At 44.4% G+C, this 144,179-nt stretch overlaps 1 protein-coding gene and 1 long non-coding RNA gene across 3 annotated transcripts; both read right to left on the bottom strand.

Moving 5' to 3' along the window:
* Window positions 1–15,117: 15,117 nt before the first annotated feature.
* On the bottom strand, window positions 15,118–106,894 carry Mfhas1 (multifunctional ROCO family signaling regulator 1). 2 transcript variants are annotated; one of them, XM_085844020.1, is made up of 4 exons: window positions 103,327–106,894; window positions 29,819–29,945; window positions 22,824–22,933; window positions 15,118–17,651 (listed from the first exon to the last, which is right to left on the bottom strand). In XM_085844020.1, exons 1-3 carry the CDS (start codon window positions 106,310–106,312, stop codon window positions 22,906–22,908), a joined length of 3,141 nt encoding a protein of 1,046 aa, XP_085700146.1. In that variant the 5' UTR covers window positions 106,313–106,894; the 3' UTR covers window positions 15,118–17,651; window positions 22,824–22,905. The 2 variants fall into 2 exon arrangements, with proteins under 2 accessions (XP_085700146.1, XP_021025221.1); XM_021169562.3 differs by lacking the exon at window positions 22,824–22,933 and having other exon boundaries at window positions 103,327–106,893.
* Window positions 106,895–113,254: 6,360 nt separating this feature from the next.
* LOC115031732 (uncharacterized) lies at window positions 113,255–134,035 on the bottom strand. The gene is made up of 3 exons (XR_003837385.2): window positions 133,907–134,035; window positions 133,130–133,211; window positions 113,255–113,677 (listed from the first exon to the last, which is right to left on the bottom strand). It is a non-coding gene; the product is annotated as an uncharacterized LOC115031732 (long non-coding RNA).
* Window positions 134,036–144,179: the final 10,144 nt, after the last annotated feature.

The raw sequence follows: 144,179 nt of genomic DNA on the forward strand, positions 1-144,179 counted from the left end.
TCAGCTGAGGATCTCTCTTCCCAGACGATGCTGGCTTGTGTCAAACTGACAACTAATAAGCATAGAAGGGAAGGGTAGAAGCATCTCTAGGGATCCCTGCTTGCTACCATCCCAGTCACAGGGTGTGCAGGTCTGCTTTCTACGCTGCTGCTTTCTGTTTTTTCTAGCCTCTGCTCCATTGTAGTTTATCCAGGAAGTGGCCAGGGCAGCGACTCTGCCTCTTCTCTCTGTATTAAAGCAGTCCTTCTTCCGAGACTGTTAGTTTACTTTCCCATTCTGCTCCCTCATGCAAGATGTGCTTGCCTGGTCCATTTTTACCCACCAGGCTTATTCTAGCCAGCATTGCTGACAGCAGCTAGCAGGGGGGATATGAGTACAGGTGTCTTCCTCAGAAGCAGATATGGGGTGGTTGATTCATAGTCTCAACTGCACTTGTAAAGGAAACGAGGGTTGATTCGTGACAACCAACCAAGGACCCCACTCTATCCAATAGCAGCAGTGCTCTGGAAGCCTTTTATGAGAGTGTGATACTGGCTTCTTACTGGGTTACACCATTGACCAATGGGCTTATAATTGACTGTCCCAGATGTGAAAGATGCATCACTCCATTCTAATTTGGATCCACCACTTGTGTTCTTTGGTGGTTGCTCATGGAAATGGAGGCCTCACAGTTTCAACCTGTGGGGACGCAGAATGTATGACTTTGAGGACAGGATGACAAATTCCCCAGATGGCCTGCCTGGACTCAATTATCAGCTCTGCCACTTACAGTGTGACCCCCACACACATAAAGTAGCTACTTTCTTCACTCTAGTGACAAATCCTTTGACAGAAGCACCTTAAGGAAGAAAACCTCTCTAGGAGTTCAGTCCTTCACTAAGGGGCAGGAGATCATGGCCCGGGAGAGGCCTCGGACATCTTGTGAGACTAGGAAGCATAAAGTAAGATGAGAAGCAGCGTTGGAACATAACCCTTAAAGGTCTTCTCTCAAGTGAGCTACGTCTAGCAGTCAAGCGAGATGGGACTCATGTGCTCAAGACATGAGATGGCGTGAAATACAGCCATGTCACATCAACTCTGTGATTCAGCACTTCCTGTGATCAGTGAGGGGAATGCCTGTGCTACCCGTGCCCCCAACCCTACAAAACTTGCAGAGAGGTCTCCATTCCCAGTCCTCTGGAATGTGGCTTTATATGGAGACATGGTCTTTTAAGGGATAGTTACAGTTAAATACAGTCATTGAGGTGGTCCCTCTTCCAATCATCATAGAAGAAGAAGAAGAAGAAGAAGAAGAAGAAGAAGAAGAAGAAGAAGAAGAAGAAGAAGAAGAAGAAGAAGAAGAAATTTAGATACGCACATGTCCTGAGGGCTCATTACAGGAGAGTCCTAGAAGGTCATTCCCTCCCATCCTTAGAACAGACCTACCCCACCTACACTTTGAGGGCAGGTTCAGAGCCTCCACACTCAGAGGAAATGGATTTCTGTTGTTGAGGTCAAACAGATGGTGGGCCTTTGTTATGGTCACCTGAGCACAGTAATACACCATGTCTGTAGTTACTTGGGGGATGAAGCCAGTGAAGAGTCACAATGCACTCAGAACTGCACATGGGCATTAGCATGTAAGAGCCCCGGCACTCCGTCTTCAGCCAACTCTTCCTCTTTGTACTTCCACAGCTCATGCATCAGCACATGTGATAATCCATACCCGCAGAGTCCAAGCATTGGCACATGTAGTTACCCATAATCCCATAGACCAAGCATAGGTACACGTGGTTACCCATACACCCATAGCTCATGCATTGGCATTTGTGGTTACCCATACTCCTGAAGCTCATGCACCCACACGTGTGGTTATTTGCTCCAGCAGTTCCCTGGCACCACGCTGTGTTTCAACCTCCTCATCCTTCACAACAAGGAAATGAAGCGCTGTGTTTACCTACCTTCTTCCAGTAATGTACAACACCAAAAGCAACTTCAGAACTAAGTTCAAAGAGGTTGCCTGACAGAAGGTAAATGCATACTCTTTGAGTCAATTAATTATCCAAAGCAGAATTTACCATTTCTTCTCATGACCATGCAAAACAGGAACTCAAGACAGTGTTTATAACACAGTATTCTGCCACTAATGGATTAAAAGCTAAACACTGTGTGCAGTGTGCCTTTTTAGATGGTTATACAGTGATCTTCATACTCTCACACCGTTGTTAGAACATCTTTATGGCATTTGCCATATAATCAATCAGCTTAAAAGAGAATGGAGTCACCCAACCATTGCTACAACCTAAGGTTGGAACTCTGTTTTCTCTAATGGAATCCATGAGCAGCCACCTTCTAGCTCATTCTCCTTCATCCCCAGGCAACCAGTATTTAAATATCTCTAATTTACCTGTTCTGGGTATTTTTACATAAGCAGTCCTATAACACTGGCTCTTCAGTGATGGCTTTTTACCTGGCACAGTCTGGGTCATCCAGGTGACAGCATGCACCAATGCTTCATTTTCTTTAATGCCAAGTGATATCCAATTACTAAGACCTGTCACGTTTTATTTATCCATTAATCTGTGGGTCTATATTTAGCTTGCTTTGACTTTGAGCATGGTATGAATGACGCTGCTGTGAATGTTTGTGGACAAGTTTTTCAATGGACATATGTTTTCATTGGAGTGGAAAAACAGAATTGCATAGTTATGTAGTCATCTCATGATGAAAAATTTAAAGTTGCTACTCTTTCCCCAGTATTTGAGACACTGTATGGCACTAAGTATTACAATCTGTTGGTTCTGTTATCTTTTTTTATTCTGGTGACGCTTTCAGGATTACCTTGGGGGCTAGGTTGTATCTCAGTGTGGTTTTTGGTTTATATTACTCTGATGGGTAATTTTGATTATCTTCTCCTGTGATTGTTGGTCATTTATGTATCTTCTTGGATAAATGTCTATGCAAAGTCTTTGCTTATTTATTTTGTTATCTTTTTATCATCAAGTTATGAGTTGTTCGTGCCTTCTGGATATGACTCTCTTATCAGAAAGTGATTTGAAAACATCATCTCTGATTCTTGGAGCTGCTTTCCCGCTTCCTGACAGCATTGTTTATAGCACATGAGTTTTGATGCAGTCTCATCTATACATTGATTCTTCTCGTGCTTTTGCATCTTAAGCAGACACTCATTGGCTAACCACTGGGTAAGGGAAGATGACTACTGTACTTTCTGTAATATTGTGGTTTTCATGTAATCCTGTAAAGCAATTTGAGTTAAACTTTGTATGAGGTAGGCTTGTCTATGAAAGCGTGTTAGTTCGCTTTTCTCACTGTGACAAATTACTATAGAAAACAATTTAAAGGAGACTAGATTATGTTTTACCATTTCCGAGGTTTCTGCTCGTGGCTGAGTGGCTCCATTCACTTCTCATAGATTGTGCAGCTCTTTCTAGAAGACCACCATGTGGGGAGACCATTCTGCAGCTTGCAGAATGCATGCTTCATAGTTGTCTCACAGCCTTCTTACATAGGGTCCCACAATGCTAGACACACATGGTATGGGGAACTCCTTGATCTGCTAACAGTTTAACTGGTAGGTGCACCAATCTGGACCGTGGCCACGTTGGCCTCTGAGTGCCTGAACAGAGAACATGGTGAAGAAGTTTGGGGAAACCACTCCCTAGACAGTCTTGTACAAGCAGAGTGCCCCAGAAGGGCTCTCTGCCTGAGCAAAGCTCTCAGATTAGTTTACCCTTGCATGGCTTCAAGCCTGCAATCAGTGGGGTGGAGTCCAGCAAGTCCTTAGAGCAACTTTCCTATTGTCATGATGCAAGTCCTAGGCTTCCTGTTTGTTTGTTTGTTTGTTTGTTTGTTTGATTGATTGATTCATTGGTTTAGATGGGTTTTTACAGTGTGGGGGATAGGAGGGAGGTGGCCAGGGAATTTCACTTTTTTTTTTAGATAGATTTTTACTATGTAGTTCTAGATGACTTAGAAATTCTCTGGCTTCAAAATTTCTACAGTTCCTCTGCCTCTCCGCCTCTGTTCCTGCCCCTGCCTCTTGGGGTCAGGTATCATAGTCCATCTTGGCTTAATTTTAATTCTACTAATACCACCAGAAATCATGTCATTCTTAGCCCTGGTCAATAGAGGTTTTCTTCTTTGTAAGTTCTTTTTGTTTGTTTGTTTGTTTTTTAATTCCCCAAATTTATTCGCTTTACATCTCACTCAATGTCCCCCTCCAGGTCACTCCTCCCACAATTCTTTCCGCAATCCCTTCTTGCACTTCTCCTCTGAGCAGGTTCCTCCCCAACCCTCCCCCCCGCCCCGTACCCCTCACTCTGGCACTTCAAGTCTCTATGGGGATATGTGCATCCTTTCCCACTGAGGCCAGACAAGGCAGCCCAACTAGAAGAAAATATCCCAAATACAGGCAACAGCTTTTGAGATAGCTCCTGCTCCCGCTGTTTAGGACCCACACGAAGACCAAGCTGCACATCTGCTACATATGTGCAGGGAGGCCTAGGTTCAGCCTGTGTCTGTTCTTTGGTTTATAGTTCTGTCTATGAGAGCCCCAAGGGTCCAGGTTAGTTGATTCTATTGGTGTTCATGTGAAGTTCCTATTGGCTTCAGGGCCTACAATCCTTCTGCCTATTCTTCCATGAGAGTCCCCAAGCTCCATCCACTGCATCACTGTGAGTGTCTGCATCCATCTGAGTCAGCTGCTGGGTGGAGCCTCTCAGAGGACAGCCATGCTAGACTCCTGTCTGTTAGCATAACAGAACATCATTAATAGTATCAGGGATTGGTGCTTGCCCATAGGATGGGTCTCAAGTTGGGCCCAGTTATTGGTTGGACATAGTCTCTGCTCCATTCCCTGTTCCTAAATTTCTTGTAGACAGGATAAATTTGGGGTCTAAAGTTTTGTGGGTGGGTTGGTATCCTTATCACTCCACTTGGAATCCTTCCTGGCTACAGGAGGTGGCCTCTTCAGGTACCATATCCCCAATGCTATGAGTCACAGCTAAGGTCACCTACATTGATTCTTGGACACCTCCCTTATCCTAGGTCTCTATCACATCCTGGGGATGCCCACCCTTGAGTTGCAGATTTCCATTCATTCTCATGGCCATCTGGCCATCTCTCCTGTCCCTCCCCACACCTGATCCTGAATTCCTCCCCACTCCCCTCCCCATCCCCTCTCCAACCCAGTTTCCTCCCTCCAGCTCCTCTTATGACTATTTTATTCCCCAGTCTAAGTGAGATTCAAGCTTCCTCACTTGGGCCTTCCTTCTTGTTTGCTCAACTATGTTCATAGACAGTTTATTCGTAATAGCCAGAAACTGGAAACAACCTAGATGTCCCTCAACTGAAGAATGGAAAAAGAAATTGTGGTACATCTATACAATGGAATACTATTCAGCTATTAAAAACAAAGACATCATCAAGTTTGCAGGCAAATGGATGGAACTTGAGAATATCATCCTGGGTGAGGTCATCCAGACCCAAAAATGACATGAATGGTTCATACTCACTTATAAATAAATATTAGCCATAAAATACAGGATACCCATGCTACACACCAAAGACCAAAAAAGCCAAACTGTAAGTTTTAACACTCTTTCTCCTCTACCTTTTACCCCTAATTCTATCATAAACTCTACTAAATCCTGCCAGCCATACCCATGCCAAACCCCAAATGCTGGGTTCCCTTGAAATGACCACATGCAGGTTAATTAGTGGGCCACCTTTAAACCTTGCATCCCACAAAGCATTTGGGGCCTAAACAATGTGTTCTTTGCCATGGCATGACAAATGGAGTTTAGTCTAATTCTCGGTGGAACCCCTGTGCCCACACCCACCTGATAACCGCCCTCACATTCTTATTGTTATTCAGAGCTTCTAGACTCCCAGAGGAACGCTCATGAAGACCTTCTTAGGGCCTCTCCAGCCTGTATTTCTCCAGATGTCTTCAGGTCCACTCTACAAAGCGATTCCAGAGGCTTCCCAACTACACTATCAGTTATAGCTACATTGACTTCTTCTGCTGCTAGTTCTTCAGTGCTGTAACAAAATGACCCACACATGCAACTTGAGGAGAAGAAAGGATTATTTTGATTGGTGGTTTCAGATGTTTCAGTTTGGCCCCAGGCACTTGACCAAATCATCACAGGGGAGCGGTTTGTGATGGATTTGCTGTTTTACCTCATGATGGAAAGAGAACATAGTATGAGGGACCAGGGTTAAGTTTCCTTCAAAGTCACATCTGAAAGACCTGGTCCCTCCAGATAGCCCTCATCATCTGTTTCTATCATCTCCCAAAATATTGTTCTGGGCCTGTGAGGACATTCCCTACTTGATATGTAGCAGAAATGCCGTAGAAAAGGTAATTTTCATAATTTAAGTTTTGAAATATTCACTGCTAATTTTTACGTGATCTTTTCTGCTACGACTTTGCTGAAATCATTAAAATATTAGAATCTTTGTTATACAGTGGCAGTTCGTGAGAACAAATGCCCTTGTATTATGCCCAAACTTGGACGTTTTCAGTATTTTACCCTCAAAGATGACACCTGCTTTGGGCTTTCATAGATGCTTTTTAATCAAAAGTTATTCTTTCTAATCTCTTGCATTTGCTTGTCAATGTTCATTTGTATTTGTATCACAAATGGATATTAGCTGGTTTTGAAATTTACTAGGATTATGATGTTTTTGTTTTAGTCCATTGACACGGTATATCATATGCATTGGCTTTTAAAGTCTTCTGAGAGGCCACACTATTTCTGGAGTCTCGGGAGTATCAGGTGAAGGTGTGGAATGAGCTGAACAACATCACCCTCTGCTCACCAAATCCACTTAACATACTGTGTTCACATTGAGAATGCAAGGCTGAGATGTGATAGTTATGAATTTCAAATTTAAGCCACCTGTGCACTCTGTGCTAAACTTAGTTTAGTCAAATATAGACTTTTTTGTATGTTGTTGAGTTTGCTTTCTTGTTATATCCAAATTCTTTAGGAATTTTGCGTTGGAGAGTGTGAAAATGTGATGTTATAGTGTATGGCATGTGTTTGTGTGTGTGTGTGTGTGTGTGTGTGTGAGAGAGAGAGAGAGAGAGAGAGAGAGAGAGAGAGAGAGAGGGAGGGAGGGAGAGAGAGAGAGATCCCTAAAACAAACAATGGAAACTCTGAACTCCGTCTACCTGTCTTTCTTGGTGGTGGGTCTAAACAAATTCTATGAGCTACCCTTGTCTTTTAGAAGGTTGTAAAACTCTCCCCACCCCAACAGTGTTCTGTTAGGCAGCCTAGACAGTACAAGACTGAGGCAGGAGGACAATTTCCCTTCTACGGTTTAGTTATTTAAGAAAGGTCAAGAATGCTGAAGTTGACAAGATTCTCCAGGCTTCTTCACCCAAGCTATTGATACTGGATTTTACAGTGATTTTTTAAATTTTTTTATTTTTTTTTTTTTGGTTTTTTTGAGACAGGGTTTCTCTGTGTAGCCCTGGCTGTCCTGGAACTCACTCTGTAGACCAGGCTGGCCTCGAACTCAGAAATTCGCCTGCCTCTGCCTCCTGAGTGCTGGGATTAAAGGTGTGTGCCACCACGCCCGGCTTTACAGTGATTCTTATGCAATGAAGTCTTTACAGAATTCCAACAAGACAGAACAGAGCTCAATATGTTTCCAGAAAGTTCTAGAGAGCTAAGTCTCTCTTTACATAGAGGCTCAGTCAGTACTCATTCCTCTACGTGTTCCTCCTGTGTCCTTTGTAATATATATATACATATATATATATATTAAAAAAATCAAAATATTGGTGCTAGAGAGGTGGCTCAGCAGTTAAAAGCACATACTGCTCTAGCAGAGAACCTGAGTGTAGTTCCTGGCACCTGCATTGTTTAGCATTAAATTGCTTATAACTCCAGCTCCAGGGCTGAACTGGTTACTTCCAATGTCAACTTGACACAAGCTAGAGTCATCAGAGAGAAGAGAACCTCAACTGAGAAAATGCTTGTGTAAGACCCAGCTGTAAGGCATTTTCCTAATTAGTGATTGATGGGGCAGAGTCCAGCCCATTGTGGGTGGTGCCATACCGAGGTTGGTGGGCCTGGGTTCTATAAGAAAGCAGGCTGAGCAAGCCATGGGGAGCAAGCCAGTAAGCAGGATTCCATGGCCTCTGCATCAGCTCCTGCCTCCAGGTTCCTTCCTGGCCTGTTTGAGTTCCTGTCCTGGCTTCCTTTAGTGATGGATTATGATGTGGAAGCATCAGCTGAAAAACCTTTTCCTCCCCAAGTTGAGTTGGTCATGGTGTGCCTCACAGCAGCAGTAAATCCTAATTAAGACAAGGGAGACCCTACACCTCTAACCATGGGCGTTAACACATGTGCACATAAACACACACACACTAAAATAATGATAGTAAATAATAATATTTTAAAAAGGAAAACAGTCTGTGTGTGTTTTCCTAAACATGGGAGGCATCCATAAATTAATTGAACTGAGAGTTATAGTGAAAATAAATTCTCAGTAAGTGTAACACCAAAGCAAGTATGGCTAAGACGTAAGAGGCAGAGAACGCTCTGTTAGTTGCAGCAGTAAGGAGTCGGTGGAAGTCATTTCTAAAGCAATAGCCTTCCTTGAACTAAGGAAGCATGGAGGTATTACTCAGGTAGCCTAAACATATCCATGGAGAGGAGTATTTTATCAGTGGGTCTTCTTCTGAGCATGCTCAGTCTCAGGTCTAATTTAAGAAAGAAAGATAGACATATTTATGGAGGACACATTTACCTCAGTGTCATAGAATGCATGTTTCCATTACTATAGAAGCCTCCAAAGAACATATACATACATAAAAGAAATTTAAATAGAGGTATTCTATAATAGGAGAGACAAATGCCTAATTAGACATCATATGGTACCAAATAAAACCACCAGGACTAGACGCCGGTTATATCATGTTGAGATGTTGGGCCAAAGGGATCCCATGGAAACCCCCAAACCTCACAGGCCATTGCCAATGCTACTGGTTACCCTTTACAACCTGTTGGCAAGACCCCATTGCTGATGGCTTACATCACCATGAAGAAACTGAGCTGACGCTCAACCCAAAGCTTCAGCCCTCCTGCCTAGCATTCATAGTGCTTGAGAGTACTAGACAGGCTCCCCAAAGAGGAAGGTAATTATCAATTTTCCCCAGCTACATACCATTCAAACTACAGAAGTGACCAACTGTAATATATACCCACTGGTGAAATAGTGAGACAAGCATTATGGGAAGCCGACACTGTTAGTGAGGCCAAGGATCTGAGACTAGATAGGTCATGAGCACTAAGGGGAAACCCATTATTCTGCTAAGTGAACATAGCAATAAAATGCTTCCTAATGACATATTGGTATGCCCACAGATCAGTGAGCTGAACTCTCATCAGAGAAACTTCTTCTTGCACTAGATGATAATTAACACCAACAACCGGCAATGTGCAGGGAGTTAGAAACTTTGAAGCACTCAGCCCTAAATGAGATGTCTATCACAGCCCTCCTCTCAAAGCTCAGGGAATTATGCAGAAGGGGGAGGGGGAAAGATGGTAGGGACCAGAGGTGATAGAAGACTCCAAGGAAAACAGTATCTTCCAGATAAAACAGGACCGGTGCACAGGAACTCAGAGATGTTCTGATAGCATGCACAAAACCTATTGAAGTTCAAGTCAGACAAATATCCCAGCACAGAGAAGGGGAAGAAGGCACAGAGTCCCACCCCGAACCAAAAAGATATTGAAATGGCGGCTGCTGGGAGTGGGGCAATCAGTAATGAATGCAGCAATACTGGGTATATCAACCACACTCCAAGGAAGGCCCCATGCACAGGAGGAGTTAGCCAACACAAAGCAGACTCTCGTGTGTGTGTGTGTGTGTGTCTGTCTGTCTGTCTGTCTGTCTGTCTGTGTCTGTGTGTGTACATGTGTGCACACATGTATATGTGTGCATTTTTGTTTTTTATTTTTATTTTTGTTTTTTTAGGAAAGAGAAAGAACGTGGAGTGGAGTGAAGAATGGCGGAATGATCTGGGAGAATCTGGGAGAAAGGAAAGAATATGATTAAAATACATTGGGTAAAAAATAATTGAAAGGTTAAAATGGTGGACAGGAGCCACTGGGTAAACTTGGGTCATGTCATGAAATTCTAGCTCAAGATAAAGAATAGGACACTACATTGATATAGGAGTTTGCCCTTGAAGGCACTTGTCTTGCTTAGCTGCTAGCTCTGGGAACCCTGACTTATAGCTTGTGGCTAGAAGCATGGCGACCACACCCCCACCTCACTCCCTCCTCCCCCCCCCCCACCCGGAGGTGCCGCAGTCTTGGAAACCAAGTCAATCAGTGGGGTCTGATGCTGCCCTGGAAGAGAGTGGTGGAAGTGAGTTGAATGAGGTGACACCCAGTAGACTTGCTGCAAGAACAACTGCCTGTCTCTCCATGGGAAGAATGATTCCCGACACGCTGAGCTCATGGAAATCTGTGTAGATCTTCATGGAAGGAGAACAAAACAGAAATACGATCTGTTGTTGTTTGCTTGCTTGTTTGTTTTTCTGACACAGCTGTTTGAAAGAGAGTTTTTCTCACTTTGGGTTTCTATTGCTACAACAAAACACCACGACCAAAGCAATTTAGAGAGGAAAGGGTTTAGTGGGTTACACTTCACAGGATTGTTCATCATGGAAGGAAATCAGGGCAGAAACTCAAACAGGTAAGGAATCTGGAGTCAGGAGCTGATGCAGAGGCCGTGGAGGGTGCTGCTTACTAGCTTGTTCCCCAGGGCTTGCTCAGCCTGATTTCTTATAGAATCCAGGACTACCAGGTCAGGGATGGCACCACCCACAATAAGATCTAATGGAGGCATTTTCTGAAGTTGATTTTCCTCCCTTCCAGCTAATTCTATTTTGTGTCAAGTTGGCATAAACTAACCAGCATGTAGGTCTCTTAATATTTGGTAGATGCCATTAGTGAAGCCTCCTGTCCAGGTCTTTTCTTTGTCTTTATTTTGAAAAAATAAAAATCATTAAATGAATCTATATCTTACCAATTCTTATCCCCAAACTATTTTTCCCCTTTCCAGAGTGATGGCGTTAATAAAATCAGCACCAGTGGAACACTTTAGAAGACTTTTACTCTCATGAGTAAAATGAGAGACAAAGTCACAAGTCAGTTTCTCAACCTTTCAGACTCTAGTACAAATAGGGGTGGGGTGTGTGCTTAGGGAGCTTGAAGCTAAGGGACAAGGGAGGTGAAGGAGGTCACAGCGATCTCAATACTGGTCATTCTTACCAACATGTATTACAATAACCCTTCAGTATACTGGGGAAGAGTTCCAGGGTTCTCCTTGAATGTCAAACCCATAACTGCCTAAGTATGTTAACTTGTATAATCCTCATATAAAACAGCTTAATATTTGCTTATACCCTGCCTGCGTCCTCCCTTATGCTTAAAATCACCTCTAGATTACTCACACCTCATGCTATGCACCAGCTATGTAAACAGCTGTTACCCCGCATTGTTTAGAGGGGAATGATGAAAAGTGAGTCTATGCTCGTTCGCTCTACTCAATTTTCTTCGCTCAAGCTTCACTGTTGAATCCAAGGATGCAAGCCATGGGACTAGGGACGACCCTTACCTACATTTTCCTCAGCGACAGCTTCTCCATATTCCCTATGTCATTAAGAAGATTTCTGATGAATCTATTTCTGATGAATTTCTCTGAAAACAAGTCTTCCTTATCAGCCTTGTGTGGCGGTGAGAATTTCCTCTGCCATCCAGGAAGTCCAGGAAGGCTGTTGGAGAGAGAGGTACAAGCTAATGCATTTCAACTCCTAGGACATCATACAGTCCCAGGACATACAGAGGCACAGATGCCTGCATCCATGTATGCACACAGGCAGTATGCATGCAGTATGCACACAGGCAGTATGCATGCAGCTTGATTTCATCCTGTGATCCCTCAACCACTGAGCTTAAAATAAATCCAAGCCACTTGTCCTTTTGTGTGTGTGTGTGTGTGTGTACCACCAAATCAGTTCATAAGATTTTGTTTTCATTTCTTGTGAGTCTGTCTGTTGTGTGAGTTCGCTTTTTCAGTCTCGTGCAACCAGACGTTGTGAAATGGTAATACTTAGGACATCCTCCTTAAAATTGTTAGTTGCCACAAATCAAATGAACGCTTCCCGTGTTCAGAATTACATGAAGTATCTTCCCACTAAAACAGGACTAAAAATGCTTAGCACATCTTAAAATTTTAATCTAGGAGGTAATTTTACAATACGCTTCTAGAACATTCTTCTAATGAGTGTTTCTATTGGTAGAATTATTTCTTAAAGCTTTCAGAGTTCCTTAAATGTAAGAAGACACACTGCTTGGACTTTCTGTGAGCTGTGTTAACCCAGGACAAATTTCTTGGACCAGTGGCCCCCTACTGTGCTCTTGTGTTATCCACATGAGCTCATGGCAGTTTTGCAACTTTAGAAAAATGTTCCCATTTTCCCAGTACTCTGGTACTAACCTGTATTCCTTCAGCTCTATCAAGAGGGTCCAACAAAAAGGGGTGCCACTGATTGGCAAGCTTTTACTTCTTCCTGGTGCCTTTATCCTTCACGGACATCAGAATTCCCATTCTTCTGCCTTTTGATGGGAACTGGAGACCAGCAATTCTCCAGGAACCCCACAGGCTTTCTGCACCAGAGCTGGACTGTGAAAACATCTAACTTCATGGGCTAGCCAGCTACCAGGTTTTCAGGCTCTTCAAAGTGCAGACAGACATTTGGACTACCTAGCCCCTGTAGAATAAGTCAATCTAACAATCTCTTCCTAGCCCATATTCAATTCTAGTAGTTTCGTTCTAGATACCATTGAGGGATACAGGCCATGTCCGCACACTGTTGTAGAAGGCTTCTTTCCACACTGAAACACATGCTCATATCTGGTCTACAAAGACTGATACTTTATAACAGTGTCTAGAAGGTTCTCAGAGGCCTACAACAAAGACTGGTTTGCTTTATTTAATGCTTTATTTCTTAAAGTGTCTGAATCTTGGAGCCCATTGCAGGGTATGTGTTGGCATTGAGGAAGTCAGTCATTCTAAGGACCAGCTTGGGAAACACTCATCTAGGATCCGTGTTTAGAACAGTATTAATTTCACTAAAAACTATTGTTTGTATATGAAAATAAAAGATACTTCTTTCCTAAAGGGGGTTACGGATAATTAAATGGGGTTCCATTACCACATGCACTTTCTTATGTTGTCTAACCTAGCTAAGTTTATTTGCCTTCCAAACTACCCCTGTCACACACACACACACACACACACACACACACACACATACACACAGACCCCCTTCCTACAGAGAACAATAGCAGGTTCTCTCATTGCCTACCACCCTAGGTGACATCACTGGGGAAGTAACATAAGCCAAAGGTACCCTTGGTGCTGGGATTCAGCAGACATTGTCTCCTTGCATATGGTAGGTAGGATGGCTTCGAAGTTCTGTAAACTTGGTCCCTACTTCAGAAAGCACTCACTGAGGTGGTGGTGGGGGTTAAACAGCCCTGGGAGGGACCGGATTCTGTGAGAACTGACAGGCATCTAATTGTCACCACTGACACCTACTTTGTTGTGTGATCTGCTGAGCAAGTTTAAAGAACTCTGAAGTATCTTGCTACAACCCAGGTGCGAATTGTTGACATATGTTCAAAGTCTGTTCTCCCCGAGCAGAAGCAGGCAGCAGTAAGGATGGGTGTCAGAACTTGCCTGGGTTCTGCTGTGAGGGCGAGCCACCCCACCAGAAACATACCTCTTTTTTTCATGGCAGGTGGCTTCAGATATTTTACCATAGAGTTATATGGTAAATATACTATAGAGGTGCATTTGAACCAGGGTACCCAATACTAAAAGAAAAAGTTCCTTTTCAGAACTTTTTAAAGGAGAACATTCTGGTCTGAGCTGGTCCTGTCCCTCGGTCCCAGGTCCTCTGTGCAGGGCTTGGATTTGTCTGGTTTGCCTGCATTTTCCTTTCCATGTCTTTTGTTGTTGTTATTGTTTTGTTTTTAGAGACAGGGTTTCTCTGTGCAGCCCTGGCTGTCCTGGAACTCACTCTGTAGACCAGGCTGGCCTCGAACTCAGAAATCCACCTGCCTCTGCCTCCCAAGTGCTGGGATTAAAGGCATGTGCCACCACTGCTCGGCTCCTTTCCAAGTCTTATCTTCCTTTAAAACAAACAAGCAAGCAGACAGAGGAACGGAGCTTCTGAGAGGTCCCTCAGGGACCTGTAATTCCAGCCTTCTGGAGTGTTCCTAGACAGTATTTACAAGCTGCAGCAGGACTCCTGTGCTGAGCCTTAAAAAGGAAGCCCAGGGAGTGGGAAGTTCCAAAGCCATCACACATCAATAAGCTCCAATTTAGACAACACAATGGCTCATTGCAGAAGGAATCTGACTTAACAGACAGATGGTACTGGGCTCGGGCTGTGGTTGAGTAGTGGGGCACTTGCCTGGCATATGCAAGGCCCTGGGTTCAGCTCCCAGTCCCAAAAGACAGAGCCAATGCTTCTGAAACAGAGAAGAGAGTTTTGGGAGAGACGTGGGCCAGGGAGATGACTTAGTAGGTGAAGACACCTGGCAGGCGCCAAGCTTGCCCCCCTAAATCTCATCCCTAGGACCTAGATGGCAAATTGAGCAAACCGGCTTACCACAGTTGACCTTTGACTTCCACATGTGTATTTTGGCACCCCCCACCCCCCCACATTCACAAATAAAGTAAGTGGAGTGAAAAATAAAACAGTGGCTCTTACAGCTTTTTCCCCCTTTGGGGTCTCAAACAGATGAGAGCAGCAGACTCTTCTTCCCGGAGCTCAAATTTGAGCTAAGAACACAAAGTTGTCACTCCTTTTAACTGGTAAAACTGGACCAATAACCAAACCATCCCGGAAGTAATGAAATGCTGGAGCTACCACGGCTTAACCATTTCATTGTGTTTTTATTGTTTTTTTTGTTTTTTTTTTTGTTTTGTTTTTTTAATTTCTGCCCCGTTAGGACAATGAACTGGGAAACCACAATTACAATTCACAGACTGCAGCATGAAAAACACACACTCCACTGGAATCCCAACAAGCCCTTCCTCTTTATTCATTCAAAAGAGTCCAGTGCACACGTCAAACATGAGCACTGTCGGGTTTTTTGTCTTGTTTTGTTTTTCCTTAGAAGGGGGAAACATTTATTCTGGCAGCACTTGTACAATCCCAGGAAGTGGTTTTGATACCGTTAGTTGTAAGAATAGAAACCATAACAAACTCGGAGCGCATTTGAGAGGCACGGGGCTCCTCAGGTAGAACGAATTCCTCTTGTGCTTAGTGGATGGCCCCTCAGCTGCTGGCTGCTGAGTCTTCCCAGGTGTGAAATAAGGAAACAGAATTTCCCATACAGCCGCCGCTGAAATTCTTCTTGGGCAAGGTGGCTTCTGTATCTCAGCCCTCCCCCCCGACACTGAGGCAAGTTCTCACTCTTTGCTGGAGCTTTCTCGGACACGTGACCCTCTGACCGTGCCCACCCTAGCCACGACACATGACCGCCAAGGTTCCCTCGTCTACGATGCTTCTCTAGGGTTCAGATGACAACACACAACATCACTTGTCAGAAAGTAGCAGATATTCAGAACATGGGCATCTGTGTTTATGAAAAGAGCATCCATGGGCAGGGCATGCTCTCCCAAGGAGCCTTCTTTTGATTTGACATGGCCCTCTGGGAAGTAAACCCAAAATCATAGCGGACATTGAACTTTGCTGACTTGACAGTTTCAGAACTGTCTGGTGCCAATTAAAAAAAAAAAAACCAACAACAACAAAAAAACTATTGCCCAATAATTCAGTGGTCTATAAAGCAAGGGGAATGTTAACCCTCCGGTTTACACTTGCACACATACACATGAGACCTATGACAGAAGAGATCAACCAGATTCTCACGCATCCTGCAACTGTGTCCTATAAGGAAAGAGACATTTTAAACTGGACTTGTCATGTTCAAGTATTCAAAACATAGAGAGAGAGAGAGACAATCCCTACTAGATTCTGATTTCTGAGAAATTGCCTCCACATAACGGGCTCCAGGGGGCAGGGAAGTCAACTGAACAGATTCAACACGAATCTTATTTGTAACGCCTCAAGAAGTGCAGTCGCCTGCTTGTATTCCTCTTAAAGATTCGTGGCAACTGTCTGTGCTGTGACATTCTAGGAGTCAATATTTTAGAATACAGGTGACAGAGTAAGAACAGCTGACACACTTTTCTTGTGGGGAACAGTCAGTTTGACATGTTTCCTGTCAACACAGGGAGGAGGCGGATGTAAAGAGAGTCCTTTACATTCTTCAGAGAATGTGTCTCTACTGCAACACATGCTGTTTGGCCCTAACTAGGAGGACACTGGAGAGCAATTTGTAGAGTTTGTTTTTAAGTGTTTTACCTCCTAGAGATTTCAAAACAATGGTTCTACTAGGACCTTGGCAGCAGACTTCCTCCAAGTGGCTCTGCATGAATAAACAGCCAATGAGGGACGGAGCCCTGAAAGAGGATGCTCCTTCAGGAAGGCTACCAATCAGATGGAGAGGTTCACAGAGGGTTCTGCTAGATCATGCACACTGTTCCTGGTATCAGAGAGATGGGGAGGGGGGTGCATAGCAGGAGAACAGCTGCAAGATTTAGAACTGAACTCAGATTATCTCAAGTTATTCCAAGATTCGGATTTTCAGAGATTCTTCACCTCATCTGGCTTCTAGGAACACACCCCTCAGCCTCAGTGGTCAAGGGTGGAGACAGAACAGCCATCATTCTACCACCATGTCCAGTGACTAACAAGCAGGGAGGTGTGATGAAAAGGTGGGAGGGGACTCTGTCTCCATGGGCTGAACGCCACTGGTGAATATTAAGAGTTCTAGGAACCAACCTTGAACCTAGCTATGGACTACGAGGGAGAGGCTAGCTTTCCCTGTTCTTTGCAGTTGAGTGGGTGGGCAAAGGATTACGAGAAGAACCCAACGTCTGACGCTAAAAGACACCAGCCCCATCTTGGCACAACTCTCATGCAGAATATTGCACCCAGCGTTCACTCATGCTAGAAGCGTCCAACTGTATAAATTTAAATGTATTTTGCATATTATAAAAATAAAGATTAACATATACATATCTTACACTAGTTACGGAACGGCAATGAACGTCAGTTGATCCCTCCTTCACATTGAACAAGAACTGAAATCTGAGTGCCGCCTGGCCTGGAGCTATGGCTCGTGTGTACACAGAAAACACAATCCCTGAGAAGCCTGTTAACTTTTTTTTTTTCTTCTTTTCTTCAAGTAGCTTTCTCCTTGGAGGATCACAGTTCTGAGGTTCGGGTTGTGAAACATTCGCTCCATGTTTGCTTCCATCTTCCCAGCCCCCTCCAACCCCTCCAAGGGTCCTCTGCAAGCACCCCGGTGCGCGCACGTGCGCGGTTTCACTCTGGGCCCCCAAGGCGCTTGGGAGTACAGCAGGAGTCTCGCCAGGGGCGGGAGATGTCCCAGTCGGTCCCATGCCCTATATTAACTCCATGAAAATTCCACAGCCACGGATGTCACTGGTTTCTGTGCTTCTCACCAACGTTCTTCCTAGATGGGATGAGAAGACAAAATGACAACAGTCTCGGTTATAAGGAAAAAGAGCAGATATTAGAAACAAGTCGTCTGCACAGATTTCCATGCCTACTTCTAAAATTCTCTGTGAACGAGGATGTCAGGATCCTGATGACCCACCGAGTAAATAGTCTTCTTAGCAGTTAGATGAGTCAAATGTTTGTTTGTGATGCTAAGCGTAGGTCAGCCATAAGTGGGGACCAACACTAATTGCTATGACCACTTACCAGACGGGAACTTTACAAATGAACTAGCTTCATAATAAGCAAGCACAGCCTCTAAACACAGACTCGCTTCCTTAGGAAACACACACAGACGCGTGACTAACCATCCCCCACCCCAGGCTCAGAAATACACGCCTCAACCTGAGCTTATCTGCCTACTGCCACTAAACATGCTTTTATTTAGTGTTCCAAGCAAGGGTGTCAGTCCAAATCCAGGGTGTCTGAGCATGGCTTGAATATACTGTGGCATTCTCGGCCAATTAAATAATGGTATTTGCTTGAAACAAAACAGAGCGGAGAAGGTCAGATGTCTCTGGCTTTTATTTTAGCTTTCTACAGTGCTAGGCGGTGGAATTTTTCTAAGTGTTTTAATGACACTTAATGGCATATAAAAGCAAGGCAAGGAAAAGGACTATGGTTTGCCCCACTCCATCTCTCTCAATGCTTTTTTTATTGCAGAGGCGGGTGACTCACTATCCACCTAATATGCCTTTCAGCCCATTCACAAGCAGCTTAGTCAGTGCACTATCGGTATCACCCAAACCAGGAGCCTTCTGATTCCTGCATACATACCAGGAATGACACTTTTCCTTGTAGTACAGTATAGCTCCTATTTTCAATATTTTACCCATCCCATCAGGTCCTGGGGGGAAGATACCCAAGGGTTAAGGCATAGCTGGGTCTTATTATATAGGACATGCAAGACTCCAAAAGTATGTCTGATTGGTGGAATAGAGGTCAATTTTGGGGGGCTTTGAAGAATTTCATATTTCTTTGGCATTGAGCCATATGAAAATGTATGAAAACCTAGCAGTATAATAAACTGGTAACAAAGGTCTTGAAACCACCTCAAATTCTAGTAATAATACGATACGTCTAGCGGTAAGAGGATGGCCATATGAACACACACATCTCATTCAGGCAGTTAATGGCGCAGTGTGGCCGCCAGCTCTCGGTTCATGTGGCAGTAACTGCTTTTCCTCAGCGAATATAATGAACTTTCAGAAATGCAGACAGTTATTGTCTACTGTCTGTTCTCCTGAGCCACACATGGATCTGAGAAACACAAGATCGCCTAACCGAGGCTGCTAAGGGGGACATTCCCGTCACCACTTGCAGCATTGCTTACATTGTGATGGCTCTTGTTAACTGTCCACTCGGTGGATTCTAGAATCACCGGAGAGTAGGGCCTGGAGGAGATTATCTTGATTACGTTAATGGAGGGAGGAAGACCCGCTCATTGCGGGAGGGACCATTCTCTGGCTGAGATTCTGGCCAATGTCAGTAGAGAACTGAGCAACAGCCGGCACTGAAAGCTTGACTGTGATTGGCCAGCAGCTTTCAGATCTTATTGCGGTCAGACACTACCTCTCCATGATAACCTGTATCTTGAACCATGAGCCACAATAAACCCTTTCTCCCTAAAGCTGCTTTTGATCACGGAATTGTATCACAACAACAGGACACGCCGATCCCTCTCTTCACCCATCAAATCTCCAACCTTCTCTACCTTACTGCTTTTCCAACTCAGCGAGCCACCCCAGCCCTTCGAGGTTCACCCCAAATACCACGTCCTTAACCTTTACCTGGTATTTCCTACTACTGTTCTCAGTGCTATTCATAACGTGTCACCAAATTTCTATTTCAACCTGGCGTGCCTTTCTTGTCTGGCTACTTCTTTGGTTCTCACTCTGCGACTCTTGTGGGCAGGTTATGTCCGTATCCTCAGTACCTGCCACAATGCCCACCAGAGCACAAATACTCAACACAGCTACACAAATAAGCAGTAAGATGGGGGTCGGGGAGAGGAGGGGGAGGCCACAGATAGAAAGTGGCTCCGATACTGTGAGCTCTGTCCTATAATAGTATAGTATTAAACAGTATAAAAACATCGAGGAAGTGTTCAGGATAAAATAATTGATTAGAGTTAGCAATCTTGGCTTCCCTGAAAAGAAGGCATATACCCTTGGCTTCAGGGGCAATGGACTTTCATTGGTAAGGGAACCAGGGGTCAGTCAGCTGAGGACTGAGAGCTAGCCAGGGACCACTGTGCTCAACTGCCCCTCAGTTGAAGGGCTATCTCTTAGGTTAGCAGAGAAGGTGTCTATGAAGGGCCTTTTGAGTCACACCTAGGGTTTTGAACTTGAGCCTACAATCACCAGGAAGTTACTTAAGGCTTTTAAAAAGGGATCTACGTGACAGGCACTCACATCACAACATAAACATTGGAGAGGGGGCTAGAAAGAGATGCTTCAGTGGTTAAGAGCACTGGTGGCTTTTTCCAAAGACCCTGGTTTGTTTCCTATCACCTAAATGGGGCTCACAGCTGTCGGTACTTTCCGTTCTGGGGAATCCTATTCCCTCTTCTGGCCTCCAAGGGCACCAAGCACACACGGCACATAGACATACATGCAGGCAAAGCCCACATACACATAAAATAAATAAATAAATCTTACATTTTTTTTTGTATCAGTTTGAAAGGTAAGAAGACTAGATCGGTTATGGAGTTTCAATTACAGGAATCTGGCTGGATACAGAGTCAGAGGAAAGCAGAGAGCTAAAGACAAGGCTTATTTATGTCAAGGCACACTGATAAGATCGACAAATACTCTGGTGGCAGACTACACAGGTGGAAGCTATTAAATCTGACAGATTCCTAGCTCAGACAGACAGGCACAAAATTCGACCATCACCTCGGACAGAAATGGAGCAGTGAAGACTTCTGGGAGAAGAAGGGGTGAACACAGTTCTCCACCATGAAGCCCATAGGACATCCAAAGGGCCTGCAGATGGAGAACTGTTACATGAGGTAAGGAGTCCAGAAGGCTCTATATGAAGCCTAGAGTCTTCCCAGGTTAGAGCACCTGCCCCAACTATGGATGTGAAAACAAATGACGGCTCATAATATTTGGCTATCTGGGATGAAAGGAAAACCATAGCGTGCATTAATTGTTTTTCTTTTTTCTTTTTCATTTTCTGTACTTTGAGATGTGTGTAGAGGGTGACGATCCTGGAGGGACTGGTCCTCCTGGAGGAATCCATTTTTTAGAGAGCGTAACAGACTTGCCTGCCAGCGCTGTCTTCTACACCTAAACCAGCCAGTTCATGATGAAGGGGCCACCGGCTCCTTTATTGGTTTTCACACCCTGGTTCACTAGCCTGCTCTCATCCCTCCAGGACCCGGTAATAGAGAACTAGCCTCTGCATCCACACCAGCCAATCCTAAACTTGCATGCCTGCCTTGCCTTATAAACCACAAGCAAAGCTGTTGCCACAGCTCTTCCTGCCCAGTCCCAGGAGCAAGCCCATGCTTCCCCAGTGTAGCTTGTCCCTGCTCTCTGCAGGTGGTGTCAGCTGTCTAGTGACCTTTTAGCCTTATTCTCCTTTAAAGTGGGAACCTACTTTGTTATAAAGTAGACACAGGGATGAGAGCATCTGGCCCCGTGAGAACAGCACTGAAGCCTTGGGCTTTAAGGCAAAGGGCAGACCTGTGCATTAGTAGCTGGAGTGTGGGATGCTCTGTTCTCTGCTTTGTATGACTTACAGTATTATTACATGGACCATGTGTCAGGGGCCTTTACTCTGAGGGATGTTTGTCTCGATGTTATAGGTGTTAGTGACTACAACATGGAAAGATAGTACAATGTACCCCCATCTCCTTTTCATGCAAACAGGGGTAGGCATCAAGGATCACAATTTTTTATCTACTCTCCCTTGGAGATGGAGAAAGGGCAACCATGATTCTTATTTATCCAGCAGACACACTTGCCTTATATAGGCAGACCCCTTAATTAATAAGTGTCTAGATAAACACTTATCAGTTTATAAGTGTTTATAAACCAGTGGGCAGGTTGTTACCATAGTACGCACCTTGTAGAAATATTTTGTTTATAGTTTTTACTCTCTAGAACCTTCAGTGTACACTGCATATATTCCTAGTAGAAACAACAGTAGGTACATTTTATTGAACATTTATTTGCTCTATGCAATTATATTAAATGCTGTGTTTGAAATTACCTCTCCCCCTCCCTCTCCCTCATCCCCGCACCCCCGTGTGTGTGTGTGTGTGTGTGTGTGTGTGTTACTTTTAGATGGTTTTGCCTACCCCTGTTCTCATAAGAAGGAGATGATGGCACACTGTGCTCTTTCATGTAGTAGTCAGGAATACCTGTAACACCTAGACAAGAATCCCTCAGAGTAAAAGCCCCTGACACATTGGTCCAGGAGATGACCTCGTGAAATAAGCACCTCCACAAATCTACATTTTATCGATGTCTCACAACACAACGCGAACAGTGAAGGTTGCTCAGTAGCCAGGCAGGGTGGCCCATGCTGGTAATTCATGCACTCAGGAGACAGAGGCAGACAAATGGCAAAGTGTAGACTAGTCTTGACTACATAGCAAAACCATCTAAAAATAATGAAAGAAAGAGGGAGAGGGGGAGGGGGAGGGGGGATAGGAGAGGGAGAGGGAGAAAGATTGAAATATGCAGATTCTGACTAGTATAGTGGAACCCTAGAGCTCAAACAACCTCGAGAAAATAAACCTAAAACACTGTTTTCATGAAGTTACATGAGGTTAATCCTGGTGCTACAGTCTGTTCAATAATGTAAATTTGTTAAGTGGGTGTGTGCGTGTACACACACACACACTCACACACACTCACGTTTTCTCCAACGCAGATCTAAGATCACTTGACTCATCACACTACCCTAAGTAAAGTGAAGAATGGAACATTTTGCTGTTTTTCTCTACCCCAAGCATAAAGCATGAGTGACTCCAGACAAGCTGAAGAGAGAGCGCCTTGGGCTCTCTGTCCCCTGGACTCTCTTCATTCCCAATCCACCCCGTGTCATCCCCTCAGTTCTCCATGGTCTTAGCGCCACACCTATTCAAGAGACTCTCTGATTCCCAGAGACTTACCCTTAAAACTTGGTGCTCCTAAAGTCACAGAGTGGGAACAGTAAAAATGGTGGCAGAGGACAAGAAGCACTATCCTTTCCACTTAATTTTCCAAGAAAGTATGGAGATACCTGAGCAGAGAGGGGAGAAGTCCAGTATCAATGTAGCTGACGGGAGACTACAGGATTCAAGACACGCAATTCCTCCCAGCTGGAAAAGGCAGCCAAGCACTGGGAGAGTCCCTCCTTGCCAGGGACCAAAGAAATAAATCAAACACACGGGGGCTTCCAAACAGGATGCTCCACACTAAGATGGAAATGCCTGATACATCTCCCCCAATGCACACACTTCTGCTTTAAAATTCTGTAATCAATGAACATGGTCCACGGTGATAAAGCCAAATTCGGGCCATTTCATTTCTCCTTAAAATATGTTTTCAAACCCGTACTAGCTAATCTGGGGCTGAGGGGGGGGGCTTCGAAATTTTAGCCTAATTATTTGGTGAGCTACAGGCCACAACCTTCACCCTACTTATATATATATAAGGATATTTCAGTGGGTCATAAGTATCCTTATGTCATGACAATGTCACTGCAGACCTCATATGAAGCTATCACCATACTTTATAGAATATTTAAAATAGCAAGAAAGGTGGGTATCTAGTGGGGTTCTCACTTGAATGTGAACTCTGCCATGCACAGGCAATCATCAAGGCTTTTCAAATAAAAAAGTTTTGAATGCAAATCTCAGCTCTGCCCTCTATTGTTAACGTGAAAACGCTTAGCTCAATATTTCCGGGCCAGAAAAGACTGGCTTTTGTTTAGAATACTTTTGTTAATTCTCTTAGCACACCATCTGCCAAAATTAGAATTGACTTCTTTATTCTCTATGAACTCCCTCCCGTTCCTACAGGATGGAGCACACAGATGAGGGACCAACTAAGAGAAAGGTCAACTATTAGAAAATAAGAGTGGAGACATCTTTCTGCCCTGCATGTCTTGGGGTCAGCCCATAAAAACCATACAAATGAACATGGGTGGTGTGCCAGTGTGCAGAGAGGTAATGTGTTTTGTTTGTTTGTTTGTTTTGGGCTAGTCTGTTGAATCCTTTCTGGTTCTCACAGTAGCCAAGCTGGGGTTAGGTTGTAAGAGAATACCCACACTTTAGTTAGTGAAGGAGGGCACCAGTCAGAATTTCTTTGGAAAGAAAAAAAGAAACAGCTTTCAGGTACAGGTCACCTAAAAATGAAGTGCAGCTGACCATCTTGTCATGTGCCCAGAAGTTCACACACCCTGTGGACTAAAACACTAAGTGTCTCAATCTGAAGAGAAACTGCCCAGAGCCAGTGATTCACAAACAAACGTGCAAAAGACTCTATAATGTTGACTAGTTTCTAGATCATCACACCAGTTGTGAGTTTATGGAGTGGAGAGTACCCTCTCTCATCCAGAAGGGATTGTTTCGCTTTGGTTCTCTCCAGTCTCTGGCTTTTCAAATTCATTCTGACCCCTTTGTACAATGGCCCCTAAGCACTGTGGGTAGGAGTGTGATACAGAAGTCCTATTTGTAACAGGGCACTCAACAGGCATTTAACCTCTGCATTTTAAGCAGATGTGAGATCCTGCAGTGGCAGCCATCTTCTGCATTGAGATACTTCTCTGATGAAGTCTGAGAACTATAGCAATCTACAGGTATAGAAACACAAATTTAGAGTAGCTTACTCTGATGTCTACTTACAAAACCATAGTAGTAGGCTCACCCTTAGGGCCAATGAGCTCCCCAATCATGAGTTCTTAGCCAGTTTATATAGCACCAGGAATATGTTTCCTCCTGTGACGTGGGCCTTAAATCTAATTGGAAGGAGTTGGTTACACCCATAACAGTTGTACCACTATTGCTTCCATGAACCTGTTCTGCCATGCTGGTCATGAATTGCAGCACCCAGAGTTCATCAATGGGTGAGACTGTTGGTAACGTTCCTCCTCCAGAAGCCTCCATGGCACCATCTGGTACTACAGAAGGCTTTGAGCAGTAAGAAGCTTCCGGATAAGTACCAACATGATTTTTCTACATCCTATGATCAAGGTCCATGGTGGTTTCAGCAACGGGGTTATGACATCAGGTTCAGATAAATAACCATGGGCAAATGGCAATAGCCTGTATTGTTTTGGGGTATCATCAAGACACTGAAGTCCCCCAACAACCTAAGGGGAGATATCCTTCATCTGGTACTGGGCCTTTTCTTTGGCATTTTACGGCTTTTGAGAAGAACATCATCCCTCGTATAGGGAAACTTCCATTAAATTCACAGTCCCCTTCCCCTATCTGAGCTCCTGACAGTTGATAGCTTCTAGGGGAGAATCAGTTTTCCTTAAGGGGGTGGTCCTGACAGATGGTCGCCATACCTATGGGGCAACACAAAGTGGACTTAGTGAATTATTTAAAACAAACAAACAAACAAACAAACAAACAAAAGAGAGGGCCTGAAGTTGGGAGGGGTTGAGAGGATGGATCTGAAAAAGAAATAATTAGGGGGAGGACTGGGAGATGATCAAAATATGCCTATAAAATTATTAAATGATTCTAGACACTTCTTAAAGTTAAAAAAAAAAAGTTAAAAAAAAAGTACCCTTCTATTTTCTCTCTACTGTTCCCAGGGAGAGTCTAGTCAGCCTCCTCTTGCACCACCCTGAGATTCTGCATCCTCAGATTCTAACAACTGCACATTGGAAACACTGTTGCATGGAGTTAGTGTATCTGTACAGACATGTACTTTCTCCTGTCATTATTCTCCAAATGATACGATGTAGCAACTAGAGTACTTCTATTAAGTGTCAAAGTTATCTAGAGGTGATTTAAAGTATGTAGGATCCTATGTAGTCCTGTCATTTAGTTTAACTATCAAATTCTTTTGCCTCCCCCCCCCCCCCCCCCCCCGCACCAAGGCAGAGTCTTACTACGTAGCTCAGGCTGATTCAGAACTCAACATCCTCCTGAGAATCAGGATTACAGGCAAGTACCACAGGCCCATCTCATGCCGTTTTCTACAGTCACTTGAGTGTTTTCTGTTTCTGGTGTCTAAGACAGGGTGGGGCTGTGTTAGGATCCCCAAGTAGTTACCAATTCCTCACATCCAGGGATTAGCATGCTTGACTGCTGAGCTATCAAAAGGCTACAACTAGGAAGTTCTGAAGGAAGCTCCTTACCTCCCTCCGTGGTACCCTACTTCTCCTCCATCACCCAGGAAACAAGGGGCTATGAATGACACATGGTACCAAGTTACGTCATTCCCTTTGGACTGAACTGTGCCAGTAACAAAGGATTTATGAGAACTTATTTCAAACTCAAAAATCTGCTTAACATCAATACACCAGCCACCAAAACCATTCTGGAAGAAGACACTAAACGCACTGGCGACACAAACTAGGTGCAGAAATAACCCTCATTCGAAGAGATTATCAAAGTATACAAGGTGCCTCCAAGCATCTGCTTCTCCCCTGGTTTGAGAAGGGCAGGCAGAAGAACAGCTTTTCATCCACTCCTGAAACCTCTTCTCAATGGAAATTGGGGAGAGAGTTCTACCACCCAAAAGTCACAGCTATAAGTCACATACAGAAGGAGCCTTTATGGAAGACCTACTATGACCCTCAACTTGAAGACCTACTACTTACTCCTTACTTTGCACCTCTCTTCATAGGGAAGAAACATCTGAAAATTTTTGTACTTTAAATTTTACTTTTAATTGTGTGTGTGTGTGTGTGTGTGTGTGTAAGCAGGTGCAAAAGCCAGAGAAGTCTCTTAAGCTGGAGTTACAAACTGTTGTGAGCTGTCCCATATGGGTACAGGGGACCAAACTCAGATCCTTTCTCCAAGAGCAGTCGGCATTCTTAACTGTAGAGTCATCTCTACACACTCTCCTCCCACATACACACCTTTTTGTTGTTTTTAAAATTTTATACCTAGAATTTTTTTAAAATGAGAAATAGAAAAGTTTGGGATTCATAAGGAAATACCAAATAACAACCACTGATTCTTCTTTTGTTTATAAACTCTATAGCATCACTATTTCACATATGGCTATAGGCAGCCCATTAAATGTCAAGTCTCTAATACCCGAGGGGAGAGAAAACCTCTCGGAGAGACCCTGTTTTCCCCCAAAGCATTAAAAGATCGATGTCAATGACAAAGAATGGGGTGTTTATTCTGGTACCTGGAACTGTTGTGGTTAGCACCTGCTGTCCCAACATAATGATGAACAGGATTCCTGGGACTTCTCATACTTTCTTGATATGAATCGTGAACAGAATTAGCATCCCAGTCAAGTGTAGAAGAGACAGGAGCTCTGACCATGCTACTACTGCATGCGCCAGGTTCTGCTTTGTGGTTGGCTTTATACTGTTCCAACAGAGAAAGGGCAAGAGTCCTGTCTGAGAGGCCACCCTCCCTTAGAGAGGCAGGGGGCAGGGAGCTAAAGTCCAATGCATGTACTTTAGAACCAGCAGAGTGACGTCTGTGTCTCTTCAAAGATGCACACCTAGCTACTTTCTCTCCATATATTTTGATGCGTGTGCCCTGTGAGGAAAGGCTGGCCTTGCCCATCTGCCTACATTGTATGGGTTGCTATAGAAGTAGAGATCACTTCATAGAGAGCGACTTAAGTTAGGTGACTGGAGCTTAAAGGCAGTGTTTTGGTGTCTGGACACCAAGCCTAAGCCTTGGGCCAAAACCATATGACTCAATGGCTAACCCCTTAGACTGCTATCTGTGGTTTGGACATTCAGTGGGCCTGGCCTATCCTGCATGTTTGCTTTTGTTTAGTGCTCATGACTACAAGTTGTAGATGCTTCAGGACATGAGTTTCTAATTGGATTATAAACACTAGCTTTTATCCCGTGATCATGAGAGAAATCATTTCCTCTTGTCTCCATACTAAAAAAATTAGTCTTATCAAGGATACAGAACTTTCATATTTAGGGAGCAGTGCTTCATCTAGAGCTGAGAGTTATACAGCCAAGACACTATCATTGCTACAACAACAGGGGTTCAGTCATCAGTGTTGTCTCCCTTCCACAACTAGAGAGGTCTAAGCCAATTCTGATGACACCCAAATTCAAAGCTGGTTGTTCATTTAGATTCAATAAACTGTCAGGGAGAGGCTGATAACATGGCTTTTTTTTCCAGGCTGGTAAAAGGGGTCTTACTGTGGTAGAACAAGAAGCCACCCATGGGAATGACTGATAACTGGCTCTGTGCCACCAGGGCATCTGGCCCAAGCAGATATTTAACTCCTGTATCTATCTTGTCTATTAAACAGCATGGAACCATATGAAAACAATTGATTAGTGTCTCTAGGGGCTCAGGGACATTTACATCAATACAAAGTATGTACTGTGTCCTGTACCCTGCTTCTATAACACCTCTTGAGCCCTGCCCTGGTGTATCTGAAAGGCAAGAAGCAGTAGGCACAGACTCAAAGAAATTGTAAGGCAGGACAATGCCTGGGCCTTGACATGTTCAGGGCAGCAGAGATACAGGGTAGCAAGAGCTTATGTGATTCTATCATGAAACCTGAGAAGCATTTCATGGTCTCAATTTCTTAGGGTGGCCTCAGTGATGGATTATGCTGGGTGAATGCTAGATAAAAGAGTATCCGGAATTTAGTGTTAGAGGAGCATTTCTCTTAGGATGTTGGGGTAGCCTCCAGCACAGGTTTATTGAATAGCCTTTGCTTAATGCCCAGTTTGGAGGAAATAAGGGTTTTCCCTTCTACTGCTGACATGTTATACCATCACAGAGACCCAATGTACAGGAAGGGAGCAGCTCCTGTCTGGATGACACTCTTACCACAGAGCTCTGGCATGTGACCAGACAGCAAGTTCCTGGTGAAGAAAGTCCGGTTTGACCTTCCTACTTACATTGACTGGATGATGATAAAGAGGTCACAGTTCTCAAGCATAAACTATCTAAAGCCCTATACTAACTTGGTGTGTGTGTGTGCTTGAGTCTGTGTGTGTGCACATGCACATATGTATATCTGTGTTTCTCTCAGTGTGTATATATATGTCTTGTGTGTGTCTGTGTGTATATGACTGTGTCTGTCTGTCTGTCTCTCTCTCTCTTTCTGTGTGTGTGTGTGTATGAGAGAGAGAGAGAGAGAGAAGAGAAGGGGGGAGCAGGGGGAATGGACACAATATGATCAACAAACCAGGAAGAAAAACTAAAGCCTGTTGCATGACTATGGCCACCTGGCGGATATATGACTGGGGATATCCCCACGACAATGAGCTTCAAGCCTGAAAGGTCTGTGGCTGATGCTTTAGCAGCTTAGAGTCATTTCACCTCAGTTCAGAAGCAGCCCCTTGTCTTTCTAGAATGATGAAAGCATAACTAAATCCCTCAAGCCAACAGGCTGTGTCTTCTCTAGAATATGAAGCACACATCCTGTATGAATATTTATTTGCACTCTTGCATGCTCTGCCAGTCCATTTGGGGAGAAGGTTGTAGCCAGCTCACAGTCTTTGCTTTGATGAAAGAATCAGAGCCCCCTGAAAAATTGGATCATTATAGATTTTCTGCAGGCTTTTCTGATTTAACGGCCCCTTGCTATCCTTTGAAGGAAAGCCCACTTAATTCTACAATGGCAGTTAAGAACTCATTTGGGACAAGAGTTGGACCCTAATACCTTTTCAACAAAGCTCTGCATCAATGCTATTGGGAGAAGGGCACATATTTTTGGTTATATATACCTGAAAATAGACTAAAAACCGAGAATCTATATATTACATTTTTAAATGAGTAAACTGGTGTGGTTTATGAATTATACATCCAGAAAGCTTTAATTTCTCTTTATCAGCAAAGTTAAGTATCATGAGGAAAATACGTTTCTATTTTGCTGCTTGAGATAACTGGCTTCTAATGGTTTAGGCACACACTGTTGAACTTGGCTTTGGGTTATCACAACTACAGAGCCAGCATCTGCAGCAAGAAGCGAGGGCCAGCGGGACTTGGAAACTCACTTGGAACAAGGGCTGATCACAGTCGGTGTAGGTGGGTAAACCAAAGCCACATTCACTCGCTCGCTGCCATTCTTGGGGCAGATGATCTCTGCCACCCCTTCTGGCCTGGGCTGGCTCAGCAACTCCCCTGTAAAGAAGAGAGAGAAATTCATTAGGAAATAGGCCCCAAAGAGTGGGACTAATTTACACGAGAAATACAGTACTTTCAAAGGAGTAAGACATGTAGTGAGGAAGTCTTCAGATGAGATGGAGGACCAAAATGTAGCCAGCATGGCTGGACTATAGAGCTCTAGCTTCAGTTGCTGGGATGCTCAGTGCATCACCACAAAGAGGGTTCCTATGTGGTGATGGTGGTAGTGGAAAGGTGGACCCTCCAGACAAAGGAAGCACTTAGCACGATCCTGCTCACCTGTGCACCTTTCTTTTCAGACTGATTCCTGAGATCAGCCAGGCAGGGCTACCAACCAGGGGCTCTTAATGAAAATTTAGGCATATGGGGCATTTCCGCAGAGCTAGCAGGCTCAAAACAAAGCTCTGTGCAAACAATCCGGCCACGTGGCAGGCTCAAGGTGTTTACATGGTAAACAGCAGGACCACAGCCCAGCATCCTGGAGCAGGAGAATTTCCCAAGTGCTGATTCTAAAGCACACAGGATTATCTCATGACTTAAGTGGGCCTAGGAAATCAGACACTAGCCACACCTGCCCATCCTCTTTCTGCAGTAAGATCATTGACTCCTCAGGAGGAGCAGCGACTTCCAGTCCTTAGCTTCCTCCTCATACATAGGTCCCTCATCTGGGAACCTGTCCTTCTTCCTTCGGTCCTCAGGTCCAGCCACACAGGCTTAGCTACTTAGAGTACTCAGTTGACAGGATCTGGCTCTTGATCGTCCTTGTTTCTGTCTGGCAGCCCTGCTTAGACCTAGGAGTAAATAACTCCAACCAAGGATACAGAAAGCATGCCAAATCGGAGAAAGACCCTACTGAAATCCATCAGTTTGGGTAGTCATTTGAAGCTCTAGACACTCCAGAGTCTATGCTGGCATATAATGAGAGGAAGTCCTTTTGCTTAAAATCCTGCAGTTTGGACCAGCAAGGTGGCTCTTCTGTGTTTTACGTACTTTTAGCAAAAGCCTGATGACCTGAATTCAATCCCTGGAACCTCCTCCACAAGGGTGTCCTCTGTTTTCATATACCCACCATGGCATGTGCAACACACACACACACACATACATATATGCACACAAATGCACATAAACATACATGCACACATGCATACACACATGCACACACACACATTCATGCATATGCACACACATGCACACACACACACGCACACATACACACAAGCATGCACATACATATGCACGCACACACACACACACACACACACACACTTAAAATTCTGTATTTCTGAACACGTCTTCTTCAGCTGAGCTCACAATGATGGGGCATGTGCCAGCACTGAATCAGAATCCTGGAGTGTACCCCACCCACATCAGTGCTTACCATGCCCCACTGAGCAGGCAGCACATCCTCATTTTGCAAATGAAGAATCTGCTGTCTCACTTAGGGTTTCTATTGCTGTGACCATAAACAAGTCAGAGAGAAAAGGTTTTATTACACCTTACAACTCTCGGGTTACACACCATTGCTAAGGAACTTCAGGGCAGGAACTCAAACAGGGAAGGGACCTGGAAGAAGGAGATGACTCAGAGGCCATAGACGAATGTTGCTTACTGGCTTGCTCAGCCTAGTTTTTACAACCCTCAGGATCACCAGGCCAGAGGATCACCCACAGTGCTGGGTCCTACAGTGAGCTAGGCCCTTTACATCAATCACCAATCAATAAAATGTACCACAGGCTTGTCCAGTGACCAATCTGGTGGGGACATTTTTCCCCCCAGTTGAGGTTCTCTCTTCCAGAATGACTATGTCTTGGGTCAAACAGACATAAAACAAGCCAGCTCAGGGAAGTTATGAGATGTACCCAGCAACAAGGGTTAACTAGTGGAAGGCATGGGAGAACCCTTTGCTGCCAGACTTCAGCACCTCCCTAAGGCAGGGACTGCGTCTCTAACCAGGATGCATCTTTCCTGGAGGGGCTGCCTAACTTCACCATTTTAAAAGGAATTTAGGCCCTGACGTATTTATACTTTTAGAGGCACATTCATTCCCCGAGAAGAACATTTTTCTGCATCTTTGCATAATAAGAACTGAATCTAATTTTAGTCCGCTCACCAAGTTACTGCCAATATTAAGCTATTGCAGACGTTAATTTAGCACCATGATCTGGTCTTGTGGATACCTATGTGTCAGAACTGTGTGTCCTCCAATACCTGCTAGGACATGAGCAGCAACAGCAGAAAGAGGCCAGCTACAAATGGAAACATTAAATGGGGTCAAAGGAACATAATGGACCCAAGTAAGAGCAAGCTGGAGCTGGCTGACACCTGGAAGCCATCCAGCCTAGTGTCACTGGTTAAACCACATGTCTGTGTTTTAACAGAGTTGCGAGTCTGGGAAATCCAAGCAGCCTACAGTGACTCACAGTACTACCAGGGCCTTGAGGACAGAGTGCTTTCAGATGGGCCTGGCTCCTCTTTGGTATATTTTCTTTTCTTTTATAAAATTAAGTGATTTATTCACTTTACATTCCAATATTAGGCCGCCTTTCTTCCCAGTCCTCCCTCTCGCAGCTCCTCCTCCCGCTCCCTTCTCCCCTTCTCATCTGAGAAGGAGAGCCTCCACCTGGCCAGGTATAATCCCCTCAGTTGGGCACATCAGTCACTGCAGGACTAGCTGCATCCTCTCTCACTGAGGCCAAGGTGGCCCAGTTAGGGGGAACAGGATCTACGGGCAGGCAGCAAATAAAGGGACAGCCCCTGCTCCAGTTGTTGGAGGACCCGAATGAAGACTAAGTTGCACATCTGCTACATATGTGGGTGGGAGGTGTAATTTTTTTCATTTAAAACCCAAAGCCTGAGCACAAGCCGGGCATCCCTATTTTCCCACTGGAAATTCTCTCCTAGTTGATTGGCATGCCGTGCAGACCTCAGCTTCATCTGCTCCAGGCTGCCTGAGTACCCAGATAAGGACCGCAGGTGCTGAGCCCTACCCCATGCATGGGTCCCTGGCACCAACCACACAGAGCTGCTTGACTGTTGGCAACACTGTAGCCTTTGGTGACCACAAGGCACCGAACTGGAAATAATTCAAATACTTTTAAGCCTTGGTTACCAACTTCTATAAAAACAGCAGCTTTGATAGAGCCAGCTAGATGGTTTTCTTTAGAGCTGGGTGCCCCCTCAGAGGTCAGGAAACTGGGCAGGCAAGATGGCTCGGAGTGTAAAGATGCTTGCCAACCCTGGTGACCTGAGTTCAAACCCAGAGAGGAATGATGCCTGCATCTTCCTCTTACTTCTACACACACACACTCAGAGAGAGAGAGAGAGAGATACATACATACAGACACACACACAGACATAGAGATATGAACACATAAACATATGTACATACACATATGCGTACACATACACAGGCTACACATACATACATAACACACACATATATATGTGTATATATATATACATATATACATACATTCACATATAGACAGTGAGGTGGTACAGACAGACAGACACAAAATAAAAATATAACACAAAGGAAGACTTGCAGGATATATAAAGTTTACCAATGGTCACAAGAGGAAACAGTGGTATCAGAACTAAACCAAGAACCGCCCAATTCAATACTTAAACACCATATCAGAATGCCCTGTGACAGAGATACTGTGATAATTAAATTAGATAACACACAAAAAAATGCTAAACACTTTATCTGACATTTCATACGTTTGCAGCAATAAGATTCTATAGAAACTGGATTTTCCAAATATATAAAGAATTCATCCAAGCACAATGAAAGCATGCAATTCAGGTTAGACCATCAGTTATCACAGGCAAAACTCCGCCTCACCAGAAATATAAAAAAATTCAAGTAAAAAAGTTTGATTCTATTACACGACTGTCATCCATAGCAAAGTAAGCTAAAGTGATAATTCCCAGAGTGGGTGGGCACTATAAATAGTTATATTTACATAGGGCAGTATAGCAACAGATTATGGAAAGCAATTCCATGTAGCCTGGCATAGTTCTGCTTTCCAAAGCCTGCTTATGGGGATGGAGAGATAACTCCGATGTTTGTTTAGAGAGCTTCCTAATCTGCCAAAGGACCAGCGTCTGGCTCCCAGCACCCACCCACCTCAGGCAGCTCTATACACCTGTAACTCCAGCTCCAGGGCACTCGACATACCTCTTTTCATCTTTGTGTACACACACACACACACACACACACACACACACACACTACACGCAGCAGACAGACAAACCTGCCTAAAGGAAGTTGGTCTTTATTTCTGACAAAAATTATAACATTACTCTATTTACAATATGGAGACGGCTGGGAACATCCTCCAGTGTCTTGCTATGGGGCAATGCTGCTCTGGCCCACTACAATGAGAGATGCCTTGTAGAGCCAGAAGGTTACGAGATTGCCATTTCCATGTCTGTCTTGAAGCTTCATTCAATGTGGACTCGGAGTGAATGGGCCCTTAGGGACTGCATGGACTTAACATTTACTCATTTCACATTTGGCTTTAAAGGATGATCTCTCTTCTTCCTCTGAGAAAGTGTGCACAGGTGGTCATCAGGGAGGACACAGATGTCAGGGGCCTCCTGAATGAAGCGTGCTGTCTGCTGAGGCCACTATGCAGCCTCCCGTGGGCCTCAACCCTGTGAAGAATTGCTTCATTACTTGGGCTCAAAATTTGTGCCAGGAGAATGACAGGTGACTCCTAACAACTGTTTTTCCCTCAGTCGAAGAACAGAACACCAAGTCCCGCTAGGACATTTCAAAACATCAACAGCAGATCATTGAAATGAGCCTCTTTCCTCCCCCCTCTCTCATCAGATCTCTCCGCTATTGGGCATATTATGCAGAACACTAAACATTTCTCATAGCAACAACGTAAGCTATTGTGTTGAAAGTCAAAATATTTGTTCAGTACAAACAACTGGATCTAGATTGAAGATGCCAGTTATAAACACCATGCAAAACAACAAAGCTGTCTAGAACTTAAGTAAAATTTACACAGATACCTGGGGAGAAAACAACCGTGTAGACCATAAGGGAAAAGATTTAGTGAGTGAATGAAAGACTCAGTTAAGGTGTAGTCATAAGCGGGCTGAAGAGATGGCTCAGTGGTTAAGAGCACTCACTGCTCTCCAGAGGTCCTGAGTTCAATTCCCAGCAACCACATGGTGGCTCATAACCATCTGTAATGGGATCCGATGCCCTCTTCTGGTGTGTCTGAAGACAGCTACAATGTACTCACATACTAAAATAAATAAATCTTTTTTTTTTAAGTATAGTCATGAGATAGACTTACAGAGTCCTGATAAGTAGAGATAAATATTATCTACCTGCAGGACTTAATAGCTGAGGAGAACACAAGAGAACATTAAAGGCTGAAGAAATATTCGGGGGGAAGAAACATGGCACCGGGGGTGATGCTCCAAGAGGCTGGGGTTCTGGCCTCAAGAGACAGTGTGTGCTCTTGGACTTTGGCTGCTGCATTTAAGTGAATAGAATAGTACATGGTCAGCTAATCAACTAGCAGGCTGGAACTGTCCTCTGGTGCTCACCAAATCTCACATAAGCTGTGTTTGTGGTGTGGGAACAAGTTGAGAATTGTTACCCATTAAAGGCAAAAATACTCCTCACAGGCTCCTAGGTTTGAACATGTGGTCCCCAGCAGGTGGCACTATTTTGACAGGCTGTGGGATGTAGCCTATTTTTGAGAAGTAGGGCAGACTTGGGGCCATTAGGGGCCAGCCTCTGGGGGTTTCAGTCTAGCCCTTTTTGGAGCCAAGTTCCTCTCCCCCTCCCCCTCCCCCTCCCCTCCCCCTCCCCCTCCCCTCCCCCTCCCCCTCCCCCTCCCCTTTCCTCTCCCTCTCCACCTCTCTCCTTCCTGTCTGCTGCTGCAAAGTGACTTGCTGTATTATCCTCAGTCTGCATTGATCAGGAGGTGGTCTTGCCATCATGCCATCCCCACCTTGATGGGTATATCCTGTCTACACCGTAAGACCCGTGCTTGCTTCTGGCAAGTCTTATGTCACAATGACATAAAAGTAATCCATACAGAGAGTGAGCATCCTGTGGAACCATAGGGAATCTCAATGGGGTAGTAAACTTCCTTGGGAAGTTACTCCACACTCTAGAGAGCTGCCCTGGGCTCACTGGGAAACTGGCTAGGGCACATACTGAACCAACAGAGGTCTGCTGGCCCTTCGTTAAGTCATCTAAGCCACCCATTCTTCTAAGGAGTTCTGAGACTCAGAGCAGATCCTAAACCTGCAAGGGGTTATATCCTGGTCATAGGGCTTGGCTCAGGTGGCTGCTTTTGAAATTACTCAAGTAAGACACTTAATGGCGGGACACTTACTCAAGTAAGACAGGGCCACTTAATAGCTGGACACATTCCACAATGTGAATTTGAAAGGCAACTGTTACAGTATCAAAAATGGTTAGCTTCTAGCTAGCTGTGGGAGCACTTGAGTTTGAGGCCAGCCTGGTCTACACAGTGAGATGCTATCTCAAGATAAATAAATACAGGAAATAAAAGAAAACAAACAAAAACCAGCCAAGCAACAACAACAAAACAAAATCATTACCCTCTTCTAAACCAATGACTTTATTTCTTCATGGATCCTTGGACTCTAGTCAACATACAAGGGTGAAGAAATTGTTCACTTCTTTTTTTAGTTCACGTCTACTTTGACTCTGAATAGTTCTATCTCCAGTGAGTGTTTATGCTCTGGTCATCAGGCAGCATTGAACTAACTTTTCAACTGCTTCAGAGCATGTTCCAAAGTGCTGACAGGTGACAGCTGCAGGTAGAAGGAGAAAGCTCAGAACCATGGCCTCCTGGGTGAACCACAAAGCATCCCCACCTGTCCTGGATGGTTCTGTGTCAACGTGACACAGCTGGAGTTATCACAGAGAAAGGAGCTTCAGGTGAGGAAATGCCTCCATGAGATCCAACTGTGGGGCATTTTCTCAATAAGTGATCAAGGGGGAAAGGCCCCTTGTGGGTGGTGCCATCTCTGGGCTGGTAGTCTTGGTTCTATAAGAGAGCAGGCTGAGCAAGCCAGTAAAGAACATCCCTCCATGGCCTCTGCATCAGCTCCTGCTTCCTGACCTGCTTGAGTTCCAGTCCTGACTTTTTTTGGTGATGAACTGCAATGTGGAAGTGTAAGCTGAATAAACCCTTTCCTCCCCAACTTGCTTCTTGGTCATGATGTTTTGTGCATGAATAGAAACCCTGACTAAGACACCACCCTTTGGTCCCACTGAGCAATGCCTTGGGTACAAGTGGCTGCTACTGTTTGCTTGTCCTTCTGTGGCAGGTATCCCATCCGGGCAAATGAGGTCAGCTTGCTTGACGCTTGCTCACTTATTACACAAGGTTCTCTTCCTCCCTCAGAGACAAGAAGAAAGGGACACTAAATATCTCATGGACACTAATCAAAGAAGAGCTCCATTTGGTCGCTGGAGTTCCTGGAGGTAATTACCCATGGCTCTTCTAGATTAAAAGGAGTGTCTTCAGAAAGGCTCAAGCCAACTTTTATCTGTGGGTTAAGTGTGAATGAACCCTTAACAAATAGGAAAATGCCACTTGGAGATCACAGAGAAGAGCTGGTGGGAGGTAGGATGGGGATCTGTAGGCTGGGCTAGACTAGGCTAAAGGAATCCTTCATTTGTGTGTGAAAGAATGCATCTCCCCTCATGCACAGGACACATGTGCCCAACTCCATGTTTCTGAGTGAACGTGGAACAGTGGTGCTAATTTTGTGGTCATATGGGTTTGCCATTAACTGTGTCACGGTCTAGGTGACATATTCTGAGTCACTATCTGATGTCAGCACATCACAAACCAAGGCCCCTCCCTAGCTTTTGTGCTAGGTGTTCTCCAAATGATACCTGGAGTACAGAAATGATTCTACTAAAAAACAAACAAACAAGAAAAGAGGAAACTTTTCTCTCATAAATAAAACAGAGAACATTTTTTCTTTTTGAGATGGTCTTACTCTATCACCCAGGCTGAAAGGAAATCACTATGTAGCTTAGCCTGACTTAGGCTTACAATGGTCCTCCTGTCTCAGCCTTTTAAGTGCTAGTATTATAGTGTGAGCCATCGTACCTCCCTAAAAACCTGTTTTCTACTTTTAATGGTAACAAAAAATAGAAGATGAAGTTGAAAATATAAAATAAAGCCAGTCTGAATTCTGCCAGCATTAACTTAATAACCCTTTAGAGATTTACTTACAATAGTATACATGTAACTATGAGTATTTCATATGTAACATGTATTTATATATGCTCTATATAAATACTTTAATAGATAGATAGATAGATAGATAGATAGATGATGGATGATGGATAGATAATAGATGATAGATGATGAATAGATGATAGTTAGACAGATAGATAGATAGATAGATAGATAGATAGATAGATAGAGCATTGTACCCTTGGATCACAGAGTCATTCCTAAAACATGTGGCAAAAACTTCACCCAGGAGAACTAAGGGGGAAAGGTACTAACCGTTTCTTTCCAAACTGGACCTGGGGCTAGCCTCTCTCCTCACATCAAACTTACCACTTTCATAATGCCCCTTCCAAGCCTCAGTGTTTCCCTGTGCTTGGTGATATGAACTTCCCTTTCCCTCACACACAGCAAAGGTTCAAGTGTGAGCATCCCAGAATTCCTAGCAATGAGACCCAGGTGGAGACTTCAGGACGATTCCACTTTGAAGTGCAAGGCTCTAACACATACAAAATAATAGTGCTGGGGCCAGAATAAACATCTGGGGTCAGCAGATGGACAGGGTTCATCCTGAGCTTACGAATCAGTCAGAGAAAGAAGGGGCTCAAGGGAGGTTGTCGGAAGCAGAGTCACCCATGATGAAGGGCTCTGCTTTGGGTTCAAAAGTGGGAAACAGCAGGAAAGTGCCAACACTTTCAACTAGCTATCCCCAGCCTCTTCCCCTGTCCCAGACTAGTCCAGATATGATATGGCTTGGCAAGGAACAAAGGCTCTCTTTATATCCCACAAGAGAATCTAAATTCTGTAGAGTCCAAAAGTAAGTCATCTTATATCCTAGAGAAAGCAGAGCCAGGGGAAACAGGAAAAGAAATCTTTAAACAACCAATAGCAAATATAAGTGACAAATTCACTCTGTCCAAAGAAGAGGAAGGGCTGGTCTAATAGTAACAACAACAACAACAACACTCTCCACAAGTTCATGCAAATAAACCAACATGGCAACTGACATCTGAGGACTCCTAAGGCTTCTCCAACATTGCTCTCCCCTGTGTGCAGAGAGCTGCTCCTTCCTATAGGCAGCACACCATCCACAGCAGCAAGTGTACATACCCAGGGGCAATATCCCAGGACCAAGAGCTTTGCTCTTCCACGCCCCTATTGTGTCTTTCAAACATGCAGAGGGCATACTCTGTTCTCCTCTTTGGCCCTTGAAAGTCCCAGACGCCCTCAGACCCTCGTTCATCCATCTAGGGGGCAAAGGAGTAGAGGGCCCTTGCCTCTTCCCGCCATTCACACAGTCCCATGCACCTTCCCTCCGAGCGTGTGCCTGCCACTTGGCTCATTTTCAGGGCTAAGGGTTTATATAAATACAAATCCACCCAAGAAAGGAAAACTATTTCTCTTTTTCCTGCTCTGGCTAAAGTTCCAGCGCACTTGGCGGAGGATTAGACAGGCAGTGCAGATCAAAGTGTGCTGAGAGGCTGGGTAGGGGGAGGAAAGAGCAGAGCCTTCCACCCACCCCTCAGTCTTCCAGTCTCACACTCCAGCAAGATCATAAAAAAATGCCTGCTCTGCAGGGCCTGACATGCTTTCAAAGGTGACTCTTCATTTACATAGCCTGTCACCTACTTCTGGGAAAAGGATCCAGGCTCCAAGAGAGACTTTGATGCATGCAGCCTGCACAGAAGAGTTTGGGCTCAGAGATCCACTCTCCCGTGTTAGCTGTCAGTGGCAAGGAAGTTTTATGGCCTGCAATCTGAACAGCTGGCCTGTGGGTCTTATCAGCATCATTCTGGTTTTACAATAGGAAGAAGGGACTGAGACCTCTCAGGATGGTCAGAGACATGCATTCTCTTCTCGTCTCCTAACAAGGAATCAGAGGGACTTCTTAAACGTCACCCTCTCCTTCCCCAGAAGAGAGGAAGATGAAAATTGGAGCTGGGGTGGGGGACTCTTAAGGGTTTGGAAGACATAGAAAAACCACAGAGACACAGAGCTTCAAGGCCAAAAGGAACCTTCACCCAGATCCACTTCACCATTTTGCACAGGAATGCCACCCACATGTGTAAACAGGCCGAGAAGGGACATATCCCGACTCTCCTAAGACTCCTTAGCTTTGACAGCTGATGGCTGCAACTGTGAACAAGAGTGAGTTCTCTTTCTAGTTGGTTCTCTATGTAGCCAAGGCTGGCCCTGGAACTCGAGATCCTCCTCAGTATTGGGGTTGTAGGTGTGTATCACCATGCATGGGTCTTTATTTCTCGGGCATATATCAAGCAGCAAATGGGCTGTAGGCATCCACACTGAACCCCGAAGCCATACATATAAAGGTAAATGACAGTCATGAAAGCAGTATAGAGGCCACCAAAGGGGACTGACTTCATTAAAGATGAGAAGCAACCTGTTGGCTGGGATTCCAATCAGATCAGAACTCTCTGTTCTATGTCAATGTACCCTCCCCCGGCTGAAGAGGGGTGGGTAGCCTGCTCAAGCTTTTTAATGAGGGTACTCATTCCAACCACGAGGGCAGAACCATTTCTGAATAACTCTGCCTTTCAGCATCGCAGCAGGATGTCTTAGATCCAAACCTAGAGACTCGAGGGGACACCAACAGTCAGAGCATAGCAGGCACTGTGTTCAAGAGCATCAAATGCTTGACAGATTACAGAAGGAACACATGGTGTCTGCTCTTTCCCAGAAGTTCTACACTGTGGAACTGGGGCATCTCCTAGACCACATTTGCGGAAAGGCAGGAACGCCACACAAGTACATATCTTCCCCCTCCCCCCAAGATTCTTCTGCTAGCCTCTATTTATGGCTATTTCATTTAGGACTCACTGTGATGGTTATGAAAAAAACAATGCCCTGCTGAGCCAAACCCAAGTAGAGCTGTACAGTCGCATAAGTGGTTTAATAACAATATAGTATCTAATAATGGAGAGTTACCACCACTTATCAATGGCTATTAAATGCTGTAGGTCCAAAGAGCTAAGGATAATTGATGGTTGTAAGTTCTAGTGGGGGAGGGAAGCAGTGATATAGACTCGTATCTAATGACTAGCTAAGGGTAAATGTAGAAGCGGTACTATTTAAGGTAAACAGCTCACCTACCTTAAATCAACTCAGGGAAGCCTGACTTCTTCTTCCTCTGTTCTCTCTATGACACTTAGCCTTTCACAAGGTTAGAGGTACTGTAACTTAAACACGAACCATATTCTACCAACCTTCCAGGAGAGTGGGCAGGAAGGTGGTTTGAAGTGAGGACACTGTCTCCGTTCATATCAAAGCACACAAGGAGTTAGCGTTAGACTAACAAAATTAGTTCAAATGGGCACTATTTTCTCTCTCTGCCTGCTCAAAAAATTATACCATTTTTGAGAAATTGAACTGAAAAATGAATAACTACCATAATGATCTCTATTATCTACGGGGGAGAATCTTCCCCTGGCTTTTATGGAAGCAAGAATAATAATAAAATAAAAAGCACTTTGTCTCTTGAGCTGAGAAATTGTACCAAATTACACCTTAGCACTTTAAGGAGAGCCTGTCTGTCTTCGAGGTGGTCAATCTAATGAAGCTATCCAAAATGACAACATGCAGACCATCACCATCAGATGCTTGCTTTTTCAAACAGTGAGTGACTGTGTTCTCCTCAGCATGTCTGTCTCTGAGGCCTCTAACAATGTGACCTAAGTGGGGCATCTGTGACCTGCTATCATGGGTCGTAGCTCAACAAATCTTGGTGGCCTCAGTGCCCACAACCTCTGCTCCTGTGCACACATGGGAGAGTGTGCCTGTCCTGTTTCCCCTTGCTGAAGCTCTAGCCTGTCTTGTATTCTGCTAGGGACTGAGGTTTTGAAGGAATTATGACTATCAATGTCTTTCAGAGCACTGTGGGCTTTTTGGACCAGCCTGGAAGTTGAACCAGGGCCAAGTTTGTTTTAGGGCTGCATCTTCTGATTTAGAGTCAGTGGACCAAGAATGCGGCCCCTGTATGGTTAAAGGTATTCCATATGAACCTACATCAAGTCGTTTCTGAATACTGCATGAACCTATTAAAAGTGTAAGACACTACATCACAGAGTCACATGACAACTTTAGGTAAAACTTGATTTTTATACTACTTCATTGTTCAATGAATCCTCGGATATTTTCATAATAGCAACTTTGCAGAATTTTCTAATTGGGGTAAGGTATGTGTGTATGTGTATGTTGTGTCTATCTGTCCATCTGTCTGTCTGTCTGTTGAGAAGATGGCTTATATTCCTACCCGCTGTGGAACTCAGGAAAGTTACCCGGTCCTCTAGACCTTGGTTTTCCCAATTGCAAACTGTGAGCAGAAAGTGCCTAATATATATCTCATAGGAATGCTAAAGGAATTTAAACGATGAAGTTAGCACTGACCTAATCCTAGACCCAGCACAGAGCAGCAGTGTGATAAATCCTTCCTTAGATTTTAGTTCAACTAAAATGTAGAAAATCCAACTATTTGCAAAAGTAACTTCTGGAAAGATAGTAGTCCTTGTAAGTACGTCAATGTTCCTGCTTACTTCTCTAAAATCTATATTCCATTCTGCCTCCAAAGTAGCAAGTGTACTATGGAGGCTTCACTCTTCCATAGGTTTCCTATAGGCAGGACTTTGGCAATTCTATTTCAGGATATGTTGTGGGGGTATATCCACACAGTAAATCCAGAGGATTCACTGCAGGGCTGAGTTCTGAGCAAACAACCGGGAAGAGGTGGGTGACCAGATCCCATGCAGAACTCTAGTTAGATGAAACCACTTCTCACGGTGTGGTGACATCACACAGCCATCGAGGAAGGACTGCTGAGTTCTCTACCCAGCAAAGCAGTGAATAAAACAGTGTTTATAATATGCTACCATTTAATTCTCAATCTCTCTCTCTCTCTCTCTCTCTGTGTGTGTGTGTGTGAGAGAGAGAGAGAGAGACCACACACACATGCATGCATGCATGTATGCACAAACACATGTAAGAGCCCCTATGTACCTTGTAACCAGAGACAAGCTATCGTGACTGCTCCAGGACAGGGAATTCATGGAAAGGAGAAAAGATGGTGTTCATTTCCTCATCAGACCTTTTGTACCATTTACAGCCTGTACTACTAAAAGTAAAGCTCAAAATAACCGCACTGGGTGTGGCAGCACACGCCTTTGATACCAGCACTCAAGCCAGAGCCAGGCAGGCAGACTTCTGTGAGTTCAAGGCCACCCTGATCCTCAAATCGACCAACCACTGCATGAATTTAATTATTTAATTGTTTTCTGTGTCTTCCCTAGAACAGCTCTATGGTTGGAATTGATGGGTCGGTTCTCCCCCCCACCCCCAACACACACACACACAACCCACTGGCTCTCATTTTGAATGTTTGTTATCTAGCAAGTGGCTGACAGGGAGCTTAGGGAACCTGTAGGAAGTGAGCTTAGCCACAGAAGTAGGTCATCAAGGGTGAGCCTTTGAAACTTATCCCTCGCCCTGGTTCCTGCCTTGCTATTTGCTTCCTGGTCAACTGTGAGACACATAGCTTTCTCTCCTGTTCTACCATCATAAACTGCACTGTTCCACTATGGCCTCTCCAAAATAATAGGCTGAAATCCCCTAACCCCGGAGCTAACATACATCTTTCGCCCTTTAGCCTGTTTCTGTCGGGTATTATGGTCATGAACTTATGAAAGTAACTAATATAAACAACTTGACTTACATTTTATTTATTTTTATTTCATGTATATGGGTATCTGAGTACACGAATATCTGTGTACCCCGTTCCTGGTCATGGTCCACAGAGGCCAGAAGAGGGTACTAGATTCCCAGGAACTGGAGTTACAGAGAGTTATAAGCCACCATGTAGATGCTGGGAATTGAACTCAGTACCCCTGGAATAGCTGATAGTGCTCTTAACTGCTGAGCCTGCTCTCCAGCTCCATTGCTTAGCTTCTAAATACTTTATCATAAAGGTCTATTCGTGTGTGCAAGTTTTAATACATAAGTTAATATACGCACATTGTTTTTGAAGGATGTATTCAATTCTCCTTTTCTCCCTCTTTGTAAATCTGCCTGATGTGTGCCTTTCCTAACTTGTCTTCACTTTATCCACACAATGGTATATCATTAATTTTCTCTCTTCCTCATATACTCCTACTGTAAGCATAACTGCAATCTCTATTTCTTTATCTGATACACAGCTGTTAATGAACTGTACTCATTATTCAGGGCCTCTATCACCTAATCTCAGTGTATTCCTCCAGCCATTCACACAAACAATTGTACATACATGAGGTTGTACTGTCCCCCAAGCCTATGCCACCCCTACCCCAACTTCCTGAGCAACAGCCTCCCTCCCATCTTCATGGAGCCAAATCCTCACATTCTCAGGACGACCCCTATGGTTCTCTCCTGGCCCTCCTTCGTGGGTCCTGTGTACAGGCAGGTATGATGCTAAGGTCCTGCTCCCCAATTGGTTCTTGATCTGTCAGTAAAGAAAGCCATGGGCCCATTGTTGGGTAGAGGTACAGGTGGGATTTCTGGGTCCCTGGAGGAAAGAGGGAGATGCAAGGGAGGTGAAGAGAGTTTGCCCTGCTTTGGAGAGAGAAGAACTGATCAGCCATGTAAGATCTTGGGAGGAGCAGGAGGCCACACAGGCTGCTCCTACAGATGGGTGGTCAGGGAAGTTTAGCAGGAACTAGATTTAACTGAGTGATTAAAGTTAGGGCAGGTAGGAGGAGCAGAGCTAAGAAAATTGATAAGGGTACACTTTTCTAGGCAGGAGATCGTAGAACCCAGCAATTGTGCCAAGAAGGCAAGTTGAAAACCAACAACTGTGTGTGTCTTTTATCCATGGGTTCAAGGAAAGCTAGGTGGGGGCTGATAGCATAGCCCAATCCGGAAGCTTAGACAGAGTACAAAAGCTACATGCAACAGTCCTGCTCCTTCTCTTAGGACAGGACTGCATCAGTGGCTCCTGTGGTCAAGCTCTAAATGGTGGCTCTGGCCAAGATGATTCCAGGCAGAAACTACAGTACTGTTTGCATCATGGAATCAAACGACCCAAAATAAGACTCGGGAGGACTTTACCAACCCAAACCATGCATATGATTAAAACAAAGCAGCACCAGTAGTAGAGAAAAGCTTGCAAGCATGTGGATGCTTCTAGTTCCATTGTCCTTCCCTTCCCTCCTGCCTCTCAAAGCTGGCACACAGGACAGTCAGTGAGTCCGAACAGTGACAGTAGCTGACCACAGTGACAGGGACACACTCTCCACCTGCTGGGGTCTGCAGGCCCGGCAGCCACTCCCTGCCCATCCCTTGGGTGTGCAGGAGCAGATGCCAGATGGAGACAGAGTGACCGAAGGGTGGGGGTGGGGGGATTAGTGGCTTCTGCGGACGCTTACAGATGCCTCTGAGGCTGTCTGGCAGCAGATTCGAGCATCTTAATAAGGAGGGGCGGGGGAAATGGAAAGGCACTCACAGGAAACCTATTTCCACCCTGCATTTGTTGGTTCTTAAGATTTCAACAGGGCAGAACTGCAGAATGCAACCACTATCTAGACAAGAAGGCTGGCAGAGAAACGGTCGCCTCCCAGACAAGAAGGCTGGTGGAGAAACGGTCGCCTCCCAGACAGACTTGTGGTCTTCAGGGCAGTGTGAAGCCCCTCTGGATGCCTGAGGTTGGGAGAATACAGATCAGTCACCACTGATCAATTATGCTAGAGCCCCACATTTTTTTTAAAATAAAGGGTGTAGCTTTTTAAAATCTCATTAGACAGTAGCGATGGTTTAAAACTTCCTTAGGTGTGTCTCCAGGATCTTAAACTATAGTAGAGAAGCCCTCCTCTGCACCCAAACTGGAGAAACCCATTGGTGAGCAGGAGACAGGTCCCCAATCCAGACTCCTTAGAATCACCTAGGTGTCAAAGACAATCATTTCTCACAGCACTACCCCACTTGACTTCCCGCAGTTCCAGTTTCTCTCCCTTTTTTTTTTTTTTTTTTTTGCAATCCAAAAATGTCAAATGGGAAATTCTCCAAATAAGCAGTTGCTAAGTTTTATACCACATATTGAGTATCATGAGAAACCCTCTCACTATCTGTCCTTCCAGGGGCAGAAATTACCCCCTCATCAGGGCATCCCCATGGTATGTGTTACCTGACCGTTAGTAATGTTAGCATCGATCCCTGTCATCGTATTGACAGGTCATGGCGCTTGTGTTCAAGGAACCTGTGTTGACCCTAACAGGGGCCCCAAGGCACAAGAATGTTGATGCCAAGCAGGCACAGAAGCACAGAGGGAACAGATAAACTCCAGATTCGCACAGCCACACTACAAGGCATAGAGGAAGTGGGGAAATCGTATCTGGGGAGCCCTGTGTCATCATCAGAGGAGTGCTAGGGGCACTATAGATCTTGGAAGGACTGCTGAACTAGGACAAGCACCCTTTAGAGAAGGGTAACTGCTGGACTAGGATCTGATGAGCTTCAGATAACCCTTGCATCAACAGGACAGTGCAGTCACATCAGCCAAAGGTGAGTCTGTGCTCTACGACATTCTGCCAGTGGGTCCCTGACAATGAGTTTGATAGCTCTGACCTGATATTCTCTACTTCAAAGCTCATGGGGTTGTGGCAAGGACTGGATGGGATCAACACAGACAAGTGTTAGCAGGAGATTCCAGGGACACTGGGTCTGCTGCAGAACTACAGCAGGCAACTGTGGCAGCAAAAAGCAGGATGGTGGGGAAAAGCTGGAGCAGGGCAGTCATGCTGCTCCCCGGGGAGTAAGACACTGAAGTGACCATCAGGATTAATCTGGGAGATAGGGGAAGGGTAACTAGAGTGAAGACTCAGGAGGAGGTGCTCAGGTCCTGTATGGCTCCAGAGAGCTGCTTCTGGAGCAGGAAAGAGAGCTTGTTCTCAGGGAGTGACAGAGATGATACCACAATGCGGCCATGCCTAAGGCAAGGGCCTGAGGCACAATGGGGGCAGAGGCCAGGACAAGCCTAGCAACTTAGATAGAGACTGGGTCATCTGTGAGCAGGGGACAGAGATGGACATGGAGAAGGGTCAGTAGAACGGGGGCAGAGGGATGAGATGGGTCACAGAAGGACCAAAATGAGTCAGGGAGCCAAGGAAGTCAGGGGACTAAGATGTGGACAAGGTGCTGGGATGGCATTGGGAGACTGAGATAATGACACATTGGATTCAGAGGGTCACAGTGGACTGAAGTGGATTAAGACGGAGATAGAGGACCATGATGGGAACCACAAGATGGGAACAACTCAGTGGCTAAGATGAAGCCAGAGTTTGATGGGGATGGGCTTGCAGATGGAGTCAGGGGCCTGAGACAGAGAAAAGGATACTGACAAGTAAATGAGGATGTGCCCACGACCAGAGAGCAGTGAAGACAGATGCTGGATCTGGGACCAAGCACGTAAGGGAGAGGAGTCCGGGAAGAAGTGTGGAGACACGGGCCAGCCCCCAGTGACAGCTGGGCTTTGCTTTCTTCTCACCAGAACCCTGGTTTCCCACCTCAGATCAGCGTACACTCTCTGAACAGACCTCCATAGTTCAATGCAACTTTCACAGAAGGGTACCTTTCTTGATAGCTGTTATTATTTACAAGTTATTGTGTGGCTCTAATAAATTATGACAAGAAAATTCTTGAGCTCTTGACTTTATGCTGAACATGGTTTGTTTGGTTGGTTGGTTGCTTGCTTATTTTTCTAACTTGAGAATCCTGTTGTGGAAGCCTAGGAGGAAAGGGCAGAAGCTGGGCTCTGGAGCTGGCTTGCTAACTCCTCTCTGGCAAACTATGCATCCTGGGGCCTCAGTTGTCAGCTCTAAAAGGAAGAGACTGAACTGGTTTATTTCAAGAGTCATTTAGCTTTAAATAGTCAGTGGTGGCTCAAAATACCATGCAGGGAGATTTGCTACCTAATTTTCTAGGTGGCTCAAGTTCAAATCCGTGCACATTCAGTGTGAAGTAGAGCAACCTCCAACTGGAGCACACACACACACACACACACACACACACACACACACACACACACACACACATCCTTGGCTCTCCTGAGCCACTGATCTGCCACTTCCCTAAGTCTCCATCAGCATCCTTTGCCACTCAGCATCCCAAAAAGGCCAACCTGTGACACTTTAGCAGACCCACAGTGGCTGTGGCCAGGTGAGAAAGAAAAAGAAGAGAAAAAAAAAAAAAAGGAAAAAAATCAGAACACCAGAGATTTTTATCACCTTCCTACAGGAACTGAACCATGTGGTGCTCACTGTCGGAGCTGAGTGCTCACACAGGAAGAAGGCAAGCCTCCTCTTCCATCACAGCAAAATATCCCCAGAGGGAAGCAACAGTGGTAAGCCACACCCATCGCCACCAAGAAAAGGTGAAATTTAAGTTTTCATATTAATAAAAGCACTGTCTGTCTGTCTATCTGTTTTTCGTTTGTAGCCCAAGCTCGGCAATCTTCTTGCCTTAACCTAGTGAATGTTGGGATTCTAGGTATGAGTTTTTCTATGTGAGCACTGTTCCTTCTCCATTTAGCCAAGCGGGGCCCTCTCAGAGCTCACCACTCCATACTTTTGAGCCAGACCTAAATATTTACATCAGTGCTGCTCTGGTCTGACTCCCGGCCAGTCAGGATGCCCCCTCCTTGCTCCAGCCCCACTTCCTGGGGAAGTAAACAGTAGGCAGGCTAAAGAGGAAGGCTACCTCTTGGAGGAAGCTGACTGTTCAAATTCCACACTCTGTTCATCTTCAGCTACCCTTGCTGGGCATGCAATCCTGGCTGGCTTCCATCGGTGCACAGGATGCCCCTGAAAAGCCTTCATTAGCCCCAGAGAAGATACCAGTCTCCTTTAATTTAAAATGTGGTTGGCTGTGGCAGGATCCTCTGGGCTTGGCTAGGGCCCAGCTCAAAGCAGATTGCTGGAATGAGGGTTTGAAGGGCTATGGCACCTTGTAACACACACACACACACACGCACACGCACACACACACGCACACGCTGTACACCTCCATACATAAGCACCTTTCTACACCATTGGGATACAAGTGGAATCCCATCTACTTGGGAAGCTAAGGTGGAAGAATTGAAAGTTTGAGGCCAGCCTGGGCTACACAGTGAGTCCAAGTAGAGCACTTAAGTAGCATGTGTAAAAACTTTGCGTTCAAGGGAAGGACAGTAGAAGATGCTTCCTGGCTCTATGTTGTGAGGTGACTCTGGGTGATAGGGACTATGGCTCAGTGGCTGAGGACTTGCCTAACACACTCAAAACCCCAGGTCAGTTCCAGGGTAAGTCATACAATGGAGGATCTTGCTCTTCTATCTCACTCACTGCAGAGATGTGGACCATCTCTAAAAGACAAAGCACCTCTCGTCAGCACAGATTCAACAGTGAGAGCCAGGCCAGGACTCTGGAACTCAGGAGGGTGCCCATGCATTCTGAAGCTAGGTGAAGCTGGTGGGTCAGAGCACAGGGAGTTAGGCGAGAGGAACCAGGCACTCAGCATCCAGGCCCTGAAGAAAGGCTGTGCTGGCCTCCCACTGACAGAGCTTGCTTGCTTTCCTGCTCCTAGACCACAGTTAGTATTACATAGGCTAGACTCCCTGTGAATGTTAGGGAGAGGGACAGAGGAGGAAGCCTGGGTTAGTGCTACCCTGGAGAGCCAGTAGAACTGGGTTAGAGGTGCTCTGTGAGCATCCCACTGAGCATCCCAGGCTAGGGCATGCCCCATCCTCATGCCTACCCCATCTTCCCAAACAATGCACCACAAAGCAGAAAAGATCATGAAGAACCACTCTCCCTAAAGCAGGGAAGGCTACCAGCCTGAGTTCCAGTGCCTGGCTGTTGTGAAAGTCTGGAGGCTGCAGGGCTTATTGGATGTTTAGTATCTCACTGGGATGAATGCTTTGGCAGGGGTGGATTCCCTAAACCTTTCTTGCTAGTTGGAAACCAGCAACTGTCTGTCTTTCTGTGTGTCTGGGGAGGCTTCCTCTGTGTTGAGTATATCCCATTTCTAGTTGTATGAGGAGAACAGCCTTACTGGATGAAGGGCCATCCTAGAATTCATCACTTCCTCAAAGATACCCTTCCCCAAACGCAATCACCATGGTCTTCAGAACTGGGGCCACATCTTCAACATTTGGAGGGGACACAACATGTGTTGGGGAACCCAACACATAGATTAAGGGGCCATTCAGGCTACTGGCATTCTCTGGCAGAAGAAACTGAGTCTTCCCTCTTCCTGGCCGCTGGGATTGTGTGCTTAGCTGGAGGCAGAACTAAGGAAGAAGAAACCACAGACACACTCAAGTGAACCTCTCATTGGCCAACTGAGGCTAAAGACACATGGTCCATGACCCTGCGTGGAAGGAACTGGCAGAACAGCTGCATCCCGCAGGTTCTGGTCATGGACGGATATCAACTTCCTACCAACTTCCTTTAAAGTTAACACATATGCATTAGTGGTGGTGATGGTATTGTTATTATTTAGAATCTCAGTGGAAAAGAACAATATAAAGTGAAAAATAATTTTCTTCCTCTTGACTGGCAGCCATTCTGCAAAGGTAACTGCTGATCCATCTCTCAGGCTCCTTCTGTGGAGAGTGACAGCAGACACAGGTGTGAGGCTGCTTGGATCCCAGGCCTTTCTGCCTACCCAGCATTCCCTCTCATCTGCCCTCTTCCATGCTCGCTGACCCTTGGATTGTGTGTGAAGACAGAACAAAAGCTTACATAAAACCTTTGCTCTCAGAGACTTCCTTGCAGGTCTGGGGAACCCTTCAGTAATTCAAGCCAGTGAAATTTAAGTACAAGGCAGCTGGGAACTTCTCAATACTTTCCTGCTTCTTGATATAAGACATACCCATCTGGCTACTCCCCTACCCCACGCCCACCCCCACCCTTGCACCTTTTTCCTGCCTGGAAGGACAGATGTGAGATCTGGTAGAATGACAACATCTGGTTACCATGAGAACAGGGGCCCATACAATTTGTACTGTAGAACAGAAACACAGTAGGCAGCTCAGGGCCAGCACAGAGGAGCGACTATACCAACCTGCCTGACAGTGATGTGAACTTCTTATTCACAAGAAAAATACGCTCCATTAAGGCTTCCTTCCCTTTTCTTATTGCTCGGCTCTATTTTTTTTTCATTGTACATAAGGCTGAGTTACACAAGGACATTTTCACACGAATATAACTTTGACAGCATTGTTTCCTTTTTATAGCTACTATCTTCTGCACTGACATACCAGCTCCTAAAATTTCTTTTTTAACACACATGCTGTAAAGCTTTTTCACACAACACTGTGAATCTTTCCTAAGTGGTATGACAGAATGAGAGAACGGTGTTACTTTGAACACTCCAGAGCTCTGTGCTGTGCACACACAAGTGCTTCCTTTCTCTGCTAAGAGTCTTACATGCATTTTGTGCTTTTGTTACTGCCATAACGTCTACAGGAGCAGACACTTTGTATACCACTAGACTTGGCAGCAAGTGCCTTTTTTCCCACTGAGCCTTCCCACAGGCCCTCATTGCTCTTCTTAAACAGTGAGGGCTACTATGTTTCCTCACTCTTACTTCTAGAAAGGACATAAGCCCACCTAGCCTATCACTCTTGTTGATTCCTGGCATTTATTTCTAGGCAAAAGCAATTGGCCCTCTGACATACATTCGAACAATCTTTCCCCCACCCCAAATATTATTTGTTATTTGATTTCATTCACAGAATTTTTCTCCAAAGGAAACCTTTAAACTTTGATGTGACCTTTTATTTATTTATTTATTTATTTTTCTTTATAAGGTCTGCGAGTTTGTTAGACTGGGAACAGGAAAGTATCCCCTGCCTCCGCTCCACGCTGTATCTAATAAGGTTTACTCCTCTCATGAGTCAGTAAGTCTAAACCTTTCAAGCAGATAATTTTATTGCTATCTAAGGAGGGAGCACTTTCTTTTTTCCAGTAGCTACTCAACTGCCTCAGCCACCATTTACTACAGTGTATTTCCTCAGCCTCTGAGGGCAGTGTGAATGGCAGACCTCTGAGAAGGCCTGACTCAGGTCCTGTCTCTGTAGAGGTACCAAGTCACGATTGATGAAAATATACAGAGGAGCTTCCATGTTGTTTGTTTGTCTTCTAACCAAGAGAATGAATCAACAGGGTAAAAACAAACACTGAAAACAAAGACCTCAAAAGGCTAGAGAAACAGGAAAGGTCTCACAAGCGGCTACCTAGGAAGAGTCTCTGAGATCTCACGTACTGGAGCAACAGATCAAAGGCACTGGGTATATCAGAGGAAAGAAAATCTGCCCCAGGATTTTACCAGTAGCTTTGACCTATGCTTGTCTTTAAAAGAGGCAGTTCCCAGATCTCACCATAGACTGACTGATCTGAGGCAGATCTCCTACCTCACCCTCTTGAGTACTGGTATGCAACCACCTTGCCCAGCCTTCTCTTGAAGCATCTCAAATGAAAGACAGGACCATGGCCGGGCGTGGTGGCGCACGCCTTTAATCCCAGCACTCGGGAGGCAGAGGCAGGCGGATTTCTGAGTTCGAGGCCAGCCTGGTCTACAAAGTGAGTTCCAGGACAGCCAAGGCTACACAGAGAAACCCTGCCTCGAAAAACCAAAAAAAATAAAAAATAAAAAAAAAAAAAAAAAAAAAGAAAGACAGGACCAGCCCAGGCCCTACTCAACAGGACTGAGACCACTGCCTGGACCATACACTCTGCTCTAGATACTGCCATTTAGTAGGCATATTTAAAGAAATTTCCCCAAGGAAGAAAGCAAATGATAAACGCATTGCAATATCATCATAGAAGAGCCTTCAATCCAAGACTCCCAGTGATCTGCTGAACGCTAAACCTAGACAAAGTTCATGTCTTCTTCATTTGCAAGCCCACCCAGAGCAGGAGAGATCACTGGCTGCTAAGAAACTAGAGTTGAACAAATGTGATGAATCTGGGGGTCGGGGGCAACACTGTCTCCTGAGTTTTCCGAGGAAGGCCCATGCAGGTCCAGCAGCAAGGATGTAGAAGTTCTACCCCCAATGTGTGAAGAGGGCTCCTTGGCTCCTCTGGGTCCATCCTCCAGTTTCCTCAAGGGCAGCCCTCTCTGACCCTAGGTTAAGTTTCATTCCTTGAACACAATTCAGAAGGTTACCAGCTGTCCCTGCCCACTTTGGTAGCCATGAAACTTTAATGGAAGCAAATACCCCATTATCCCCAAGCAAAGAATATCTTTCCAAGGCCCGGACAAAGCTCTTCCCTGTGTCTGAATGTCCATTCCCTTTGCCATGTTCCAGAGATCCCTTCTCATAGATTCCTGGAAAGATTATGTCTCCAAACATCTGCAACTCTACCTGGAGGTCTCCCTAGGACCCCAATCATGAGTCACCTTTCTTTCCTCACATCTCATCAGCATATGGACACAATCTAATGCTGCTGCTGCTGCTGACAACAAAGATGACAACCTTCTTTTTCTTCTTCTTCTTCTTCTCCTCCTCCTCCTCCTCCTCCTCCTCCTCCTCTTCCTTCTCCTTCTTTTTCTCCTCCTCCTTCTCCTCCTCCTCCTCCTCCTTCTCCTCCTCCTCCTTCTTTTTCTTCTTTACTTCTTCTCCTTTTCCTTCTCCTTCCTCTTCTTCCTTGTCCTCCCCCTCCTCCTCCCCCTCTTCCTCCTCCTCCTCCTCTTCCACCTCCTCCTCCTTTCCTCCTGTTTTGGCATTAGACCAGGAGTGTCCAGAAAGCAAGAGTATCTCATTTACCACCCCACCCCCACTCTCCCGATGCCAGATGCCTTAGCAGTATGAATTAATGACTGCAAGTAAGACTGAAGATTCCAGGAAAACATACTACAGATCAGAATGAAAAACAAAATCTGAACAGAACAACCCACCAACAGAACAGATGGCCTTTAATGGAGTTACTTGTTGAGGTGTGTGGGAGCCAGATGCTGAGAAAACCAGACAGAAGAGTCTCCATGTTCAACTTGAGCAACTGGAATGGAAACACCTGACCTGGTGGGCCTAGGATTCTGCCTTTTTCATATGCTTGCAGGGGATATTGAGTGGCAAATACAGGGACTACCTTTTCATGGACAGTGTTAAGGACTAGGTAATTGTGGCCTGTCTAACCAGTCATTTTGTGCTTTTACTATTATAAGGAAACTTCCTTGTGCCTAAGTAGATTGCACATTCTGTTAAATTCTGTGCTTTGGTTCTTGGAAACCAGTCACAATAGAAGTCAGTTGTAACTTTATATGCCTCAATACAGGGGAACGCCAGGGCCAAGAAGTGGGAGTGGGTGGGTAGGGGAGGGGGCTGAGGGCATGGGGGACTTTAGGGATTGCATTTGAAATGTAAATGAAGAAAATACCTAATTTTTAAAAAGTATAAAATAAAATGAAAATTTACCAAAAAAAAAAAAAAAAAAAAAAAAGAAGAAGAAGAAGAAGAAGAAGTAGTCAGTTGTATAGTTAGCCACCATGAGCTCGGACCCAAACCAATTACCCAGTAGCACTTCCTGTACCTGTGTATGAGCTTGTAGGGTATTTGCCCGTATATGCTGTCCCTGGGAGGGGCCCCAACATAAGAGAGCCACCTGCACCAATATAAGAAGCCACTTGGAATAAGACTTCCATTTTAAGTAGGGATTAGTAAAGTGCAAGTTCCCAAATGAACTGACATTCTCCTTGGCAGAAAGAGTCACATACATGAGTAACTGACATTCTGTTTGGCAAGGTAAGATATTGTTAGGCAAGACGAGTCCCCACCACAGCTAAATACCCCAACCAATGAGGACAGGATAAATATATAACCAAGGCATGTTTCTAAGGAAGTCCCTTATCCCTAAATCCTAATTGGTAGAATAACTTGGCACAGTTGTTTGTGGATTTCAGGCTTTAAAGCTTTTTAGGGTCCTGGCTCATGGATGCAGCTAGCTCTGGAGTCTGGTCTGTGGCCCTGATGTGGCCCTCATGGATCAGTTCTGGGGCAAATATTCAATAAACTATCTCCTGACCTGTATTCTCAGTGTATTTGTCCTATCTTTAAAGGTGGCTTACGACACATGTCTAAGACATCGAACTGTGGTAACATAATTCCACATGCTGGGTAGCTTAAACAGGCAGGGGCTAGGAATTCCACAGGACCTCCTCCTTCCTGGGCTGCACACAGCAGAGGGGAAGCTGGAAGCTTTCTAGTTTCTGCTTTCCTAAGGACATGAACCCCATCAGAGCAGCGTGTACTCTTACCACATCACTTAGCTTTACTCGCTATGTGGCAGGCCATCCACACACAGTCATATTGGAGGCCAGGGCTCCGAGGGGCACACAGGTGAGAAGCAGAAGTGCTTTTGAAAAAGCCATTTGATCAAAGGGGAAAAAATTAAAATATGCTCTCTCTAGAATACTACCCAACCTCAGACTTTATTGTAAAGCTACTGAAATGAAAGTGACTAGCCATATGTTCAAATCAAAGAGACCAAACAGAATTAAGAAATATACAAACACAAGAATGGTTGGTTGGTTGATTTTTGAGAATGGGGTTTGGGTAATTCAAAAGGTAAAGCCTGTTTTTGTTTGTTTGTTTGTTTGTTTATTTTCTTCAAAACATGGCTGAAATATAGGGAACAAAAACCAAACCTCAAAAAATGTGTCATAGGCACAAAATAAAATTAAACAACCTTGAAGTTTATCCTAAACCTAAATACAAGACTCCTAGAAGAATACTCAGATGAAAAGCTTAGCCTTGAAATAGGATAAAAAGAGCATCCATCCGGGGAAAGTGGTGAAAGTGGTTTAAAAATTTAAACTCTTGTTCTTCAAAAGAGAGTTCAAAGTAGGGGAGATTTAACCATATGCACTTAAATCCAATGTGTGACAGGATAGTCCCTGTCCAATTACATGAAAATAGTAGTGCAGCAGGAGGCCTGTGATGGGGAAAAGGGAGGCAGAGCTAAGAGTTACAGAGACAGGGAGTGTCTGGGGAGAAAGGGGAAGGCCAAGATGGAGGAGGGCAGATGGGAAGAAGAACCTGGCCCAGCATGGCTTTAGATAGCCACAGGTAGTTATGATGTCTATAGGACAGAATATTTGGGATAATTTGTCTAATCTGGGTGGGCAGCTTTTATCATTATCAATTGGTTCTGAAATTGTATGGGCATCTTGTGGATTGAGAATTTATCGATACATAAATCTGTTTGGTTAATTCTAAGTTTCTAGAGTTTTCTGTCTACCGGGCTGCTGGGTGTTGTGGCGGCTGACTGTGGGGTGGACAGTCATTGCATGGGGCAGGGGTGGCAGCGAAAGGAACTCGGGAGCTCCGGCCCACTGGAGCTGAAGAATTGGTGGGTAAAGAAAAAAAAACGGTGGGACCGCAGCTGGGCGGAGAGTTGTCAGCACAAGCGTGGGAACGTGTATGTTCAATCTTTTTAATATTTCCCACACACCAGTGAGGTTATTTGTAAAATAAAATAACTCCCAAGAAACCCTCTCCATAGGCCTTCGAATCATTCCAGGCTGGGAGCAGCCCAGAAGCAGGAATGGCGACGGCCACCCTGAGAAGCTGCTCTCACAGTGATTAGCGGTACATGCCTCATGCCAGAGAAACATTTGCCCATTAGCTCTCCAATATTCCTCATGGTGAATATGAAGAAGGAACCCATTTTTTTCCTTTTTTTTTTTTTAGGTATTTTCTTCATTTACATTTCCAATGTTATTCCAAAAGTACCCCATGCCCTCTCCCCCCTCCCACTTCTTGGTCCTGGTGTTCCCCTGTACTGAGGCATATAAAGTTTGCAAGACCAATGGTCCTCTCTTTCCACTGATGGCCGACTAGGCCATCATCTGATACATATGCAGCTAGAGACACGAACTCCAGGGGGTACTGGTTAGTTCATATTGTTGTTCCACCTATAGGGTTGCAGATCCCTTTAGCACCTTGGGTACTTTCTCTAGCTCCTCCATTGGGGGCCCTGTGATCCATCCAATAGCTGACTGTGAGCATCCACTTCTGTGTTTGCTAGGCCCAAGAACAGCCTCACAAGAGACAGCTATATCAGGGTCCTTTCAGCAAAATCTTGCTAGTGTATGCAATGGTGTCAGTGTTTGGAGGCTGATTATGGGATGGATCCCCGGGTATGGCAGTCTCTAGATGGTCCATCCTTTCGTCTCAGTTCCAAACTATGTCTCTGTAACTCCTTCCATGGGTGTTTTGTTCCCAATTCTAAGAAGGGGCAAAGTGTCCACACTTTGCTCTTCGTTCTTCTTCAGTTTCATGTGTTTTACAAATTGTATCTTATATCTTGGGTATTCTAAGTTTCTAGGCTAATATCCACTTATCAGTGAGTACATATCATGTTAGTTCTTTTGTGATTGGGTTACATTACTCAGGATGATGCCCTCCAGGTCCATCCATTTACCTAGGAATTTCATAAATTCTATCTTTTTAATAGCTGAGTAGTACTCCATTGTGTAAATGTACCACATTTTCTGTATTCATTCCTCTGTTGAGGGGCATCTGGGTTCTTTCCAGCTTCTGGCTATTATAAATAAGGCTGCTATGAACATAGTGGAGCATGTGTCCTTCTTACCAGTTGGAACATCTTCTGGATATATGCCCAGGAGAGGTATTGCGGGATCCTCCGGTAGTACTATGTTCAATTTTCTGAGGAACTGCCAGACTGATTTCCAGAGTGGTTGTACAAGCTTGCAATCCCACCAACAATGGAGGAGTGCTCCTCTTTCTCCACATCCTCGCCAGCATCTGCTGTCACCTGCATTTTTGATCTTAGCCATTCTGACTGGTGTGAGGTGGAATCTTAGGGTTGTTTTGATTTGCATTTCCCTGATGATTAAGGATGCTAAACATTTTTTCAGGTGCTCCTCAGCCATTTGGTACTCCTCAGGTGAGAATTCTTTGTTTAGCTCTGAGCCCCATTTTTAATGGGGTTATTTGATTTTCTGGTATACTACCCATTTTATGAAAACACTTTACACTGGCAATTTAATTTTAAGCATTTTTAACTATTAATAAAGTTCCTCTCCCATACTCCTTCAGGAGAGAACACACCAAGTAAGGCTTCGCATAAAGAACTTAAAGGGCCCCTTAGCACTCTCGGAATATTTGGGGCCCAATGATATCATGTAGAAGAACCACTGGATGATGCAGAGCTCACAAACCAACCATGTGTGGAGATGAAGCTCCCCATGGCTTCCAGCCATTATTTAGAATAGCTAAGCTAGGCATGTACACAATAGAAGCATTAACTTGGAATTTGAAGTATGAGCTGTTGTACATATATTAACATATATTAACTAATGCTATATCATTGTGCAGTTCTCTCTCTCTAAGATGGTATCTCATGTAACCAGTTGAGCGTCAAACTATAGAGTTGGAGATTATTTTGATCATATAGTATCAATTATCTATCAGTGACAATTTCAGTTATTCTTCTTGGCATTGCAATCAAAAGTAAAAATCATCCTGTAACAAAAACTAACACAAAATTCCATACGTTATCCGTCTTCTCTCCCTCCTTCCTGACTACCAGTCATTTCCATACGTTAGAAGGTCTTCCTTGTTCCCCGGTGTAATAAAAATGCGAACCGAGCTAAAGAATGGGGCGTTTTAAGATACACACAGGGCATGCTTGAAGCTTAGGGCAGACTTTAAGCCAATTACAAATTGCTACTTAAGACACAGTGAGAGCTCGTCTCAAACAAATAAACAGTCAAACAAACAAGTTGCTATTTATAAAGACAAGTGCCAGCATAGTGTGGTCGGTAGCTCATGCCTGTAATCCCAGCCCTGGGTAAACTGATGCAGGAGGATGGCTGCAAGCTAAGAAGTCAGCCTGAGCTACACAGTATGTTCCAGATAAACCTAGGCTACAGAATGAGACCCTGCCCATTAATTCATTAACTAATTCATTAAAATCCAGGCAAATGCGGCTGTTTTGTTGCTGGCCTTCTCAGTCCTGGCAATCAAACCTAGAGCCTTGAGCACACCAGATCATCAGCCTACCACTGAATCATGTCTCCAGCCCTTGCCAAGAAAATGCTATTAAGAAATGAGAATAATATTGACAAACTACAACACTAAGATTTATGATACCTTGGGCTGGCAAGATAGATATACACATCTTCATTTGAAAAACAAACAGCTGAACCTGTGATTTTACCTGCAAACTCAGATATTAAGAAGTTCTGTTGTACATGCCATTTTAAATGTCTTCTTTAACCCTGGATAACTAGATAGCAATTGGATGTTGGGCAATTACAAAGCAAATCTCCCTAATAAGGACCAGCAAGCTAAATATGCAACATCACCTCACGTGTACGTGTTAGAAAGTAGGCTAGCAGTGCAGCTCAGAGACACAGCGCAAGCTTAACGTGTATCTGGGCTCCAGCCCCACCCCACACCACACAGACAAAAGGGAAAAACAGCTCAGGGGTGGGCGCTGAACAATGATGCTTTTTCTCTTATGTAGTAAAGAACTCAGCTCAAGCCACATGTGTCAGTTTCGTTGACTTTGCTTGTTGTTGTTGTTTGTTTTGTTTTTGTGACCTTTCTTTAATATGAACTGTGATCATATTTCTTCTCTGGTCAAAACAACTCTGAAGCAAGCACACTGAACTTTAGGAGCCCTGGTGAACTGGCAGCACCTTTTCAGATAGTCAGATCAGAAGACGTTTGTTCAGAAATGCTAATGCCAAAACCCTAAATGCTTTAGAGAACTCCTCTGGGTTGCAGAAACCTCAGAGAAAGCAGGTCTCACTTCACAGCCCCTAATGAAACCTCACTCATACCACTGCACCCAGGACTCCCTATGTGCTGAACAAAACAAAAGACAATCTCACCACACTTAACCGGTATAAACGACTCCTTATCCTGCTTCATATTTTTATGAAATATGCCATCCTATTTTGACAACTCCATATGAGGTTTTATGCATTTCATTAAAAAAAAAAGACGGATGTGTGTTCTGCACCACTAGTAAAAATTAACCTCATCCCAGCCTCATCAAGATGTGAGGTTAAAAATAACTAGGGTTTGCCTCTAGAGCAAAAAAATGTGTGGCAGAGTGCAAAGATGCTCTTCCCCTGCAGTGACCCGACCTGAGCTATGGGACTGCCCAGTGTCGGTCTTCAAGGGGAGCCACAAAAGGGGAAGTGCACCCCACCCTTGCTTCTGGAGTGGCTACAGTCGAAGAATCTAATTTTAGATGCTATCGCTTCCTCTGCGAACAGTGAATCATAGCTTCAAAGTGACTGGGAGGCAAACGTAAATCTACTAAATGTCGAATGGCAGGCTGAGATACTTTCACCTGAAGCTACTCAGAAACTCAGTCCTGGAACTGCAGCCGTGGTCCTGAGCTTCCCCTCCCCCCAACCCCACCCCTGGGAGCTCATGCACGCACACACCAACACACACCGACACACACTGACACACACCGACACACACCCCTTCAGAACCTCCCTCTGAAGGAGCTAGGTGAACACAGTAAAAGTTTGAGGGTTGTTTTATGCAAGGTGTGTGTGTGCATGTGTGCTTGTGTGTGTCTGTGTATATATGTGTATATGTGTATGTGTGTGTATGTGTGTGTGTGTGTATGTAGCATATATGGGTAGTGCGCACACACACACAGTAGGGTACAGGCATGCATGACATCTGTGTGTACATGGAGAGGTCAGAGGAGGATACCCAGTGTCCTGCTCTATCTCTCCATGACTCATTCCTCTGTGATGAGGTCTCTGACTGACTGTGAAGTCAGGCTAGCAGCTATCAAGCTCCACCCTCCACAAGCTGGAGGTCACAGGTACACCCTGTGCAACTACACCGGGCTGGTTTTAATTATTGTCTTTGACATGACATGAACTCAGGTCCTCCTGTGTGTGCAGCAAGCACTCTTATGCACTGAATTATCTTCCTAGCTCCTCTTCCTCCTGGCACAATGAAGTTTGAGAGGCACTCACCATGCTTGGTAACCCCTTAACCCATCCCTAAACAATCCCAGACAGTGGCTGACAGCCTTTCCCACCCAGTGCTCTGGGGCATGAAGATGCCTTGTGCATCATCTCTCCATTTCTTCCCTTGTACTCACTGAAAAATTACCAGGTTTGACTAATGGGGGGGGGGGGAGCAGCAACCAACCAACCCCAGAAAACAGGTATCTGATGTGCACCAAAGAATAAGAGAAGAAAGCAAGAGAGAGAGAGAGGCTCTGTTCAAAAGAGAGAACTACACACAGTGTGGGTGCCCCAAGGGTGGAAGGTGAGAACAAGACAGAGGCAGGAGAGGGGCAAGGCCAAGGCTCACTCACCCACCTCTCCTGTGTGCTGCCCCAGCACCCCAGCATCAGCTCCATCATGCCTGTGTTCCCCATCTTAAATGAGATACAGGAATATCTACTAAATTTAACCGTCACACTAAGATCAGTGAGGATAAATCAGAATGGAAGGGCAGAACTCAAGAACTATCCGTTTTCACAATCTCCAAAGCGGAACTGCAGACCCAAGGAGACAAAAGCCAAAGAGTAGAAAGCTATTTCCTAAGCAGTGGGAGAGTCTTTTTCATAGAAGTGAACCTCTGCTCTCTCCGGGGCTCTAACAGCACAGGTGGCACTCGTGCTGAACTACAGGGACACGGAGCCTCCACCACCACAGCTGTCCTTTCACAACCTTTCCTGGGACATTAACAGGGACTCTCAGTCTCAATCTTGGCATCCAAAGAGGTGGGAGAGATCAGCCAGGGGGACCCCCAGAATTTTCCCTACCAGCCCTAAAATCTGTCCAACTCTAAGTCAAATAAATAGTTACTCTTTCATTATTACTATTTCTCTTAAAACCAGAAGAAAAGTTCCAGTTATCCAGCTGAGGCAGGAGGATTGCAAGTTTGAAATTAAAGAAACCAAAAACTGAAAGCTCATAGTTGATGATAGCAGACAGCTTTGAGCGTGTCATGTGTTCAGTATAGCACAGCCTCCCTTAAAATGTGATTCTCTTCACACTTAAGCAGGTTTCGTTACAAACACACAAAGAAAATATGCCTGGGCACAGCGCCTATCGTTGTTTAGAATTAGCTTTGTATTCCCATCTTATCTGAGATCTGGAACTAGTCAGCATGCGTATGTGTACCTCTGAGGAGGCTGGGCTGGCTTCTGGCCACCCTTTACATCACAACCTGGGGTGTCAGTTCAAACACAGCCGTGTGCTTTGGGTGCCTCCTTCTCTGGTCTTTTCCCACACGGCCCACCCTCGCCATGCTCTGACTCTCCCTTGCATATCCTCACGTTGATGCTGCACTCTATGTCTGATACTGGATCACCAGCCTTTCCTCCTGGAAACCCTGGACTCTAGACTCCTAAAGCATAGAATCATCCCTCTGTATTTGTCACTGAGTCAGCCTCAACTCCTTCCACTGCACCTGGCGCTAAGGCTGCTCGCTCTTGGCTAGGAAGCAAGTTGAAGGGCTAAATGCTAGGTATTTATTTAGGTTATTGATTGTTGTTGTTGGTTTGGTTTGTTGACTGTTTTTTGTTTTGTTTTTAAATGGATATTTTCTTTATTTACATTTCAAATGTTATCCCCTTTCTCAATTTCCCCCTGTCCCTGCTCCCAGAGAACCCCCATCCCATCCCCACTCCCCCTGCTTCTATGAGGATGTTCCTCCACTCACCCACCCACTCCCGCCTCCCCACTCTCAATTCCCCTACACTGGGGGAATCTATCAAGCTTTTACAGGACCAAGGGCCTCTCCTCCCACTTATGCCTGAGAAGGCCATCCTCTGCTACATATGCAGCTGGAGCCATGAGTCCCTCCATGTGTACTCCTTGGTTGGTGGTTTAGTCCCTGGGAGGTCTGGGAGGTCTCTTTGGTTGATATTGTTGTTCTTCCTATGGAGTTGCAAACCCCTTTAGCTCCTTCAGTCCTTTCTCTAACTCCTCCATTGGGGACCTGGCGCTAAGTCCAATGTTGGCTGTTTTTTTTGTTGTTGTTGTTTTTGTTTTGTTTTGTTTTTTGAGACACAGTTTTTATGTGTAACAGAGCCCTGGCTATCCTGAACTCACTCTGTAGACCAGGCTGGTCCCTAACTCAGAGAGATCCACCTGCCTCTGCCTCCTGAGTGCTGAGTGTGCCACTGTGCCCCATCAGGTTATTGGTACATTTTAAGAGGCAGCCTAAATATGATCTGCACAATAAAGCAAATTTGGATTGAAAACATGAATAAGGGCAAGAAAAATGAAATCAAGAAGAGAAGCACTAGCCAGGCAGTGGTGGTGCATGCCTTTAATCCCAGCACTTGGGAGGCAGAGGCAGGTGGATTTCTGAGTTCGAGGCCAGCCTGATCTACAGAGTGAGTTCCAGGACAGCCAGGGCTATACAGAGAAACCCTGTCTCGAAACACAAACAGAAGAAGAAGAAGAAGAAGAAGAAGAAGAAGAAGAAGAAGAAGAAGAAGAAGAAGAAGAAGAAGAAGAAGAAGAAGAAGAAGAAGAAGAAGAAGAAAGAGGAGGAGCACTCATTTTAATTACACCAAGAAGGAAACTATGAGATCAGATACAATGGACTAAGATGTGCTTTCCTCAACATTTGAATACAAAGATGCTCATTCCCTGAAAGGTGGAGATAGACGTAATTGGCCTGCTGTCACCTACAATGAGAAACCATGTGGAGTTCTTTAAAGTATATTTAACTGACATTCTTGGTCAGACTGAATGAGCAGAATTTTCCAGATCACTAACACAAAAGCAAGCAAAGAAATAACAACAAGACAGGCTGGGGAGATAGCGTAGTGGGTAAGAGTGTTTGCTATATAAGCCGTAGGTCCTGAGCTTGAATTCCCAACAGCCACATGACTAGCTTGGCATGGCCACATACCTCCTGTCACCCAGTACCAGGAGGGTCAAAGATAAGAGGACTGCTGGGGCAGGCTGGCTGGCTGGCTGCCCAGTTTCAGGTTCAATGAGGGACAGATCCTGACATCTGAGAATAAAACAGGTAGTGACAGAGTAGAATGCCCACCATTACCCTCTGATCTCTCACTTGTAGGCACCTACACATACACACTTGTGTGTGCGCGCACACACACACACACACACACTCGCATGCACTTGTACATATGAACACACACAGATGAATTCATGCACGTGAACAGTCACACACATGCACACAGGCATGCAGGCACATACACACTTGGACACACACAGGTACACTCAACAATGCATACATTCACACATGTACACATGCACGTTCATGTACACATGCACGTGTGTATGCATGCGTGCACACACACACATGGACACACCTACATCCACAGGGCCATGTTTCCCATAAGTCGACCACACTTATACATCTTCACATAAACACATAGTCAGAAATAGTCACACACAAAAAATGAAAACTTAGGAGCTAGCATTACAGATAAATCGTGGACTGTGCACTTAACCACGCATGAGACCCTGGATTTCATTCCCAGTACCCTAAACAAAACAAAATTAGAAAGCTTTTTAAAGTGTTTTCATGGTGACTAATCAATGTTGATAAAATAGTGATTGATCCATCTATAAAGAAGAACACTAGTCCAGACTCGTGTTTAGTAACATCAGCACCAACACAAAGTGCTCCAGGTAGCCATGGATACACTAGGGTACATGCTCAGTTCCTCCCCCAATCAGGAATGAAAGGGAGTGAATGACATCTGTGAGTCTGTATAGGAATGGGCTTATCGGACACCCACAGTGCAAAGGTACCTTCCAGCAGGCTGCTGTCAGGCTGCAGGAATGTGCTCTCCCCACGATGCCTTTTCTAGTCTTGAGCCTGAATTTTTCTTTCCTTGACTTAAAAGTTCCCTGTGTTAACTTTAGTGCCACCCTGGGACCACATAACGAAGCACACCTTATCTCCATGGAAACACAGTGAGATGACTAAGGGAATAACTAGCTTTCCATAGATACTTCAACAAAAACCAAACAGGCCTCACACTTAACTTCAGATGTGCCATTCTCTGCCTGCTCCTCCCCAGAACAGCATCCAGTATAGGCAACTCCCTCATTCTGGTTGCTCAGGCCCCAAACCTACCTATCTGTCTTCAGCTTCTCTTGTTTGTTTTCTTACCTGACCCAGAACCAATAGAGGAACACCTTCATTGACTCCACTTTCCAAACCAGCCTAGAAGATGGCTTCTCACCTACTCTTCTGCTGTCAATCAGTCCCAAAGCCCCATGACTTCTTGCTGGGTCCTGCAGGCCTCCTACACAACCTCCCTGCTTTTGCCCTGACTGCTTGCCCGACACAACCCAGGAACCTTTAAAATGTTCCATGTAAAATATTCTCAGGCTCGCTGGGGTGTCATACATTTATAAAGGCACTGCCCATACTGAGCTCTCCCTACCTACCACATCAACCAGGAATCAAGAAAATCCCCCCACAGACACGTGCTAAAGTCAATTCAACAGAGGAAATCCCCCAGTTAAGGGTCCGTCTTGCCCAGGAGTGTCAAGTTGACAAGTGAAGCTAACTAACCATGACATCTGGTAAAAGAAGTCACGAACAGCTTTCATTTGGAATTATATTTTAATCAAAGTTTGGATAGTGAACAACCTTAGACAATGGAGATAATTATCTTCTTCCAGAGTGGGTGTCAGATGTAGTGTATTTTTAGAAAAATATATCTTCCTCCAGGACAATCACCAAGCAGAGCCTACCACCCATTATTAAAAACATCCTTAAATTTGGGCTTCTTCAATACAGGACAATTTAAGGTGGACATGGAGTTCACATCAGCCATTTGAGTCATGGGGGGTAAGGGTGGGAAGGGGGCAAGTGGAACCAGTGTAAACACCAAGTGCATACTATGAGGAAGCCCTGGTATAGAGCTCCTTGCCACTTGCCTGGAGAACCCAGTCTCTGCAAACAACCACAATACTGTGGTGTACTAACTCATCAGATGAAAGTAAGGTTAAACCTCAGACTCGTCACAGTGCTGGTACACACAGTGCCACAGATAAGCTGAATGAAGCCTCCCTTGTGACACGTGTTTAAATCCATCTCCAGTGAACCCTTTACAGGTTTCTACTGCTGTGATGAAACACCACCAAAAAGCAACTTGGGGAGGACAAGCTTTATCTGGCTTATACTTCCACATCACAGTCCATCATTGAAAGAAGTCAGGACAGGAAGTGGTACAGATGCTATGGACAGGTGCTGCTTACTGGCTTGCTCCTCACCCTGGATTCTTATAGAACCAGAACCACCACCTTAGGGCTGTTTTCGTAGAGTACAAATGTGGGCTGAGCCCTCCCACATAGATCACCAGTTAAACATAAGCCCTACATAGTTTGAGTACAACCCAACTCTCTTAACTAAAGTTCCCTATCTCAGATGACTCTAACTTGTATCAGGTTGACATAAAACTAGCCAGCACAGAAACTTAAATTTAACCTCACTATAAAGAGTGAAAAGAGTGTGCCCCACATCAACTCTTTCAGTGGTAATTATTCATAGATAAATCACTGGGCAGTGAGTGGTACACTTTGCCAGATCTTACAAGTCCCATAATGTTTAGAATTCCCATTGAACATTTGTACTCTCCGAAAACAGTCTTGGGTATACAGGAAGATTTCTATGTGATGGTTTTAGCATGACATTTGAGTGACAAATTAAAGGAGAAGGGATATCAGTAACCAACAATTTGGGAAGGGTCAAAGCACAGTGTGGCAGTGGGAACAGGTGTTGATAATAACGTTTTACAAGAGAAGTGTATTGATGAGGTTTACAGACTGCAACTCACAGGAACCGGCAGTCTGCGGATGATGAGAAGACAAAGGATCTACATCATTTCCAGATCTACGCAATAGAAATAAACACACTTTGCTTTAGAAGCTGTAGAGATGGCTCAGAGGTTAAAAACACTTAGTGACCTTTCAAAGGACCACGGTTCAATTCCCAGCACCCACATGGTGGCTCACAGCCATCCATGACTCCAGTTTCACGGGCTCTAACACCCTCTTCGGACCTTTCCAAGCACTGCGCCCACATGGTACATGGGACAAATATTCATAAAACATAAGTCTAAAATGTATTTCATTTTCATCATTTTTGCAATTTAAATTCTATTATAAAGACACCCCAAGAAGCTCTAGGAACCCCAGCAGGAACAACCACATGAGCTCAGAAGCAACTCACCCCCAAATTCCCATGAAATGAATGCACCCTGACCCAGGCATAAGCATGCTGGCCACCAGGTGTGATGAGTTGAATGGGAGATCCCCATAGTCTTGAATATTTTATCTCCAGCTGTTGGTGCTATTTGACAGGCATATGTGATGTCCCTATAGTCTTGGGCATTTGAATATTTGATCCCCAGTCGGTGGCACTACTTGAGGAGGTAAAGGAAGGGAGGCCTTGTTGGAGGAACCGTAGTGCCAGAAGTAGGCTTTGAGCGTTTAAACATTTGGTATGATTTCTAGTTCACTAGCTCTGCTTTGCACTCACTCTTCAAGGTGTGAGGCCTCAGTTTCCCGCTCCTGTCTCCACGCCTTCTCCCATTTGTGAACGATTCCTACCCTCTGGAAGGGTAAACCTGGACCATCTCTTTCTTCTATCGTGCTGTGGTCATGGGGTTTTTATTGTAGCAACAGAAAAAGAATAGATATACAAAGCCTCCCTGGAAGGGGAACACAAGACTTTGGGGTCTTGCTTCTAATAAGAGTTAGAATTACCTGGAGAGACAAAGATTCTGAAGTAGAAAGTATTTGCTCAGACTGTACAAAATGCATATGAGCTACAGTACCTGAGTCAGCACATGGGTATATGCTGAGAAATATAAAGTACCTGTGCTGGGACTTGTCAGTTAACATCTTCATGAAGTCTGTTTACATATGCATGAGGTGGTTTGCAGTAAACTTGCACATTCCACACACCTTCAAAAAAACACTACTAACTAAAAGTTCGAATTACTATCAGTGCTGAAAGATAGATTTTTTTCACTTCCTATTGCTTGAACCATTGGCATGCCAAGCTACACTACTGATCAGTGGTGTATGTGTAAAATAACTGATACATGCAGAAGCCCAAGGAACTGAGTGACCTCGATTGTCTGCCATATTTATGTCAAAGAAAGCAGACATCAGTAAGCACAGTGAACCTGATAGGACAGAACACATGATGCTCAATGTATGCATACATACAAATATCATCCTATTCTAGATTCTGGTTCACCATGCCATGCCAACATATAAGAAGGAGCAACACAAAACTAGACACAGGATAACAAGCTGCTGAGAACGGCACTGTGCCACACACTGCCACCCTGGGCTGCACTGGCTAATCCCCAGCTTCCGTTTCTTCAAACTGCCATTCAGAGGGTATCCCACCTGGCACCCAAGCACCTAAAACTGCCACATGTTCCCTGCAGAACTCTCATCTTTAATCATGCCTACCACAGTTACCATAACAGCACTCCCGCTGGTCTTCAAAGAAAGGGAGATGACCTCAATTCACACACAGCCGAACCATGCTAGCCATTTTGAAGTAGTGACTCCTTTCTGTTTCACAGTGAGTGAGTCAATTAGGATCCACCTAAAAAAGAAGTCCCCCAAAATCATTTCCTTCCCCATTGCAAGAAAAGGAAGAAAAGCAAAAACCATTAATACAGAGACAACTGTATTAATGTATAAAAAAGGACTCACGGGGACGTCAACATCACATCACCGTTTAGCCTCAGTGAGAATATTAAAATGCTTGCACAAGGTGAAGGTTAGCGTACTGACATGTCAAATAGTGGCGGTATTTAAACAATAAGGAAGTTATTCAACAGAGAAAGGATAAAACTTTCGGTCTTCACATGAGCACTTTTCTTTTCAAAGCAAACAAAAGCAGAGCGTGCCCATTAGGAAGACACCAGCAGCAGGCAGGCAGCTTAGCACAAAGGGACAACTGTCCACAACGCAGCTCTCAATAGACAGGGCCAAGCAGGCTTCCTGGCTTAGAAGAGGGTGGGCTAAATCAGATCATCAGGGTCCCCAGTCTCCTGGACTGAAGGTAGGAGAGAGATTTACTCTGAACTCCAACCACCATTATAATACTTATTTCCTCTTAATTACTAAGTGGCTGGATCTACCTCCTCTCCCCCCCCCCCCCCCAGCATCATGGGAAAGGTACCGAGCAAAAGAACAGTTCTCTTCAGTAATTAACCCTGCGAGCCCACAGTTCACTGACTCTCCTTCACCAGCCCAGACACGTAGGTGCACGTGTGTGTGCATGCGTTTCATGCTCATAAGAAGACAGTAGGGTTATCATAATGTTCTTTCTCTGGCCCCATTTAGTTCTCTGCAGCTTCCTTGCTATTCAGCCTGAGTCTGGCACTGATGCCGCACTCCAGTAACCAGCAGCCTAGGTGGCGGCTTCATTGTGCTTTTGTGTCTAACGATACCTTTTGGCAAAGCAGCAGACAGGTAAGGGGAGATAGCTTTACTTTCTAGCAAGGGCAACCAAAGTCTTGGGAGACCTCATGGCTCGAAGCCTTCATTGCCTGGTGTGACCCTGGGAAAATTCCATTTTGAGAAAACGTACTTTCCTTGAAATACTCAGACAGAGAGTGACTAGATCTTCACAAAGACAGTACTACAGGGCTTCTCTTGGGATGATTGAAACCTTCCAGGAAGATAAAGGAAATGAGTGACGTAAGTCTCCCACACTCTGAAATCTTCATGTCTAATAACACTGACAGCTACCACTATGTCTTTCCCAGGGAAGACATTTTTGTTTTATTTGAACTATTTTAACTTGATTAGGTTTAAAGCTACCAAAGCTAAAAGTCAGGCTATAAATGCCTGGCTCTGGTGAGAACTACAGGATAGGAAACTGGTTAGCTAAACTATTAGCTGCAATGGTTGGTAAAGGTTAATTTAATAGTTACTTGAAGACAGGCATGGTGATCTATGCTTCTACCTCTGAGTTCTCTGTATGTTCTGGGCTAGCCAGGTCTATATAGTGGGTTCCAGGACAGCCAGGGCTATATAGTGAGACCTGTCTCAAGGGGGAAAAGAATGTCAAAGGCCAGAAAGTCTGCTTTGGGATTATGTCCTCTAGAAATGAAAGAGATGCTAACAACCATGAAATCTCGATAATATGGCTGCCTAAAGAAGACTTGAACAATGAGGATATCAATATGGATGCTAACTTGGAAGAGGGAAATCTCATGGGGTCCCACCCCTGGACGAAGAGTTATAGGCAATTAACAACCTATGACAAGAAGAATGAACCTTCCTCGAGAATCAGCTCCTAATTGGTTACCCAGTTATCAAGTGGTCAGTCTTAAAAACATATACATTCAAGATCACTACACAGACTTAGCAGGTTGTATTTATACCTAATATAACATTATGTATGTATGTATGTATATATATGTATATATATATATGGTTACATGCATATATGTATATGGTTACATGCATGTATGTAACAACAATACTAAAGAAAAAGAGACTATGGTGGTTTATTCCTGTAAACTCCAACACAGAGAAGGTTGAGGCAAGCTTGGGCTATCAGGTGAGATCTAGGTCCGTCTGGACTATAGAGTAAGTCTCCTGTCTTGAAAACCCAAACAAACAAATAAACAAACAAAACATGAGATATGGATACAAACAAACAGCTCTTCAACGTCTAGATAAAGAATCACTACCTAAACATGAAAACTCATTTGGCTGTTTAGCCAAATGTATCAAACCCTACAGCACTGTAAAGCAAGTGTATTGAACCATATTGTACTATAAAGCTGCATTTTCAGGATCTGGTAAACAGGAACCGGAAGTGAAAGGCTCATGTGGGCCATTGAAAAGCACCTGAAAGCAATGCTCCATGCTGTAATGGCACACCCCTTCCTCTTGCCTTATTTTTTTCTTCCATTCACCAAAGCTTTAACCAGAGAATGTGCTTAAACAAATACTGGAAGTCAATCCCACCACAACATGTGTGATGATATTCCACTAAGATAAATGGGGAAATGGGAAGCTTCAAGGCCTTCCATAAATCAAGGCTGCCTGGTTTGTAAGAGCCACGGTGTCTTCCACTCCCATAATTAATACTAAAGTATCTTCTCTGGGCAAAGCAAGGCTTCGGTAATGAACTCTACATCTCCAAGCAGATCATTAATAAGGACTGGGTGGTCCCTTGCACAGCAACACATGGGCCAGCTTGGGAAGTATGGGGGTAGCAGGTCAGTTTCTACAAGGCAAGATGACTTCCAGCTTTATGACACTCACATCCATGCAGCCTGACAGCCCATCCTCCAGGGAGCCGAGGTTCCAGCAGCACTTCAAAGCCAATGAAGATATTTATGTCTGTGCAAATAATGAGTTTTCTAGCTGCTGTCCCACCCACCAAAGCCAAGATTTCAACTTCTGAGGATCCTTGCCACTGACACTTTTAATGAGCACGAGCTGGGTTCGAGTTCTGAAACCCAGAAAACAAACTTTCTGCTTCTATTTTCCTCACTAGAGAACAGGCAACAGGGCACATGTACCATTTGAAGCTCTCCCCTGTGGTCACGGACAGAGCTGTATTGAGATACTTTCTAATGCAAGTCTATCATTGTTTTTAGCCCTACTGAGTCAACTTTACATGCTAGGAGAATGGTCTGATCCTCCAACACATGAAGGTCAGAACTGTTGACAATGCCACAAAAACATTTCTACCCAGCACATTTCAGAGTCTTCCTCAGTGAGTGGGAGGCAGCCTGACAGTGGAGTGGGGGAGGGGAGCAGACTGCATAGAAGATAGAGGTCCTGACTATTCTCGCAGCAGCTACCGCCTGACTCAGCTCTGTCCCTTATGTCCCCACCTGCTCCACTTACTAGTATAAAAAACGAGGTTCCCATCATCCACTCATGCTAGCTGAGTTACAGAGTTTATGTGTACCAGCACACACATCCACACACCTTCCCGCACACCCACACACATGCGTATACAACAGAGACAGGGAGAACACAAGGCTTAAAAGACCCCGTGTTGCCATAGTGTGTCCCAAGGCTATATTCCACTAGCAAAATAGTTGATACACTTTTGCTCTGCCTGCCCTGTCCCCTTATCAGGAATGGAGGAATAAGAGTGGATATTGTCAGCTAGGCATGGTAAACATGTCTTTAATCCCAGCAGAGGCAGGCAGATCTCTGTATTTGAGGTTGGCCTGGTCTTCAGAGAAAATTCCAGGACAGCCAGAGCTACAGAGAAATCCTGTCTTAAAAAAAAAAAAAAAAGCCATAGATAGATAGATAGATAGATAGATAGATGATAGGTAGGTAGATAAATAGTAGATAGATAGATAAATACATGATAGTGGATAGACAGACAGACAGATAGGCAGACAGAAAAATAAATAAAATAGTGAGCACTGACTTGAGAACCCCAGCCTCAGGGACAAAGGCAAAATAGGAGAACCTGAGTCTAACCAGAGCGCCAAAATCCCAGACAACCTGTTTCATTAATTAATCAGCACGGCCAGAGGTGTCTATGCATTGTAAACTGCAATCCTTTGTACTGCAAGTGCCTGGAAGAAGACGACAAGAAGCACAGACAACACCATTAACTCGGGGGTCCTTACTACACATTCCATGTCAAGGCCATGTAGTTGCTATAGGCCAAAGGCCATCTTCCTTTAATGCCTGTGAAGTATGGCTATTAGCTATTTGCAATTCCCACCTTGCCTTCCATAGGACAGCCCAAGTCTTGGAAGACCTTGATACATCTTAGTTGAGATACATTATAAGTTTATATCTACTTAGAAGGTAAAAAATATAGTTTCTAAGTAATGTAGACTATATAGCGTTGCCTAGTATAGCAAATACAAATGTAGGCTGACCAATTAAATCTATAGATTTCATGAAACATACTAATACTAAAAAAAATTACCATTTACTTGAAATTCAAATGAACAGTACATGCAAGCAAGGGACATACCTACAATTAGTACCTTCCTGTGTATTTATCTGTGCACTGTGTATTTGTACTGGACATGCTCACACTGTCCTAGGATCTGGGAAACAAAAGCGAATTAACACTGCATCTGGCCCCCCAGAAGCTCAATGCTGGTGTGAGAACCAGCCCTGAGAATAATGCAGGTTGAGCTACAATGGAAGGTTCCAGGCTGTGACTAATCCCACCCTGTTCCGAATCCACAGAGGGATGGAATGAAGGAAAGAAGAAATTAAGTTCTACATGAAGCGCCCACTGATGAAATCCCTGTGAAATAAGCATCAGAGAATTAACAGGATTCTAATTCATAACATTTCTAAATGTTCCAAATGGTCTTCCACAGCTGTACCCCAGCCATCTCTCAAGGGTAAACCCCACAGCATGAGGCACAAGCTCCAAAGCAAGGTTGAAGTTTCTAAAGCTTCCAGGAGATAACTTCCCATAGACACATGTATAAAAAAAATAAAAAAGCCAGCCATGGTCTGCCTGCTGTGGTTGTCTATAGGGTTATCTGAGCCAGAAAAAACAGGTATTAACTGATGCTACACCTACTTCCCATACGAGCCCCCAAACCTAAATAGCAGGCCTTTTGCTAGTATCTGAGCCAGAAGAGAGTTACTGTCAAAGTCATGTGAAGGGAGTCAGAGAACACTGGCCATTAAACAGACCAAAAAAAAAAAAAAAAAAAAAAAGATTAGGATAGGGCTGGTCATATGGCTCAGTGGTTAGAGTGCTTCCAACTCCTCTTGCAGAGGACCTGAGTTCAGTTCCCCACATCCTCACTCAGCAGCTCACAACTGCCTATAGCACTAGCTCTGGGGGGGGGGGGCAGGGGGGGCAGGGGGGGGCAGTGGGGAGATCTGATGACTCTTCTGGCCTCCATGGCAACTGCACTGATGTTCACACAGACATGTAGACATACAAATAACTAAAAGCTTTCAAAAATTCTAAAAACCAGCCAAGCAAAAACGGTGCAAAGTAAACCACTTGCCTGCCGGACGGTGCCTGATGCGGGTACATTCTAGAAGCCAGTCTTCACCACTTCCACTGAAGAAAGGGATTTCTTGGGTGCATGGCTCCGAAGGAAGATTTGTGCCCCACAAATGGGAGTTCTCCAGCTATTCTTCATACCAGTGGTCATGAGAGCCTGAGCCAGGCACCAGAAGACACTGGTCAGCCAAGGCCAAGCAGAAATAATGCCCCCATGACCACACTAGTCTTTGTCAGGATGCCAGGGCAGGAGTGACATAGACCCAACACAGAAAGAGTTGACCAGGAAGGCTCTGGGCCTATCAAAGAGCCACATCACACCACCTCGGTTTGGACATCATTCTCTGAAATGCAGGTTTTTTTATCAGACATCAAGGAAGAAAAGAGGCCAGAGTGAGGGGTAGTGTGTACCTGCTCCTTGCTGGAGTTCCCAGGAGCACAGGAAATAGCAGGATAGCTATGAGCTTCCTCAGGCAAGGCTCGAAATACAGAGTACCACAGCTTCGATTTGAAGACTTTACACTGAGTAATTAATTAGCTTGATACTATTTTACTTACAGGCTCTTGCTTGGGAGCATATAAATAGTAGCTTAGTCTGCACCCCATATATGGCATTACCGTGACCCTGAGCACACCACAAACATCCAGCTGATGCCAGTGAATGGTGTGCACAAAGTTTCGACCCTGGGAGCCAGAGTCCCCACCAGCACAGAGTAGTTTATTATCACACACAGAAAACGCTGCAGCCACATAGTTCTGTTTATACCCCGTCCCTCCAGACAGTCAGGTTCTCTAATGGACATAGAAAAGTACACCTCAGTTCTCCTCTTTCAGGGACCCAACACTACAATTCACTCCAGACCAGAGATTTTATTTATTAAAAACAAAACAAAACAAAACAAAAAACAAAAAAAACCACTCTATCACCCTAAGCATGTGTATGTGTGGGGATCTTTTTATAAATTTGCTTGAAAACAATACAAAGGAAAACATCTTGGAAAGCAGTAACAAAGTCGGAGGAGGACCCTAAAAAGCCCCCAAACAAGTCCAGCCCACTTTAAACAATGCAGGGGTGGGAGGAAACGTCACTAACTTGTAAGAAGTGAAGTTTAAATAAAAATCTCATAAGTGATCAACAAATAAATGTCAGCCGTGGCCCTCTTGTCTTACTGTGATAAAGTCAAAACAATTTTGCCTGGCTGACCAACACAGGTTAGTTTGAGAGTAATTCCAGATATCTGACTCCAAAATGAGACATCTTCCAGGTAATAATATGCCAGCTTTTTCTACTTTGAAACAGAGCCAATTTCCTGGACTTAGGGACTTTCTCTTATTCAGCCACAATTCATATGCTCCCTTCAGCAACATTAGTCTGCCTGTATGAATGTGTGTGTGTGTGTGAGAGAGAGAGAGAGAGTATAGTGCATAGAATATATATAACATACAAATAGTATGTGTATAAATTTTTGTTAAATGAGTACAGACGACTGCCAACTGAGATGAACTTGAACTTTTAATTAAGTCCCACAATAGTCTTGTCTAGACTCACTTGATATAGAACTGCCTTTTAACTACCTGATTAACAGAAAGTACTTTTCCAAATTGGTGTTCCAAGCAACTAAAATTTAAAAACAAGCTTTACTGTACATGTAAGCTCTACCTGCTGACCCATCCCCACTCACTGACACACACACACACATACACACATACACACATACTGTGATTCCCATTCACCAACACCCATTTCCCAGAACTCATGATGACCTGGGTGACTGGGCAACCCAAGAAACACAAAACAAAAGGCTCCAACACAAGAGTTAGTGGGTATGAGGAGGGTGTAGCACCCTTGGCCGAACAGGAGCAACAGCCATTCAGTATTTGAACACAAGTGAGGTGCAGCAGGATGGGAAGCAGAGCAGGCAGTTAAGAAACCAGGAAGGAGGCCTGGAGAGATGGCTTAGCGGTTAAGAGCACTGACTGCTCTTCCAGAGGTCCTCGGTTCAATTCCCAGCAACCACATGGTGCTCTCAACAACTCATAACATCCAAGAGAATCTGATGCCTTCCTCTTGTCCCTGTGGGCACCAGACATTTAAGTGGTGGACAGACATGTGCAGGCCAAACACCAGAACGCATAAAACAAAAATAATAAAGAGAGAAGCCAGGAAGGGAGGGAAGGCAATGTGTTAAATGCTCACTTGGTACATGGCATACGTGTGTTATGCATGTTTACACAAATTTTACTTACTCCTTATAACAGCACCGTGAAGTAGATTTTGGCTTTTTAAAACCAAGAACATGAACTTGGTTATCCTTGTATTATTGAAATCTAAATATACAAAATTATTATTTGTGTACTTCTATTTGATAATTCTATTAAATGAAAGGACATTTAGATGTAATGTTTAAAACTCTATTAAATATAAGAATTTAATTAATTACATAGCACATTCCAGCTGTAAGGGACAACAGTGACAGATTCATTTTACTGGACTCTATAGTCACAAACTAGGTCCTAACCAGCTGAAAAGGATAAAACTACATTAAAAATATTTTTGCCTCAAAAGATAGAAAACTTTACTTCACATACTGTTCTATTTTATAATCTTTTGTATGTTTTGCTACATTGCTTGGAGCTGAACTTAGACGTGGCCCTGAAGACTTTTAGTGTTTTTATTGTTATGGTCGTTATGTTTCCTATAGTGCTGGACACTGAATCCCGGAACCCAGAGCCTTATCAATGATAGACAAGCATTCTGTGACTGAGAGGCAGCCCCAGCCCTAGCCCCAAAAGAGTTTTGCTGAATTTCATGACTGTGTGTGATTTCATTAGAAAGAACTGTGTGAAGGAGGGACATTCAAATCAAACTTTCTACAGCTTCAACTTTTCCAAGGGCACAGGATGGTGGAAGTTTTCCTAAGCAAAAGACAGGGAAGGGGAAAAACAAACGATACATGCTGCCTCACCTTCCTGTCACACACAGAAAAGAGACTTAAAATATACATATATATATATACATATATTTCATATATATGTTATATATATTTCAAATATACATTCAAAGATATATTTCAAATATATGTTTTATATATTTTCATTTACAAGTTATGTGTATGTTTTTTCTTAATTTGCTAAGAAAGATTTTTACATGGTATGAGCTATAAATAATGAATAATTTGTACCCCAAGACTATTGTTGAGTAGATATAAGACAGAGAGGGCTCATAACTTCAGAAGGACAGCAGGCCAGAATTTCTCGGAGATAAAAGATCATTGTGTACTCCAAATGTGGTCATGGTGACATGACTCCAAACATGCGTTGAAATTCAGAAGTCTATACCAAAAAAAGGTCAGTTTGCAGCATGATATGATTTAAATAATAGTCTAGTTTGGCTTGGCTTGGCTTGGCTTGGTTTGGTTTGGTTTGGTTTGGTTTGGTTTGGTTTGGTTTGGTTTGGTTTGGGCAGTGTTAGAATCAAACCCAGGGACTCAAACTGCCTCTCAGCTGCACACCTAGCCCTTGGTGAATTTTGCTTCATTTTGTGGGGCCAAGGGTGAAAACCACAGCTTTGTATATCCTCATCAACCTACTCCTGTTTTCAAATAAAAAAGGTGCAATCTGAAGAGATTAAATAATTTGCCCAGGATTATTTGCCTTAGGTAGCAGATATAGGGTTTGAAGCCACATTTAACTAGTCTGCCTCGAAGTGCCCCCTTCTAAAACAAAATGCCTCTCGAAAGAACTAACCTAGGTACGGCTTCTCCCTAGCAAAGTGCAAACCATACAAGGTCCTAACAGATGGAGGAGCACGTAGGCAGTCCATGAAGCATCCCAAACAAAGCGTGGAAACCAATCTTGTCGACATAACATTGTTTCCTGGATACACACTTTTCTGTGGCTCTAGTCCAAACACAACATATTGCTGTGTTCGATGTGTGGACAGTGTCACCTGATTCCTGAGCTAGAGGGTGACACATACAGATAAGCACCACCTGTGCGTGTCCTCGGTCCTGTATGTACTTACTAGAAAAAGAGAAGGCCATCCGCCACAGTTGGGGAGGTAAAAGCCTGCATCCCACCCATTTCCATTTTGCCAGATGGCTCTCTATTAGAGACCTAAGGAAACATCGCACCAAGCTGACCAGTGTGGACACACCAAACTCTCTAGAGTATGCCTCCAATCATTTCCAGTTAAGCGCAGCCTCTGCCATCACCACGGCTAATAAGGTTTAGAGTGAAGTGACAGCCAGTTTCCTGAGATCACTTTCCCTCCAAATGAGATGGCATGACGTCATCTCAATCATTTCTCAGGAATAATAATACCCAATGTGTTCAACCAGTAACTAAAGGAGGATGAGGTCACCCTCTGATGATGACGGACCACACAGGCTTTTCTGGAAGGCTTAGAGCAAAGCTAGCTCTCGGCAGGCTGTTTTAATTTTCATGCAAACTGAATCATCAATCTTCTTTCCATTTCTCAGGCTCATGTGCACACATGTCTATGCAGATGCATGCGTGCAGATCCAGGACTGCTAATTGCTTCAGTCTGAAGCCCAAACAACCCTCCCAAGCACAGCAAACACGCAATGGCTGAAAGTTGTCTTTCGCAATGGCTTATTAATAATGATAAAAATCTATACAAGTCTTTTAATCATCTAACTCTAGGGGTGAGGCAACATCAAATTCATCTACTGGACAAGTAGAATACCTTTAAAGTTACATGTATGTGCACATCTGTGTATTTATGTGTGTGCATGTGTGTAAAATGTACTGAAGTCTATTAAATGCAACAAGGCAAAATAAAATGTATAAATTGGAACAAAAAATAACCTTGATGCCTTAAACAATTTTCTTTGAACCTCTTTTTTGATCTCTTCAGCACCTGGACACAGTTATGTATATATATATACACACACACATACCAAATAATAATAATAATAATAATAATAATAATAATAATAATAAATTCTAACAGGTAACAATTACTACAGTCATGAGATGTAATGATTTTGCCAAGTCATGAAAATTAATTAAAAAGCATACAAAAGCTCTTCTGCTCTTCTATTGGTTAAAGTCCTGAACTTAATGGTTTTATGGGTCAAACTGGATGCAATATTGGGTCAGCAAGTTTGGGAGAGCAAGATGGCTCATCAGGTAGTGAGGGATGGCTCAACAGGTAGTGAGGGTTTGCCCTGCATGATTGCCTATCTGAAAATTCTCACATGAAGCAAAGGAGAGAAATGACTCCATGAATCCATTGACTGACCTCCGCATGTACTCCAAAGTGCATGTCAACAGCATATAACGATAATAAATAAAAGTATACATTTTTCTTTTTGAGAAACAACTGGACATCAACAGTTCCATTTGCTTAAACCTGAGAGGACAGTCACACAATCTCAGATAGGTAGTCTGCCTTTGTCTCTAATACCAATGTTCCATTGGCAAAATCTTTACATAGGAAGGTTACATAGCCAGAGACAGAAGGGATGGATGTGGGAAGAAAAAAGGACACATGTCAGACTGCCTAAGGAAATTATCATAGCCAGACTATAACTTACATGTGATAAAAATCAATAATAACAATTTTTAAATGTCGAACTTGAAGAGCTTTGACAATCTATCTAATCTTGCAATTTCTAACACAATCATGACATATAGTGCATCCATGGACCCTCCCCCCAAAATTTCCTGTACCTCTAGCAGACAATTCTCTCCCTACGTTATCAGCCCCTGAGATGCCCTCTGTCACTACAGTAGCTTCTCATCTGCTTGAATTCCCCAGGAGTGAAAGCACACGGAATGTGCTTTTTCCATGTGTGCTTCTGTCTGGGGGGAGCATGATTCTGAGACTCGCCCAGGCTATTCATCAGCTCTGTCTGTCTTTTCATGGCTGTATAGCCACAATGTCTTACCATTCAACAAGCAAGCCATTTCTGGTATATGGTTATTAAAGAACAACAACAAAATGAACAAATCTTTCAGGGATGTTTATAAAAGTCATCTTTGAACACAGATCCCCTCCCCTTGGGGAAAATACCTAGGAATGAATTCCTGGGCTATGTGGTGAACGTAGTTTTAACTTCGTGGGAAACTGACGAATTCTATCAAAGTGGCTACAGTATTTTCCATTTCCAGCATCACGATGGGGAAGTCCCAGGTATTACACATCTTCCTGGCACTGCATCTGCATCTCAGCCACAGAATGCTATGCAGTGCCACCTCCTGAATACACACTTCTCCAGTGACTCACAATGACATCTTTTTGTACACTCACTTTCCATTGCTAAACCAGACTCGGGGACAAGACTCTTCGGATCTTTTCGGCTATTTATAACAGAGCCTTGGTCTATTTTTGTTTTTTTGAATCGGGTGTTTTCAAGCGCATCCCCACTAGCGGAGGCTGCCTGTTCATTTTCTCAACGGTTCTTTTGAGGGCCAAAGCTTTCAATTTTAATAACTACATTTTTTTCTTTGTTTCTACATCTAAAAAGCAATAATTGTTGTTAGGCAGGAGGGCTGGGATGAATACCTAGGGTTTCCAGGGCAGGAAACTAGTCTGTAAACAGTGGATACCTATTGTACATTTTTCCATTGTAAGTAGGAAATACATTTGGACGGATGCCTATGGAGGTGACAATGACCTTTTAGTGCAGGTTCCTAAGAGTAATGTTCCACCCCAGAGCCTGCATGTTCAGGGGCATTTGAGCACATAAATTTTGCCTGTACAAAGATGACAGACAGTTCCTCCTATGTATTCTTAGGATGACTTATTATCTTGGTGCTTTATGTAGGCCTACAATCCATCCAAGTTTGAGTGTTCACTATGAGTCGAGGTTTAATTTCATGAGTACAGGTGTCTGCTTTAGCTTTATTGGTTGAAAATGCCCATTCTCACAGAATACTTACAATTTTAGAGGCTTAGTCCAGAATGCAAATTCAATGGGCTACCTATTTCAGGCCTATCTGTTGATTCACTCACATACTGTCTTGGTTACTATAGCTTCAAACTAAGTAGTAAAAACAGGGCATAATGTCTCCAGCTTGGACTTCTTGTCTTTAAAGCACTTACTGACTACAGACTGATTTCCAGGGGGTCATTCTCTCTCAGTGGGGGTGTTTCAATATGGCTTCCAACTGATGCGATTGCTCCATCATTGATGGTTCTTTTTATGTTACACCTACCAGTGGGCATTCAAGGGCCTCTACCTATCTCTTGCTTACCTGAGGCATAAAAAATTACTATCTAGTTGACATCATGTATAATTTTAGCAAATTCTTTTTTTTTTAAATCTCACTAGCTGTGATATATATTCTTACTATAATGTTTCTCTACTTGCTCCAGCCCCACCCCATCAATACTTGATTTCTCGTCTTTGGATTTTTTTTATATGATATCACTGAAAGGTTCTTACCCTCCATTTTGACCATAAGAAGCACACGTTTCTGACCTACCTTAAGAGAATCACTGCTCCAGCATGCTGGCCCTTAAGCTAGACCGTGTTGTTACTCGAAGCTAGGCCTCACCCAAGCCACTTTGCCCACTGGCAAAGAAATGAATGATCAAAGACCTTTCCGACTCAAACCCAACTAAAACAACCTGTGGCCTAGATAGCACCCCACTTCCCAGCTCCTGAAGTAGTAAGATTGCCTTGTCCCTGACTCTGATGCTTTCCCTGTCTTAGTCACTGTCCTATTGTGAAGAAACACCATGACCCAGATAGCACTATAAAAGAAAGCATTTAACTGGGGGCTGGCTTACAATTTTAGAGGCTTAGTCCATTATCATGGTGGGGAGCATGGCAGCACTCAGGCAGACATGGTGCTGGGAAAGTACTGAGAGTTCCTGCCTCCTTATCCATAGGTGAGAGAGAGAGAGAGAGAGAGAGAGAGAGAGAGAGAGAGAGAGAGAGAGAGAGAGAGAGGAGAGAGAGAGGAGAGAGAGACAGGGGGCCAAGAGAAAGAAAGAGAGAGAGAATAGGCCCCCAATGTGGGCTTTTGAAACCACAAAGCCCAAACCCCAGTGACATACTTCCTCCAACAAGGCCACACCTCCAAATCCTTCTAATCCTTTCAAATAGTTCCAGTCCCTGGCCACCAAGTATTCAAATAGATGAGCCCATGGGGGCCACTCTCATTCAAACCACCAGTCATCTTTTAAAATTTCTTTTTCTAAAATATTCAGATGTGTTTATGTCAGCTTCCAGAAAGCTAAAGGATAGTTTTGAAGCATTTGTAACAGCTGCATCTCAGGACTGAGGTCTTTGGGCTTGGGGTCACTTGACAGTCACTAGTGTAAGCTCATCTATAGGCTGGCTATAGTTTGAATGTAAACTGTCTCCCATAGGTTCTGTGCTTAAATGCATGATCCTTGGCTGGGGGTCAGGGAAGAGGAAGTTGGAACCTAGCTATAGGAAGTAGGTCACTAGGGGTAGGCCTTCTTTCTTGTCACTCTCTGTGAGCTGACACAACTTGCCTGACAGGTTCATGCGCTTCTCCCCTTAAGTTGTTGTCTTTCAAGTAGTTTGTCCCAGCAACTAGAAAATTAACTAATAGAAGACTCTAGAGAAAAAAAAAAGGAAGAAAGGGCAGACATACAGACAGATGGACAGACTGAGAGGAGGTGGTGTCATATGTAGTTATATAACAGCAGTGACATTTTCTCATCTAAAAGATTACTTCAGATCTCTTGCGATTTTATGTAGGAATAGCATGCCAGCTATTCAAAAAGGATATCCAGTCTCTGAACAAATTAATTAGCATTCCATCTCAGTTTTTAAAAAAAAACTAAAACTATAAAAAGAGAGTTTTGTTCTCAAAATGAGAGGTCGACAAACTATAGATTCACTTAGTTTAAGACAGCAAGCTTAAAAGACAGAGGTTGAAAATGTTGAGACATGACAAAAATAGATGGGTATCTACAGATACAGGAGGCAAAGAGAATGAAGGCTAGGCTAGCCCTAACTCACAAGGACCGCACTTGAAATGCCACCCAGAAAAGCCCTAAGTAGAATCACACCTATTACACACGGCATTAGTTTAGTTCTATCTGGAAATGCCTTAGAGAATGACTACCAGGTACATCATTATAATATGTTCCTGATAATAGAACTCAGGTGGGCTGGAGAGATGGCTCAGTGGTTAAGTGCACTGGCTGCTCTTCCAGAGGTCCTGAGTTCAATTCCACATGGTGACTTACAACCATCTGTAATGAGATCTGATGCCCTCTTCTTTTGCGAGTCTGGAGACAGCTACAGTGTACTAGTATACATAAAAATAAATAAATAATATTTTTTAAAAGAACTCAGTTATTCAAGGGGAGCCACCTGAAGTGACCCTGAAATTTCTAGGAATTATTAGGCACACTAGTCATTGCGGTTGGACTGCCTGGCCACTTAGTCTACCTACTTTGGGTTCCCAAATCTGATAATTCAGTATCTTGGGAAATTTTAATTTTCACAGGCCAGAATGTCAGAAGGCTGCTTATATAAAAACAATTGGAGTTCTATTATTTGACTCAGGAAGAGAGGAAAAACTAGGACAGGGATAATTCCTACCCCAGAACAGAGGTCCCCCACCCACCTTGTCCTGTCTACCAGTTGGCTTTCCAGACAGAAGAGCCCTGGGAAAAAAATCACCCAGCCACGTTAACCTGAGAAAGACGGTAATGATAACGAAAACTAAACTCTTATTCCCTGGGGTCTAGCTAGGCAGTTTGTGGGGAAGGTTTAGTTGTGGCTAAAGTGATGTATGTGTAATTCATCTTTTTCCAAGCCATTTGAACATAGAAAAAGAGTCCAGGAAGCCTAGGAGGCTCAAAGCCCTTTGCGTAAGACTGGCCCATGGTCACAGCCACCTGAGTGTCAGTCCTGCCGCAGATACTGTGTCTGTCCCTTTCTAACAGTGACTGCTGTTTCAGAGATAAGGCATGGCCACTGAAATGGGAGCTGACGGAGATATTGATGGCTACCTAGCAAGAAGGAGTCTTACACTTGGCAAGAAGGTCCATAGTCCCAAGTGACACTGAGCAATACTGTCACATGGCAGGGACTGCCTCGCTGACCATAACTGCAGGGGTAGGGTGGAATATGTCTTCTCACTACTTGGATCGCTCTGTTCTTATGAGCTCCTCTAACAAGCAATTATCTGGGACAGTTTGTAAATAGTCATGATATGAACTCGGGGATCAAGAAACTGAGGCTGTCCCCATCTTTGGAGGATGGGGACATGACATCCACAGCCACAGACACACAAGGCAGTTTGGATAAAGGATGGGATATATCTATACAGAGACGGAGATACAAGACAGTTTGTAAGGCAGAATCTCATCACTTGGAAATAATATACACGTAAAAGATGACACAGGAAAACAGAGAGACGATCTGGCATGGTCTGGTTTGAGTGTATAGTTCGGCTCTGTCCACAGAAGGGAAGCAAAAGAAAACAAGATGACAAAGCAAATGGATTGAGCACTCCAAGACTGGTCTTAAAGAGAATACAACTCCAACTCGATAAATCCATGGCCGTTAAAATCACATGATTAATACACAGAGACCTGGTAAATTCTTTTCCATGTCAACATTCTGCTATATTTTAATAGCACATGTTAAGGATACAATCCCACACACCTGAAAGTGTGCTTTTCAATATTGCTAGGATAAGGACAATAAGCATTACTGGTATGATATAAAAATTAAAGGACCCATGCACTCACTGGGGTTCCCTTAGAAAATCATTTCCAATCACCAGTTTTTCTACTCCTTTATTATTAATGACCCCAGGATTTCAAATGTAATACAACAGTTAAATGAGCAATGATGACTCAAAAGTAGCAATGACCATACAGTGTTAATGACAGGTTAAAAACCCAGGGACCCGATGGTTTCTATAGAAGAAAAAAGATCATTATTCCCACATGCTCTCCCCAGTAATCAACAGAACATTGGTTTCTCAGGCCCCCTCCAGTCAGAAGCATTCTTGTTCCTCTGAACTCTTCTGGCACTTGGTCTATTGATCTCCTGCACTGTGTCACAGCCTTGCCGGTCTTGATCAGCCTGAACCCAAGTCCTTGAGGGAAGGTTCCAAAGACGGACCTGCTAATGGCCAGTGGCTGAAAGGCCACAGTAAACTCTAGCTGAGTGAGCACAGGCCAGAAAGAATCAATATCCGGACAGCTACAATCTGCCCATTTAAATTCTGCCTCCAATCCCATTTCCTATATTATAGGAGCAGAATGCTACATCACTTCATCAAGAAACTAACTTAATTAGTCTTGCTAAAAAAATTTTTTTAAACCCAGTATGAACCAAACACCCACAATGAACACTTCAAAGGATATTTTAAACGGATGCTGAATGAGTATAGTATTGCTTTGAGAAATGCCTCAACCATCCCCTGGAGACAGACTGATACTTCTAAAACAGAGGTGGCCCACAAGTTGTGGGCTCCCCTCAATTTAAGGTCACTTTCAACAACTTGGATCTTTGATTTAGACCATTTTATGGAAGATGGGACGACACACCCAGGATGAGATGCACGGGTGGGGCTCTTCCAATTAATTACAGAGGACACCTGCAACAGCCGGCTGGGTAGTAGCTTCCTCTATATAGAGGGAATAACTAAAGAAACTCCCTCTCCACGGCAAGTCACAAGTGGATTCAATTTACAGTCATCGCCGCTGTCGTGTGGGAGATGTTTTTAAGCCTTTGGTGACTCAGATCGCTTTGAGAGCAAGAATAAAGTAAAGAGAATCGGACTGGCTCTGTACTTCACATATCTTAAAATCCTTTCTAACTTCACCCAGCATGGAGAGAAAAAAATGGCTGCACTAGAAGACCCTAGATACATTGTCTCAGTTCCTAGGTGAGAAACTAGTTACAATCCGCCCTGGTTTTGCATACAGGATACAGAGGTTGGTCAGGGCACAGGGGAGAGTTAGAAGTTCCTAAGGGAATGAGGAGCATGCCAGCTCTGGAGTCCATTTAGCCCAACCCACAGCAGTGAACAGCGCATGGCCCCTCCTCCCAGTCGCCCCAAATCTGATGATGGGAAAACAAACAAACAAACAAAACCAAAAACAACACAGTGACTTAGACAGCAGCCGGATGACCCTACCCCAAACAGACTCCTTCAATGCACTTGATCTGACCTCCTCTTTTACAAGCACCATGGCTCAAAAAAGATAGAACAAAAGACTGGCTCTGGGCAGCCATAAAGAACCGCAGCAGCCTGCTCCATACATAATTCATGATGCTAAGAGAGCAGCCATCAACATCATTTATCCTTTCCATATCTTAAATCGGGCAAAAGTTAGCAGATACTATTTATAAAGTCTCTTATTTCCATAGGAACCTGCCAGTTTTAAGACATAGGACCACTTACAAACCTAAGACCATAAATCTTCCGGAATGTATGTGCCATCCATCAGAGCAGGGAGGCTAATAACCCTAAATAAACCAATTAGGTCAGCAGTCCTGTGGAGACCAATGTTATCAGATCACTTCCGCTTTTCTGGTTTTTTTTTTTTAAATAAATGGCCCAGTTTTCATCTCACAGTGGTCAAAGTTGATCCTGAGCTGTATGCTCAAATCAAAGGGTCTGGCATTTGACATGACAGTTAAGGACAGTTAAAGAGAAGCCTGAAGAGAGGGCCCTGACTGTGCCCAGGGTCAGAAGACTCAGTAGAGCTCAGGTCTGCCCTCTTAGCATCCTGGACTCTGTATCCTTGGTCCCCAGGGATGCTCTGGGGCCTTTTCTATTCATTCCGTCTGAATGAGCACGAGTAGCCACTGGACTTCATTCTCATTCCGTTCTAATCCATCTTCCTCGCAGAGCATCTACAAAATGCAAACCCAGCAGTTCCAGTTGACTGTTCAATACCAACTTCCACTCACGGGGAAAAAAATCACCAGGTCTTATTTTAACATTAGATGGAGCTGCCAAGAGTTCTCTTCTCACCAAATAAATAAAACACGTACATACCACATTCACATCACAGAGGTGTTGGTGACTGAATCCTTAAGCTCCTAGCATGTCTGCAACCCTCATCTTCCCCACAGAGCACTGTGAAACGCTGCAGGCAGGCATTTTTCTGGAGGTCTTTTTCTGCCCTGCCCACCTGGCTCCAGATGGATGCTTTCCTCAGGCCTCTCATGTCTCCAAAGGCCTTGGAATTGATTGCAGAGCACTGTAGCTGTTTACTGCCTACTCCTCTTCCCCAGCTGCCACCTTACTCTCCTCAGACACTGCCTAAGCTGCCTGTAACCTATCATTACAGAGCCCTAGCCCATATCATAGTCCAGTCTCTACAACAACCGCATGCATTTCTCACGTCATTTCATTCTTCCTTCGATTAATCCCCCACTTTTGACAGGTGGAAGCTATTGTTTTTCTGATCACAAAGATTGTAGGCTCTGGGGGACAGCCTGGCTTCTGCTACGGCTGTACGCCCAAGATATTTAGCCCTCTCAAGTGTCAGTGTTACTTATCTGTGAACAAAGATCACAGTAATCATAGCCTACATTTATTGAGTGTTTACCATGTAATAGAAACTGTACTAGAGCCTGGATGCCTATTCATTTATTTAATCCTCACGACCTCTAAGGACATAACGACACGGTGCGAAGGCTTTGGAACAGAGAGAATTTTCCTCTCAGTTTCAGATGAAACTGAGACTTTCAGATGCCAAGTAGTTTCCTAAAGGTCCCAGCCCGTGGCTTTGGACTTCGTGTAAACAGAAAGGAAACAAGGAATGGCTCTTTTCCCTGGTGCTGCATTCTCACACAAAGCAAGAAAACTATACAGCAATTCTCATCTCTGGCTGCAGTAAGAGAGACACTTGTTCTGTGTCAACTTCCCTAGGAAACCATGTGAACTCCATACAAAGATCAGATCCTTTACAGAAATGATCTGGGTCAGAGGACGGGTGATGGCCAGAGGGAGGGATGAAGCAGAGAGCTATTCAGCGCACAGCTAACACACAGCCAGGCTCCAAGCATAAAATGATCCATGGAGCGCATGCTTCAGCATCCTCAGAGGCAAGAAAGCATGTGTTCATGCACGGCTGTGAACAAAGCCACCGACACACCACCAGATTCTTCAAAGGCAAATATTTGTCCACGGCCAAAGAATGGGGTTCTTTTCTAACAAAGAACAATGGACACCATTCTACCTCCTCATTCTTCCTCTCTGGTTCTTAGTGAGTTATGATCTCAATGGAGATCCCCCATGAATAAGCGTGTCTGGCATCACAAATGGCACTGTAAATCAGAAGGTTTATGGACTGTAAAAAGATGGGTGGTTTGAGGATCTGGACCCTGCAGCTTTTTCCTGCCTACAGAACACCTGAGGCTGGAGACACAGCAATTTATCTGGTCCTGGAAACAGTCACCTGTTCCATTTTGGGTTTATGGAGGGGGGTGTTATTGTTGTTGTTGTTGGGGATTTTTGGTTTTGTTTGTTTGTTTTGGCTAGGTGAGAGAATTTTAACAGCTCTAGTAATCACCAAGATGCAGCCAGCCCTCCTGTTTGGCTAAGCATGACTGCAGTATGTTCCGGAGAACCTCAGCCGCATCCACAGAGCTCCAGGAGAGGCTGCAGAGGTGAGGACTGTTGCTAGAAATGCTGGCTGGCTACACTGAATCAGAGCCAAGGCCAGAAGCCACATTCCTGAAATGACCAAACAGACAACCAGTACCCCTGCCTGCTTTCCCTTATACCAAGAAGAGAGGACAGAAGCAACATAGTAACTAGGGAAAAGCCGAGCCCTTTCTGTTTGTATTTCAGGAAATGCAGAGGCTTTAAGACGTGAAATAAGTTGAAAAGAACACCTGCTTCATCCAAGAGAGGGATAGTGAAAGAGACTACCAGGGCTGTGCCACTCAGGAGCCATCTGGGTACCAGCCATGTCAGGGAAAGGGACAGATGTATGCTACTGAGAGCTCTAAAGCTCCCCCTTCCCTCCCCGCTGTATCCCAGGGCACAAAACAGCCAAGTTCTCAGCAGACAGGGGAACCAGTTTTGGCACTGAAGTATTTTGGAAAAATCACATTTCTTTTTTTAGTACTTCCCATGCAATTCATGAGTGATACTTGAATCAAAGTCACCTCAGCCATGCCATGAACGTAGAGTGTTGCATTGAATATGTATATTTTCATGGCATGTTCAGAGACAATGTGAGCCACCCTGGCCCTCCATACTATCTGCAGTGATTTGTGCACTGATCAGGGCGAGGGGAAAGATTTCTAAAGAACATATGGTGAAGACCGATTTGAAGAAGCCGAGTCTGATGTTGTTGGCTTCCAGTGATCTTCGAAACACAGGAACAACAAGAACAGAATTTAATTCAATTTAATCCCATGGCAAACACTTGAGTGCACTAGGTTAGACCCATTCCAAACCAGACGTCCGGTACTGGCTCTGTCTATTCTGTATCAAGCTTAGGTCTAAAAATATGATGGAGTGGAACTCGAAAGGCAACGTGAGGGACAGACTGGCCACCCTGCCACCGGCAGAGAGGCAGAGGCAGTGTTCTGAATCAGTGGAACATGGCTCACCACCAATTATTTTCCATTGATTTCTTACACGGACCAAGCATTATTCTCTCTGCCGAGGTCTTGTTTTGATCAGTAATCTTCGAGTATTTATAAACATGCAAGATTTGTAATTAGGGCTATGTCTAAATACCGCATCACACAATAAGAGATGAATTAAGCCGTGAAAAGAGTAATTACGCTCAAAGCAATAGCATTCCAACATGCATCACGGCAGCCAGTTAGAAACATTACCTCCTTTTAAATCACAAAGCTGAGCTTTTTGCATTCCCAAGCCTCTCTCCTGACCCACCATTCCCACTAATTGCGCCTCCAGAGTGTTCTGAACACAAAGAAAGCATGATAAACCGGAAAAGGTTTTTTTTTTTTAAAAGAAGCTCATTGCTAAACTTCTGACAGGGAGAAAACTTCCTTAGCTTAAAATCTAGGGAACAGCATGGAGAACAGCATGAAAGAGACCAAAGGTCTGTCAGCACGGGCTGACGAAACAGTAGAAAAAAGACCAGAGTATCATGAGATAGGCCACGGACATATATGCAATATGTATATGTGAGGGATTGTTTACAAACTGCTACTGTGGCAGCATTACCAAAGCACAGATTTTTTTTTTTTAAATAGTATATACGTGCAGATATGTGCACCTGAGTTCACGTGTCTGGGGAGGCCAGAGATGTTGGATCTACCCAGAGTTGGAGGTACAGGTGGTTGTAAGCTGCCTCATGTGGGTGCTAGGAATTGAACTCAGGACCTCTGGCAGAGTCATACTGGTTCTTTCCTTTTGAGCCATCCCTCAAATCCCCCCCACTGCCCCCAAAATATTTGTTAAGTGCTCAAATGCAAGGTGCAGAACAAGCAGACATCACCCCTTTTGGGTTGGATACACGCAACCACACGTTTTATCATCCCTGAAATATACCCAAAGAAACATTGTACAAATCAAAAGAAGAGAGATTGATGATGGTGGGCGTGGTTCCTGCTATTGAATTTACTATGCATACTTTCTTATTGGTAAAGTCCCGGGAGCAAAGAATCATGGTGTGACTTCTCTGCGATAACATTACGTACGGATTTTCACTTCTCCTAAGAAGTCAATTGTAGTGAAACATTTTAAACCTAAATCAAGAATTTTTAGAAAATCAGAAAGCCAAACAAGCTGGGGAAAGGTTGTAAATGCAATAAAGACATGTGAAGAGTTAATTCTACATGGACAGCCAGTAAGACGATGCCAGATAGTATCTGAAAACTCAGAAAACTGGCGTCGGAATTAGGTAGCATACATTCGAGTGAACATCCTTACTAATTAGACCTCTGAGTCACCGGCGAGGTGCTGTTTCCCATTAAATATCAGTGCCTTGTTAGGATGACAGCCTGAAGAAGGGAAGCCTGGGGAAGGGATCTGACAGGTAGCAGGAAAGTTGTACAAACACGCTCTGAGACCATGGCATTCCCTGCCTATCACTCCATGATCCCACCTTGGGAGCGGCTGCCCAAATGCCCAAACTATTGCAACATGCCTTCCTACATTGGACACAGACCCTACCAACTGCCATGGCAGCACTGCAGTTCCTGCACCTGCCCATCTGCTGCAGCTACAAAGACCAGGCGCCCTCCTGCAGGAATGCTACATACAGCCTTGCCCCATGGGCTGCTCCAAATGTCCCCGAGGCTGTACAAAGGAACATCTGAGGGGTGCCTGTACCCCTGATGCGAGGACAGAGCTGCTCCTGTGCGTAAATACAATGACACGCGCAACCCTGGATTCAGTTTTCACACAATTCTGCTATGTTCTTTTGTCTATAAGGTTGGTGAATGATGATGAAAGCTCAGGACCTCCAAACAGAAAAGAAAGCAAACAAACAAACAAACAAAAAACTTTCACAAAGAAATACAACCTCAGGCCCTATAATCCTAATGCTCTGAAGGCTGAAACAGTAGGTTTGCTACAAGCTTCAGGACCTCCTGGCAAAAGTCTCAAAAGCACAGAGGAAAAAAAAAAAAAAAAAAACACCAGCAAAATAGAGAAAAGTTCATCACAGAATTACAATCAAAGGCAAGTGAAGTGTTCACATGGCTGAGCAAAGGGAATGCTGTTAAATAAACAACAAAAACAGCCTTCCTAACTATCATGTAAGCACTCACCCTTACTGCTCAGTTAGAAAGTCCCTGAAATGTGGTGGATAATAGCTTATTTTTTTAGAAAAAAATCCATATTTAAATCATTTATACAGTGAGCTAAATTCCTATTTTAAGAACCTAAGCTTAAAGGAGGAGCTAAGAGAAACAGCGGACTGGTTATGGAACAGGCCGGCTATGAGTGATGTTTGTCCCCTTTCCCCGCCAAATGTCTGGTATAATACGGGGGAAATTGGCTTCTCTAAGATTGAACTATGTCATGCCCCCACTATATATAAGAAGGAGGAGGAGCAGGTGAAGGAAGAGGAGGAGGAGATGGAAGAAGAGGAGGAAGAAGAGGAGGAGGAGATGGAAGAAGAGGAGGAAGAAGAGGAGGAGGAGATGGAAGAAGAGGAGGATTTTACCTCCAGGTTTATCAGGTTCACAAATACACATCTGAAAGTTCGGGTCTTCTGGAAAATGGTCGTCCCAGCAGCAGGTGAACTCTTCCGAGTTCTAATCCTGCACGAAGCATCTACATGTGCATTAAGTCATCCCTTGGGACCACCCCACAGGACAAAACTCCTGTGACTCCCAAAGGCACACAGCTGAGGTGCTGCAACGGCAGAGCCTAGCCATCCACAACCAACTGACCAGTGCGTTAGAATGCTTCAATTTTACTGTTGTTAAAAAAAATCCTTGCTTTTTCTTCTTAATTTAATTTTGTTTCTTATTATTGGATGTGTGTGTGTGTGTGTGTGTGTGTGTGTAGTAGTAGTAGTAGTAGTAGTAGTAGTAGTAGTAATAGCAGCAGCAGCAGCAGCAGTAGATGGGGTACAGACTCCAGCATAAATACAGAAATCAGAGGATGTCCCCTGTGGAGCTCACTCTCCCCTTCCACTTTTACTTGGGTTCCAGGGATCGAACTCAGGTCTTTAGGCTTACACAGCAATCACCTCTACCACTGAGCCATCTTATCAGCCCAGAATGTTTCCACTTTAAGAAGCAACATAAATCCTATGTTTCAAATCAAAGCAGAAAGAATGCAAAGCATTTTTTTTTTTTAATATCCTGAACTTCTAAGCGTTTCAGTCAAAGGGCAACAGAGTCTATTTGGGTAAAGTGAGAGGCAAAGACAGGGAAACTTGAGTAGTAACAGAGAGATCAATGCAAGAAGCCCTGGCTTCCTGAACTCAGTTACACCCAGATGAATGATATGCATAGACTAGGGTACTGAGAAGCAAAAATAATTAAAGTTGTACTTTCATTTACTCTAGAGTTACAAGCAATACATCAAGAGAGTAGAGATGTAAAGGGCTCACAGCTAAACAATAATTGTGTTAAGTTCAAATTGCTTTTTTCGGGGGTTGGTATGGTAAGATTGACAGTGAGGAAAATCAATGTCCTCACATACAGTCCTATGGATTACTGAGGCATCCAGCCATCGTGCTGTGGGGATAACCAACGACCCTTTCTTCCCTGTACTCTGACCTAGACAAAGTGGTCACACTTGGACACTGTGTCCCATGCAGATCATCTGAAACACTGTCACCACTGCAAATGTCTTCCAGGGCTCAGCAGAGCGTTGCCCGGTGGCAAAGGCTATGCTGGAACAGGGCTTCGATGGTCTAATTCAAGGGCTATCAGGAGTCCCTACCAAAGATGTCTGGTCTTGAAATGTCATTCAAACAAAGAGTCCCCTTCCTTATCATAACTCCTAAATGTCAAATGCTTTGAGCACACCATCTCCATCATGCCCACCTAGGCCTTCAGCCCCCTTCACCTACGGAGATCCACTTCCCACTTCCTTCTTCCTGTGGTCACCTGGCAACTACCTCTAACACTCAGCTAAGGAGTGGCCCTGCAGGTGTACAGTGTGTTAGAATGGTTCAGTTTTACTGTTGTTAAAAAAAAAAAATCCTTGCTTTTTCTTCTTAATTTAATTTTGTTTCTTATTATGGGATGCATTTGTGTGTGTGTGTGTAGTAGTAATAGTAGTAGTAGTAGTAATGGCACACTTTCCTTGTGGCTCCCACCCGTGACCATGATCTCTGCTGACTCCACACTGCAAGTCCAGCTATTAGTGATATACGGAAGGCATTCTCCGCAGGCTGCCAGCGAAGGAGCTAACCCCTCTGAGAGATGAACAGAAGGCTAGAGCAAACCCAGAGTGCTCTGATGGAAGTCACTTACTGGCTAAAGCTAATCTCCACCGTAAAATCGAGGGCCCAGCGACCCTTACCTCATGGGGTTACCAGGGATCTGAATGAGATCACCCACTTGAAGCCTCTGAGTGTGCTGAAAACTCGGCATAGGCTCAGCCTCCTGGTGTCCTCCAACCATATCCCTAACAACAGTAGACTGACCAGTGTGTAAAAATATTTCGATTTTACTAAAAAAAACATAGATATGATGACATGCATGTGCATGTGTATATTGCATGTGTGTGTGTGTGTGTATGAGTGTGTATGCAAGACTAGCTGGCTAGCAAATCCCAGAGATCTTCCTTTCTCTGCCTCCTCACTGCTGAGATTGCAGCTGCGTGCTAAGACAAGTGGCTTTTTACGTGGGCACTGGGATCCTAACCCAGGTCCTCACACTACCCACTGAGCCACCTCTCCACTGCTTCCACAACCATTCTTAAGCTCTCTCTTTTCCAACAAGGGAGGGGTAAAGGGTTGCGCTCCACACTCCCCCTAATTCACTACAGCTAGCATATAGTTCTAACACCACGTCAAGGGCACATGACTCATCCTGGGAACAATGAGGATCTGAGATGATGCAGGATCCTGGGAGCGGGGAGGATCTGAGCTGTTTAACGCTTTGAATCTCTCCATGTTTAATAGGCTAATAATCGGAAAGCATCAACAGAGCCTCCCTCAACAAAGAAACCTATAAGCTGCAGTCGCACATGCCTGGCAACACCCACTGTAAATGGCGCTGTCTTCAGAGTCTGAAAATGATCCATGGCCTTGATCCTTCCAAAGGAGGAGCAAATAAATAACCAAGAACGCAGTGATCCTTAGAAGAAAGGGCACTTTCTTTCCCTCAAAAGGGATGATCACCTTTGAAAGGAGGAGGCCCAGCCCTGCTGTGGTGTTCCTTGCCCACACAAGCACTTGGCTCGAAGGTCATGCGTGCACATTCTCTTCCTCAAAAGGGATGATCACCTTTGAAAGGGTTCGGAAAGACTTGGTGATGATGCTGGTGTCGATGCTGTGTGATGCTGGTGGTACCATCGTTCCCTCAGGCAACAAAGTATTCAGACTCTCAGTCCACCGGAGCAAGGGATGTGGGCAGTCCTTTCTACCTATTCTTCCTCATCAAGTAGTTTCTCTCTAAATGCCCGGATTTTTTTTTTTTTACCCCTAGAAAAATGAGAAGCCAGACATCTCACAAACACACAACGATTTTTATCTCTAGATGGTCAGATACCATAAGTCATCACTTTAAGACCCTACCCCCATGGCCAACTGAGTGCATTTTATTTTATTCTCCTAAAACTCCCAGGCCAGCTCAGCTGTCTGTGTAGAGAAGGTATTCAAAGGTGACAGACTCAAGCTGGTAAATTGTCTGGTGTGGTCATTAAGATCCTAATATTGAGATATTCCCAACTTTTACTAGCTTATCTATCTGTGGCCTAAGGAACAAGCACTCTGGGCTTATCACTCAAAATGCACAAAAGAAATCGTAAAAGCTCTATGTTGAAAATAGTAGTTCCTCAGCCTCGTTCTCTCTCAGGTGATCTTTGTCATCCTATGTGGGCCACGTGTGGGTGAACACACACACACACTACCTGCCATACTCACTAACTCTAACAAGAGGATCCCAATATGGCCATGAGAGAGATGCCCAGTCAACGAGGAAACACCCAAACTCCTACTCTTAAGCCATGCCCTACAAAGGAAGTTGGCACCGGAACCAGGTGGAAGAATTCCCGAGCAATCCATCCCAGGGAGGAGGCCCAGTCCTGCCTTGGTGCTCCTTGCCCACACAAGCACTTGGCTCGAAGGTCATGCTCGCACAGTTCTGTGAAGGTAGGAAATACCAGTGAGTTGTTCACTTTTAAATGGTTGATCTTACATTTGATAAACTTCACCTTGAGAGGAGGAGGAAGAGGGGAGGAGAGGAGGAGGGTGATGTGAGGAAGAGAAAGGGAGGGAGGAGGAGGGAGAGGGAAAGAAGGGGACAGAGGAGAGGGAAAGGGGGAAAAAAGGGGGTAGGGGAAGAGAAGGGAGAAAGAGAAGGGGGAGAGGAGGAGGCACAAGAAGCAAAGAGCAGCAAGGGCAGCCACACTAAGCACTTGACTCATGAAGCCACCGCACCCCAAAACATTCTCTGCTAGCAAGTGCCATTGAACAGACTGTGAGAGGAAGTGGGGATAGCCTGGGTGCCCAAGGCCAAGGTTTGGAGCAGAAGGAACTTTCCAGAAGCAAGCAGGGAGAGCCTGTAGGCATCTGGCGTCCAACAAAGCTGCCTGGCTCCTCTGGCGACCCTGTCCATCACACCCCACTATGATCCTTGCTGTTTGTATTCTCATCCTTTCCTGGGTGTCCTGTTAGAGAGAAAACTGTTGCTCAGGGACGTATCCCTCATTTATTCTTTAAAGAAACCAAACTTAAACAACAAAAAAAAAAAAAAAAAAAAACACACACACAAAACTAAGCCTCAGTGTTTCCAGCAAGGACATTACACTGAAGAAATAAATGGTTTTTGAGCACTTACTGCCAAAAATAAAAATAACTCCAAAATTTTCCTTCTCATTCTCTACAAATAAGTCAGCCTGCTGGCAAGGATATCTGGGAATTGTTATCGATGCAGCTGCCAACTATGCAGTACACATGGGCTTGTCTATACCACAGTCAGCCACTCATGGGCTTGTCTATACCCCAGTCAGCCACTTCACCAGGGTCTTTCCCTTGATCTCCAATCAATAGGCTGAACCCAGGGTGGAATTCTGGGAAGCAACATTGCCTGGAAGAAGGTAAAGCCACTGGGGGGAAAAATCTGCCTTCCTGGATCCATTCCACTTCCACCAATCATGGCTTCATGTTCCTCCGTCACTGAACCTCCCCCCACCCCCAAATGGGGAAGGTATGAGCCAATCAGGGGAGGAAGAGCTAAGAGAACTCAGCTTTGGGAGGAAGAATCACCAGTGCTCTAGGGGACTAAACGTAAGGTCGGGTAGCAGAAGGCTTTAGGCAGTCAACTCCTACATACTCAACGAGGTATCCTGACCATCTGTCACCTCTCCATCTATTTCTGTGAGAGTTTGTCTGCAAAGGGGAAGAACACAAACAAGAAACAAAAGTCCCATGGTAAACCTCGACGTATACACTTGCAGATAGAGGATACCAGAAACAATCCAAAACCTACTTGCAAGAAATTAGAGATAACACAGTGCCTTGATCCCTCAGAAATGATGGCCGTGGAGTCCCTCCCACCCGCTCAGCCACTTCCGGTGCTGCCCAGCCGGCTGCCATGAAACGTCAGAAGGCAAAAGAAGAGTCCCTGAGACACAGTGCCTTTCCTCAGAGGAGGGGTGTGGTGGGGGGAAGTCTCTCAAGTCCCATGAGCTGGTCACATGCGTTCTGTGGGTGACTGAAATGCCTATCAGCCCTTCCGAAGAGAAGAAGGCAGTTTTCACTAAGGCCAGAGCAGCACTAGAGAATGTGTACCAGTGTGCTTTCACTTCCTGTGAGGGAAAGGCCACCAACCCCCAGAGAAAGACGAAATAATACCCCAAACTCCCAGCAATTGGTTTCATGTCAGAAAGTCTGAGCCTGAGAGACCTAAGGGCTGGCTGGCTGAGTCTGCCCTCAATAGACCTTCCCATGTGCTTCCATAGAGACTGGCACGGAGCTGCAGGTGACAAGAGAGGGTAAAGACTTGGCCAGCACTTGCCACGGTTTTCAACAACTCAAACAGAAGTCCACTAATGATGGCTGCCGAGTCTTTCATCAAGGTGTTCCCTATGGGGAGACGAAAATTAAGAGCCAAATCAGGGAAAACTACCAGAAACATCCAGAACTGGCCCTTCCCACACACCTCTTCCTGTGCAACTGCAAAACCTGGCACTTCCTCCCAGCCACAGGACAAGCTCTATTATTCTAGATCCTTGCCTAGATCTCCCCAAACATCCCTGAGGTCGCCCATCCACATGTTAGATATCAGTTGAAGAGAAAGAGGATGAGCCAGGCGCACCAGGGATCGAGGGAAGCAGGAGGCAGAACATCACATAAACTGTGAGTTACAAACAAAAAAACCTTTCTCTGGGACATTCTCAAGTACCTGAGCACGGTACACCCTAGAACTGAAAGCAGAGACTCCTATAACTTAAACTAATTCGAGCCCTCTGTAGACCGCCCCAGTCTTTGAACTGGATTCTGCACAGCATTTCTTTTTCTTACTACATTATTAAGGTTTTTATTTTCTTTTTATGCAGAGCGAAGTCCTACCCAGTTCAACACGGCCTGTTTATGAAAAATAAAAACCCAGGGGGCATCAATATTAATACAGTGAAGCTAAAAAAGATATTGAATAAGCTTTGTGGAGTCCAAAAACAATGACTTAATTCAATCCGAGCAACTAGGTCATGCTCAGATTCCAGTAATTGTAAAATTTAGATATAATAAGGCAAGAACTTTGCTCCGCTTCAGTAGTCAAAATGAAGGCCCCATTCAAGGGCAAGTGCCGTGGTCCAGGCCCAACAGGAGAGCTGGGACATCTGAGTGGAGGATGCATGCCAAGGCAGGATCACCATCCGGTACTACCTGGGAACCTGACAGTACAACAAAGAGATTCTTCATACAAAGCACCAGCCACCCAAGGAGCACCAGAGAGGCTTCCAGGGAGCACAAAGCCTCAGGCAGGTCTCTGCTGAGAGGAAGCAAGTGAACAGTCTAAACAAGAAAGAATTAGGACATATGCAACCACTCCTGGGGACAGAGAGATATGCTAAGCACCAGACAGATATGTACCATCAGACACTTAAACACACTCAGACCAAGACATACAGTCAGACTAGCACACAGTCAGACTGGCGCAGCCAGTTGGATATGTACACCAGATAGACACACACTGTCAGACAGGTACACATAGCCAGACAAACACACAGTCGGATGGGTACACACTATCAGACAGACATACACCATCACATGGCAACATACTATCAGTAGGACACACAGTGTCATATGAGCACACATTGTAGCAAGATGGCCAGCAAACACATTCAGACCTGTAGGTTCAGTTAGACAGGTGCACACTGTCAGACAGGCATACAAAGTAAGACAGGTTACACACAGTCAGACACTAGGTACAAAAAGGAAATGACAGAGCAAAGTGCTTTTGAGATATGGAAAGGTTCTGTGTGAATGCACGTGGCCAGAATTAAGGAAAACCAGATAATTAAGCTTACTGGATTGCTTTCTCCTTGTTTAAAATTACCACTCATAATTTGGAGGGTAAATATTTGAATATAAGTGAAAACTTATATTCAAAGTCACTTAGACTAAGATATATTCTTCCAACTCAAATCCACAAAGCTGTCACTTGATTGCTGAAATGTTATCAATGTACTGCAGTCTTGCTGTGGTCCAATGTGGTAGCCACTGAGCCCGCCATGTCAGCCAACCTCAGGAGGCTGACCATTCTGGTTTAAATGATACTGGCAGAAGAGAAGAAAAACATGAATAAACATCCCAATAGGAAGAACAGTGAACTCTGGGAATGAGAGCCCAGGACCAATTACAGGGGAGGAATGGAAGAGGGTGGTGGATATAGGCGGAGTCCACGCCCAGCGATAGTCTGAAAAATGATTGTGTTTGTGTGTGCACACACAATTCAGCACATGTATGGAAGCCTGATTGATCTTTTACCTTTATATGTGTTCTGGGGATGGAACTCAGGTGTCTAGGATCGCAAGACAAGTGCCTCTACCTGGTGAGCTGCAGCAACATTTCATCATCTTACAGACCTGTCTTCAGTTTCTGGAAGAACTCTGGAGAGCTGGCAAGATGGCCCAGCAGTTAAGAACACTGGTCCCTCTTCTGGAGTACCAGGGTTCAATTCCCAACACCCACATGGCCACTAACAACTGTCTGTAACTCCATTTCCTGGGCATCCCACATCCTCTTCTGTACAGACAGACAGACAGGCAGGCAGGCAGACTAAACATCCACACAGATAAAATAAATAAATAAGTCTTTACTTAACACACGCTCGTATATCAGCCCAATTGTCTTACATAAAATCTATAATAAATAAATCTTAAATAAAATCTCTAATCTCGTTGACAGTGTGATTGAGCCTCGTCCAGGAGAAATTTTGAACCCATGGTTGCTAGCTAAGGATCTCCAAAATTAAAGCAAGAGAACTCCAGCTCTGCATCACTCCGCCAGCTAAGTAGCTCTTGCCAGAAAATGCAGTTGGGCAAGGTCAGAGTGGGTTTTCCATATAAGAACATTTTAAAAGGTTTTAATGGGATGAATGCTTCAGCTGAATGGTACCAGGCAACATGGGAAATGGCACTTAATGTCCCATGGGAGACAAAAACAAAAAAAGAAACTTAAAAAAAAAATCAGTTTTTAAACCATTGTATGTAAAATTGTGAATTTAACAAGAGAACTTGATATTTTAATTAAGTGTAAAAGGAAGTCTCCAATTTTCTGTCCCTAAAAAGCGAAGGACTCCATAGAAAGACAGAAAGCTACACAGTGAGACTAAAACTTCTGCTGGACTGAAACGTGTTTTAGTTACCTAAGGGTATGTCCTCTCATAACCAAACAGCGAATAATGTTATCATTTCTCCCTTGTGACATTCTAGATTTCATTACTTGTAGTTCTTAGCAGATCTTTCAGGATTATGACAGTTACTAATGTAGGCTGGGCATCCCAGAAAAAAAAAGAGAGAGAGATAAAAAAAAATCTTGCTCTTTTTGTTGTTGTTGTTGTTGTCACAGTGTAAAGAAAAATACAATATTGTCAGCCTTCCCAATATTTCTGATCTCTTTGCTACTTTAGGGGTAAAAGTATAAGCTGAAACAAATTTTAAAAAATAACATTTCTCTCATAAATAAGGTAGAAACATCCCATGCATGTTATAAAAAAAATACTGCTGGCGTATTTCTCAATATAGATGTGTGTTCTTACAATTCTTCTCTTTTCCTTTCTCAACTTTGGAAAGTAACGTCTTCCTTATAAGCTGTATTGTCAGCCCGGGCTGCAATGGAAAAAGGCAAATGGAGAAACAAGCTGGGTCCTCTTATTGTCTAGCCATCTCCCTATGCAACAAAAGTGAAAACTTCTAAGAGGAGGCGAAGGTAGAAATCATACCAGGCTCGCTGTCTTATTAGCAGAATTCCTCAGCCCCAACTGGTCCTCGTTCAATAACCTATGTCCTCCCTTTGGCGTGTATGGCACCAATTTAATTCACGCTCCACCTCTGCATTGAGCAAGAACTGGTTTCAGAGAACTCTCAGTTGAGAACCCTTGGGAGTGCAGGGCTCCCCATCCCTTTGTACAGCTTAGTAACACAGTAAGGAAGGTGTTTACCTTCCGTGAATAAAATCCAATGGCAAACACATTGAGGCGTCCTCCAAGTCGGGACTGGTTGACAAGATACCAGATAATCACACAGAATGGTTGGCTCCAGTGACTGGTAATCCAGTATGGTGGCTTTTTTCACGCTGAAGAATTAAGCGTAGATCTAGGGCAATGGGCAGACATTGCCTTCGGAAACGTTGGGTATCCTATTCCTTCCGGCACTGTGACAAGCTGCCACTCGGGCTAAGACAAAGATCAGAGTGGCATTCACTCTTCCCATTCACCACGCCTCAACCTACCCTGGGTGAGGGGGGACCAAGGTGAGAAGGGCTCAGCCACCCTATTGTTACAGGGTCTGTGCGAAGGATGCTTGTAATGCTATTGACCAGGGGACTGCACACAAATCAGCTGTTAAAGAGCCTCAAGGAAAAGGCTTGAGACTAATTAACCAAGGGTAGAGAGTGGGAAAGCTCCCAGACAGAACAGTAAAAAGACTAGGAGCTCCCAAGACTGGTAGGAAGAGACAGATAAAGGAGTACAAAGGTCTCTCTCTCTCTCTCTCTCTCTCTCTCTCTCTCTCTCCCTCTCTCTCTCTCTCTGTGGTGAAACTACCCTAGATTACAATGATGGGCACGTGTCATTCATTATGCAATTGCTCAAACCCTCAAGAATAAACACCCAGAGGGATCACTAATATAAGCCAGAAATTCCAGGCAAGGATTCAGGATTCGCTCCTGAGGGTGGAGGGATAGAGCAGATTGACTGGTCCTGTGCAGAGAGTGATGAGTGAGGATGGCGAGGCTATGCTGATAGGGAGGAGGCTGGGCAGATGGAAAGCCCAGACCTCCTGTTCTTCAGGGTTACTGAACCTTTAAAATGGGTTTGAAAATGAAGGTTCCTTGTTTGCTTGCTTGTTTGTTTTAAAGCTTAAACAACTTAGTCCTCTAATTCTCTCATTCACCTATAACTGTTTACAAAAGGAAAAAAAAAAAACTATTGGGAAACACACCCTAGGAGGCTCTTGGGTTTTCTTTTCTTTTTTTTTTTTTTTTCTTTTTTCTTTTTTTTGCTTTCCCTTCCCTCACTTAAAAACCACCTTCGGAAAGCCCCCTTTTCCAAGAAGCTATCTTACGATGTCTACAGAGCTCAAAGTTACCAAGAAACATCAGAGGAAACTCCCTTCAGACAAGTGAGTCCTCCTCTCCTCTCCTCTCCTCTCCTCTCCTCTCCTCTCCTCTCCTCTCCTCCCCTCCCCTCCCCTCCCCTCCCCTCCCCTCCCCTCCCCTCCCCTCCCCTCCCCTCCCCTCCCCTCCCCTCCCCTCCCCTCCCCTCCCCTTCTCTCTCTCTCTCTCTCTCTCTCTCTCTCTCTCTCTCTCTCTGGAGCTGGTCAAGTCTGCACTCTCAAGAGGCAGGCATGCATTACAGACTGACTACTCAGCCATCACTCACCCTGATTACAGAACATTCTTTGGATTTCTCGGGAAAAGCCAGTCCTAACTCTAACTTGCTGGTTACACACAGACTTTAAACAAAAGAATATGACCCCCAACACAGACCCAGGCTCCTCCCTCTGATCAATCTGTGTCTAATGCCTGTGAGAATGGAGGCTCAGACAGGTCTAATGTCACACTCCTCCGACCTCTGTGCGGTCACCTAAGATTGCCTTCCGCAAATGCGGCAAGCTTGCATAGGACAATAAAGGCGAATTGGAAATGTGTGAATCTGGCAGTCTGAGACTCTCTATTAGAAGAGAATGATGCTCGTGGCAGCATTTCACCTGGCCGACCGCCCTTCATTTACCTTGAAAGGCTTTCCTGGAAAGTCTATGAGACTACAGAAACACTCATGCCACACGAGAAACAAAAGTCTCCAAAACACAACATAAGACAAACCATCAGAAATTCCCAAACACCCTCTCCGCCTACCTGGGAAAGCGTGTGGATTTGGCGACCCTCTCTTAAGGCACTTAGAACAGAGGATGTGCACAGTGTAGTGCAGTCCAGGCCATTCCTGAAGTAGGACATTCAGTTCCTCTACCAAAGGGGTGATGGCTTGCCATGCGGTCCATATATTTGGTAGTGACGCATGGCTGGCAATGGACAGGGTGTCGGGCTGCAGGACCCCCTTGGCAGGTCTGTAACTCACCACCACAGGAACTTTCCCTCTATATGCAAAGATCTGAAATTTCCCATCCGACCTGTGCACCACGTGGCTGTTGATCTGGACACTGTAACGTGCGAACAATCCAGGTGGAAAGGTGAAGGGAAAACTATATTCGATCTGTAACTGTTCAGCCACAAAAGACTGCCCGGCTAGGTTGGTGCCATTAATCCAGGCCTCTGCATGGGGCACCTCATTCTGCACGTAGCATGGGAACTTGTACCATGCCGCGGAGCCATTCAAAGGCTTGCCTTTGGGTTTATTGAGGCAGTAACAGAGTCCCATCTTCTCCAACAGCTCCAGCAGGAGCTGCAAGTCCTGTTGGGCCTGGACATGAGGCTTAAGCAGCAACCGAATGATGTGGGCTGGCAGAAGCCCATGCAGCAAAAAGCCTTCCACATAATGATGAAGCTGGGTGGCCCGGAGTGGGTCCTGACCCGGGCTGGGCACTGCTATAGTGGGGAAACTTTCCCCCTCCTCTTCCCCCTCTCCATTGGTCCCTAAGAGCAGTTTATGCAGCAGCAATGAAGCATCTCTCTGGAAAAAGACATTGAGGATGTCAATGAGGCGGGTGAGGTTGTGGAAGACATGCTCCTTGAGGGCTGGGCTATCCTCAAAATAGAGCAGTTTGCCACTCTCGTGCAGGTAGGAAAGAGCACTCTGGAGCCGGTCCTCAGTCAGACCTGCCTGCAGGCCCAGGCGGGCAGAGTCCCACCAGCTCAGCCACAGTCGTTGTGCCTGAGGTGGCTGGAAGTGCAGTTCCTCCAGTACCTGCCAGGATCGAGGCAGGACTCGGTGTAAGTTGGGAAAGATTTCTCGGTGCTCAGCTACAGAGAGCAGCTTGTCTCGAAGGCGTTGCAATTGGAGGGGGTCCCGGCAGCTTACGGGCAACACGGGCGAGAGGATCTGCAGCCGGTGGTTAAGCAAGTATTGAAAATGGGCCTTGCGCCTCCGAAGGTTCTTGTCTGAAACACCATAGTAGGCTGCGTGAGGGCTGGCAGAGCGCAGCTCGAAGTCCCGAGCCAGGGCCTCATCCACCACCTTGGCTAGATGGCTGAGGCCCTCTGCATCGTTCTTCTCCTGCAGGGCAATCTGTCGGTGAATGTCTAGACATTTCTCCTCAAGCTCCCGCTCCCCACACAGGTCCGCATGCGTGCCTACAATACACACCACAGCGTGAGGCACCCGGGCACCCACCCGATGCAAGAAGGAGCCCACGGTGGTAGGGAAGCAGCGAGGTTCATAGGTGGCCAAGTTGACCACGAGCACATACAGGGCTCCAGGGGAAAGGAAGAAGGGCTGTATCACCTCATAGCTTTCATCACCGGCTAAGTCATACACAATGAACCTCAAGCCCCGGGAAGCATCCGCTGTCCAGCTGGTCACCTCGATGCCCTTACTACCAAGGGGAGGAAAAGGTAGGTAGCTCTTCTCCTTGTCCCCTCCACCTTGCCCTCCCTCCACTTTGTCCTCGGTGAGGCAATGTCGAAGCAGGGTCTTTCCTGCAGCCTTGTGGCCCATCAGGAGCAGCTTGAGTCGGGGCTGCACGGCTGGCTGCGAATGTGCCAGTTCCTTCTGGTAGGCTGCGATGTAAGGGATCCCCTTCATGCAGACTTCGTAAGGGGGCTGAATCAGTGGGTTGTCCTTGATTTTCCACAAGCCTACCCGGGAGAGCTGGCCAAAGTTGTCCGGCAGCACAGCGATCTGGTTGCCCTGGAGCACCAGCTCCTCCAGGCCAGTCAGCTCCACAATGGAGTCTGGCAGGTACCGGATGCGGTTATTATCCAGCCACAAGGTGAGAAGCCGGCCCAGCCCGGCGATAAGAGAGGGCACTGAGGTGAGCTGATTGCGACTAAGATAGAGCTCCTCCAGACCAGCCAGGGGCAGCAGCGCAGCGGGGAACTCCTCGAAGAGGTTGGAAGAGAGGTTGAGCATTTTGAGCCTCTGCAGACGGCTGAACTCGTCCGGCAGAGCCTGGAGCCCGTTGTTATCTAACATGAGGCTCTCCAAACTGGCCAGCTCGCAGAAGCCGCTGGGCAGCGTGCCAAGCTCGGCCCCGCTAAGCCAGAGGATCTTGAGGGCACGCAGGGCACTGATATCCTCAGGTAGGCCTCGCAGCCGGTTGCTGGAGACGTCGAGCTCCTCCAGGGCAGCCAGCTGCAGCAGCTGCTGGGGAAAGGCGGTGAGCTGGTTGTGGTCCACGTCAAGGGTCCGAAGGTGGTTGAGGCAGGAGAAGGAATCTGGCAGATGCGCTAGCCGGTTGAAGCTGACATCCAGCTCCTCCAGGTGGGCGAGGGCACCCAGCTGCGCAGGCAGGGCTGGCAACTGGTTGTGGCTCAGGTTGAGTTTGCGCAGCTCCCTCAGGGCGCTCACCACCTCGGCTCCCAGGATGGTCAACCGGTTGTGGCTGACGTCCAGTTCGGTAAGGTGGTGGCCTAGCTCCGCCACCGCAGGGGGCAGCCGGGCAAAGCGGTTCCTGCGCAAGACCAAGACGCGAAGGCTGCCCAGAGCTGACCCCAGACCTTCAGGCACATCCTCGAGGCCGTTGTTCCCCAGGTTCAGCACCTCAATGTCCCCGATGTTGGCCGGCAGCACCAGCTGGGGGGCGTCGGGGGACTCCAGTGGGTCGCCTCCGGCCCCGGGGCAGCTGAGCGTGAGCTGGCGCAGGTTGCTCCGCAGCTTCCTGGCTCTCAGGGCGGCGTCCCGCCACAGCCTCACCGTCTTTAGGTTGCCACTGTCCTGGCCAGCCATGGCGGGGCCCCGCGCGGACAACCCTCACGCCGGTACCGGAGCCCGCAGCTGCATGCCGCGCTGGACTCCGGCGGGCGCCCAGCCCCCGGGCCCTCTAGCTCCAGCGGCTCCCGGGCCACCACCCCTGCGCGGCCGGCGGCCGTGGGTCCTAGCGCAGCCGGTGGCCGGGAGCCCGCAACTGGGGGGCGGCAGCGACGCAGGCAGGTTTGAGGGGCTCCGGGCAAGCGGCTCGGAGCTGGGCTGCGGCCGCGCAGCGCGGCTCGCATTCTCCGTGCTCCTGGGCCATGGGCGCGCCGGGCAGCAGGGCCGCCGCCCGCCGCGCCGCGGAGGATGCCTGCTCCTCCTCCAGCTCCGCCCGCCTCGCCGAGCCTCGGTAGCCGACTCCAGCCCCGCTACCCTCGCAGCGGCGGTCCGGAGGCCGGCGGCGTCACCTCCGCGAGCTGCAGGAGGAGGGCGGCGCTCGGCTCCGCGGCCGGCATGCTGCGGGCGCAGGGCCGGGGAGCCGGAGGTGAAGGCGTCTCCTTGTCTCCGTTTCCCCGCAGCTCGGGCGGGAGCGCGAACGCCGCGTCCCCGGCGCTGGGAGAGCGCGATCGGGAAGCTACAGCGCCGCCCGGTGGAGCGGCCCCCACGTGACCGGCGGAGGCGCCGCTTGTTCCCGGCACCGCCCCTGGGGCGGGAGTTGCAAGTGAGCGCAGGCTTTGGGGTTTGGGGGGTCCAGCCACAGTGGGGCCGGCGACGTGGACTTCGCCCTGCGCCAGGCGCACCAGATGCGGTCCTGAAGGCTGGTGTGGGACTCCGGGGTCTCCGGGTTGGCTTCTCCTGCATCAGGCTCTTTGTTGGCCCTGGCCTCTAAGGATTTCTTATTCATCCCTAAGCATAGGATTTAGCTGGCTTTCTTGCTCATCCTTCCCATGCGCCATGCATCCACACCTCTGTAGAGCCAGCAGAATTTAAGGACCCGGGTGTCAAAGGAGCTTAGAACAAGAGGGTAGTTATAAAAGGCAGATGGGGGAAAAGCAAAGAACCTTTTAATCCATTTATTGGGGACTATTTGTACTAGGTCAACCGAAGCCTAATTTTCAGCTCCCCTGGTTTGAGCCAGCACATCTCTGGCCTGTTGTGGGTGGTTGGGGGTTGGAGGCAATGCAAGATGTCTTAAGTCCGGACTATCCCATTTAGCGCCACAGCCGAATGCAACATACTACATCTTGAATCCGACCTTCCCCGTATTCTGTGGATTCAAAGAAATGACCGTAGTATCAGACACATTTTCGCTGTTGCAGGGTTCAGTGTGGGTTTGTTTCCATTGAGAGGAAGTTGGTTTGAGATCATATCTATACTCAAGTAATCTCCGAATTTATCAAAGCCGTGGAACCTGTCAAGGCCGCAGAGATCACCTCTACCTCTCCTTTCCAGTTGCTTAATCACCTTATCTGAGGAACAGCGACAGGCAATGACTGGTTGAAAAAGACAGTCACTTTCATCGAGGGTGTGGTCACCGATAGCTTGCCAAAGCTCCAGCAGTTGGTCCCATACCACGATAATAAGGGCAACACAAATTAGACTCAATTTGCAAGCAAACAAGCAAAGAAGGAGTGAGAGAGGCGTGGAGGAAAACAGTTAGGAGAGAAATGGGGGGCGGGGGTAGAGGGAATTGGAGGGTGAACATGGTCCTCAAATGTCTACATACTAGGAGTAAAGCTAGGTGAGATAAGCAACTCACCGATTCAATTCAGATCCCAAGGCTGAAAACTATCTGACTGCCTTCTTTAGATCACTTGTATTTTTTTTTTTGAAAATTTTATATATGTATCCAAGAGAAAGCGACAGAAAATCCACCCCAGTGTTGGATACCAAGTCCTGGGCATGCATCTTGTGGTACAAATGGGCCTAGGGTTAGTCTCTGACATCTCAGATAAAACCTGTAATTTAACTGTCACATTTATCTGTGGACTTCCTGAGAAATTAAACACTCAAAGATTCCAGTATTCTCTTAGAGGTGGTGTGTGTATGTGTGTGTTTCCGGTATTCTAAGTCACGGTGGAGACTAAAAAAAAAATTCCCCCCCCCCACAGGGGTAGAAAAGGGCCCAAAGACACTAAGGAATTTATAATCTGCCAGTAAATAGTAGAGGGACCTTGCTGAGTCCACAGGTAGGATGGCCGTTGGAGCACATCTTCCCCCACAATGTTCATGAGTGTGACCTCTGATTCTTCCACACTTCTGCTTTTAATAAATGGAATAATCTGAAGCTCGTCCCGAGGAGAAAACCCAGGCAAGGGAGGGCATCTTAAATAGCTCTGCTTCAGTCCTAAAGTGGTTTAGATGCATCTAAACAGCCCTTGATAAACTGTTGCCCTCTGGAGCCACTGGAAAATCACTATCCTTCCATTGTAACTGTCTTCGGAAAACTCTTCTCCATTTGTCATTAGATAATCGATCCTTTTGTTTATCTGCTTAAGAAAGCTGAGTAGTGCCTGGGACCTGTCAGCTTTTAGGCATGCCCCTTATCACCCCGGCTGTAAAGGAGGTGAGTTTGCCTGCAAGGAACAATCCTCTACTTGCAAAGTCCTGAAAGATCCCTATGGCTAAAGTGATTTTTTTTTCCCTCAGTTCTAGAGTTTGAACCCAGGGTTTCCAGCATGTGAGGCAAGAGGCAAGGTGACTTCTGGGAGCAAAGTTCATACTGAGCAAGCTTGGGAGAAGCCTGAACAAGAGCCCCTGAAGCTACGCGTGTTCCTGCAGGCCTGTCACTGCAGCACCTGAGGGACTGAATGAAGCAAGAGGGTTTAAAGTGTGAGGTCATGGTAACGTTCACTTCTTCAAGCAAAGAAGAACGTGGAGTTCTTTGAAAGCCAGGCTACTAAAAACTAAAATGTTAAATCAGGAGGAAGAGTAGTTTAAGTAATGGGAGAAAGGAAGGAAGGAAGGAAGTGAGGAAGGAAGGGAGTGAGGAAAGGAGGGAAGGGGGAAGGGAGGGAGGGAGAGAAGGGGAAAGAAAGGAAGGGAATGGAAAAGAGAAGGAAAGGAAGGAAGGAAGGAAGGAAGGAAGGAAGGAAGGAAGACGGAAGGAAATGGAAAAGGGAAGGAAGGAAAGGAAGGGGAAGGAAGGAATGGAGGAAGGGAGGGAGGGAATGGAAAAAACGAAGGAAAGGAAGGGAAAAGGGAAGGAAGGAAGGAAGGAACGAACGAACGAATGAACTATGTTCGAATAACTTCTGCCATGGATACCCATCCTGACCTCCTGAGCCTATGCTCCAATTCCAAGTGGTTAATTTTCTGTTGTGTCTAAGGGACATGCCCTCTCCACGTTCTAGAACATTCTATATATGACCTTAGATTTCAGGTGTCGGCAGCCCCCAATCTGGATCGAGAGCAGTGTAGTTTGTGACTGGGATTTCCTCCATGGCCTCCACACAAAAGGCTTAGTCCCTAGCATGTCACTATTGGGAGGTAACCAAAACATGAAATGAGCCCTAACCAGAGGAAGTTAGGTCATTGGGGTTGTGCTCTCAAAGAAGCTAGTGAACATATATATACATCTATATAAACATATATATACATACTAGCACATTTATATATTTAGGCATGTAGAATATGGGCCTATATAGTTACTCCCACATCCTGCAAATGGCAGGTTTCTCCCATCTCCCTTTTCCTAACACAACTGACTCAGTTTGGCAAACACAGATTCTGATTATCAGAAGTTCTCTTGCCTTGGATCCTTATCCAATGTCATGGATCCAATCCACAGACTTTCTAAAACCTTCCAAGTGTAGGCCTTTTAGTTAACTCGTCTTTCTTCCTCTGACACTGTAGCCCCTGAGTATAATAGCATCACTGAGCTGCTCTGTGAGTATGATAGCATCCCATGCACAGAGCCTTGGCCTAGAGTTTAGGGTACACAATCTTTTCAGGGCTGGAAAGAGTGAGGCTGTAGACATGAGCCTCAGATGACAGGAGTCCCTAGGCATCCCAGATAAAGATCTTCCATTTACTTATCTGTCAATACCTGGCTGAATGGAGGAACAGTGTGCTCTTATCCCTAGCTAAGACTGGCTACAAACTCCAGCTGAACGTTCCTGTCCCTACACATCTTTCCTGTATTCCATCTTCAGCATCCTTGACTCCTCCATCTTGACAGATCTTTGACTCCCACCCAAGCTGAAGTTTCACTGCCACCCATGTGACCTTGTACCTCTCCGAGATCTCCACCCTTATCATATCATCAGCCTTACCCTCTCAAAGGGCACTTCACCGTTTCCTCTCCTGTGAATATGCATTGAGATGGAAAACTTCCTTTGGATGCTGGCTTCTTCCCTGGTCTCTCAGGTATCTAGTGTCATTACAGTTTTCTTTTGTTTTGTTTCTTGTTTTTTCAAAAAGAACCTGGTAAGGACTAATTATTTTCTCCCAGGGATTAAGTTTGCAATTGGAGTAAGTGCTACCAAATGACTGTCACACAGGGAAGACTGACCAGGATGCCCTGTGCCTAAGATGATGGGAGCACCCCAGACATCCCAAACAGACATCCTCCTGTCTGTTAATACCAGGCAATACAGTTTCTTAGCTCAGGACTTAAGTCACCTGCCTTTTCTAATTACATTTTTCCACCTGCATTAAAGAGGCATGATTCTAAAAATCAGCTAAATGCACTCTGCCTTGGAATTTTAATCTTGTCAGTAGCTATTTGGCCTTTTCATTGAAGTTGGCTAATGTGCCAATTCATACAAAACTGAGGGTTTCCCAGAAAGAGGGGCGTTCTATGCTCAAACCCAGGCAGCCCTGAGAACTGAGTATAGCTACTTCCCCTATTGGGTCTTTTTTGTTGTTGTTGTTTTCTTTCAAAAAGGGAGCTGTTTTATCGTGTTCTTCTTTTATGTTTTAGTAGTTCCAGAAAACACTGTGTCCCAGAAAAGCCGTTCCTTCGCTTGGTTCAACTGCTTTAGACTCTGAAAATAGCTCTGACTTCATTCACTCAGCTGCTCTGGAGTTCAGAAGTGAAGACAGTCATGGCTGGAAGTATTAACTAACTCTGGAGTATAGAAAGGACCTGTGTGGTCCTAAAAGAAAATTTGCTGATCAGGAAACCCTACAGAGCTAAGGGCAATCAGGACCAGGTGACTACATCTTAGGAGAAGGTGAATTGAACTCCCCTCAAAGTCTGGAAAGGTTGACTAATGCATCTGTTTGGAACAAGCTCAGAACCTTTTAGAACCTTTACCTCTTTCTTTCTCAAATGGCCTCCATTTCTGTAAAGCCAAATTAAAAAGGAGATGGGCTATTCAAAATCTTGGAGGTGAGATCACCTGTGCTACCTTTAGCTGAATAGGGAGGAGAAGTATTGCAAAGTGTTGGCTAGGTCTAAAATTACAAGAGAGGAGAAGTCTGGGGGCCCACCCTGGCATCCATGGTGAAGGCTGAAGTGTTCAACATGCAACTACTTCAGAAGAAACTTCCACTACTGCCCTCTTTCTACAGCCAGAAATGAAGGCAGCATGGTAGTCATGTTGCCCAGACCACCGATACCGAGTCCCAGTGACTGCAGTGTCTGAGAGTCACCGCGGCCAGTCACAGAAGCTGCCATGTATAAAGAATTTCCATGTCTGCAAGGCATGGTGCTGTAGCGTTTTATCTAATACTCACAAGTTTCCTGAGTTGGGGGCTCTAATGCAGAATTGAGAGCCAAGAGACAATAGTAGTAAGATGTAAAGTCAAAGCATGGCAGAAGGCAACACTCAGACAGCTGGTCCCTGAGCTTGAAGATTTGTGGAAGGTAGATGTGACCAGTCTTGGGTCTCTGGGTATTTTAAGCCAATGAGTAGTAAGGCCAGGTACAGAGGAAAACTGGCATTGGCTTCAGGGGACATTGTACTGGGCTCTTAAAGATATATTCAAAGAATGTCACGCTGGACAGGCACAAACCTCTTAAACCCAAACAGTCTTCCCAAACCGTGGCTCAGAGCTTGACATCTGGACCACAAGCTCGCTGCGAGCTGTTATTTCATTTGCTTTACATGGATGGGGTTTAAAATCAGTGTCTATGCAACCTGTACCTCAATTGAAAGGCAGTTCACAATCTATATTTTGATAAGGATTTTTTAAAGACTCATTTGTCAAGCTGAGATTAAAGGCAAAGATCAGACATCATTTGTTTGTGTTAATTTTTTTTTAGTCTCACCCTTTCTTCCCCCCAAATTTAATAATGTGACTTGGATGTGCCATCTGGCTTGAATGCAAGCCAGTTCCTATCAGCGCTGGGGAAGAAGCCTGAGATTGGTCACCTGGCTGTAAGCAGGGAGAATGAACAAGGCCTTCAGGATGCCAGCTCCTCCAGGGAGCAAAGGCAAATTGCACCAATATGTTTGTTGTTTGTTCTTTCCCTGGGTCTACAGAAAAGAAATTTATCTTGGAACAGGCAGCATTCGGTTGAACGTTGGCTTGCTTTCTGCTTCCTGGTCAAGTGGGAACACATAGGCTCCCATGGAAGAGAATAACCGGCAATGTACTTTTAGCATCTGTTGACAGTCCTTTCAGCTGAAAACATACATCATGGGCCATTTTATTTCCCTGGAGGCCTGAGGATTTATCACGTTGTCACCTGGAATTTCAGAACTTTGTAAGTGTGTCCACACCTACCCACCTACTCACCAACACACTGACTTCCCACCAGTTCCAGTCCCAATCCTGCAGCAGACTGTGTCTTTCCAAGAAAAAGAAGGCAAATTGATTCAGAGAAAAATGAACAGAAAACACCTGTGAAATAGTTGTGGCCAGTGAGGTGGGCTTTGAAATGAAGTGGATGAGGGAGGGAGCAAGGAAATGATACAAGAGAAACACCGAGTCTGCTTTGTACCAGGGAGCACTCCATGACAGGCTTTGGAAAACATTTTTTTAAAGGTATTTTCTTTATTTACATTTCAAATGCTATCCAGAAACTTCCCTATACCCTCCCCCTGCCCTGCTCCCCTACTCACCCACTCCCACTTCTTGGCCCTGGTGTTCCCATGTACTGGGGCATATAACGTTTGCAAGACCAACGGGCCTCTCTTCCCAATGATGGCCGACTAGGCCATCTTCTGATACATATGCAGCTAGAGACACAAGCTCCGGGGGTACTGGTTAGTTCATATTGTTGTTCCACCTATAGGGTTGTAGACCCCTTCAGCTCCTTGGGTATTTTCTCTAGCTTCTCCATTGGGGGTCCTGTGTTCCATCCAATAGGTGACTGTGAGCATCCACTTCTGTATTTGCCAGGCACTGGGATAGCCTCATATGAGACAGCTAAAACAGGGTACCTTCAGCAAAATCTTGCTGGCGTATGCAATAGTGTCTGGGTTTGGTGGCTGATTATAGGATGGATCCCTGAGTGGAAATCAAGAAGAAGGAAAACTTTTAATTGGTGCTTTGACTTACGGTTTCAAAGGTTTTATTCCATCCTCATCATGGTTGGAAGCATGGCAGCTTACAGATAGGTAGATATGCTGAGAGTTCTACATCTTGATCTACAGGCAGCAGAAGGGGACTGTCACTGGGTGTAGCTTGAGCATAGGAAAACACAAAACCAGCTCTCAAAGTGACACACTTTTTCTGACAAGGCCACACCTCCTCCAATAAGGCCACACCTCCTCCAATAAGGCCACACCTCCCCCAATAAGGCCACACCTCCTCCAATAAGGCCACACCTCCCCCAATAAGGCAACACCTCCTAATGGTGCCATTCCCTATGGTCCATGCATTCAAATACATGAGTCTATGGGGGCCATACCTATTCAAACCACCATACTAACTTATAAACGGGTCACACAGGATAGAAATCCCTCCTTTTTGAATGGTGTTATTCTAATGTTAAGACTTATTTTAATTGTGTGTGTGTGTGTTTATGTTTGTATTCGTGAATATACATGCATGAAGGTGCCTACAGAAGCCAGATAAGATCATCAGATCATCTGCAGTGAGTTACAGGTAGTTTGTGAGACACCTGAAGTGAAGAAATATATAGATTAGATTTTTCACGGACGCTTACAAACGTGGTCCAGCTAATCCAGTAAGGACTATCTACCAGTGGAAAGTCCAAGAGTCCAGTAGTTGTTCAGTCTACAAGGCTGAACATCTCACCTGGTCTTCAGTATGTGCTGGAATCCCAAAGAGTTATGCTCTACTGCCAATGAAGGAATGCTCTCACGCAAGACAAGAGAGCAAGCAGGGGAAGATGGAGAGCTTCATTCCTCCATGACATGTACAGGCTTCCAGAAGGAGGTGTGGTCTAGATTAAAGGTGCATCTTCCCACCTCAAAAGATCCAAATTAAAAGTGGGTCTTCCCACCAACCAGGCAGCATACACCAACTGATATGAGGCCCTCAACACATATACAGCAGAGGATTGCTGGGTCTGGACTCAGTCAGAGAGGATGCACCTAACCCTCCAGAGACGGGACATTCCAGGGAGTGAGGAGGTCTGGTGGGGTAGGGGTGGTGGCATGAGGACATCCTCGTGGAGACACGGGTAGGATGGGGCGGGGAGGAGATATGGGATGTGGAACAGTCAGAGGGTGGACTGGGAAAGGGATAAAGTCTGGAGTTTCAAAAAAGATTAAAATGTAAAAAGTGGGTCTTCCCACTTCAAATGATTTAATTAAGATAACTCCCTATTTGCTTTTCTTTTTGCTATCAATTTATAGTTAGTTGGTAGTGGAAGATGTAGCCACCTTTTTGGGAAAGGCTAAAAGTGAACATTTTGAAAGCTTTTTTTAATTGGTAAAAGAAAATAGTAAGAGAATAATGCCACCAGAGACTTCAGTGGAAATTGCCCATTTTGAAGGTGCCATTCTTAGAAGCCAAGAATTTGGTATTTAAAGTTTATCTTGAGAGAATAACATGTAATATAATTTGAAATAAAGGTATAGTAACCTTAAGAGCACTGTAGGAAAAACATTGGTGGGTGGGGTGAATTTGTAAAAAAGAATGACTTTGATAAAGTTTTATGCACGGGCAAATGTATTCATTAGATTCTGTGTAGTGATCTGCTTTCCCTTTGTAATTTGTAGTCCTGAAAAAGATTTTTTTTAAAAAAATAAAGTCCATCCTTGAAAAAAAAAAAAGATAACTCCCTTACAGGTGTACGCATATCCTTAAGTTTTAGTTAATTCCAAATGTACTTAAGTTGATCACCAAAAGATAGCCAACAAACTACTCTTAACTGCTGAGCCATCTCTCCAGCCCTCATTACAAAAGTGTTTAAGGTTATAATAGCATATGCATCAGCTACTTTTCTCTTCTTGTGGTAAAATATCATAACCAAAGTAACTTATATAAGGTATTTATTTTGCCTTAAGCTTGCAGAGGGATATGCTAGTTAGGTTTTGGTCAACTTAGCACAAGCAGGGTCATCTTAAAAGAGGGAAACTTAAATTGAGAAAATGTCTCCTTCAGATTGACCTGTAAACAAGCATAAGAGGTGTTTTATTTATGAATGATTGATGTCGGAGGGCCCAGACCACTGTGCCATGCTGGCATTTAGTCCTGAGATGTATATATAAAAAACCAGGTTGAATAAGCCATATGGAGCATGCCAGTAAAGAGCATTCATCCATGGCCTCTGCTTTAGTTCTTGTTCCAGGTTCCTGCCTGCTTGAGTTCCTGCCTTGGCTTCCTACATGGGGGACTATAGTCAAAAGCTATAAGCCAAATAAACTCCTTCCTCCACAAGTTGTTGTTGTTGTTGTTTTGGTCATGGTTAATAGCACAGCAATAGAAAGCAAAATATGACAAATGATAAGAGTCCTTAGTAGCAAGGAGGCATGATATCAAGCAGCAGGATTAAGAGGCTGAGAGATCACATCTCAACCACAAACAGGACGCCAGGGTTTGGGGTCAGCACTGAAAGTGGATCAAGGCCATAAACTCTCAAAGTCTAACCCGAGTGATGTACTTGTTCTGGCAAGTCTCCACATCTTACAAGTTCCATATCCCCCCTTAGTTGGGGTTTCCATTGCTATGAGGAGATACCAGGACCATGACAACTTGTATAAAGGCAAACATTCCATTGGAGCTGGCTCATAGTTTCAGAGGTTCAGCCCATTATCATCATGGTGGGAAGCTTGGCAGCATCAAGGCAGACATTTGTTGGAGGAGCTGAAAGTTCTACATCCCGATATGAAAGCAGCCAGGAGAAGACTGGCATCCTCAGGCAGCTCAGAGGAAACCCTCCTCTCTCTCTCTCTCTCTCTCTCTCTCTCTCTCTCTCTCTCTCTCTCTCTCTCTCTTATTTTTATTAGATATTTTCATTATTTACATTTCAAATATTATCCTTTTTCCTGGTTTCCCCTCTGAAAACCCCCTATTCCTCCCCCTTCCCCCTGCCTACCAACCCACCCTCTCCTGCTTCCTGGCCCTGGCAGTCCCCTATACTGGGGCATAGAACCTTCACAGGACTAAGGGCTGAGGACACCCTCTTCTGCAATGGGTAGAGCCTGGGCATAGGAGGAGACCTCTAAAGCCCACCCCTACAGTGACACACTTCCTCCAACAAGGCCACACCCCCTAACAGTACCACTCCCTATGGGCCAAGCGTATTCAAACCACCACACTCCCCCAAACAGTGCCATCAACTGAGGACCAAGTGTTCGACACACAAGCCTCTGGGGAATACTTTTTCATTCAAACCACCACAATGAAAGCACAGTATCAGAATGGACAACTCCTACCAAGGAACTGCAATTTTCATTATTTTTAGTAACAGAGCCAAGTTTGCTCTCAGCCCTAACTGTTCTCATCTTGTAGTAAGTGCCCTCTGTAATCAGTTTACAAGTACTGAAGATTATTCTGGCTCAGTGTTTTGAAGGTTTAAGTCTGTTGGGCTGAATAATGTGGGTTCAAAACTAGAGACCCACGTGGTTGAAAGAGAGAATGGACTCCCATAAGTTGTCTTCTGACCTATAAAATCTCATTATAGTCCCACTACCACTACCCATTACACACACACACATACACATAAAGGTGAATATACAAAAACAAAGGTCATAAAAATTAAAACAAACCCCTCAGTTTTGCTAGGCTACTTTTAATTTGGGTTCTGTTCTCTGAGGCTAAAACCACCTTAGCCTACCAAATTTTATAGGAAGGGGAGTACAAGTTGGGCCCATGAAATCAAATGGTTCTGCCAAAGTAGACTCAATGATAAACTGTCCTCTTCCAACCATGCCCAGTGTGCTAGAGTGTGGTTAGTGCTCACAATCTTGGAACAAAGTGAAGTTAGGAGCAAAGAAAGACTCCAGGCCAAGGCTGGCTCACCGGAAGTGGCTGGCTCACCGGAAGTAGCCAGAAGAAAGCATACCCAGAATGATGTCTGTGTCTAAGAAGGTTCGTCTGATCACAAGCAGCCGTGTAAGGTTATTCCCGTTCAGTCTAGCCTCAGCCAAAGGAACGCTGCTCACAGTAGCCAGCAGATGCGGCAGTGTGGTCCTTAGAACCTGAAAGCAAGGCACTGGAGAAAATGGTAACATTCTGGCAACTGGAACGGGTGTGTTTGAGAGAAACCAGATGCCTTTGAGAGCCCCAAGGCCTGCCGGTGGCTATTCCATTCCACTCATTCCACAGGCCGGCTTTAGATCTAGGCTCTTGCAACATATGACAGCTTGTGATACCTGTGAGGAAAATTTACACTCAAAATATATGAAGAATTTTTACTCAAAGTATATAAAGAATGACTCCGAACCAAGTTTCAGAAGATAAATACTGTGGTAGAAATATAGGCATTTCATTAGAAGGAAAACTAATAAGTAATAAATGTAAGGGGGAAAGAGTTTGAAGCCTCATATTTTGACTAATTACTTCCTTGCATAATCTTAAAATGGACAGATTTAGTTTATTTTTAGCTTCTTTGTAACATTAAATCTGACAGGGATTAGAAAACATGTTTGTTCTTTTTTTTTTTAAACACAGAGTGATGTACAGCTCTCTAGAGTTTGTGTAAATTCAGCATTTGGCTGGTGTTTTGCACTCTCCCGTGACTGCTCAGTGGTCATTTGTTGCCCATGGATTAATCAAAGTGATAGAGATTAAAACAGTCCACTGCCTGCTGCTGAGTGAATGTCCTGAGACTTTCACTTGAACGCGCTATATAGCTGAGGCTTACCTTCAGCTTGCCATGTCAGATGGTCCGAAGGAAGGAAAGGTGTTTATTTAGCTCACAGTTCTGAGGGTCTAAGGGCACATGGCACTGACATCGGCTTGGCTCACAACTACTTGTAACTCTAGTTCCAGGGGTCCTGACTTTCTCGTCTGACACCAGCGGGCACTGTACATATGTGGTACATATATGATGGTGATGGTGAAGACCTCCTAATAGATCAATCCGTCAAACCTTAATATGGCTACAGTGAAACTCAGGTTCATCACAGGATGTTCCTCATTACAGGAACCCATGGGGAAATATATACAAACCATAGCAGAAACCATATTTAGTCTACCAAATTGGCCTCAACTTTCAAACACCCGATTGTTCATAGGAGGATAGAAATTGGCACATTCATACATTGTGCATGGGAGTATAAGTTAGCACAGCCTTGTAGAGAACAATTAATAACATATGGCAAAAAGCCTAGAAAGAATGCCAGAAGCAGAGACATAATCAAGGATCCACGAGCAACATTCAGTGAAGAAAACTGAAGACACCCAGGGTTTCTAACAGCAGAGTAATGTTAAAAAGACATTAGTATGAATGCATGGTAGATTCGTTTCAGAGACGCCCTTTGTAGATCAGTCAATAGTAGAAGCCCCGAGTTTCGTCCCCAGGACCACAGTAAAAACAAAAAAGTTTTCTTGGAAAAAAACAAAACAAAACAAAACAAAACAAAAAAAAAAAAACAACTTTTTGAAAACCTATCTTGTAGCATGGGTTGAAAAATACAAAGATGCAGTTTCCCATATAACATGTGAGTATACTTTGATTTAAAATAAGAACATGGGCAATTATATTATATATCATAGAAAAGAGCCTGAAAGTACACAGGTCAAATGTCAAACCCAATTTTGGTTTTATTTTCTTCTTCTCACATCTTCCAATGTTCACACTAGGCACTCTATCATTAGAATAAATTTTGTCTTAAAAGAAATGCATGTGAGTGTGGAGAGATGGCTCAGTGGTTATGAGTGAGGGCTGGCTGCTTTTCCAGGGAACCCAGCTTCGATTCCCAACACGCACCTGGCAGCTCACAACTATTTGTAACTCCAGTTCCAGGAAATACCAGGTGCCTGCTTCAGACTTGCTTCAGGTCCTACAGGAATGTGGTGCACAGACATGCATGCAAGTAAAACACAGATACACATAAAACAAGATAAAAGTTTAAAGCTTTTAGAGAAATACGTGCAGCAAAACACACATCATTGAAGCTGTCGCTAAAAGCACTTGTTGCATTTAATGATGCGTTTCTATATTTCAGTCTGCCATGCGGGAGAGCACACGTGTCCACAGGGAAAGTGCTTTCTTCCTGGAACATCAATCTAAGCTTCCTCCCTGGCCTTAGCGCAACCCTCCGCCAACATGTGCAGATTGTCCAAGCTAATTGCCCAGGACTCATAAAATTGGGGATTTTTAAATACATTTCAACAATGTCAGGAATCCAGTTGCTTAGTATTACAATACAAAACATTTCCAGAACTCTGGCTTCTAGCTGGAGAGAGAGAGAGAGAGAAAAAAAAAGAAGAAGAAGAAAAAGAAAAAATAAAATGGAATCAGATGACGCTCTCCAAAGGCTGCGTTTGCTTAACATTGATCCTGCCAGACTCTTAGGCCCCATGTCTGCTTTAGACATGCCAGCTTTAGCAGGCCTGCTTGAGAGACTCCAGGCTTCCCCAGCACCTCTGTACTGCTCTGCTGAGATGTGCTTTAGTGATGTGGGCAAAGGCACAGGGGTCAAGTGTCACAGCAGGTGGGGAGACCTGGGTTCAGGGCTGGAGACCTCTTGCCTTCACCTGGTGTTTGAACAGAGCACAGTTTGAACAGTAAGGCACTGTGTAAAACCAAAGGGCACGGCGTATGTGAGAGGGGGCTCTCCCATCAATCCACCTAAGTCGGTTGAGTTCTGGTTAGGAGTTTCATAGCCAGGGTTAGGGACACAGTTCACAGGAATCAGTTCTTGTATTACATGTGTGATTTGGACCCCAGCACTTAAAACAGAACAAAACCCTCACTAACCCACAGGGGAAGTTTCACAACCAATATTAACAATCCCTTGGCATGCAGTGAACCCTCACCATGCCTTACTCTGTAACATGTGAACATCCTCTACCCAACCGTGCCTCCCAGTTCCAAATACTAGAAAGGGAAGAGTTAAATATATCCACATCTCTTTAAAAATCAATTGATTATTTTTTAAAGCTTGGCAATGAAATTATATGTCCTTATCATGGCCTGCATGATCTCTTGAAGTACATGCATATGGTCGAATGGTTAGATTTTTACTAATTACCTCTCATCATTGTCATTTTTGTGGCGAGAATGCATAATATCTTCAGTAAGTCCAGTCCCCACGCTGTGCTGTGCTGTGCTGTGCTGTGCTGTGCTGTGCTGTGCTGTGCTGTGCTGTGCTGTGCTGTGCTGTGCTGTGCTGTGCAGCACGCCTCTTGTGCAATCCTACCTCACCAGGGCTATGTGTCCTTTGGCCAACATCTCCTGATATCAGATTCTTAATCTGAAGCCTGGCACTGTGCATCAGAAGACTATAAGCAGAATGACAGACCTTTTGAGAAAAGAGCCAGGGCTTTTATTGGATTTTCTATTTACAAACCCAAGAAACTATGGATCGTGGAATCACTGAACCTTGACATTCCATCTGGCATTACCATCAGGTGATTCTCCATGTTTGCATATTTTGGGTGCCACTTTTACCTGATTGGAGAATTTGACTCTATACCGTGTTTGGGGTTCATAAAGACTTTGTGTTGGTAAGGCTGGCTGGACTCCAATGTGAAAGGAAAACTCCTAGGAAGAGAAAATCACTCGAAAGCTTCTTTCTGCAACTCCACAGTCTTTCTGTGAAAGTTGGGTTCCACATCTGCACACACAGCAGCCACAAGGTACTGAAAAGCCCATTGAAACAGTCCTCTTAGATGCCAATGAAAGGACTCTTGCAATCGTGTGAAATTAGACATAGTTGAGCGTTGTACTTACTACATTTTAAAACTACTTTAGATAATTATAGCCAGTGTTGTCATCACAATAGTTTGATGCTGATCTTGGGCAATTTTTAAATGAGATGGAAGCAAGGCATGATGGTGAATGCCTATAATTCTAGCACTCAGAAGGCAAAGAGCAGCTTAGTCGGCACGGCAAGTTCTAGACCAGCTGGGGATCTATAGCTTGACTTTGTTTCAAACAAAAGAATAGTCCAGGATGATGTGGGAGTCAGAAAAAAAATAAAATAAACTTCCAAGATGCAAGCCTGTCAATATGAAAGTAATTTGATGATAATGGATTTAGAATGATCAGATTACCACTACCTGCTTAATATCAATAATGCAAAATACCTATTCACATCCATCTGTCAGACATCTGTCTATCTGTCCAGCGCTTTCGAGGGAGGATGTCAGGAAGGACTTGCTAGTGGGAGCACACGGTGCAGAGTTGCTTTAGCTGATGACTTGGATGCATTGAGAAATGGTGCCTGGGAGCGAAGGAGCTGTCTGGGCCCTGATGCTGACTCAGTGTGTTAGATCTACATCCTGTTTTCCCAGCCAAACTCAATGAGCAAGAGGCCATTTCTCTGTCACTGGATGGTTGGCCACAGAACCAAACAGCTTGGTGGAAAGCTGGTTATTTTCATTTTAAAAGTTTAAGGCCAAAAAAAAAAAAAAAAAGTTTAAGGCCACTGGCTGCTCTTCCAGAGGATCCAGGATTGATTTTCTACCACCCAAGTGACAATTTCCACCTACCTCTAATTCCAGCCCTAGGAGATCCAATGCTTTCTCTGGCCTCCAAGGCCACTAGGCATGCACTGGAAGGCAGACCATTCACACAGATAAAATAATTTGTGAGTGGTTCATCTTGAGCCAAGGTTGGAATCATAGGCTGATAAACCAATCTGCTAGGGAGGTTGAGGCAGGAGGCACATGCACTCAAGGCCTGCTGGGCCAGAGAGTGGCTGCAAGGCTGGTTGCCTAGGCAACTTAGCAAGCCGGACTCCAAATAAATAAAAAACTGAAGTCAAGACAGCTGAGGGGTCAAAAGAAAGAGTCCCAGTGGTCTGAGGCTGTAGCTCATCAGAGCAGTGTTTGCATAGACCACATGGAACACCGGGGTTCCTCTCCCAGCTCTGGGGAAAACAAAGAAACAAGCAAAAACAGGAAACAGTAGTGCTTTGGTCAACATCTTACAGAGAGTTGGATTTCAGTGTTGGAATCTGGGATTTCACAGCTTTTTGGGTTTTGAAAAGTGTCGTTCACATGTTTGCATGTATCTTTGCTTTCAAAGAATTCAGAGAATCCACAAATGATAACAGAGACAAAACAGCTACAAACTATGCAAGAATAGGATAGACACACGCAAGGTGCTAAACAGCCGGCTATTAACTGTATAAAAGGGAATTCTGATCTGGGCATGGCGGCACCTACTTGTGATCCCAACACTTAGGAGGTGGACTCAGAAGGGTTCCAAGTTCAAGCCTTGCCTGAGTTGTTTCACAAGACCCTACCCCACAAAAATAAAATGAGAAATAGAATATTCCAAAACATGCTGCAGCAAAGATGAGCCTTGGAAAAGTCCATGCCAAGGTGAGTCAGCCAGTCACAAAAGAACAATCACTAGGCTGATGCCTTCTCTACGAGATGCCAGGAGGTATCAGGCTCATACTCACACCACAGTCCCGGTCATCATACTCCAAGAGAGGAAGGTAGGATGGGAGTTGATATTTAACAGGCGCGTCCTGGGGGTGGGTAGTTGCAAGCAATGTTTGCACAGAAGAATCAATGGAGTTTTATATTTACACATGGCTAAGAAGGAGCTGGAAATGTAGCCCACTTGGTAGATTATACCAAATTGCCCATCATGCAGGGATCCCTGGATTTATACCTGCATCAGACATAGGCCTGGTGTGGTGGTTCATGCTTACGATCCCAGCACTTGGGAGGCAGAAGTGGGAGGATCTGAAGTTCAAGGTCAGTGTCACCTATGTGCAGAGTCTGAAGCCAGCCTGGACACTAGAGAACCTTGTATCAAGAAAGAAATGGAGCACTCTGGAGACAGAGGCAAGCAGATCTCTAAGTTCAAGGCTAGCCCGGTCCACAGAGACTGTTCTAGGTCACCAGGACTACACACAGAAATCCTGTCTTGAAAAACCCGAAAAAAAAATGTTTGCGGTATGTAACTCAATGGATAGAGTACCAGCATAGCATACCAAATCCACTGAGTTCCATCCCCAACACCTTCTAAAACAGGGTAGTGGTATACAGGTTGTAATCCCAGCCACTGAGTTAGTACACACAGGAAGACTGAGAGTTCAAGGTCAGCCTCAGCCTCAGCCTCAGTCAGCTACTGGTCTACCTAGGGTACATGAGATCCTGTCCTAAAAGCAATCCACTGTACAGGAAGGAAGTGGGGTAGAAGGAGGGAGGGAAGAAAGGATGTATAGAGAGAGAAAGAGAAGGAGGAAGAAAAAGAAAAGGAAGATGGGAGAGAGAAAAAAAAACCAAAAATCATGAGACAACGAGGAACAATAACTAAATGATATAAATGCTCTGTTTTAAAGGCTCTGACTTTTAGTAGTTCATAATGAAATATTTATTGGTGAAACAATATCCACCCATGCTTCAGGATAACTGGGTAAAGAAAGACAAGGAAGGACATGATATGGGTGAATTGACTAAATGTAAAAGAAAACCTAAGAGTATTTACGTAGGTTAGCCCTTTCTTCTCTGTGTTACAACTTACACGTAAATGCAAACTTGAAAACCTCACACAGGTGAAAGGCCAGTTGGCTGAGGCAGCCGGTGGCCTGGTCACCATGAATGCTCTTTCAAGAATGCAGCCCTTCCTCTGGATGAAGTAGATCACAAAGTTGCTGTCTCAACAGAAAAATATGGTCTTCAAATAGTTTTACCAGTTAGCTTCATTTATATTGAGCCTTCATTTAGTTTAATAGATTACATAGCCCCATTCTGTTGCATAAATAAGAGAACCTTTGTGATGTGCCTATAAAAAAATGTATTTAAAGGGCTGGAGAGATCACTCAGCAGGTGAGAGCACTGACTGTTTTTCCGAAGGTTCTGAGTTCAAATCCCAGCAACCACATGGTGGCTCATAACCATCCATAATGAGACTGACGCCCTCTTCTGGTGCAGTTGAAGACAGCTACAGTGTGCTTAGATATAATAATAAATAAATCTTTTTAAAAAGATGTATTTAAAGCCTGATTTTATTTTTGGATATACCTAACATTGCTGGAAAGGAAATGACCCCAGCCAGACTTCACAACTTGGCAGGAATTCTCTCTCACTTGGGACGGTGGTTTGAATCTTCAGTTATGGAGTAGAGTCCTCTGGTTACTTTACCAAGTGAATCCCAGAGGCACCCCAGAGATGCTCGCTTGCTTGATTTGAGATATGTGAAGCTCTGTAAAGTGATACCAAGAAGGGCATCATAAAAGTGGTATAGTTCTTGAGTCTCCCAACCCAATACCCAAGATGGAGTCCAAGAAAAAGGCAAAACCAGAGGGCCAGGATAGAACGAGTACAGGATTTCTCTGTAACTCTAAATACTTTAAACCATTCCAATAGCGTCATTAGTACTACTGAGTGGCATACTTCACCCAGGCTATTTCTTAAAAGAACTTCTTTTTTAGAGGCTAAGATACAAGCTAAATTAGGCTAAGCAAGGCATTGGGTGTCATGGTGTGACAGACAGCACCCAGGATAAGGTGAATGGCATGCCCTTAATATGTAACAAGTTATAAAAATTGTGAAATGAATTTATTTCCCAAAATTTTGACACGACAGTACCAAAAGAATAAAAGTGCTTCTCTGCGTGACATAAATTGCCTCAGAAATATCTCTGAACAAAACACGCACAAAGATGTCTACATTTATTTCTTAGATGTGACTTCATCACCAATCAGTCACTCTCACTGGCAAATGAACACGATCTTTCATGCCTGAGAGTGCTGCCTGTTCTGATCCTCCTAATCCACAGTGCCACAGAGCCATACAACTCCCTCTTAGTCATTGAACACTGCCCTGATCTCATACGAAGGATGACACTCTAAATGGTTTGTTTCCTATTAACTTCTCACACCTGATTGCCATTTGGTTTACTTGCTTAATTGTGACCAGTAACCCAGATAACATGGAAAACTAGATACAAATGAAGACCTTCTTAAAAGTCAGCAAGAAAAAGCACATTGGGCCAATGAGACAGCTTAGCAGGTAAAGGCACTTGCCCTTAAATGATAACCTCAGTTAATGCCCAGAAACCCCAATGGTAGAAGACAACTGATGCCCACAAGTTGACATCTGACTTCCAAACATATACACATAAACACACACACACACACATTAAACAAACAAACAAACAGATAGTATCAAAGTTTTTAAAAGAAAGAAAAAGCCTATGAAGTCACTTGTGTAAGAGTTAAGACTAGAAACTGCCACACCCCGTGAGTCAACCTTTATCTTCTTGGACGCTCCAGTTCCCACTGTCCCTATACTGGCTATGGATCTCTCCTTTCTTGCCATCAATTAGATTGCTTAAGCCATTTTTGGGGAGTCACTTCCCCCTACGTGGTGTAGGTTCTTAGAAGCAACCAGACTGGTGTCATCATTCAACGCCCCATAGTTAAGCACTCCCTTGGTTCCTCCTGTTTAGTCTGGCTCATTGGGTGTTGCCCATAAAAACAGTTTGGCTTTTGTAATCACCATTAGAGCAGGCGCGTGACTAATCAGCCAGTCAGGCAGCACTGCATCTTCTGCGAAGTCTCCACTTTGAGTCTGTACTTCTGTTCCTCTCTGCTCTCTGACATCCTCATTGGTATTTGCTCCACAGTTGAGACTGTTCACAGCATTGTTTACTTTCTTTCTACAAATATAGCCTATATTCTCTTGAAAGAGTGAAACTCACACCGCGGGGGAATTTGAAAAATGTTTCCAAAATACTACCCAATTATGTAGACACCCGGAGCAGGGAAGCCCTTTGTTCTCTGCAAGAGAACTTCAGGCCATCACTCACAGAGGGAATATTTGCAATGTGCCAGATACCATTCATGTTTCTAGCTTCTAAAACTAAGGTTTGAGGAAGAGCAGTGAAGTGGATTGTGGGTATTCAAGCCCCAACTGCCATGTTGGAAGGAGAGAGAGAACCAACTCTTTATGCATATATATATGTATATATATGCATAGATATATGTATATATATGCACACACACATAGATAGATAGATAGATAGATAGATAGATGATAGATATGTGTGTATATACACATATGTATATATATATATATATATATATACTTTTATATATATACACACATATGTATATATATAATTGGATATTTTCTTTATTTACATTTCAGATGTTATCCCCTTTCCTGGTTTCCCCCTTCCTGGAAACCCCCATTCCATCCTCCCCCTGCTTCTATGAGGGTGTCCCTCCACTCACCCACCCACTCGCATCTCCCTACCCTCATTACCCTACACTGGGGCATCTATAGAGCCTTCATAGGACCAAGGACCTCTCCTTCCATTGATGCCTGACAAGGCCATCATCTGCTACACATGCAGCTGGAGCCATGTGTACTTCTTGGTTGGTGGCTTAGTCCCTGGGAGCTCTGGGGGTGGGGTGGTCTAGTTGGTTGATATTGTTGAAAGAACTAACTCTTGAAAGTTGTCCTCCCTGTATGCACACACAAACACACACACATGCACACTCTCACACAAATAATAATAATAATAATAATAATGATAAGTAAAGTTTATTTGAAGTTAACTTTACATTTACAGAGCACTCACAAAGACAGTATGAAGTCTCCATATATCCTGTACCCAACGGTGCCTCCATTACATTACAGGGAATGGCGTGATAGAGAATCAGTAACCATAGGCTGTGATTGACAGTGCAGACTTTCATGCCTGCTTCTCTGGCGTTTGTCTATTGCCTTTTTATTATTGCTCTGGGATCCCCTCTAGAAGGGTTCATGTTGATTGCCAGTTTGGTGAGATTCGAATCGCCATGGAGACAAATCTCTAGCCATATCTGAGAGGGAGTTTCTAAACCAGAAATTGGTGTGAGAAGACCCACACTGAATGCTGCACCATTCCATGAGCCTTGAACTACCAAAAAAAAAAAAAAAAAAAAAACAGAAACGTGAACTGAGTACTAGTATCCGTCTCTCTCTGCTTCCTCACTGCCCACGCCGTGTGACCAGCTGCCTCACCTCCTGCTGCGGTTAACTCCCCCACAGCAATCGACTATATCTCAGACGGAACCAAACAAACCCTTACTTTCTAAAGCTGGTCCACCCTAGCAGTACATAAAGTGACTAATATACCACCCCAGACACCACATACAGTAATCGTGGCTCCTTAGGATGCTGCTGACTGGATAGATGACACTTTTCTTCCACATGCAGTCACCAGTTCTCTCGTGCCATGTAGTCTTTTCTTTCCTACTTACTTTTCCTTGTCTTTTAAAAAAAAAAAAATATCTCTCCGTGTCTGCCTTTGATCTCGTACTCCTTCAGATGAAGCCACCAAGTGCTGGAATTGCAGGCATCCCCACCTTGTGTAGCTTTAGGCTTCATTTCTTCTTGAAGGGTTTAACCGTTTTAAGGAGTTTCCGTTTTAAGAAGTTTCAAAGGATGCCCCTTAATGATACTTGTCTAGAATGCACTTAGTAGGCTTCTAAGGAAGCCCCAGAGACAAGAAACCGTTGTTTTCCCATCTTAGTAAGGCTACCTAGCATTCACATGACCTGCCACTGCTCCGTGACCTTTGGTCACTTGGCTGAGGGAGTGCTTGTCGAATTTCTGTTTTAATTCTTGCACAGGAAGCCACTCCATAGTACACACTTAAGTTGCAAGGAGCTATGTATACCTCCTTGAGGCAAGGTATTTGCAAAAATTATATGAAATTCCTGTTTATTTAGTCATTTACTTATAACTATGGACTCAAACTTAAAAAATACATTGAATCATAATCCAATATTTCTTCAGCTTCATTGTCTTTCAACTGTGTTGTCCTTCTGGCAAATGTCCTTGTGTTCAGAGAGTTGGAAGGAGATAGAGCACTTCCTGAGTCTCCTCTGCGACAAGATGCTCCTTCCAGCCCCTTCTTGTTTGTTAGCTGCCCCAGTCCTAGAATCAGCCATTTGTCCAAGGATCCCTGATCCTTTTCCTGAAGAGAAGTCCTAGAGGTAAAGGGCTACTACATATGGGTGTGGCTGCTGAGTGTCCCTGCCTCAGAGAGAAATGAAAAGGAAATTTATGTACATAAAATAGTACACATCTCGACTAATACTTCTACATTAATCCTTTCACAGTAACGCACATTCATAGAGATGCAGCCAACCCTTCCACCACGACCTCCACCAGTCTTGCTTCTTTCCCTGGTTCCCAGTGAGACATCTGGCTCTCATCCTCAACTATATATTTAACTAGTCAATTCTAGTACCCAGGATAGTAATAACAATTAGTGTTGGTGGATGGAAGGCAGATTTATCAACTGAGGTCATTAACCGTGGTGTCTCAAAGACATTACTCAGTATGGCCACACACCAGGGATCATGGGATGATTCTGTTACCCAGGCGGACGGAGAGATAAGAAAGAAGAGTCAGTGTTCTCCACCCAGCATGCACTGTAGCGGCAAGTCGTAGAAGAGGAAAATGCAGTGTGTTTGTTTAGAATTTTAGCTCAATTTCTAGGTACATTTCATCTCAGTTTTTTTTTTTTCTTCCCTGAAATGCAGTCTTTGCTATGATATCCACCTCCCTCCCTCCCCACTATGCTGACTCAGCCATTACCCTTCCTTCACAGGGCCAAGAGGAGAAACCTTAATGAGTTCATCATGAGTTGGAAGGGCCAGGGGGCACAGCAGGGACGGGTCAGCACATAGCTGCTGACTGACTTAAGACTTAATAAATAAGAGGAAATAAAAACTGGGAGAGAATGTGGGCTGTTCCTGCCCACCCTTGGTGAGGTTCACAACTTCACTAGTCGATGCCTTTGTTTATTAAATCAAGTGTCTCTTAAAAAAAAAAAATCTCTTTATTCACTCAAACGTCAATGTGGCTTTCCTACTCAATGGCATTTCTTAAAACCAAGCAAATGCACATTTTAGAAGAGTTGACCTGATATCTGGAAAGAACACAGAGCACATAATTCTACACAGGAAAATACACAAATATTCTTCATGTATGCTATAAGAGTTTATTTTATTTTCTTTCATTTACTCTTTGATGCTGGGGATAGAATCGAAGACCTGAACTATTTTCCCTGACCCTTGAGAGTGTTAGGATCTAGAAAGCACCACGGAAAAGAGGCTTTGGAAACTCACCCACAAGAATCTAAGCCTGACTCTGCCATTTAACAACTTTGGAAACCCAGGCAAAAATTATGTGCTGCGTTATAAACTGGTATTAGACTATCAATTATAATTTATTAAAATAGTATTTAAATGAGAAATTCTATTGATATTAGCAGTCATGTAAGATACAACCTTTGAACTTATAGCCCAGAGAGTGAAACTAGTGTATGCAAATTTATTTCATTAAAGAGGTGGGACACTCCTAGAATGGGATGCAGGACTGAGATAACTGAGCCTGTCTAAGGGGCTTTAGGGGAGCATGTCAGCCTTGCAGCTCCAAAGATGAGTGAAGTCGGTTGGACTAAAGACAAAAGAAACCATTCATAGACTGTAGAAGTGGGATGGAAAGGAGATGGAACAAGAAGAGAAGCCTTCTCACAGTGAGGGACCAACATCACAACTGAATCTACACAGAACCAAAAGGAACCCTGCCCCCTAAGCTGTTTACTTCACACCGATTTTGGGTTTTCTGCTCCATCTAGATGAACTTAATTAATACAGATTTTATTTATGTCTTTTCTTACCTTTCATCTCCCCAGTACCCCTCAAAATACTTTTCATCTTATAATTCTCCTGGAGAGATATTCTAAGGATTCCTAAGCATGTAACTTGAGGCTTTGTGCTGGCTAGTTTTCTGTCAGCTTGACACAAGCCAGAGTCATCAGAGAGGAGGGACTCTCAATTGAAAAAAGATTTCATAAGATTTGGCTGTACACTTTCTTAATTAATGATTGATGATGGAGGTTGAGCTTATTGTGGGTGATGCCATCCCTGGGGCTGGTGATCCTGGGTTTTATAAGAAAGCAAGTCGGACAAGCTATGAGGAGCAAGCCAATAAAGCACCAGCCCTTCGTGACCTCTGCATTAGCTCATGCCTCTAGGATTCTTCCCTGTTTGAGTTCCTGTTCTGAGATGGACTGTGATATAGAAGTGTAAGCCAAATAAACCCTTTCCTTCCCAATTTGCTTTGGTCATGATGTTATCACAGCAATAGTAACCCCAACAAGGACAGATATGAAATGGCATCTCACCAACAATCAACTCTGGTGGAACCATACATGCCATGGTACTGAGTAAAATCACTCTCCTTAGCTCACCATCCTCAAAGAGCTTGGAGGTATTTGTTTGACACAGTCTTACTCTGTAGCCCAGTCTGGCCTTGGTCCTGTGGTTCTCCTACTTCAGCCTCCTGAGTGCTGGGATGACAGACACAGCTATCATACCTTCCCCACAGGAGGTTTAGGAATAAGCCAAAACAATGGTACAAATTTAGGTTTTGTTTCACTTATCTCAAAATTACATACGTACTGAATCTGGAGAGAAATGTCAAGTAGCATAGCCTGTAGGAACATAGAGCAGTGGGCCAGTGAGAGAGCTCAATGAGAAGAGGAGACTACTCCAACACTGACCGAGTCCCATCCCTGGAACCCACATAGGGGAAGGAGAGAACCAACTGACCTCTGACCTGCACGCAGGCACTGGGAGATGATCCACATACATGCTCTCACCCACGTAAAAGTAATCGTAGGCAAAAATTTAAACGTGTGAAGTGTAATAGTTGCTTTGGTTAGGGAGGTGTATGTTTGGGGTCTAAAACGATGAGAGTATTAAGAATCATCCATAAGTGGGTATTCTCACTTTAATAAGTAGATTCTTGGGTGCTTTCTCTCTCTCTCTCTGTGTATATATATATATATATACACACACACACATATATATGTATATATACATACATATATACACATACACACACATATATATCTTACACACACACGCATATATATGTATATATATATGTATATATATCTTACACACATACACACACATACAAACACACACACATACACACACACTCACACACACATATATATATCTTACACACACACATATATATCTTACACACACATACACACACACATATATATCTTACACACATATACACACATACTCACACACACACATATATCTTACACACACACACACACACACACACACACACACACACACACACACACACTCACACACACACACACACATACACGCTTCTCCCTGTCCCTCTCCCTGAGGATTTTGATATTGATCAGGATAGGGGAATTCATATTGCTGTTTATAGAAAGAGTGGAAATGAAGGATAGCAGCTAATAGTGGCTAGGTGTCCAGTTCAGATGGTTACCTAGCAACAGCTTCAGATCAAAGCTGAACTTCAGAAGCTTGACTGAGCTGCACACTCAGTCTGCTAACTGTTGTCTCACGTGTACGGGTTTTTAAATCAGAACTACCTCTGGAGTTATATGGGCTGACACTCAATTGACTGACTGTCATCTCAGCCTCTGACAAGGTGAATGGGCTGTGTTGATAGGAAACCACTCAGGTTGTAAGGGAGAAAGCTGACAGTAGTTACAGCCAAAGCAAATACCTTCCAGAGCTGGAACGTAACAACTATGTCACTCACAAGCAGATTTTTTTCAATCCGCTTTCAAATAAGAAAATTAGCAGTTTGCTTAAAATCACAAAATGAGTCAGAACAGTTGAAGTAGGTGTTAAATAAAATGATTTCCACTGCAGTTAAAAATTACTCAAGAGAACTCCTGCAGACTCCAAGGCTCCAATTCTTAGTTTACTTCTAGGAAACTAAAGCAATTATCTATAAACAGATAAAAGCATTTTCCACAGTGGCTGAAATGTGTCATATTTGCACCCTGTCATTAAGACACACCTTTCTTCTATTAAGCATCTCTCCCTATCTGTACTTACTTTAGGCCCATAGTTCAAAAATATAACAAATATTTTACCTGTGTGATTTCTTTGTAGCAGCTTTTGAAATGTAGCCTAATCTGAAAGGAAACCTCTTGGTCAGGTTAAAATTCTATTGCTCACACTGGATATGTTAGGAATGGCATTTCCACAAAAAGTCAAGTTCAGGGGAGTCACACAGATACTTTCCAGACCAAATTCCATAATAGAACTATGAATAAAGCCTAGTACCGGAAACAGCCCAAGTGTCTATGAACAGATAACTGGATGAACAAAATGTGACACACACACACAAACACGCACATGGTTCTATCGTTGACCTTGATTATAAAACTAAATGTTCATGTTTTTCTCTCTGTGGCAAACTATATAGACAAATTGCCATTTTTATATAGAGCCATGGGCTAAAAATGATTGACTATGAGCTGGAGAAATGGCTCAGTGGTTAAGAGCACTGACTGCTCTTCCAAAAGACCCTGGTTCAATTCTCAGTACTTACATAGTGGCTCACAAGCACTGCAGTCTCAGGGGATTCAATGCCCTTTTCTGGTCTCCTTGGACAGCAAGTATGCATGACAGATCTGCAGACAAAACACCCATACACATAAGGAAAGAAGGAAAGAAAGAAAGAAAGAAAGAAAGAAAGAAAGAAAGAAAGAAAGAGAGAGACAGAGAGACAGAGAGACAGAGAGAGAGACAGAGAGAGACAGAGAGAGAGAGGAAAAAGAAAGAAAGAAAGAAAGAAAGAAAGAAAGAAAGAAAGAAAGAAAGAAAGAAAGAAAGAAAGGGAGAGAGAGGGAGGGAGGGAGGGAGGGAGGGAGGGAGGGAGGGAGGGAGGGAGGGAGGGAGGGAGGGAGAAAGGTAGATAGAGAAATGGATAAATAAATAAGGTTTTAAAAAAAAATGATGATTGACTGAAGGTCTGGGATTATAGCTCGGTGAGTAGGGTGCTTGCCCAGTATGCACAACCATGTTCAAATGTCAACACTGCCTACAACCAGGCATTGTGGTACCAACACTTCTGTAATCTCCAGTTTCAGGAGGCACAATCAGAAGGATCAGAAGTTCCAAGCTGCCCCTGGTTACATTACAACTCCAAGGCCAGATGAGCTATGAGATTCATAATAAAACATGTACAAACAAAAGCTTAATTAAATTGGACTTTTAGGTTATTGTGTCACAAATTCGCATAAGTCATTTCCAGAAAGATTTGTTTAGTTGAAAAGCATGATTCTGCTCCATTCCCTGGGGACTCTGCCTATTGGTGTGGACTCACCTTAGCTCATTCTCACCGACTCTCATCATCCTTCCTAGCCCATCTCCATTCCTTCTGTAGCCCAAATCCAGAAACACTTCCTAATACAGATTCCAAGTGGCAACATAGAGAAGTGTCTCACTCAGCCATCTTCTTGTAGTGAACTTTGAACACTGGGCAAGAAGTGAAATGTCAGAAGCAGTAGTACATGTCTGTAAATGAATAGTCTTTGAGCACATGAACTTTTCCCAGCTCATCTCACTAGGAATACCTTTGCTTGTACTCTTTTTTTTCTCAATTTGTTTGTGTTTAGCTGTGTGTCACGGGTGTTTCATTTCCTTTGTGGGAGGGTTTTCGAGACAGGGTTTCTCTATATAGCCCTGGCTATCCTGGAACTCACTTTGTAGACCAGGCTGGCCTCGAACTCAGAAATCCGCCTGCTTCTGCCTCCCGAGTGCTGGGATTAAAGGTGTGCACCACCACTCCCAGCAGGTGTTTCATTTCTTAAAGAGAGAAAAAGGATGTAGAGTTATGCAGGTGGAGAGGTAGGCAGATTCTGATAAGAGTCTGAGGAAGAGAAAATTGTGATCAGATTATACTTCCTGAAAAAAATTTTCCAGTAAATATTGAAACTTTTTAAAAAGTGCAATTCCTTCTTTTCATATATGTTTAACTTTTTCTGGTTGCAAATTAAGTATATAAATTATTTTTAGAAAAATCAAGAAATCCATGGAGGTCCAAAATACCCTCTGGGACATGTTGCAAGGCCTTTCAGCATTTTAATCCCAGCAGTGTGGTAGACCAGATGTCTATTTCCACAGTTTGTGCTCATTGGAGCACTTTCCTGCAGTTCAGGCCTCAGGTTTACTATGCTGCCTCATCAACCAACTTCCATGCCTTCTGGTCATGTTCAGCCAGTGGCCCTGTTTCACAAGCCTCCAGAAGGACTTGCTTGGAGGAGAGGAATTCAGTGCTTTCTTTTAGAGCCCTTTAAAATTCCGTCTTAAAATGGTGGTTTGAATATAAACTGTTTATTCTGGAGCCAATCCCAATAAAACATGGTAGGAAAATGAGAAAGAGAAAGAAAACAGGGAATCCAAGGAAAGAGGGATTGTCAAGCAAGCTTTCCTTACGGCCAGCTAGAGTTGAATCTCTGAGGAAATCTCAGGAGGTGAGGGGTGAGTTGGTCCACTTGAGGATGGGATGTGAGAATACTTATGGGCAATTCTTTGATTAACGCTTTCTTCAGAATGAGTGCATGAAAAAGCCAGCAGTGAGAGACTGCAGGAGCAACTCACATTGAGACAAGAGAGCAAAGAAAGCTGAACAATGGTATCCTGAGCCCTGGCCTGCTTACACTGAAATCTCAAATGAAGCTGCTGGAAGACCAGTTTCCATGAAGTGGCATGGGCAGTTTTGTGGGGGTCAATGCCAAAATGCTTCAAAGAAAGAGAAGGAGGTCATGGGAAGGGAATGAAAGGGCTGGAGCAGAGATAGCTCATTAGAACTGGGCTAAACTGTTGAAAGTTTTTTCTATCTATAAGAGCTGGGATAGTCTGGTGTGTGGGGTGTTGGGGGGGCATGTTTTTTATTTTGTAAGTCAGGGCCCTGTTTTGTAGCTTGGCTTCAAACTCAAGATCCTTCTGCTCAGCTTTCCAAGTGCTGAGACTATAAGTGTGCATCATCATAGTTGGCTTGCTAAGATAGACACAGACAAGCAGATGATTAAACACACACACACACACACACACACACTGTGCCTTCAGGTATCCAGTCATATCTGAATATTATTTCTAGCTGTCAGTCTCTCTGTTCATATTTGCAGACAAGAGGCAATCCTCTAAAGACCAGCTCTGACCAGGAGCTGTTTGTGCTGCATGAGAGGGGGAAAGACATTGAACACCAGTGTTGACAAGGAGACACATGATGCGCTTTATGCTCCAGTGGTTCCAACATTAGATTTATTCAAATTAGAATCAGCATTCCTACAGCAGAAAGCTTTTGTCCTAGAAAAGAAATTGCGATTCAAATAGAACAAAAAGAAACAGAAAAATAGTGAGGATAACTGATTTGTCACATTATAATTATTACAAGTTCAAAGTCTTATTACATCTACTTGCCTATCAGGTCACTCAGACCAATACAGGGGACCATCCTGAAATCTTCCTCAAATGTCCCACCAGAGACTGGTATCCTTGATTTTTCAGAGAGGAAAAATCACTTTTTAGTGGCTATACAAATGAATGCCACCCAAGATAGAGTGAGGATGAGATCCTTTGGGTTCAAGACATTATTGGAATTGTTAACATGGTAGGTAGACCAGATGTCAAAATCACTTGTTTGGCCATCCCTAGTAGTCTTCTTCTCTACAGAGAAATGTAGGTCTTAATATGACTCCTGTAAGGTTACACAAAACAATGTGAACTCATAGAGATACCCAAGATTATGATACTTAATAAGAAGTTGAAGGACATAGATGCTATGATTAAGCTAACTAATCTTGGAAGTAGTCAGGGTTTGCAGGAGTTCTGCAAAAAGCATATGTACATGTATGCATACAGCTAAACATTTGTTTTAATGCAGCAACTATTTGCAACTTACAGCATTTCTAATCTTGATTACTTTGCCTATGGTTTTTAAGTCACTGTGGTCAATATGCTGAATATTTCATGAGTGACATGAGACACAGTAAATGGAGATAGGTGCTTTAATTGCACAGAGCTATTGTGAAAACAAGTTAGATAATGTAATATAAAAACAACCTCCAGGCTCTATAGTATGTAATTATGGAGCATACCATTTACTTGCTTGCTTCTTGAATTCCTCCTTATGTATCTTTTGTAGTGACCATGTATTACTCTAATGGAATGGAGACCAGCTTAATCATTGCCAAATTGTTCTTCATTCTTGTTTTCTGCTATTTCAATATAGCTATTTATAAACATCTCTGCATGACTAGCATTTTTTTTCCTTTTGAAATACTTCCTCAGGATGAATTCCTGGAAGTACAAATAAATGGGTCTAAACAGAGTTGAGGCATTCTTGTTTAAATGATGAATGCCTTCTTAACATATCCAAACAACCAGTTAATTATGATATACCACAATTCGGACTAATTAAGAAACTAATTTTAATCGTAGTAGTGTTAGCCAGTCAGCATATATAAAACCAAATTAGGATAATTTTCAAAGACAGGAAGCATATACAATAGACGAACCCTGGCCACAGATTAAAATTGGACTTACCAGTTCAACATTGCTACTGACCAAATGCATGACTAGACCAAATCCAATTTACTTTACTCACTCTTGCCTTGGTTTCATTTCCTAGAAAAATGGAGTCCAAAGTCTTTTCTAAATCAAATTCTGACTCCATGGGAAACAAAGGCTCGTCTCTTCCAGGTAAATCATCTGAGGGCAAATGACTGATAACATTTACATATGATGAGTAACCTTCTCAGAGCAAAGAGCATCTCAGGGCGGAGTGTCCAAGTCCTGTCATTATGTTGTGCTATCATAACACTGCTGTGTATGATGCAGGCAAGGAGTTGGTGACCTTTGGGTGGAAGAAGAGAGGGCTCCACTCTTTACACATCAACAGTTAAAAAATAAAATAAAAACAGGTTGGTAATCCCACAGCGTTCCTTTAGTGTGGGCGAACAGGAACCAGGCCACCCTGACCTTGTGGTCCAGGGAGACTGCCAGGAAGCCTGAGGAGCCTCTGAATGCTGAGACAGCACTCTTGGCAGCTCTGAGAGGAAGCAGAGAGGGCAGTATAATGAGTTAGTGATCAGAAAGAGATGAGGATACAGCAGGGACTGTTGAATTAACCCCTGACTGTCATTATCAAGCACTTTCAGAAATGGCCATATAATTATTTCAGTTGGAGCAAACAAACTGAACAACAAATAAGCAATGATTCCCCCATCCCAGCCACGCCCATCCACACACTAACATTGTATCCAAGCTTCATTCACTTCAGAGACACTAGTACTTAAAAAATAAATAAATTAACTATAGCGCAAGGCTGTAACTCGGTGGTAGAGGTCTTGCCCAGCAAATAGAAAGCCTGGCATTCCATCCCCAGCACTGCAAAATGTAACTATATGAATAAATTATGATGTTTATACCTCTTAATTACTATTCCTCAGATTCAATGCTGGAGTTTTATATTTCTTCTCTAATGCTCTGGTATGGATGCTGAATCTAAGACCCCAAACTAGAGGTCATATACAAAGACAGTGAATGATGAACTGTCATCAAACCCAGAGTCCCTGGATTATCCTGACCATCCACTGCCTCCTCTCCCTCCAGCCCTCGGAGCTCCAGTTCTGAACTGATGATGCCTGGCTGGCTATGCAGCCTCTGATCACCCCATCTGTTTAACTCTGCTTCATGATCATCTCCTCTGAAACCTAATGCCTTCCTCTCTTTACCTCTGTCTCTCTTCCTAGCACTTTGCTCCATGGAAAACCACTGAGCTTTTGTATGCGTTTGTCTGGCCTGTACTCAGAACTTAGTCTACTAAATGCTTACAAATGTCACCTTTGAAGTTTTAGCTAAAACATCTTCTCCGGGGCCATTTTAGCACCAGACCGTTATAAACCCATAAGAGCTGTGTACTTTGAAGCCCAACATTTTATATTGCCAGAATTTAGTAAATAAGTGTTTTAACACACATTGAATATGTGTGTGTGTTCTAATAATCTTATCAATTACTCTCTAATACAAGTATGTGAGGAAGACAAATGATAAAAGAATATACAAAACAGTTGTGGGGTTACATTCAACCAAGTTTGTACTTAGATTTGCTTGATAGACGTGCATATAGTGCAATAGTTCCCGAGCTACATAACGCTGCAACCCTTTAATACACTTCCTCGTGTTGTGATGACTGCCCACCATAAAATTATTTTGTTGCTACTTCGTAACTGTAATTTTGTTGTTTTTATGAATCACAATACAAATACCTGTTTTCTGAAGGTCTTTTGGAAGTTGGGACCCAAGGATGAAGTCTAGAAACAAATCAAAAAGAGACCAGAAGGTTTAAGACCCCTTTCCTTTCCAAGGATCTAAAAGATTCTAAAGAAAAGCCCACCAATAACTCCACTCCTGACACAACCCACGAATTTTTCTTATACTTTCTTCTCAAGATTTTTTTTTTTAAATTTCATTGATTTGTTTTATATGAGGGACTGGGTGCTTACAAGTATAGAATACAGAGGACAGCTTGTGAGACTCGTTTCTCTCCTTCCACCATATGAGACCTGGAAACTGAACTTAGATGTTCAGGCTTGGAGAGAAGAGCCCTTAATTATCAAGCCATCTCCCTGGTCCTCTCCTATACTTCTTCTAGCAACCGTGAACTGATTTAAATGAACAAATTGTTCTTAAACGTATTCTATTCCTTCTTAGACAGTCTAGGACTGATTTACTCCTTAGCACACATTATTCTAAGTGTGAATCCCTCTGCGGAATGACTTGCCTGGAACAGTGGGCACTGAAGAATCATGCTTTGAATGAAGGAGTCCTTCCAGGAATCACTAACACAGTTGAAATGCTAATCTGGGCTCTTGGACATCAGTCCACTGTTGGCCCTGGTTCCTAGCCCATGGGAACATCGTCTCCATGGTGAGGAGATCCTGGACAGCTTTGTGAGACAAAGCAAGTTTCAAATGCTGGCTCTGTTATCTATAGGCTCTGTTCTATGTCTTTCGGGTTGTTGCCCAATTCAGCTAAGTTTCTGGTTTGTTTTGTTTTTCACCCATAAAAGAGCAAGAATAATAATAAATCCTCAAGATGTGAGAGCTAAAGTCTAATATGCCTTTGGGCTACTCTGAACTCCAGAGACTTGGCCTGGAGTTTTGACCTGAGTGTGGTGGGGGATGGTTTGGTCAAACACAGGGTGCTTGGGAAATATAAGACCAGATGTGTCAGCTGCAGAATCACGAGCTACCGAGGCATATAGTACCACAGCTGCTCCAAGATAAGCATGAACCCACAGACTGCCAATATGAACCCTGCTTCGTTGGATTCTTGAGTCTACTCCCTCTTACAGTAGAGGATCTTTTCTATTCTCAGTGAGCTGAGCTGGGAAGCACTGGCGTGCTCTACAGAGCCACAAAGCATACAAAAACTTTGAACTCTGGGCAAGAAGTGAAATGTCAGAAGCAGTAGTACACCTCTGTAAATGATCAATCTACCCGTCTCACCTTTGGAATTGAAGCTCATAGAAAACTTTACTCTGGGAGAATTTAGAGTACCAACCCTACCTGTGCCAAGCCTCACCATGTTAGATTAGGATTCTATAAATGGTGCAGTAGAATGATCTTAAAGCAAGCTTCTAGGACATCCTGGTTTCCAATGTAGTCTCTGGGTGATAGTATTAGCATCACTTGGCAATTTATAAGAAATGTAGAATCCTGGGCTGTGTCCTTACCTATTGAATCCATAGTTTAAAAGATGATAACAAAATGCATACAATGTAGAATTTACCATGATACTATTTTTTAGTATACAGATATGTAGCTTCAAGTGCGTTCACATCACTGTGTAACCCATTTCCAGGACCCCCTTTTACCATACAGAAACGGAAAATTGATAACTGTTAGGCAAGTCTCCAACCCCCATCCCTAGCCTCTGGCATACACCCAGAACTTGCATTTTTAACAAGATTCACAGCTGGTTCTTATGACTATTATGTTGGAGAAGAAGGGATCAAAGTATAAAAATAATAAAATCCAGAGTGTGGATTAAAATGGTGGCCCGCCACAGGGCTAGGGCTGCTCACTGAGGCAGATTCGGGGAATTTGACTGTGTGTACCCCACCCCATAGCCAGGCTGGTGTCAGGCAATGAGAAGCCCCACATGACCCCGCTCCAGGGATGGGGAGGAGCATTCTGAGGTCCCCGGGAAACTGCCAGAATTGGCTTGAGGGTCCAGGCCCGCTCGGAGGCCGAGGATGGTAGGTTTTCAGGTTCTTGGACACTGCAGAAGAGCTGAGAGAGCTCTGGCTGGTTCTTGCTGGGACAAGAGTGTCTCTGGCTTGCTCTTATGGGTTGGCTTGGTAGAGACCTTGGCTGAGAATGCAGAGAAGCCTCCCGTGGGAAATTAGATGCTCAGCTCTTTAGAGGAAGACCTGCTCCATGCTCAGCATGGCAGATCCTGATAAGAAGAGACAGTTCATGGATTTTTAGGTGTTTATTATAGAAAGGCAGAGAGGGAGAGAGTAGGGAAACAGAGGGAGGAGGGAAGGTGGAGAGAGGGAGAGCAAGAGGGCAAGAGAGAAAGGCAGGGGTAAGAGAGTAAGAGTAAGAGAGTAAGAGAGGGAGGAGGGCGCAAGCTGGCCCTTTTATAGTTGACCAGGCCTACCTGGCTATTGCCAGGTAACTGTGGGGCTGGAGTCCAGACAGAATACCAGGGGCTTAGGGTGTTGCTCTACATGACTGATGGCCACAGAATTATGGAGCTGGGACCTCATGTCAGGAGTCTGGTGTCTGGGAGTGTGGCAAACTTCCTTCTGTCCCTTGCAGAGTTATCTGCTGGATAGGCCGCTTTTCATGGTCCCACACCAGAGCTTTGAATGAATTTGGGGAGACGGTCAAGCCATTTCCATGGGTCAAAGTCAGGGGCAAAGTAATGAAAGCCAGTCTGGAGAAACAATGTGAATCCCTCTGGGTAATTCTGGTACATGGTCAAGCTTGACAGCATTGCTTTAATGATCTTCTATCTCTTTAACCATTGCAACCACCTAGAGACTTTAAAACCATATTCATACCTGAGGTCATCTAAAACCATGTAACTTCTAGAGGCAGGAGAACTTTCTCAGATCTCCTAGGGATTCTTGGAACTCAAGACTGTCTATCTATCTATCTGTCTGTCTGTCTGTCTATCTATCTATCTATCTATCTATCTATCTATCTATCTATCTATCTATCTATCTATCTATGTATCTATCTATCATTATATTTGGAGCATATTGTTTACATGCATGTATGTATATGTGTAAATACCTCTAGAAAGATAACCCAATTTTTTTTCCTCGTGCTTCGTTTTCTTACTTCTTCCTAGTCTGTGATGCCAGCCAAAATCCCCAGGGCAAGAAGCCCAAATTAGCAGATGAGAACAGATTACTCTGATAGTTTCCACAGCTTTGATTTGCATACCAAATTGACCACTCCACCCTTGCCTAACCTGCCTGGGACTTTCCCTGTACACATCGCAGCTCTGGGGTCACCCGTGATTTCAAATTTGCCAATGTAACTGCCCTTCACCACCACTTAAAGACACTGGGCAAGGGTGACTTTTGGAGCATGGATTAATAATGACTTGACTCATGACTCTTTTCTCTGCATCTTTGGGGCTGTGACATCGTCAATCAGAATGCTGATGTGCTCACTATGATGGTGAATGAAGACAGTGGGTCAGGACAGACAGTTAAATTTTAGAATCGCTGTTGTGGAGAGAAGAAAGAGACTGGTAGGCTACAGAGGATGCTACCGAGTATGGTCATTAGAGGAAAATGGTGGCTCTAGGCTGGACCTTGGAGCTGTTCTAAGTTGTTTCTGCTCAGCACTTCTGTCCTGAATGATAGTTCTAGTTAATTCAAGCAAGTCAATTGAGTTGCAAACAAAGCTGCATTTGTCAAAATAGCTCTTATTAGATGTAATTAATAAAGTACTTTAGATGTAAACCTCTCCTTCATTGTCTGCCTCTCTGTGTGTATCTTTCTCTGTCTCTCTCTATCACACACACTCTGTGTGTGTGTGTCTCTCTCTCTGTCTCTCTCTCTCTCTTTCTCTCCATCACTCCATCACTCTGTCTTTCTCTGTCTCTCCCTGTCTTCCTCTCTCTGAAGGCAGGATCTCACTATGTAGCTCTAACTGGCCTGAGACTTGCTATATAGACCACACTGGCCTTGAGTATACAGAGATCCTGCTGCCTCTGCCTCTGAGTGCTGGGATTCAGGCATGTGCCACACCTGTCATTCTTTCCTGTCACTGCACTGTGCTTATCTTCATAGCATCATTTACCACAATTAGCAGTTCATATACTCATCATCTGTCTGCTCTTGCTAAAATAACAGTTGTCTGTTTCTGTGTGAGATATGGTTGGTTGTGAGATATGGTTCTGGTTAGTTGGTCTTCTCTTTCTTTAACAGAATCTCATGGCAAATATTTGAATGAGTGAAACAAATACGCATTTGGTGAACTAATGCTGTGATCACATGTTGTGCCACCCAATAACCTGGTAACCCCAAACTAACTGTGCCAGCTTCTCATTGTGGTGACAAAATATACAAGATAAAAATATTCAAGATAACTTATAAAGAAAAGGGCTATTTTGGCCCATGGATTTGGAGGTTCCAGTCCATAATCAATTGGCCTGTTGCTTTGAGCCTGTAGGAAGACCTGTCACGATGGAGCAAAAGCCTCATCTAACAGCCAGAAAGAGAGAGAGAAAAAAAGGAAGATTCTAAAGTCCCACGGTCCCACCAAGTGCTGGCCTCCGAAGCTCACTTTCCCCAAGACCCTGCCTCTCAGAATCCGTACCACTTGACTATAGTGCCACCAATGCCAAGCCTTTCATGCATTGGCCTTTGGTGGCCAGTACCCAAATCATTGCACCAAGACAGAATATTCTTGAGAGACTGCTAATCCTTTAGAATGGAGAGGATTGCTGTGACAGAAGGAAACAGTGTTTGGTGGGGGGTGGGGGAGGAGGCCTGCTTGCAGCAGTCAGAGTCAGTGGAGACTAAGCTCTGTGCGACATGCTGATACAAGGCACGTCAGAACACACGATAACTCTTAAGTCTACAATTTGCATATCTCTGCCCATCATTTTGTCAAATCTCCTGCCCTTAGTTTCATGTTAACTCTTCATTTTTTATCATAAGTATAGTCACTCCCTCTAACACTATAACAAACGATTTACTTTTTAAAAAAGATACACACTGTATAATAGATTTCACCCAAACATTTCATTGAGAGTTCTTCTATTAAAAGCTGAAAGATGTATTCAACTTACTTCTCAGCACAAATATAAATACCTGCTTGGGCAGGAATCTTGCTGTATGCTTTGTTCTGATCTTGGCATTCAGATCTGTACTCGGGCAGACATACAAGTCTGGTACCAATTTTCTAGATCTCAGAAGAGTGAAATAATTCACACTAGAGGTAGTGGCTGTTCCCTGAATATTTCTTATAATGATAAATCTTTATAAAAATAGATCTTGAAGACTTAACACTTGGTGGACCTCACGTCAAAGTTAACAGTCTACAGTCCTTGAGAACATT

The sequence above is a fragment of the Mus caroli genome, unplaced genomic scaffold (assembly GCF_978045245.1).
Source record: "Mus caroli unplaced genomic scaffold, Mus_caroli_1 scaffold_10, whole genome shotgun sequence".
In the NCBI taxonomy this organism is placed as follows: domain Eukaryota; kingdom Metazoa; phylum Chordata; class Mammalia; order Rodentia; family Muridae; genus Mus; species Mus caroli.

What these genes read in the sequence shown, in the direction of transcription:
- Mfhas1 (XM_021169562.3), bottom strand. Translation starts at nt 106,312, where the DNA reads ATGGCTGGCCAGGACAGTGGCAACCTAAAGACGGTGAGGCTGTGGCGG. An exon ending in AAATCCACACGCTTTCCCAG is followed by an intron (nt 29,946 to 103,326) that starts GTAGGCGGAGAG and finishes TCTTCTTTACAG; the next exon opens with GGGAGTTGCTGAGCCAGCCC. An exon ending in GTGATCAGCCCTTGTTCCAA is followed by an intron (nt 17,652 to 29,818) that starts GTGAGTTTCCAA and finishes CATCCCATCTAG; the next exon opens with GAAGAACGTTGGTGAGAAGC.